Genomic DNA, 123052 nt, shown 5'->3' on the forward strand with positions numbered 1-123052 from the left:
TGCAATAGAGAATCATTAGGTGCCTTGCTATGAGTCAATGTCCCCATACCTTTAACTTTATGGACTTCTGCAGTCACCTTATTACAAGAATAAAAACAATTTCAAGAAAAAGTCTACATAAAATGTTGTTTCAATGCTGGCTGTGTTGTGCTTTGTGGAAAAAAAATGTATGACTATACAGCAAATTCAAGGAAAAACATACTGTGGTGTGGGGATGGCTGGTTTAAGCAGCCACACCTGCCCTGGGTCAAGCTAATTAGACCCGGCCAATTGGATAATTGGTTAAGAATTAGATAATTGGCCAGGCTAATTGGGCCCAGGAACAGGAGTGGCTGCACCTGTGCGTAGTGAGGTAATCACTGCGCACAGGTTAAATCTGCCATCCCCACTCACACGGAGAGCTTCGGTCATGACTGGGTTACATCTGCTCACTTTGGCTGTTACCATCTTGCCAAACCCTCGTGAAATAAATCTGGACTGTTTGAACATCTTCTCCCTGTGTCTCTGTGCTGGAGGGCCCCAAGAAAAGCCACTTCGGTGGCCTGTGGCAGGCGTGTTTGTCACATACATATGCATAGAAACACAGTATTCTCTGTCTAAATGCCAACATTTTTGAAGTGATGACATTCCATATTTGACTTCATATTTGACAGGTTTAACTCTTCAATCTTAAGGTAGTCATGCATAACAGTAAATGCTTAATTCAGGACTGCATATTCATTTTGATTTAAGTGCTAAGATTAGGGCACAGCCAATTTTATGCTTGAATCACACTCATTAAACTGCTGTCTGCAAACAGTAACCAGATAGAGTGGTCAGGATTTTTATGTGTAAGGTAACACACACACACACACACTCACACACACATGCATGCACGCAAACATGCACGCACACATGCAAGCACACACACACACACGCATGCACACACATTTTACCTCACATCCCAAAAAGATACACTGATTCATACTCTTGTACATACATAGACTGTGACCTTTTACATTAAATTTGTTATCAACCAAAGAAAGTAAAAATAGAACAAAAATCAATTTGACTTTACTCGTAGCCAGCAGAACCATTTTGAACGCCCCCTCGAAATTCCGTTTGTGTGCTGTTTTAATCGATGTCCCCTGTTTATCACATAAAGCACAACATCTACGGGTAATCTATTCAGCTTTAAGAGCAATTTCTGTCTCAAATTTTCTGCAGATAAGCCAACACTCCCAATCCTACTTTATGACTATTTTAATATTGCCGTTGCCTGAGGCCTGGTACAGCATGGCAATACATATTATAACCACACAGGGGCAAGATAATATATGCATCATCTGACAGCATCAGCTGCCGGCCCAGAGAGGAAGGGTGAGGATGTGTGTGCTCTTTGCTTTTTGTGAATGACCTTTCTGGTTACAGCACAAGGAAAACAGGCTTCAGACCTTGAGCATAACAGATCAATCTGAGTATGATTAGATGCGGAATAAACAAACGAGACCGGAAAGTAATGGTAATGAATACTAACAAAGTGAAACTCACAATGAGCTAAAAATTTGCCCAGTTCGGAATGCAGCAGTTTCACTGCTGGTCCATACAGGGTCAGGAAATGAATTCCTTCTGGAAGACTGGCTGTCAGTTCCTAAGATAACTGAACCCCACATTTCAAACCCTACTATGGCAGCCTGCCAGTACACCTATCCAATATTATATTGGCCAATATACCAAGCCAAATCTACCTTTAAGGAGCCAATTACACACATTTCACTAAAACAAAACTAGCCAGAGAATGACAAAAAAACAAAAACAAAGATGAGACACAAAATGAAACATAGCATTTTTCAGGGCTGCCAGGTGGCCCCTCTCAAAATTAGTTATGGATCCTGCAATAAATCATTAAAAGTATGGAGGTAATAAAACTTGGGTGTTAATCAAGATTTCAAGGAGACAGGAGCATAAGCAGGGCATAGATAATTAACTGGCATTGAGCTTCTGGGATGTGTGATTCTTTGTTTACACTCTAGTTGGAAATGAAGGTGGGTGGAGGTATAGGGCGGGAGAAGTTTCTGCATGAGGATCTGGGGAACAGTGACCACAGTGGAGTTGAAGGGGAAGGGCATTGACTGAAGATTTACTGCACATACAGCAAAATTAAAAGTTGTTTGTATAGCTGAGAAGGACAAAGAGAAAAGGAGATAGAAAAGTCAAGAGAAGCAATGAAGAGATGGATAAAATGTGGAATTTGATTAATTCTAGTCCATAAGGGAGTAAATGTGACCCAGTTATTTATATTAATAATTAATGTATTTAGCAATGAATTTTCTACTATGATTTACGTTTCCGTCTTCTGTAATCAGCTCCATCCTTACAGATCAAGGATTGTATTTCCTTCCATATTTGATCATATACTGTCAATGGTCATCTTGTTATATTTTGAAATGCATTCAAAATCAGTGATGATGTTTTTTCTTTTATCAAACTAATCTGATGGCTGCTTATTGATGTTGTAAAGGTTTTTTTTCTCATTAACAAAAAGGTTTAACAGGAAAAAATACTGGTGCTAACATTTTGTGATGGTAGGGATCAATATGAATTAATACAATGTTATTGTTCATATGAGGCAATTTCTATGCTATAGTTCTAGCTATTTAGCTATCCTTATGACTGTGATCAATAAAATAGTGAAGAGCCACATATCCACATATCCCTGGTTGTTACAACCCCCACAAAAATGTCATAAACGTTTTCAAATTTTCAAAATTTTTTGCAGACTATAAATCTTTTCATTTCCTGATGTTTTCCATCACATTGTGAGACATTCACAACCCTTTCCACCATACAACTCAAATTGCATGTGTAATAGTGAAATGTATTCTGAACCTGTTTCTCTGTTTCTGCCGTTACGATACAGTGTTCCAAGAGGCACTTCTATCAAATGTCAATCAACCAATCAAATTTTATATGTATAGCGTATTTTACAGCAGTTGTCACAATACGCTTTACAGACAACCCTAGCCTAAACCCCCACAGGAGCAAGCCTAAGGCAACAGTGGCAGATGGGAAGAAACCTTGGAAGGAACCAGGAACCAGGCTCAAGGGGGATACCCATCCTCCTCTGGTCGGCTCAGGGTGCTGACTGGTGACCAGCATGTCAGCCAGTTTTGTAAGATATGTGATGTGGCTCAGATGATGGGTGGGGCCGGGTGGCGGTGATGGGGAACAGCAGGTGGCGGCAGATGTGGGCAGGGTGGAGGCAATGACGAAGGAGGGGCTGGACCGCAGAGAAACGTACCCTTCTATGCAGGCGCTAAAGGAAGAGCTGCATATGAACTATTTGTCATGAGCACAGATCCCCTGGTAGGACGTTGCAGGACGAAATGCCTCACCTTGACATTCCTTTGAACTCGTGGGGGCTCAGTGAACGTGATGACGCCTGACAGGATGCACACACACCTGGCGGCTCGCTGGGTCTCCCGAGATGGCTGACAACACTGCGGCAGGTCCCTCACTGGCGCTAAAAGCCACCGCTTGCTTTTCACTGGAGCCCAGGATGGAGTACAGGCTTGGATAACAGCACGAGAATAGGAGCGAAGCAGTGATGCAAGCTGGATAAGAGTGCAGAGCTACACTGACATTTGAACATGGTCCGGTTGCTACAGTATATCCTTATAAAAAGGCTTTCAAATATCTAGTCGAATGTTAATAGTTTTTATCACGATGTGTGTAAATGATGTGATTGCGAAATCTCACTCACAAGCTAATGGAACCAATATAATACTGCAACAGGGAATTGTGAACTGAATAGACAAGCTGAATTAATTTTTTTGTTATTTTTTGAATTGTGACTATGGGGCCAAAAAAAGTTGTGTCCGTGTCATTTGTGTTCCAACAGCTTCTTTGAACTCTATTTCCCTTTATTCTATGCATTGAGTGGCAAGGTATTTTTCCACATCTCTGCTGGCCTGTTCAAATGTATTTTGCATTGATTTGGGCTTGACATGGTCTGTGTCATAGCCCGAGTCAATGCAAATTTAAACAGAGTATCCATGATCTTCATTAATCTGATAGTGTTGAATCTTTAAAACATAGGTAATGTTGTTTCCTGATGTCTGTTTGGTCCTCCTACTGTGAAATGCACATTATTGGTTTGTGAGGAGAAGCCAGAAAATGATTCAGGGAACCATCCAGGCCTTCAGCCAAACCACAACCTGCCTGGAACAGCTGCCCACAAAACAGGTAGTATTTATCCTTGGTTGGCACAACCCTTCAAATATGCTTTGCATTCACTGAAACCACAACAATCTATTGTCTCCCAAGGTTCCGCACCCTAAAATGAATCAGTTGATTACCATTCCACCTCCATTATGAACTGGTCAGAGAATGCTATGGAAATCTCAGCGAGCCATGAGCCATTTTAGTTATTGACTGACAGACTGTATTATATCTTAATATACTGCAATCATATTCATCTAAAGATCTATATCGGGGACACTCAAATCTCTCGAGGCCAGTAGTCCTACTTGTTTTCTTTCCCATCTGGCAGTTAATTGATTGATTAATGTCACTGAATTGGGCAAATATTTAATTCACCTTGTGTCCCAGGTTTAAATACAATCTTATTTGAGGGGAAAAATGAAAACCAGCAGTAAACCTACTACTGGCCTTGAGGGCCCCATTTGAGTATCCCTGAACTGTGTATTTATGGCTTTATACTATGCGTACACCACACCAACATGAATGCACCATAAATCTTGGATTAGTTTTACATCACTAGCACAGCTATATTTTCACTTTTCACATTTCAGCTGCAGAATAATATGACAAGGAAATATTGTATTGTACTCAGAGAACAAATTGACCCTCCATTAGTACCCATTAAAATCTGTTTTGTGCAACTTAAAATAAACATTTGTTGTATTGGGGCTAAAGGATCAAGTATGGTTACATGTTTTTCAGATGACTAAAATTTTTTTGAAACAATGGGCCATATTTATGTGCATAAAACTCACAGTGCAAAATGCAGCCTGACAATACATACGCTTTAAGGACAGAAGCACACCCTGCGATGACACGCATACTGTGCATCCAGCCCCATGTGCCGATACATAAGACGCATGTTTCTGGGGCAAAATGCATCACAACTGTGCCTGAAACAAATCACAAAAGGCTAAGTAAATCTGGCCCAATGTTTTTTCACTGTTCTTGAGAGTCAAAGTGCCAAATTAGTCCTCTCTCAATATAATGCTTTTCGTGCATATTCACATTGTTGTTTGTGTATGTGCAACTGTGGGGGGCACTTACATGAGTGAAAATCATTAGAGAGCTTATATGCTGAAAATCAAAAGAAAAAGAAACACTGTTTTATCCACTGTACCATGTATATTTTTTCTCAAATGATTTCTTTTCACATATGCAGTATATTGTGCAGATTTGTCATTTTTGTGGAGTTTGCAACTGAAGTTGAAATAGAGAAGATGTTTGTATGAAGTCTGGGGTGACGTGTTTGGGGAAAGAGACACAGCATAAATCTTCATGTCAGTCTCACATGACGTGGTATGATTGCAAAAAATATGTGCCGAAACCAAAATAACCCATGTACCCTGCTAGCTCCTCCACCTATAGACACAACAATTATTTAAAGCTATGATCCTGTCAATTAGAACTGAGCCAGAAATTAAATATTAAAATCACAGGTTCTTTTGAAATGGATAATTACTGCACATAAACCCGACAAATTAATGCAAGTTAATGGCAACATCACAGCATACAGCAATCCGCAATTTAATTCAAGAATCAATTCAGCAGTGAACACATCAGACACATTAGGCTCCATAGGCAACTCTGTATGATTCTCACCTCGGTATCTCCAAGTGGGGTCCCACATGTGTCAATATTGGGGCTCACACTGTTCTCATGCATGTTACAGAACTTGTGGGGGCAGATAATATGTAATCATGAGATCTCTTTCCATTTCAATGTTGATGATACACAGGTGTGCTTTTCTGAATGCCTCTAATTTTTCTCTAGTTGAATATGGCCATCTCAACAGTTGCCTGTGCCTGTTCATTTTATACAGCCTTTATCAAGGATCATAATTCTGGACCTGACTATGCATGAGGTGCATTGTATTACACTACATTTTTCATTCATTGCAATTTGATTATCATTTTCTATGGACAGTAAGTAGTACACTGCAATTGCACACCGTCACCTAATCATGGTCAATCATCATAACACTAGGGGTCACAGCATTGATTTTGTCCTGATTGCCATGGAAACAAGACATTTCATTAAGTGGACAGAAAATCAGACGATGCCCTTTCCTTGATTTCAAGCCATTCTCATTTGATGAGCTGGCCTTCAAAAGGAAACAGATCCACCCAAACAGGCAAATGAGGAAATTATTTCATAACAAGGAATCGAATCTATAAACAACAATAAAACTTCGGCATACTTTTAAAGATTGCAAGTTTCATTCAATAACACTAAGCTTTTGTCCAGCAGATCTTCATCAGAGCATTTGGGTAAGACATTAGAGGCAAGGCTGTTTCAAATGAATTCAGTGAGGACTATTAAAAGGACACAGCTGAATTCAATAAAGATGTTACACATATTATTTATAGGCAATTATCTAGTACAATACAGAGATATTTTTCTGTCCGCATACAACTATGGAATGCATGCTCTTGATCCTAGTAAAAGTGAATACATTTTACACTTTGACAATGAGGGCACATCAAATGTACTCACTGTACAAAATACCAGCTAAATCATTGACTTTCAGCAAGCTTCAAATCAGTTTTGCCATACTATGTGACATAAATTAAAATGATATAGGGTAGAAGTATATATGTACTGTATACAGTATTGTACAGTATCCAATAACATATCCACCTCACCACATTGTGCAATGATTCTGCCTAAAATGAGTCTTTGGTTTGGATCTGATCTGTAATGAATGGCCATGATTTGCTATTAATAGTATCCAATGTTTCTTCATTGGCAAACAAGCAAAATGAGCAATATACAGTTATCCATCTTGTTTGTTTAAAAGGGGACCTAATTTGTAAATACCATAAAAATGTGAACACTATATGTATCATTAATTCACTCTTAAATGACAGTATGGCTGAAACTGACCAATTAATTATTGAATTATTTGAAATTCTCTAAATATATTAGATGCCCATTAAGATACATATTTACCTGTATTCTGGTTTAACAAGTGTGTGATTATTTTTCATTTAATGTGACTATTGCAGTGATCATGCCTGTCAGACGGGGTGAGGTGGAGCATTGTAGTAGGACATTCCACCTTACCAGGAGACCTGTGCCTTTGCAGATACTAGATATGGTAATTTTGCAATGTTGTGGAGTGGGAGACTATGATTTGGTTTCCATGTCTGCTCCTTGTCTACATGGGGATGCCTTCTTGTCTTAAGATAAGCATTTAGCCTTAATCAGTTGGCTCATTGATTTTAGAAAAAGTGTATGCACCATACTGTGAAGTTGTTCCACCTTCTTTTTCTACCATGCTGATGCATCATTTTAAAGGTCTTGTGCTGGCAATTCAATAAACATCTCTCCCAGAGGAATGGGCAAAATATATATTCTGGTCTGGTGTCAATTCTAAGGCTTTATAGGAGGATCATGCTGACTCTCAGTGTTTGTGTTTTCAACAGGGAGACAGGATTCAGACTTTCTCTTTACACCAGAGCACTAAAATAGCCAGAGTGAACAATTCTATAAATATAGTCTGCTGACTGCACTAATAACATTTAAATTACACTGTTCCCGCATATTCTTAAAATATTTTTTGCCTCTCCTAGTGATGAAATGTACCCTCCAATAATAATACTCCCATGATGACTTGGTTTTGATGGTTCTTATATCTTTTCATAGAATCCCCAGCTTATTAAGAATATTTTAGCATGTCAGGTTCAATAAGCTGTTTTGGAACACTTACTGAAATTGTTACATTGCACCTAAAGACTAAAGTTAAAAATAGCATCCCTAATTGCAAATAAGACACTGCAGGCTGGATGTCCACCCACCACTTAAACACAGAACACCTGCTCCTCCGGGCATAGGATTCAGAGTGGCTTGATGCTCCAGCCACTGCTGACGCTCTGCAGTGTCTCCCTCTCAGTCATGAATCTCAGTGTGGGCCTGGATGACCAGCTGAGGTTTTCAGGACACATCACAGCAACCAGTCCTGTGCTTATCCTTTCATCACATCAGGAGTATGTCTCCACTTCCTCACCAAAGAGACTGCACAGCTACAAATACAAAAACTATAGCAAAAAGTAGAAATAATATGCATTATATTTCATAGTGTGTGTGTGTGTGCATGTTTGTGTGTGTGTGTGTGTGTGGTTGTGCATGTGTGTATGTGTGTGTTTGTGTGCATCTGTTTGCATATACATGTGTCCTCATGAAAGACAGCAGAAGACGTATCTTCCTATCTGTTCGTGATCACCTGATAAACTGACACAGACGAATTGCAATGGAAGGTCATAGTCTGAATGCCACGGTCAGTAACAACACAATGAGATATTTGAGAACAATACCTTTCCTCTGTGTTTCTCACTTTCTGTCTCACACTTTTGATTGGCAGACTTTACCGCATTAGCAATGCAGCTAACAGCATGACACCATTCTGGAATAATAATATGACTCATATTAACATTTAGTCATGTGACGTGTCATGTTATTTAACCACACGAATCTTATTTGTGTCTCCTCCAAAATGTCAACATGTACTGCACCGCATAGATACAATATTTATGTGAGAGAGAGAGAGAAAAACAGAGACAGAGAGAGAGAGAGAGAGAGAGAGTATGTGAGAGAGGGAGATGCACAGATGGCAAACCGTGTATATGCCACAGAGCCGAACAGCGCAGGCAGGGCCTCTCATGCTGTTCTCAGCCGAATCCACGGGGAGATGCCCCCAGCACTCAGACACCTCTGTGTCTCTTTCATCCGTTCCTCAGCAGCCAGAAATGAGAGACGGTCCCCGTGTGATCTGCTGCACTGCAGATGCGGAGTCTGGCTCCGTGTGAGCTGCCTCTCAGCCCTTTGATTGAAGCTCAGAGCTGTGAGTGGCAGACGCGTAAATCCCCGCTGAACAAACGCCCCGACAGACGTCGCACAGCGCGAGGGCAGGGTAATTGATTTCGGCCCAGGCTCGAGATTCACTGACCAGTGCACCTGGCCAACTGGAGAACGACGGGCTCATCGCTGTTTGATTAATGCTGGCAGGTACCGCTATGGGCAGGTATGTCTGCTGTGATTAATCTGGCCAGGCTTCTGTTCATAGCTTGCAGATGTGGAGCCATATGTACCATGCAAACCTTAAGGACAATACGCAGAACACAGAGGCTGATTCACCTCAGAGAGACTTAGATTTTTTCCTGTTTAATCACTCTCACACTGGACATAAGCATCATGTAATTGATTAGGGTGCTGCCTTAGGTTTGTACAACAAAGGCACTTGAAGGCAGCAACATACTGCGGCCCATGTGGAGAAAAGAAACTTAAACCTGAAATTAACAAAATGTTCCTGGGAGCAGAACCAAGAACTTAACCAAACAGAAATACCAGTGTTACAAACCCAAAATAGGTAAATTAATACAGTTTAAGGGTACGTTTAGTTTTTTTCCCAAGGTTTTGTCACGTGTATAGGCTGAACAAATAAGCAGCCTTTGACCGGCATGTGGCCAAAATCAATGGGAAATCCGCATTGAAACAGCAAAGCAGCTTATCGGCACTAAAGTCCTTTGAGTCTCCTAGCAAGTTGCTAGTAGCAACATACCTTCCTATAACCCCTCTATCCACCTTGCTCTCACTTTTCCATGTTTCCCCATTCCACGAAAAGTTTCACTCTCCTGGACTCCTGAGTGACACAGGCCCAAGCACTGGTCTTTAATGCGATAACATAGTTTCATACAGAAGAGAGATTTAGCTAGCTAGCTAGCTATTTAGCCGTTCATAGCACACAAAAAGGTGTGCTGAAGGACCATATTAAATAATCTTAGAAGGAGTAGCTTCAACACTCTGGTCAGAGACTGTTATAAGTTGATAAAATGTGGGACCACCAAAATGTGCTTTTTATCTTATCTATATCCTGACTGCAACACAGCCTTTTAAGTATTTTTTCTCAGCAGTCTAATTTTCCAAATGGGCCACAAATGTTCAGGTCACAGAAGGGAACATCCTTCTGTGGTGTCTGACACAATGCCAGTAGCTTTTGCTTGAATGATCACAGGTGATTGGTGGTGCAGGCAAGCACTCCACCAGTGGAAATTACTGTAATGGGAAATGTTTATGATTCTTTCCTGTTCAGCACCTAGAGATGCACCACCCACCATGAGGAATTAGGTTAATTACAGTACATCATGCATTTTGCACATTAACAACAAACTATGATGTGAGTGAAGTATTCTTGTCTTCATGGATACTGTTCAACGTTTTGTAATTTGTGATATCCTTCCCGGATTTGATAAGTTTTCTGTTATTTGTATGGAAAGGTCAGTATCCCTAAATGCTTTTAGAATCATTATGCTGCATAGCAGCTCTGGCTTCTCAGATTGCTCGGGTTTCTCCGGCTGCATCAGTGGCATTAAAACACTCAGCTCAGAGATGTCGGTACGGGAATGCTCCCCAGTGAGTGCTGTCCTTTTCTGCAGTGAAAATTAAATTCAATCCATGCTGGTGCCATTTCCTCCTTTTAGATATTGGGCCACAAAGGAAAAGGGTCAAAATCAAAATATGACCTTTTTTTTTTCAAAATCCAATCTGCTTTTCATTTTTAGATTCAGCTGCCATTTTGAAATGCCCAAGCGCACTTGCAGGGTCTTGCCATCCTGTCACAGGAAGAGAGTACAGTAGCGTATCCTCTGAAGGATATGGAGTCAGTTGGCACTTCTGTTAACACTGCAGTCAAACAGCTGGGCTGTGCAGCTACTGTTCTAGAGAGCTGCAGTATTTGAATAATTGGCACAGGAAAGCCAACCAGAAGCTTTGCTATTAGACAATGTGTGATGGAAACCATCCCAAATTAGTTCCTCCTTCCCTCGGTGATGTCTCCATGGCCAATTATATGCTGATTACAGGACTTCTTGCCACATTTAGCCCCAGTATTGTCAGAATGGTCCGCAGTCTGACTGCAATGATTTCATTTTCCTTCTGGTTTAAATGTCATAAAATGTATGATGATGCTAAACTGGTAAGAGTAGGACCCCAAAGTTCCTGAAAACCAACAGATTTCACTAAACATAGATACAATGAGAATAGAACCAGTCTCTATGCATGGTTCATATACAGAGGCTAAAACTGAAACATTACTATGTTACATTTATAAATTCATTATTTAAAAGTAATTTAAGTATAAAAAGTGCGTGTTACCCTGTGAGTCCTAAAGCTGCTTCCATCTTGTGTGCATCGGAGCAGGCAAAAAGGCATGTTTTGGTGTTTCACAGGCATTTGAGAAAGAATATAACCCAAGACTTTAATTAATACTGGCTTTCATTGTGCTGGGCCCAGGTGAGGGGACTCGGAGAGAAGTGCTGACATGTCCCCTTGAACTGTGATAAGAAACCATTATGGAGAGCTTCTGGAGATAAGATACCTTTTATAGGCACTATTGTTGCCCTCAGTTGAATGATCCCTGTCACCCCAGCAAACCGGGCCAGTCTCATCAACTCTGGGAACGTATTTTACCCAGCTCTTTCTCTCTCTCCCTGTCCCTGTGCCAGATTTGCCACTATGGAATAACTCCAGTTAGGGAGAATGTAGCACAGTTTAGAAGTGATTCTAATTTGGCTGTCATTCTTGATTTGTATCTTTATTTGATTTCTTTGCAATGCAAAACAACACCAAAGGGCCTAACATTAGTATAGCATTTAGTATAGCATACTTTCCCATATACTGTAAAGCAACAATTGCCTGTTCCCTGAAACATGAGCATATCTCACAGATACCACAATTTCATCACAATGGCTTTCACAGTACCTGCAATTATCAAAAGACATTTTCTGATACCAATGAGCTCAACAGAATTTAATTCCATTCAGGAGATACAGAACTTTTTATTAAAATAGTTAAACTCAAGAACCAAACAATACCTACAGGCCATGTAAAGTGGATGCTGTTGGCAGCTGTGTATCAGCGTTCCACACACATTTCAGAAACCCAGATCAGATGAAAAGTAGCCATGTCCAAGCAACCTGCCATGCCATTTATTTTGAGAACTCTTTTCAGACGCATCCACACAAAGTTGGCTCATGCCATGGTAATGAGTCACATCATGGCTGCCACACAGAAAAACATGCAGTGTTAATTCACCTCTTACTGCTCCAGAGTGGGACAAAATGTGCTCTGTTAGAGCTGAATTAACACTGGACATTTTACTGGATACAGCTTCCCCCAAGTCATCAGCATGGAGCTCACTCTAGCCGATGATTATTCCAAAAAAGGCAAATGATAACTCACCTATCAGTCAAAACCTGAGGTCAAATCACACATCCTGTTAGCTGCTGTGGGTCCAAAAGTACACTGTGTCAGGTCCACACTGATGTGCAGGAGTTCTGCAAATGGTGTTGAAGACAACCGAGATTCAAGCCTTTAAGGTCCTCAGATCCTTGATTCTTCCTTAATAAAATTCATTTTGATACAGGTTAGCCTTTTTAGGTGTGAGAATGTCTATAAATAATTATTTCAGAAGATTCCAGTCCAGAAGACACTGAAAGCATATGACAATGTACATGAACAACAGGATCTTTGGCATACAAAATATGAACTTCAGCATACATAAGAGCTGAACTGGAACTAATATATGTACAAAATATGTAGACATTTCTCTTCAAAATGATATGCAGGAACAAAGTTCTAGTGATAAAGCCAGGGGTTGTAACAAAGACTGTATGTAATAGAACAGCTCAGACATGCTCAAGGAAAACTGTAAAAATAATAACTGAAGGTGTGCATGCTGCTGGTTTAATTCCCCAAGAGAGTTCAACTGGTTTGTCTTGATCAATGAACATAAAGAATGACATAGAGGGATGATTATAAACAAAGAAGTCTGAGACTGAAATAATGAGAGAAACAGCATTGGTGGTTTCCACTATGATGTGCTAATCAATACTCTGTGCATCACACTTCATACAACACAATACTAGTTAATAAATTGTTCAACCGAAAAGGCTGTAAATGAATGCCAAGTTCCGTGCTTGATAATCAGCACACAATCAATGTGCCTGTCTGTAGTTTACTCCCATGGCGCCTAAATGTTCTTTCATACAGGAACCAACCATTTCATGTAAACAATATAAAATGGATTGGATACATTGCAGCAGGACTCATTGGGAGCAGTTTAAAGATCGCCCCCATTAATGCAGCAAGACAGTGAAAATACTCAGCAGTAATTAATCAGGCAGTCGGTTCATTGAGGGACTTGCTACGTTCGACACTCAGTAGGTCCAGCCTGACCAATGGCTGTCGGGCCGGACTGCAGCAAGGCAGCAGTGGATCTCAGTTTTACAGGACTCTGTGAGCCTAACTGCTGTGAGGTGACAATCGGACATTCCCTGACGGTTTCTGGATCTCTACTCCTCATTGGCTCTCATCTGGTCCACACTGGGGGCGTCAGACTCTTGCTCGGCGCTGGGGTTCCCTTGCCGAGCGGAGAGGCGGTCAAGGGACTTGGGTGAGGAATCCTGGCGGCGGCAGAACCAGCAGACAGCCAGGTCGGCGCGGAACGACGGGGTGTAGAGGCCGTAGATGACGGGGTCACAGCAGGTGTTGAGGTTGCCGAACACAAAGAGGATGTGGTTGACATACTCAGGTGTCACCTGGATCATCTGTGGGTGGAACCAGTACCAGATACCCAGTAGGTAGTAAGGTGTCCAGCAGACCACAAAGGACACCACTATGATGATGGTCATCTTCAGGGTCTTCATACGCGCCTTGGGGATCATGTCTGTCCCACTGCGCCTCAGGCAGGACTCTCCACCTGGAATGAGGTGGAGGAAAATGAAGTATGAATCATGTAGAAGTGTACCAAAAGGTTTGCATTACTGAACTGCTGGGTGTCTTGTCTTGTAACATTCAATTAAGTATGCAAAAAGCCTATATGCATTTTGGAGTTTAGAACATGAGATTGGGCTTGGAATTTTATTGCACACTTTTTCCTTTGTACCAGATTGTTTTTGCACCCATGTTTTGTACAGTATGTTGAAATTAACATAGGAATCAGCTAACTTAGATAGTTGGTCCATCTCCTTTTATGAGACACAATTTAATGTTGGATGTATGGTGGGAATGAATGTAGAATACCTTTACTCTTGTGGATCTGATGGTTGATCTCAATTAGGATGCGCGTGTAACATAAGCTCATGACCAGCAGGGGGACAACGTAGAGCGTGACGAATAGGAACATGTTGTAGACTGTTTCCTGCCAGCGTTGCTGAAAGCTACCGTGGGTCACGCACTGGGTGAAGTCCACCCCGTCTGCCTTAATCACCCGGAAGATGAAGAGCTGGAGTCGTGAAAGAAGAAAAAAGGAGAAGAGGTTTTCATGAGGAAACTTATGCAGGGAATGTGACACATGGGGCCCTGCAGGTAATAAAGAGCCCAATAAAAGCTATATGGTTTTGTTAGACCAATGTAATTGTTCAGTTAATACCTTCATTACATTTGGGTCTTGTTTTATTTGGTTCTGTGTTTTTTCAGGCTTATTTGGACAAGTGATGCATGAAATGAAACTGAAATGATCCAATACTTCACAAGAGTTGCAGCAACCTTACTGCTGAGATTCTGGATTCTCAAGTTCCTCCCATCTTGAAACAACTTCATCTAAAATAAACCCCCTTAAAGCTTTCCAAGCTCTCAAATCACCAAAAAGGGATGAATCAGAGGGCAATGAAAATAGCGACAAGTAAACAGAGTCTATAGTCCTTGGGTGACATTGATTTTTAGCAATCCAAAACTGAGCAAACCTTCAGAGACAGAAACCCTTTCAGATCGGGAAACGGTATCTGACAGGCTTGGGTCACAGCTTACAGGAGGAATAATGAAAATCTTGTTTATTGCTCATCCGCTGTCCTCTGCCACAATGGCGATCTGGCGTGATCATCAGCAGGGGATCGTTCAGTGAATTGCGTTATGCTCCCAGCAGCCTTGAATATTTAATCACAGCAGAGTTGCCGGCGGCAACCCGCTCTGAAGGAGGAGCCGACCGCCCAGGTGCACACATAAGGCTTTCTCAGGCACTGGTGCCAAAATGACAGCAAATGAAATATGTTTGTCTCCTCCAAATCATAAATCCATCAATTAGTGTGTCCCAGCATATTACCTCTGCCACAAATTTCACCACCCTCCCCTCCTCCTCAATATTTTGTGTTTCTAAAATAAATTACATCGTAAAACTGCAAGGGAAGAGGTTTACTTTTGTGCAGGCTTTACATGTCTTTACAGTTCAATGTATGGAAAATACATTACACCCATGTGTATGTTTCCTCTATGGATGTGCTACGTACTATATATGGGAATTTTGCATGAAAAGGGCATAATTCCATTTTTTTGTATTTAAATGCTGCCATCATTTTTCAAACCTATTTCTAGTACTTATGTGAAGTAAATGACAGCAGGTGATTTTCAGATCAGATGAAACAGTTGAATAGTTATTCTGAATAAGAAGGCTATCATTATTGCCCCTTCTCCAGTTTCCCAACAGTCATACACAAGCCGGTTGGCTGTGCCCTGTAGCCTTCCTTTATGGTGCCACATCGTGGAGCGTAACCTTTTTAAAAATCCTTTTTTGACAATACACTGAGGAGTACAGCACCCGCTGTTGTTCTTGAGTTACACATCTCTCTAGGGTGAAGTGATCACTTCCACTAGCAGTCAAAAACAATCGACCCCCATTAGTGGCAATAGCTTTGTAGAGGACCGCCAAGCTTAGAGACATTCCGACAAGCCTGAGTTAGCCATGAACATACAGGAGATCACAGGGAATGCTTAAAGGGAGCCAAGGACAGTGGCCGGGGAATGCAAGAGGTGGCATGTATTTTCAGAATGGTAAGCAAGACGGAAGGGGCTCGACCTTCTCCAAATACTGGATACTCAGCACCTGCCAGCCACTGCGACTGCCATGTTGAGAATCGTGACTTCAGGCTCTGTCATCCTCTGTCCCCCACTGGGACAGCAGAGGGGTAAAACAATATGTCAACCGCTCCTCACTTGTCATGCGCATTGCACTCAGTGAGCTTGGTACATTAACTGGCTAACATCGCTCCACTGAAAAAAGATGTCTATGTCTATGAAAGTTACATGGTTAAATAATTAAATAATTCATTGGACTTATCAATTATTGAAATACATAAGGATGGTTTGGCAGTGGGATATATCTTTACAATGAAATGAGCCAGAATGACTTTCAGCTGATAGCCACGCATGTCTTTTGTACTTTAAATTTGAAAATATCTAGCAAGCTAAATTATGACATAAAATAGCTCCTATTGCTATAGACACCCCATGGAGCAAAAATATTTAGCGTTTTACTCTGAGTGCATTTTATCCCTTTTGTGTGATACAACTTGTGTAACAACTCCCAAGGGTACACCAAATATAACAGAGTAACATGCTCAGTGTTCAGTTAACTAACAGAGTTTATACTGCATGATTCCAATACAGGTCATATGTACTCCATGAGAGTATAATGTACTAAATCAGAGTTGAAGTAGCAGAGCACATTGTACGTGGAACCAATGATGCCCGCAATATCAATGGGCACGATAGAAAGACCGTCTGCCCCCTGTCCCCTCACACACCTGCGGGGAGGCGAGCAGCAGGCTGAGTGACCAGGCCAGGAGCAGCATCCTCTTATTCCTGCGCTTGGCATCGAACGAGTCCAACGGGCGCAGGATGGCGTGGTGGCGGTCCAGGCTGATGACCACCAGGATGAAGGCGGAGGAGTGCATGGCGAAGAGCTTGAGGAAGCAGAGCAGCTTGCACATGGCGTCGCCGGCGTACCACTGCACCGTCACGTTCCACACCATGTCCAGCGGCATCACGATGAAGGTCATCATCAGGTCGGCCACCGCCAGGCTCATGATGAGCGGCCGCAGGTGCGACGCCAGCCGCCGGCCACGCCCCCGAGCCACGCTGATCAGCACCGCCAGGTTGCTGACCGCCGCAAACAGGAAGAGCACCAAGGTGGCCACCACCCGAAACTGGGCTGCCCGGGTGAAGGTGGGGGCGACCCAGTCCGCCGATGGAGGGGAGACGGAGGAATTGGAGGAGGAGTTCATTGAAGTGCCCTGTGACCCCAGCATCAGCAGCGATGTGTTCTCGGACATCCTGTTGGTAAACAGAGATGCTTTTAACACTCTTTCTTAGCCCTCAAGGTTAATGGGACAACTGCAACCAGCAGGGAGTGGAGTATAAACCCAGGTTTAAACCCCCAGACCACAGAACAGCATTGCACGCCGCATATCATAGAGTATCTGTGACCTAGTGTTTTTAAATATGAGGTTAAAACTCTCACTAAGTTGGAAACTATTTCACCAGACACAGTTATATGGCACCAGACATGGTTATATGTTGCAGTAAACTGGCTTCCATCTGAAAATGGCTAGTTCACTTTCATGCCACCCATATGTCTCTCTGACGCGTAAATGGAGCACTGCAGCTGAGCAAATGCCCTCCTCTGATACACCTTTCTGTGAACTAGTGACCATATTTCACACAACAGGCTAATACATCTATGAGGATCTTTGGCTGTAGGCACCTGGAGATTAGCTAGGGGGTGTTTGTGTAGTAGCAGCCTGAGGCCACCTACCATGGTGGAATGAAACCAATTAGGCCTCACAGCTGCAGGCTCCTAGTCATAGTTTAATGCAGTTGTATTCCCTCCTTGGTCGGGCGGCTGGTTTTTGTTTTCACCTTAAAATCAGCAACCAATTCAGGCCACAGAAAACAGATGAGGTGAGTTTGCAGTGCAATTAAACCTACTTTGATTCATCAATTAACAAAATCTTTTAAACCCCATGACTCTCAAGGGCAAGAACACCACTTGTCTCTTCAGATAGTGCACTCTGAATTCTCAGGCCTATATTTCTTACATACTGTGTACATACATTTAACTGAGGCTAACAATAACAGGCCAACTGCACAACTCTGTCTGAAGATTCAGCTGCTGTGTAACTAGTGATATATACAGTGATATATAATATGTATGGAATTCTATAACACCACTCCATAACTACCAATGCAAAAGCTGAAACAGAACTCAACTGTTCAGTATTAAAAAATTGAAGAAGTATTGATCATAAACACACAGTACACACACAGCATCTACTTAATAGTAAAAACATACAGGATTCTACTAGAACAGAATATTCATTGTTCTACACAAAAATAAATAAATAAAAGAAATAAAAGCTTAAGGCTTCTCCAAAATAAATACTACTTTATTGTTCTTCATTCTTCTTTATAGTTTCAAAAACCTTTGGCATTGGGTCTTTTCTGCACAATCAGACCAGGGACATGAATTCTCACCAGATCTTCCTTAATAAATGTTCATCTCTAACACAAAAGTCCAAATAAACACTTCTGCACTCTTGAATATTCCCAAATTATAACTGTTAGTCTTTCTATGTTTATTACCATTGCATGTTTCAGGAACCTCTGTGAAGTAGCAGTTGGGGAGCCTATTACTCTGTTACCACAGTTATGCTTACTTTACATTTCTTCTCACGTTTTTGGAGAAAAGAGATTGAGCCTCGGAAAAGAGAAAATGCCATTTGGCTAATATCTCCTTGGCTTATGAAGCAAATGCCTTGGAGGTATCCACGTGGAAAACTGGATACAGCACTGAAATTGTAAGCCATCCTGGATAGTCTGCTGTTATAAATAAGCGGGGTAATCAGCAAGACCTGTCATTAATTTCATTGCTACGTAATTTCATATTTACTAGTCCATAAGCATGACTCAACAAACAATATTTCCTTTGAGTATTACAGCACTCTTTTTCAAAGGTCATGTTTTCAAGGAAGAGCTGATCCCCTTTTTAAAATAAAATGTGCTTGTTGGGCATATATTTTCCACTCTTTGCAAAAAAGAAAAATACCAATCTGCATATGTCTATATGCCTTCGTTGACAGTAGAAAATAATTCAGCTTCAGAGTAGGATTATTGCCAATGGATAACCTTCACACAAAGGACAGTAATCCAGCCTTTGTAGCCCTGGGGTGCTGTAATTACTAACGCAGAAGGCCACCATGTGGGTTGTTTATGTACCAAGCTTAGCATAGATGCAGTGACGTACCACACGGGCTTGGAGATGGATCTGTCTGTACGATCTACGGAGACACTACAGACAGCATCTTCACAGGAACGATTCTCAACAAAACACTGCTGTAAAAGTCTTGTGGGATTTAATCTAGATAGTGGATGGGCTTCCATGCCCATTTCTTCTGTTTCTATCTGGCTGTAGAATGGCGCCCGCACTTGGTTTAAAAGTCATGACTGAGAGGTGTATTTAAGTGAATTGCACAGGGGGATTACACAAGAAAACATAAGAGATTACCGTGCCAGTCTTTTCCGAGCTTTGATGTCAACAGCCTGTAGAGGGGCAACAGGGTATGCACTAAGACCTCAGGGGAATTAGTGAAGGCGTTAATCCAGAAACATCATGCGGTGGAGTAAGTTAATCATTTGAGATTTCATATTTAATTTACAGCCATTATTACAATATAATAATTGTAGTGGAATCAAAATTCAAGCAGGGTTGCAAGGTTTTTAAACATGAGTCAGACAAATGTTTAGACTGTTTAGCAGTTTAGAAAAGGCTTTTTCTAATCATCATGATTGCATCCCCAGCTGAACATGTAGTTCTGTATCATAACACCTCTGCTTAAAAAAAGCAGGGAAGGTGATAATAGCTTATGGTCTTACTTCTAAAGAGCACACCCCATGAGAAGTGAACAAAAGGACACAGGGAGTAGCATCCAGCCGATGCCTGATCACAATGAGCAAAGATGAAAATGCCAGATGCCTGGAGGACACACTGTGAGGCCAGGACAGGGTTAACAAGGTTTTTTTCCCCCTCCTTTTTGAAGACCCCGGGGATTAATGAGACCCTACATTTATAAATATTTCAAAAGGGCCACTGTCATGAGAAAATGACCCACAGTATTATAACTGTGCACTGTAATAGAAAGAAGACATGTAGCAGTGTCACTGAGTATTGAACACGTACAAAATGAGACATGCTACAAATACTATTACAGTAAATACCAATTGGTACTACCACTGACAGATAATTGAGTCTTACTCACTGGCTAATCGTTCTCTTGATCCTGAACTTAATCTGCAGATTTTGGAGTCTGTGCTCATCTGGAATTCATCTGGAAACCCACTGTGCGAAAGGATAGCATCATAGCAGTGTAATAACAGAGCACTAATTCATTGGGCTGTCAGTGATGCACTGGCATACTCCAGTTGACTATCTCGTATCATGCATCATATTTGCAAAGAAAGTACAGCCATTTTAGTCCTGTTATTATAAATATAGTTTATGATTTGCAATTTCATATCTTACTCATACTGTTATACAAAGACTTCCAATACAATCAAGAGCGCCCTGTATTTGGGTAAAAAGTCAGAATCAAATTCACAACAGGTCACCTAAGTATCCAAGAAGGCAGACTCATTATGCTTTACAATGGGAGTTATATCTAAACACCAGAACTCCTTTATATTCAACTGAGTGTCAAATAAGTGCATTATGATACAAAGAATACCCTGTTGACTAAAACCTGCTGTCACAGTGACCACTGGCACAGTCATAATTTAGTTTGGGGCCCATCTGGGGCCCCTTTGCGGGGGTCTGTGGGGCCCCTCACTTTTCTGAAAGGTGTTGCTTTAGCTCGATATGCTATCCCATTGGATGACCATATATGTGAGGCCCTTAAATACTCTTAATCGAAACACAGGCCACACAAACAATACAATAACTTGTCATTGTGTCTCGCAGATCTATGGAACATGAACTTTACGAAATTTAATTATTCAGTTGACATTTGTGTTTCAAAATTGGTCAACTACTTAGATAAGCAAATTCTAGAGCCCAGCATAATTGTGTTTACTACAGTTGTGTAAGGCAGTGTTTCCTTAACGTGCACAGCTGTTTGTACACACAGAAATAGAAGGCTGCTGATTACAAATCCTTATATACACTGCCTGGCCAAAAAAAAAGTTGCCGTTTGGATTTTTTTGGACAGTGCCCACCGTACAAGCCTCTGGAGTCAGTGTTATGATCTGGGGTTGCTTCAGTTGGTCAGGTCTAGGCTCAGCAATGTTATGCGGCAATAAAATGAAGTCAGCTGAATGTACTGAATGACAAGGTTATCCCATCAATTGATTTTTTCTTCCCTGACAGCACATGCATATTCCAGGACGACAATGCCAAGATTCATTCGGCTCAAACTGTGAAAGAGTGGTTCTGGGAGCATGAGGAATCATTTTCACACATGAATTGGCCACCAGAGTCCTGACCTTAACCCCATTGAAAGTCTTTGGGATGTGCTGGAGAAGACTTTACGGAGTGGTTCGACTCTCCCATCGTCAACACTTGGCCAAAAATTATTGCAGTTCTGGACAGAAATAAACGTTGTGATGTTGCATAAGATTGCCGAAACAATGCCTCGACAAATGCGTGCCGTAATCGAAGCTAAAGGCGGTCCAACAAAATATTAGGGTGTGCTACTTTTTTTTTGGCCAGGCACTGTATGTTATATATGCAGCTAACCTATTGTTATTTTACACATCATTTAGCAACAGACTATTAAATATTGTTCCTAGAGGGCTGTAATTCAGCAGGTTTTCCCCGCTGTCTTTAAACCAAAACAAACCTCAGAACTTGGGAGGACTATTACATTGATTTAAACAAGACAATGATTCATTAAATCGGGTGGTTCAATTCTTCTTTGGAATGAATGTCTGCAGACACTGCAGATCTCTAGGACCATGTTTGTGAGTTTCACCAATTTAGCAACATTATTTATGCAAATGTAACACTGCACCAGTCACACCTTACAGCTATAACCTGATAAAAGATAAATGAAAATCAATGTTGTTTCAATTTTTGGCATTAGGCATTGATTAGGCAATGGTATGAGTAGGCAATGATAATGGCTGGGTCTCTTTACATATGTATATACACATTTTATATTTATATGCATGTATAAATAATACATTATTGAATAGAACTCACTTTCACTTATAATTCACTCAAAATGAAAAGAACAATGTCCAACACTGACCATAGATACCTGGTTTAAACAGAAAATAATTTCTATTCAGTAATTCCCATTAATATCACATCAGATAATTGGTAGAAAAAACCATGTTTGGCAATTGGACTATAAATCGCACATGTTTCATCACCAGAAGTCAATCATTTCCTGAAGAAAAATAAGTTCAGTCCAACACACTCTAATGTCTGTGGTGTGTCATATCTGCAGCAGACCAATGAATGTCTTAACCTCTTTTTCCAGGCCAGTTAATCAAACAATGCTGAAAACAAAAGCATGAGAAAAGTTATTATATATAATGATATATTCCCATTAGACAGCAAGAACCAAACCATTTACTGAATGACTGCATGTATTGGATATTTTATTTTTAGAAATAGTAGCTTTCCAAATCTAAATGCCACTCTTGGCACTTAGAATTGGAACTAGTTGTTCTTTTTGATTTATCTCAATCCTCCACTTTCTCCTCAATCTTCATTCTATAATGCTGTCCTTTTCACCTTTCACAAAATTTTGATCCATTCTTCTTTCCCATTAATATTGACTTTTTATTTTGCTAATGCATTGACTCATACTCTCCAATTCTGACCTTCTTTCTGCCATTTATTTTTTATTCTTATCTCAATTATGTAAGTAATCGTCTTGATATTTTGAAGCCCTAACATTAGCATCCTATATATTTATTACCATGTCTCTCCATCTCTCAGGATTTTTAAGAACTCTAATGCTTCTGTCTCTCAGATGTAGAATTTGTTCCTCTCTCATTAAAAACATTTTTTAAGGCAGACTCTCCTCTCTGTTTACATTTTAATTGAAGTATTACACCTTCTCCTATCTGCTCTACTTCTTAGAGTACATCACTCTTGATACTCTCACTTTTCTTATGGAACATATGTCTCACAGAGACCCCATTTCTCTTTGTTGGGGTGCCCCAAGGGTCTGTTTGCATTTTTGCTCTGTATAATCCTTCTTGTTCCTCTCACTGCTTGGCTCTGGGCTCTACTCTCCTCTTCACTTCACTGTGGAAAATAGGCAAAATTTTGATCTTAAACACAGAGCCTGCAATTATTTTCACTTTTTCACTTGTGATGACTGGGTTTACTTGAAAAGTCTATTTATGATTAGATATCGCACTGTCTAAAAATATCTTCCATTGAATGCATTCACTCAGTAAACCTGTCCTTTTTTCTTCCCCTTCAGTGTGGAATTGTGATGGAATTGCAAGGCACTGGTAAAATAATCTTATGAAAAGACAGTGGCCTTTCAAATCCCTTGTGAGGCACTGCCAGTCTGCTAAACAAACTAATTATATATCGCAACTCCACTGCCTCAATTTTCTTCTCTTCCCCTTCTGCTAAAATCACGAGGTCACCCACTTATTCTCACAATCTATCTATTAACATGTCCGCTCTGAATCTTAGATAATCTGGATCTGATTCATCTCATTCTCCAAATTCATTCTTCTCTGCTGCTTCTCACTGTCACGTTCAGTTGGCTAAAATTCATTGTTTGATATCGTTTGTTCTTGTGTACCATTGTCTAAACCAGTCAGCTTTGTTTTCAAATTGTAGGCTAGTCTCCACTTGCAGAGAACAAAATCATAGACACTTCTGGTAGGTGTCTGCCATTTCTTTGTTTGCTAAATCATTATCCTTCACCTCTGCAGATCACAGAGGGATTGAACAAACTACAGGTGAATATCAGTGATTGGTTATAACACCTTGAATTTCTCAAATCAGAATGACGTTAGACTGATGATACAGTACTGTATGTAATTGACCTACACATTTAAAGCTTGACCCCACTTACCCAAGCTGTCAGGAGTTCTTTTTATCCCCAAAAAGACTGAGCTCTCTCAACCAAGAGACACCCAAGAATACGTATTAAACAGACATGAACTTGCAGACCTCACAGTTGCAGTCTTCTGAAAAGGAATTTCAACATTTGCAAAGGCACTCAACAGCAGTGCCATGAACCCCACTACCAACTAGTTAAAAATCACCTCAAGAAACTAAGTGCAATGAAATCCAGTAATATGAACACTGACGGAAAACGTATCTGGGGTCATTGTTATATTCCTTACACTTGAAATATTCAGGTGTGCATCACGGAATGTAATTCTATATAGACAGTCAACTGACATGTAATTGCATTTATTGCGTGCCACATTAGAAAACGTAACGATGGCTTAATACCCGTTGACTCAAATAGCTAAGGTGGTGTTCAGTACTTTATCGCCTTGTATAGCCTAATTGTTCTGGAGCTTAGGCGAATATTATCTGGAGACATCGAGTTTGATGCAACACTTAGTAGTACTTCATTCGAATCAGGCTGCAATTTTGCTGCTTCGTCTTATTGGCAGATTCCAAGAAACATTAGGCTATTCATTACCAGAACTGGTAGCATTCTATCTGATAGGGGTCTGATGTCTGATGAGAATAAACCAACGCACATCCCTTTATTTCAGTGAAGGCTTTCCGTTCATAGTAAACAAGAATACTGGGTGCAGTTTTACCAAGCTGCTTTGAGTTTTCCCATTTTACCTGCTGTTGTTTTCACGAAGAGCTTTAAAGTTAAGCGATTTATGAAAAATAAATCAATCAGCCAATAGACTATGTGCCGTATATTCAAAACACGTTCTTTCCGTTCAAACGATTCTTACCTCATGTATTCTTCAGTTCACTTCGGGACATAAAAGTATTCCCAAAACACAGAAAGTGTTTTTCTGTTAATTGTATTATTTCGTTAAAGTGTTATATCTACACTCGGCATTTGTCATCCATCCAGTTTGGTCCTTGGTCACAGTAGGTCCAAGAGTAGGCTATGACAAGGTTAAAGGAGTGCGTGACGAATATTCAGTAAAAGTGTTCTCACAACTCGAAACATCGCGTTTAAAAGAATATCTCCTTAAACGTGAATTTCTACATGCTTATCGTCCCAGTCGTTTGTTTCCATTAATCGCCAGACAGGTAACTCCGCTATGTTTCGACCGTCCGCTACGCTGCAGTCTGCTATAGTCAGCAGTCCGCTTGGCGGGTGGTGATATTCCCAAGAAGAGCGTGATTTTTTTAGCCGCAGCTCAGTATTTTTCCGTAGTCCCGTCCAAATGCGTGGAAAATAAAGTGCTGAGTAGAAGGGAGCTGTCCATGTACACGAGTACTGAAGTCTTGATCTCAACCGGCATCCAGGTTATGATTGAACTCCTGGCAACTGTAGAAGTTGTCCTAAACCTCACACACCATGCTATTGAGTAACGTAAATACAAAGTATCTACTTACATAAACATATTTTTCTTCCAAACAACGAACGGAACATAAATTACGGTAAATAAAAATAAATAAAAAAAATACATCAAAGTTTGAAGGGAGAAAATAATTTTCATTGAACAGACAGAAGGAATACCTAATGACCTGTAGACATGTAGAATGCGACAGTAGTATTCAGAGTAACATATCATGAATGAATCACTATCAGAACACTAACCTACCCGTTACCCGCTCTGCCCCTCCCCTTGCTGCTGGCACTGTATCGGACCAATAACATTTCCTCATTCCGCACCGCAGGGGAAAATCTAATCTCACATTTACATTTTTCACCGCATTCCTTCGCCGCAGAGTAGCTTTGAAAAGCAACCCTTCCAAGGCTAGCGCAGCGCACTCGCCTTAATCACAGTGCTATCGAGATAAGTAGTGGTAAAAGGTTTTGCACTCGGCTACGGGTACCCAACCCTGTTCCTGGAGATCAACCGTCCCGTAGACATTCTGGGCAGCATTGTGCTCCAATCGTAAGCACTAGTTAAAGATGATTTATATTCATTGACAAAGTAAAAAAGAAACAAGAGTAGCATACTACACACTGTATTTCACAGAAAACTCGAAACGTCATTGGTTCTAGTACAGACGTCTACAAAAAGCACACTTTCAGCTGTCAACCTATTTTTGACCTCTTCAAAAACATTACACATCATATATGTCTACAGAATGCAAATATAAATTATTTAAATATAATTAAATATATTGCTATACCCAACAAAAATTGCTATTAAAATATATTCTATAAACTGAAGTAATTTACTGTCCTTAAATCTATCAAAGATATCAGTGACAGTATTAATACACAACTGGGACAATGGAGTAAAAAAAGTTCTTGACAATCCAACCAGAAAATACAAGTTGTAGAGCTTTTGAATTCTGGGTCCTTCCAAATGCAATTTGCATAACAGAATAAAAATCTTAAGATTAAGCTCCTGAGTGCTCATAAGGAATAATTGGGGCCGTGTGGCATGGTTTGCCCTTTAATGACTTAATTTCACAAGAAATTGTACGCTGGCACTATGCTGTCATTCCAGCAGCCATTGGTTCTAACCATTAGCAAAAATGTTAATCACAGTGAATAACCTCAGGGAAAATACCTGAAACAATGAATTAATATTACATGGTCAAAGTTTAAGATTTTACATGTTACTTTGAGCTTAAAACACCGGCCTTTGCAAATTTAATTTAGTGAAAATCTATGGAAAGGTTAACACAAGCAAATAAGACCATTTGGAATAATGTATCCATTCATTAACTTTTAAGGGGGCTGCAAAACGGAAAAATATAACCTAACACACTGTATACATTTATATAATCAACACTGAATATAAGGACATCAAATTAGTTTTTTAACAAACATGAGGCAAATTAAGCAGTGTCCATATAGAAAAAAGAAACATATTTCATCATGACAGTATGCGCAAGGTTAGATCAATACTGTCTGCTTCTGAAATCAATTTGCTCACCAAACAGAGGCAGTGTGAGTGTGCAATATAATAAGCTGACAAACTTGAACACTTGTGAAAAAATATATATCAATTTTGGACCACATCAAATCCATTTTGTCCAGTCATCATATAAACAATGAGTGCTGAATGCTCCAACTATTTACAATGTAGCGAATAGTTCATCCGTGTGAAGGTCACATGACTGCGCACACCCGTGACCTCCACTTTCTGTACAGGGGCGTGGCCTCCTCACTGCCAGTCCTCTCAGTGAGAGACAGCTCTGAGCTCTGAGCCAATGGAGGGTCACTGAAATACACACACCACTGAATTACTTTACATATAAATGTATTTAACTTGTACATATTACCTATACAATATATAATATTTACTTTTTATTTCTGTATATCTTTACTAAATTTAATAGTTGACAAGTGGACTTACCTTATCACTGTTGTCCTCTGTTTGATGGTTTCATATAAGTGCTCAGCTGTAGAATAAAATGCCATTTCAATTCAGTATTTATAAATGTTATACATAGCTTGTTAGTGTTCATTTTGCTTCGAAAACAGTTGGGCCTATTCTTGTGTATGTGAAACGCCCAAAGCAATATTCATGCAATATTTAACAGTATGCTAAATAGGTTCCTGTTTTTGTTTTGCATCGGAATTTGAAGTGCTTGAAAACTTCAACAGTGCCTGCTGAATAAGCCAAAAAACCCTAGAATGCTCTACTAAAGACAGCTGAGGTCATCAGATATCTACATGATTGAGCTGATTGAGCTCTTGCCAAAGTCTGATATTTCATACATTTAAAAAAACAGAACAAAAACAAAACAACACAAAACAAGTGTCCTGCAGCTGCTCTGTCACTCCGACTGTGCTGAGTCTGTTGTTTTCCCCAAAAGGCAATCGCCAGAATTCAACCCGCCTGCCTCCCATCACGTGAGTCCATGCAGAATTTGGGGTGCTGATTTTTCCAAGGCCACAATTCTGCCACTGCTTTGCGTATCTTTTCCAGCTTCCTCCATGTGACTTTCTCACAAGCTAATTGGCTCTTATTCAGCCGTGAAACTCATTGTTACGAGCTCAAAGCACAAAAGCTGTGCAGGTTTGGTGCTGAGAAAAAAAAAGGAGTTAAAAAATATTGGGAGAGGACTTGTCCAAGATGGCCAGGGAGTGCCCTTCTCTGACGTGCTAACTCCGAATAATGACCAGTGGCAACCATGCGTGCTGACAAGGCTCCTATTTATAGAGTTTGTCTGCGGCCTCCAAAATTTTTCAGCTAAATCCTGGCAAAGACAGTGTAGTGTGAGCCTGGCATAATTGAACTGGTGGGCACAGAACTTTAGCTTGAGATGTATGCTGTGAGACGCACCTTCATCAAGAGTCAATAACGAAGAAGACATTATTTTTTTTACATCGAGCGTGTAATACATGCAGCCAGGTTATATTTCAGGATAAAAGCTGGATATATTCCAAAATAAATTTAAAAATGAACAAACGATAAATTCATGCACACAGAAAGTGTGATTTCTGCATTATGGGACTGAGTCACCCTAATTCCGCTCCCACCGTCTTGAAAGCTTACTGCCACACAGGAAAGGTCATAGATGAGCTTGATTCTAGGAGCTTTTATTTTTAAATAACCTTTGTGGAAATCTCCTGTCTCACAATCAATATTCTAGTCATGCCACTTCAAGCATGAAAGCATCTTCCTGGTTTTTATATGTTCCAACTCTTGAGGGCACTTCATTGGTGGAGGAGCCATCTCTGTTCACTAAATTGCCTGTGTGTATTGGGAGAGGGCTGGACTGTACTCACTGTGCGGGGAGAGTCCCAGGGTCTCTGACAGAGCCTGGTTCTGGTAATGGGGCTCTGGCTGCAGGTAGGTGTTGTTCAGATTCCTGAGAGCAGGGAAACATGATGCATGTTCAGGTTCAGAACATAATGATGACAGTATAGGAGTTTTCAGATGAGTGCTTATACAGTCAAATTTCAGGATGACTTCCGTGAAATGTCATACAATTCTAGATACGCGGCTATGGATTTAGACAGAACACCAGCTCAGGACAGGTTCAGAAGAAAGACCATATGGGTTGCCTTGTCAGCAGCACAAACCTGCAGTTATCCAATGGCAGTGTGGGCACACACACACACCATTGCTCTTAACCATCAAGGTAAGCTCACTGCATGTCTCTTTAAAGACAGAGGCTCATTTGTAATGCTGTATGACATTCTCCCTCCCATAGAAACAAGTGAAAAATCTGCTGATCGTGAGCCTTCTTTGATCGAGTCTGTATAATGCAGTTTATCAGCCTTTTGAAGCACAAGAAAGCTTTAATCACAGGCAGTGTTTCCCTTTTGTACTTGAGTAGACACAGGCACAAAGTCAAGCCGCACAAGGTTAATCGTGTCATCAGATACACCCCCTGTGGTTACTCTTCATCCTCTGAGCCCCTGGAGCACAGAATGGCCATGCACACGTTCAGATGCATAACCAGGGTGCCTCAATGTCATTCCTCTGCACATTGATTAGGCTTCCACTGCATTTATATCCTGCAATTATATCCTGATAAAATACATTTCCTGCTGTTTTTCAAGTTTTCCTTATTTGTGCAGCTGCAATGCTAAACGGCTGTACAGCTGTGCCTGAAGAATCCCTTGTTTTTTTAAGTAACGGTTTTCTCCAAAACAAACAGTTTTGCAAAGGGATAAATAAAGGGGAACATTATTTCCAGGAAGACGAGGACCTTCAGTCTCTTTACAACGATAACCCGATAAAACTTTCTCAGTCCCCATCCTTGCGGATAGAAATGACTGGCAAAAGACTGTCAAATCCAACCTCACAATATATCCATCACACATAAGTCCATATTCGCACACAGAGTGGATTTTATATTAGCCCCCCACGCGGTCTTATTACGGCGCATAAATCACACTACTCCTTCACTGACTCGCTAGTCTTGGGTAAACAGAATCCTCCTGGGAGGGAACAACTTCATACCAGGATTTCTGAAAAACACTTATTTTGCAGCTTTGCAGAGCCACCACTGATGCACCTCAGGACTGAGAAATAATGCAGAGGGAGTGGGGAGGGGGAGGGGCCTCTCTGTGTGCTTATATCGATCCAAATGTACCTGTGCTAGTGTGTGTATTACTGTCTGCACCGCTCCCATGCAGAGGGAGTGGGGAGGGGGAGGGGCCTCTCTGTGTGCTTATATCGATCCAAATGTACCTGTGCTAGTGTGTGTATTACTGTCTGCACCGCTCCCATGCAGAGGGAGTGGGGAGGGGGAGGGGCCTCTCTGTGTGCTTATATCGATCCAAATATACCTGTGCTAGTGTGTGTATTACTGTCTGCACCGCTCCCATGCAGAGGGAGTGGGGAGGGGGAGGGGCCTCTCTGTGTGCTTATATCGATCCAAATATACCTGTGCTGGTGTGTGTATTACTGTCTGGACCGCTTCTATGTGTGTGTGCCAGACAGACAGAGAGATAGAAAGAGACAGATAGACAGCGAGAGAGGGAGAGAGAGAGAGAGAGAGAGACAGACAGACAGACAGAGATAGATAGACACAGATAAACACAGAGAAAGAGATCCAGACAGAGAGAGAGAGATAGAGACAGACAGAGAGAAATAGATAGAGACAGACAGACAGACAGAGAGAGAGAAAGACAGACAGACAGAGAGAAATAGCTAGAGACAGATAGACAGACAGACAGACAGAAAGAGAGAGAGAGATAGAGAGAGAGACTCTTGCCTGTTGGCCTCTGGCAGTGCAGTCTGATAGTTGGGCTGCTCAGAGTGAGGGTCACGGAACTGTGAGTCCGACTCTGTCATCACTTCAGCTGCGTTATCACTGTCACCATCCTTTTTTTGGGACGCTGCGCTCCTCTGCTCCGCCCCCTGCTCTGGGGCGAGAGCCACTCCCCCTGGGGAACAGAAGCAGTCAGCGGGTGGCATTAAGTCATCTTCACAGCACTTCTGCACAGCAGCCACTACAACACAGGACTAACAATTACCCTGGGACCCGCCCTTCTCCTTCAGACCATTAGAGAGCTCCGCGCCGGGCTGGTGGTTGAAATCCAGCCTCTGGAGTGTGCGGGGGAGTACAGAGGGCCTGGCGCCGTTAATGCCAGCGACCCTGTGAGGACACACAGTACAGAGGATGGGGAAGGATAAATACCAAGATATATATATATATATATCTGTGTATGCTCTGCTTCCATCAACAGTGTGGAAATGTGAAGCGTGGACAGGACGGTGACAGAGGAAATACTTCTCACCCCTGTGGTGCATGCCTGTCTTGAGGGACTCGCCTGAAAAAGGGCTTGCTTTCGTAAAGACGCCTCTAAAATGGGAAGAGGGAGACAGTTTTGCAAACAGCCCAGGAAACCTCATAAAATACACAGATTTGACCAAATGGTTTGGCCCCATATAAACCTGCACTGCTTCGCATCGAGCAGGGCCAATCGCATTAACAGTAGATGCAATCTCTGGGTCAATGGCCAGGGTAAGGATGTGCCTGGATGTGGATCATTCCAGTCAGAAAGGTTCTGAAAGAGTCACAGATGGCCGCAGTGGCGTGTAGGGGAATGCGCTTACGTGCGGCAGGGCAGCGGCCGGTGCTTTTCCATGGGACAGGCGGCTCTGCAGGGACAGCTTGTACTGCAGGGCGTCGCTCAGCCTGTTCACCAGCCGCTCCTGGGCCACGCTGGGGAAGTCCTGGGGGCAGCGGGGGGCAGATATCAGCACGGGGGGGGGGGGGGGGGTAACTCTGTCAGGGGCTGAACTACAGTACGACTCTGTCTGCTTCTCAGCTGAATGCCACACGCGGCGGAGACAGCGCCAGCAGGGACTCACTTTGCACTTGCACAGCAGCCCCAGGGCCTGTTTGTAGTACACGGTGGCTTTCTCGGGGTCACCCACTCGCAGCTTAGCTGATCCGAGCCCTTCACAGGCCTGCCACTGCCCCTCGTGGTCGTCTGCGGTAATGCAGCGGTGTCAGGAGAGGGGGGGAAGAAAGGAGAAACAAGGACAAGGAGAGGACAGAGGTCGGAGAGAGGGCACTGAATGAGGGATTGTTCATTAAACACTAACAATGTATTGGCCAACGGTCAAGAGTTTTGTGGAAACTAGATTTTTAAAAGTTGCATAATCAATGAGTATTATGCTAATGCATTTTGCGGGAGATGCAGTTCCCAGCAGTTATTTAAACACCGGTAGCCAGCAGTGAACAGTGTACCAGGCTCTTCTTTCGGGGCTAGGCTAAGGGCACATACCTGTGTCTTTGAAGGCCTGCAGGGCATGAAGATAGTTCTCGCCCGCCTCCTCGTGCTCGCCAAGCTGACTGAGGGCAAACGCCAGGTTACTGAAGCACTGACCCTGAGCACCGCGACTGCCCTGGGATCCTGAGAGAGAGAGAGAGAGAGAGAGTGAGTGAGTGAGTGAGAGACAGAGAGAGAGAGAGAGAGAGAGTGAGTGAGAGAGAGAGAGAGTGAGAGTGTGAGTGAGAGAGAGTGAGTGAGTGAGTGAGAGAGAGAGAGAGAGAGAGTGAGAGTGAGTGAGTGAGAGAGAGAGAGAGAGAGAGAGTGAGAGTGTGAGTGAGAGAGAGAGAGAGTGAGAGTGTGAGTGAGAGTGAGAGAGAGAGAGAGAGAGAGAGTGCTAGAGAGAGAGACCTAGCTCAGTGTACTCAGAGCTGATGCAGATTTTACTGATGGCGCCTTGCAGCGTCAAAGACACCGTTTGTGCTCAGTACTGAAATAAACACACATAATGGTCCTGGAATGGAAAGGTGCCTCACAGTGGGTGTAGGGACATTTCCTGAATGATGGGAGCGCAGCAGGCATGAATAAACAATCCAAACTACTTTGAGAAATGACATCGCTCAGCTTTTCAGACAGTCATTCATCATTATTTTCAGATAATATAACATGTAAAAGGTGTTGGAATAATCAAGTCCCCTTTGGACTCTCAAGGAGGACAAAAATAATTTATCATAGAGACTTTTGTCAGTAATTTATCCCATTAATTCCACATAATAATATTGAAACAGATGCATTCATGCTGCAAAAAACAGTTATACCATACTACTCCAAAATACATTGTTTTAATGCCTATTATAATTTTTATTTTCCAGGGTTTAAGAACTGTTTGAATAAAGCTGGTAATGTGGTCAGGCAGCAATTATTTGCCCGATTTAAAATACAGCGTGTCCTCGGCTGTAAAGTATTATTTTTTTGCCTGCGCAACTCAGAGCCAATTATCTCTGTTTCCGTCTCAGTGAAAGTCTTTTCCCTAAAAGCAATGTATTAGCATTTTGAGACTGTTCTATATTTTAGAGACTAGGCCTTTGTTTCAATCAAATACTAATGCAGACAACAGAAGAACAATTTAAAATCTATCAAAGTTCATTGTAAAACTTTGCGCATGTGAGCCAATTAATCATACTTAAAGCAAATCAGAATAACAAAAATAATTTCACACAAGATTTAAGCTACTTTGAAATTATCATCTTAGAATGATAAAATTGAATGCATAAAACAGCAAGTAAACTGCTAATATTGGTCCTGCCTGGTCCTACAATACAATACAATCACTGAGCAAACACTCGTTTCCAGAGTGACTCCACTACAAAAGCAGAGAACATCAGAGGATACTAAATAGGATAAACAGATGATAGCTAAAGAGATCAGAGGAGCCATGGTGTAGTCTGAAGAGGTGGGTCTGCAGACAGCGCTGGAAGATGGGTAAGGGTGTCTGCTATTCTGACCGCAGTGGGAAGCTCATTCACCACAGGGAGCCAGAACATTACCAGGAAGTGCAGACATAGCAGAGAGAAGGGGCTCAGAGGGAGCAGAATGGAGCGGTCTGGCTGGTGTGTAGGAACCCATGACCTTTTATGACCATGAAGATATAATGGGGTGATCCCTCTCGCTGCCCAACATTGGGGTTGTGAGTTTGATGCAAAATCGATCACAGCAGGTAGCCAGTGGAGGAAGAAGAAAGGGAGAGCGATACAGCTTGGGGAGGTCATAGGTCAGGCAAGCAGTTGCATTCAGGATAAGTGGGGGGGGGGGGGGGGGGGGTTGGGGGGTATAAATGATTTGAGATGAGACAGGGCTCTACAGTGCTCCCATTTTAGGAGCATTTCTTGAAAATTGATGTGTGCTGACTTGAAAAATAATTTAGGAGCACATCTACTTATTGGGATGCATTATCCTACATTTTTCCACTAAGGACCGCCTTGGAAAATTTTTTAGCATAGAGCCTTGTGAGACCAGTACATCACAGATGGGGACAAAGAGTCTGATTAGTGAGACCAGCTTCTAAGTGGCACTGGAATTTAGATGCACTGCTTCAGCAGAAGGGCTCTCAGAAGTACCCAAAATAATTTCTGAAAATTGAAGTTGCATGAGTGGAAGAAAAAAAAAAAACATACTTCTCAGTGGCCACTGAAATGAATTCTACCGAACAAGGCACTTTACTCTCAAAATCCCAATCTAATAAACAGCAAGAAGACAAGGTAAATAATGAAGAGCAGAAAGAAGGCTAGGTCAATAACAGAGTAATAAAGGATGCGTGGTGTCACGAGCTGATCTGGGAATTAAAAAGTATTAAGTCACAATAAAAACTGCAATTAAGATTAAAACTTAGCCTAATGCTGGACATTTGCAGACATTTCTGTCACTCGCCTTTTTCAAATATTTTAGTTGGCATGACGACCATGCGGTTAGGATTTGTTATGTACTACAGCTGTCTACGTACATTATTCACTATAATATGAATGCCTCAGCAAAGCAAGTACGCCTGTTTATAATTTATACATTACATTATCATATACAACCCATAATAGATGCAATATATTATCCTCCAATTTGATAGTCCTGCCATGCTTGTGCAAACATAATTTTTCTTTATATGATAAGCTGTGTTAAAGGCATACTGTGCAGGATTTTTTAGCCTGTGTTCATTATCAAAGATGTCTTCTTCTCCATTTTCTACCCTGCCTACTTACCCCCCATTACCCGAACGAGTCACTGATGCACAAATTCATTAGAGACTACCGGTAAATTTCTCCCATCAAATCCGGGTGGGACCTAGGATATGTGCAAATAATTTGAAACCCGGACATTCCAGTCAAAAGAATGGATTTTGGCAACCCTAGCTGAATAGCTAGAGCTACTGTGACATACAGGTCCAACCGAAAACAAGCCAACTTCGCATCGCTTTTCAACCCCTTCAGCTGACGCCACCATGCAAAAGCGATTCCAAGGTTAGCTCTATATTGAATTTGCATGTCGGCTTGTCTCTTTGTTTCACTGTATCAGGGCCATTGCAGCAGCTAGCTAGCTAGCAACAAACTGTAAATCTGATCCAGAGCCACAGGCTAGGTAGCCACACTCACCCGTTCCCACACAGAAAAGAGCGCCACAACCAGAAACGTCCCGAACACACTTTTGAATAAAAAATACCGGTAAAGGCACTCAAATTCTACAAAAATGTGTAAAGACTGTGCCAGTGCATCACAGATATGCCTTAGCGTGGCCTTATCATGGCTATTGTATTATATTTTCGAAGTAACATTCCTGCACAGTATACCTTTAAGTCCAGGATGAAACTGAACACAGTTTGGAAACGCTGTAAAAATGCCAGGTCCTGCGGCAGTAGCAGCTCTCACCCCTCCCCACTGCCCTGACTGCTGCTGCTGCTCTGTAAGGTCATCTGAACAGCCTCACCATGCAGGGCTGCGGCCTCTCTGTGGTAACCCAGGGCCTGCTGGTACTGGGCCAGCGTGTTGTGGATCGCGCCCAGGTTCTGCAGAACCACGGCCCGCCTCTGAGGCTCGGTCCGGGCCAGCGGCAGGGCTCGCTCGAAACACTCCGCAGCCTCGGGGAACAGCTGCAGCTGGGAGAAGCTCAGGCCCAAGTCATTGTACAGCTTGCCTACAACATAAAATAAAAAGCTGTGAAGGCACAACATCACAGTCATAAACATCCTGATTCAGTTTATGTGGTATCCTTCTGCTAGCAACTCAGTACTATAACTTATGGTCTTGCACTGCTTCATGCTGTATAGCCCAATACCTCATGTCTTATAGCACAAAGCAGGGAAAGTACCATGTCCAAGAGTATCATTTTCTGAAAACTGCTTGGAGAAGATGCACCAGAGCAATTTTCTAAATGTACTGCTGACACGTATCATCCTGTGTTCAGGCTCAAGATCAATTTCTCCTCTCTGAGGATGCCTGCTTTTTATACCTTCAATAGGAAATACAATTCAGGCGAGATGACTGACACTGTTTTCTGTTGAGTAACGAACGGTGCTAAGGTGATGTGTGGATGTATCAAAGGTTAAGAACATCGTAGAGCTTTACCCGCTGTGTCTTCATCCTTGACACTAACAGTCAGCTCCAGACACTCTGTGAGCACAGCAATAACGTCGTCCTCTGTGAAATCATCGCTCTGGAGCATGTGATCTCCAGCCTCCTTCAGAGCCACAGCTGCAGACTCCAGCTTGCCTGCCACCCTGTAGCTCTCCCCAGCCCGCTGCAAACTCTGAGCTGCCTGGGTCCAGTCCTGTCATGCAATCACGGGGGATCTTAGAGGAGGATCTCACAGGGGGATCCGACAGGGGGATCTGGGGGTACTGTATGACCTCTTTTGTGCTTGTCCTTACTAGGATATTTTATTTTGCATTTTCATGAGTTGCAAATTCATGGTTACTTTTAAATTAGAATCCATTTTATGCTCAATATTAACCAAACTGGAACATTTTGTTGATAAAACTTGAGCTTTAGATACATGTTAACAGATTTTTGAGATGATTATATGATTATATAACGCACACATAAGCTATTTTAAAATGCTCTCTGAAGATATCATCAAGTGATCAAAGTGAAAATCAAAACCCAGTGGTCCCTCATTAAAACTCTTCAAGCAAGGAAAATGAAAATAACCCAGACACATTTGTATGAAAGCAAATACTTATTTTCATTTAACCCATATCAGTGACTTCATTGAAAATGTAGGCCTAACCATATACAGGGAATTTATGACAGCAAAACTGGTTATGACATAACTGGGTTCATTTGTAACAATGTCAATTCTCCATTAGAAAGTGCATTTTTAGATATTAACTGATTTTCGAATCCACCCGGTCCCTGCTTTCGTTTAATATCACATTAGCATGCAGGAATACGCCACGATGGTTATGAGACATATGCACTGTATCCATGGAGACTGACCTGGGCGAGCAGGTGGCAGCGGGCCAGCTTCATGCAGGCGTCACCTTCACTGCCCCCCTCTCCTTGGGAGCGGTACAGCTGGGCGGCCTGCAGGTAATGTGCTGCCGCGTGCGCCGGCTCTTTCAGAGCCTCGTGGGCGGCGCCCAGGTTGAACTGAAGGTCCGCCACTCGCTCGCCCCTCTCGCCAGGCTGGGCTCGCTTCAGGAAGTCCAGCCCCTTCTGAGGCTTGCCTGCCTCCACGTAGGCCGCACCCACATTAAAGGCACAGGCTCGCTGGACTCGGGTCTCCTGCAGCTGAGGACAGTGAAACCAGGTGTGGTCAGAGGGGATGCTGGAATGGACTTTAGCAAAGGGCACTTTATAAATGTTCTATCAAAGCCAGTTCTGTTGGCCAAACCTACAGAAGACAAACAGAGAATTCATAATCCCATAATGAACAACCACTCCAAGCTTCTGTGTTCAGATAAGCAGAAGATTAAACTTTGGCAGCACACAAACACAAGAAACATCCAAATGGGCAGCAGTTAATTCCTGTTTCATAGATTTTCGGTGGTTTCTGACAAAATAAACAAACAAAGCAAAAATATGGAAATAAAGTGTATTTACAATAATTACTACAAATCTCACTTGAACAAAGTTTGACTCACACCTATTTTTTGCTGATCAAAGCAAATATTATCAAACACTTTCCAAATATGCATATAAGCATGCAGCAAGAAGTATTATATATTGAGCAGATGGTGGTGGCATTTCCTCAGTTTACATATAATGTATGTAAACTGTAGACTAAAGAAAAAGTTTTTGTTTTTTAAATAATGTAGCCTATATATTATTTTAGACCAATTATGGTTTGGTGGTCTCATTATCAGCCCTGGCTAGGTTACTATCGATGGGTTGCTTACAAGACTGCTTACCTGCTTAGACTGCTTTGTTGCTTAAGCTTATGAGTTCAATACAATAAGCAAGGAGCTGGTAATTTATCAGAGAATAAGTCTTTCATTTTTCATTGCAATTACACATATCAGCAGTGCCATTACTCTACTACACTGTTTCCCAACCAGTGTGCCGCGGCAAGGAAAACGGTTGGGAAACGCTGCTCTACTATGTATAGTTGGGTTGTGCTGCAATCAAAATTTCCATAAATAGCAATTTCACTCTCATTTCCAATTAATACATTTATAATTATGTAAGTTTAAAGAACACTTATTTTCAATAAAAAAGCAACCCATTGCATGTAGTACTCAATTTGGTAATATGGCTAATTAAATCAACTTCACAGGATAGTCTTCTTCATTACATTTAGGACGAGTCAAATACACAGCATCTCAGAACAAAGTCCTATAAAAAACAAAACCTACAGTAGCCCATAAAAGTCCTAAAAACTTGCCAGCAATGTGAACTCCCAGTGACATTACCTCAAGTGAGGCTTTGAAGGCCTTCTTGAAGAAGCCAAGGGCTTCTGTGCAGTCTCCCCTGAGCAGAGCACTGTTTCCAGAGGCAGTCAAACCCTCAATATCTGCCTGAATCTCCAATACCTCTGGAGCCTCGTCCACCTTCTTTGAACTACTATTCTTCTTCTTCTTCTTCCGGCACTGCTGGGTCGAGGACCCATCAGAGGCCATGGCAATCTGGGCAAAATGCACCTACAAGAAGGGGTGGCTGGGGAGAGGACTGAAAGAGAAAGCTGCAGTTAAACTACATGAAACAGTTACAAAGAAAAAATCCATCAGTGTAAACCACACAAACGTGCAGAAAGCCAGTTTATGTGACCCACAGGTAGCTTGAACAAGTGTGCAAACGTCACGTGAACAGAGAACATTATCTGAATATTTAAATACGATGCTTGACTAGAGGGCTCCAATTATCCGTTTCTGCTAAAAATAAATAAATAAATTAATAAATAAATAAATAAATAATAAGGAATAAATAAAAAAATAAATAAATAAACTAAGTTGTAAGGCTATCATTGTGTAGAATTAAAACTATTGCGCTTATTCGCTAGAGCAGTAATCCACCTGTTATCAATGTTTAATCAACATAGCACTAAACAGCTAGTGTCCAGTGGCAGTGGCTGATTATACAACCCATGGAATCCCAACGTTAGCTAGTTGTACACAATGTGTAACATTTGAGAATAAGAAGTTAGGTATCCAGCTAATTATTCGTAGCTATAAATCAGCCTACTAAGAGCCGACGATATAGCTAGACATAAGATAAAGCATTTTATATACACTGATCTGATGCGAGGTGCAAATAGTTGTAGACTATGTTAAAAATGAATATTAAAACAAGCAGGCAACCAATTATATTATTAAATAAGGCTATAATACAATTAAATGCCTGATTAAATTAGCTGATATTACTTACAAAACGATGCGGAAATGTTATTGCCATTCGTTGTAATAGTCCAACCGAGTTAGCTAGCTAGCTATGTCTTCTAAGTAACTAAGTTAGTGACCTAACTTGCACCATCCTCAAACTTCCAAGATAACTACACTAGCAAGCTCAGACACTGTTATATCCCTTATCTTGCTAGCTAACTAGCTAAAATCCAAAAGCTAACTACATAACTCCTCTAAAACAAGGCTGTGTGCAGCTCAGTTTATATGCGTTGCTATAGCAACATCGAAAGTAGCGGTTTTATTTACAAGACAGCCACTTCAGCCAATCAAATATCAGTTAATTACATCCGACGACGCCCAGATGGTTAGTCGTTCCTACTACGTTGGGACTTGCTTCTAAAGAACGAAGATTGTGGAATGCTGTGAATGGATCCATTCTAGGAAAACAACAGCCACAGAACTGAAAGTTTCCATTTAGCTAAGTTACTTTGTCTCAAAGTTGAATTTGTTGGCTATTTAGTATATGCGTGTAGGGGAGACATTATTTTAGGGCGAATCATGACATCAATAATCTGGTCAGAAATCCTGTGAAACCTGGACCTCGTATCCTATCATTGAATTTATATCTAGGACCGACCAAATGGAAAAACCCCAGACACGACATGTAACCGTATCAAAAAAACTGGTTGAAATCAATGGTATTGCTAACCCCTAACGTTAACCCAACCGCGAATTTCTGCAAGCGAAATCCAAAATATCCAAAATAACTAAACATCAAAATTGTAATCACTTGCTTGCTTTGACTGTACCTGGACTGTACCCTGCGATAGACTAATTCATACATCAGCTGAATTTCAAATGTATGCGTTGAGCATGTGCACCATCTACTGCCGGCCGAAATTTAAATTGGACTCTGTATCCCACAATGCAAAGTAAAATATTCAGGCTATGAACCAATGGAAACGCCCGTCAGTTAACCAACTAGACGTCGGCGGGACATTCAAACCTGAGTCGCTGACGGAAAGTAAACAGGCACGGCTGTGGACGCATGAAAGAAAGGACTAGACACCACTGACTGGGTGACATCGGGTTTTTATTTCAAATAAATGTGTCTTCGTTATGGAAACGTAACCATTTAGATTACAGAATACAGTTTACAACAAACGAAACTACATTGTTGGGAACCGGAAAAAGAAAAGCCAAACGTATAGAGCTAATACCTATTTAACGTTACTTATTTAGCTAGGGAAACTCAGTACCAAGAAAATGGGAGAATTCGGAGGCCAAACGCGACCGTGCTGTAAGTGGCAAAAGCAATGTCATAGATTTATAACACTTGTGTTTTTCCACATATAAGTTACTGACAAGCAGGTTGCTTTAACTTTAGGATAATAACTAGCAGAAATGTTTAATTGACTATTTGCTACCTTTGGCTGGCTAGCCGTTACCGAATAAGTAACGTAATATGCGTATTGAAAATGACACGTTTTTGTTAGTTGCTTGCTGGATCGTTAGTGTAATTCTAAATCGTTCAAGCTAAAGCTATTGATTTTTCGCGTCAATACGCTTAATGTCTAGATAATTATATAGCTAGCATGCATATGTTAGACTACCTGAATATTCTCGAGCAGATTCGTTGGCTTGCTAGAATGTGTGGATATCGCTGCTGTTTGTGTTTGATCTAGTTAGCTACCATATTTGAGTGAGTAACAGCTAGCTCTATTCACGTGTTGCTTAAGTTGAGCTCAGAGTTGCATTTGGATACTCTGCCGAGTTGAAAACTTACAAATCACTGCCAATATCTTCATATCTGTGAAACGTCGTTGCACAGACGAGCGCCTGACTGCCGAGGAAATGGACGAACAGCGAATTCAGAATGTTGCTTACCAGTACCTTTGCCGCCTGGAGGAGGCCAAAAGGTAAGTGGGGGGAATCACGGGGAAGTGCTAACTGCAGCAATGAAAGGCCTCTTACTACTGGCTATCCTGAGGAAAAGCCCCTAGCCATCCATTCTATTGCAAAATAATTCTTTCTTTCCCATACCTACAACTCCGTGATTTAATCTGATCTCGCAACTCTTCCACTCACCTTTCAGAGATTATTATTGGTTTGACACGCCAGGTAAACCTGCTTGACCACTGGCCCTTGGATGTCAAACATTCCTTATGTCATTCCCTAAACTGCCCTGGTGGGTCTTCATTGTGAAGGTGTTTGTTTCTGCTCTGGCTGACAGATGGATGGAGGCCTGTCTCCAGGAGGACCTGCCCGCCCCCATTGAGCTTGAGGAGGGGCTAAGGAACGGGGTGCTCCTGGCCAAGCTAGGCCACTGCTTTGCACCCAAAGTTGTCCCCCTCAAGAAGATCTATGATTTGGACCAGGAGCGCTACAAGGTCAGCTCAATCCTATCTAGTCCTGCTTTATACATATGTAGTTAATTGCATGAAGCCAATCAGTCAATGCAAAGGAATTTATTGCAGTGTGTTTTCCCAAGGAAGTATAACAACCCCCAGGAAACTAGTGTCCAAAGTCACTGATTTTTGTCTGTGTAGCTTCTCTCCTATGGACTACTTCTACTTAATTAACCCTGTCTTGACATAGGAGTGTAGAAGGTTTAGGATTTAGGAGCCTATTAACTGACCTTCAAATAATCCATGGCAGCATATTTTATTGAGGAGACTTGACACGTGTTAGCACATGTTTTAGATTTTTTTGCTCATCAAAAGGAGTAATGGGATATTCAACATGGTCCTAGTGCTTAACAGTGTCCCCCTTTTCCTCAGGCAACGGGACTACACTTCCGCCACACCGATAACATAAATCACTGGAGAAATGCAATGGTGGAGGTTGGATTGCCAACGGTAACTTGATATTCAAAACAGCCAATTCAAGTAGCGCTATGTGATATCTATTTTTAACTCGCATAGCATGAACATAAAGCTAAATGTGGGCTTCCACCATTTTATTAGAATAGGGCGACATTTTTAGATTGATAGTAGCCTCCTGTTCCTATCAGATCTTCCACCCAGAGACCACCGACATCTATGACAAGAAGAACATGCCACGCACAGTGTACTGCATCCATGCCCTTAGGTAAGTAACATTCATTCTCCTGAGCAGAATTTTTTTAGTATGCTGCCGTTTGGAACCAACACTTATTTTTCTATATCCATTGCGTTTTACATTGGTATGTCTGGATATAATTGTGAGTGCTTGCAGTTGCTCATTTTGAGTTCTTTCTGGACTGGGCCATACCAAAGTTCTATTACTAATGTAATTACTCAATCTATTTGCTGCTCAATCCTTGTAAGTGAAAGCTTTTGCTAATTGTAAGTTGCTGATTAATTATATCCTATAATGTGGAACTTTGGCTAGTGAATAGGAAAACTGAGTAGTAAAATATCTTGCTCAAGTGAATTTAAACCAAAGTTATTTGGATACTCTCTCTGTTTCACAGCCTTTATCTGTTCAGACTGGGGCTGGCCCCTCAAATCCATGACCTGTGCGGCAAAGTCAAGTTCACAGGTAAAGTGGCTTTTCACACATTTGGGCCGCTTGGTGTTTTTCACCATCAGCAAAAATAAATTGCCTGCGGACTGGTGCTGCAGATTAGCTGTGTGTGGTTTGAATGAGGCTCTCTTTCTGCCCGTCTCTCAGAGGAGGAGATCAACAACATGAAGCGTGAGCTGGATAAATATGGCATTCAGATGCCAGCCTTCAGCAAGATCGGGGGCATCTTGGCAAACGAGCTGTCTGTGGATGAGGCTGCAGGTAGGCGGACTGAGGGATGCCAGTGTGCCCAGGGAGTGTTTCGAAGAAAACGCCTGGTCTAGAGGAGATAAGCTTTTATGTACTGGCTTGGAATAAAATATGACTTTGAAAGACTTGGCTAATTCAAGGAGGACAGGGCTGAATGGAACGGGAAAGGAAATGATTAAGCTGGCACCTCTATCAAATATTTCCGCTCCTTTTCTTTGCCGACATCATCGTATGCTCTGCATGGTGTTGCTTTCCATCGCATACTAATTGCTGCCGTTTCATATCAGCCAATTCAATTCCTCGGGTCACTGGTTCATCATTTTAGTACTGATACTGCCTTTCTGCTTGGCAGTGCACGCGGCAGTGATCGCCATTAACGAGGCGGTGGAGCGCGGCTGTGTAGAGGACACTGCCCAGGCGTTGAGGAACCCCAACGCCATGCTGGCTGACCTGTGGAACCACCTCATGCCCGTCTACCAGGAGATGCTGCGGCAGGCCCGGGCACAGAAGGCCGCTCGTGCCTATACCAAGGTGGGCATCACTCCGATACTCTAGAGCAGTGTGCGATTCAATTATTTTACTCCACCGATTAATTACAGTTGATAACTAACTTCTGACTTGTATACAAATGTATTTGGTAAGATCATCAGGTAGAAGGAGGATTTTGGTCCTGTTGAATACCTTCCTGTGAATACATTTTGCGTAATTTCTCTCTGCCTGTGTTATGCTATGGTATATATATTTGTTTATATTGAGCAGCCATAAAATTAAGCCAAAGAAGTCCATGCAGAGGAATTTCAGAATGCAAGAAGGGAACTTGACTGAAGTGAAATGTCTGTGCTCCAGGTGAACGGTTCCGAGGGGAAAGACATCTATGAGGAATACCTCACGCAGAGTGAGATCCAGGACAGTATCAACAAGGTGAACGGTAGGTTTGGACAGTGCTTCACTACAGTGTGAATTTTCATTTTGAGAAATAATTCGGGTATGTTACTGTGGATGGAATTTTACAAGGGTCTAAATCTCTTGCATATGCTGCGCATGGTAGATTTGCTACGCATGTTAATTCGAATGATATCTTTTATTCATCTCGTGATGGACTGAAGTACAGCAGATGTCCACTAGATGGAGTTTCAGGCTCAGTTTACTGATTACTAAGAAATATGGAAGCAAACAAGCCTGGCTGGGCCCTTCAGTTAGTTCTGGGTTTCTGTGCAGCCCTGAGTTTATTTTGCTGTTTGAGTCAGCAGCTGGGCACTGCTGTACCTGAGCACTGTGGTGTGTCTTTGTACAGTGCGCGCGGTGTTGGAGCAAGTGGACGAGGCTCTGGAGTGTGGGGACTCCCTGGCTCTCATCTCTGCCCTGCAAACGCCCTGTCTGGCGCTGCGGGGCGTGCGCAGAGACCACGCCCCCTGGTACCTGGACCAGCTAGCTGCCGACCGCGAGCAGAAGGCCCTGGTGAGAGAGACGTGCCAGGGCAAACGCATCACTGCGCAGTGCACACCTGACAACATCCACAGCGTGCACACCTGACAACATCCACAGCGTGCACACCTGACAACATCCACAGCGTGCACACCCGACAACATCCACAGCGTGCACACCTGACAACATCCGCAGCGTGCACACCTGACAACATCCACACTGTGCACACCTGACAACATCCACAGCGTGCACACCTGACAACATCCACAGCGTGCACACCTGACAACATCCACAGCGTGCACACCTGACAACATCCGCAGCGTGCACACCTGACAACATCCGCAGCGTGCACACCTGACAACATCCACAGCGTGCACATCTGACAACATCCACAGCGTGCACACCTGACAACATCCACAACGTGCACACCTGACAACATCCACAGTGTCTGCAAGCCTCAGTGTGCTGGCAGAATTTTCTCTAGAACGGCTGGAAGATTGGATTTTACCATGAGAGTGCAAAATGTAGTTGGGGCAGTTGCATTGCATGTGAAGTACTCACTTTGATAACGCGGGTGGGTAAAGAATGGTGGTGAGGTAAAATAGTTCTCCTCACTGTTGTCCTGTGTCATGTGACCACGCTCCAGGACTTGGGATGTGTGGACCCTCTGGATCACGATGAGCTGCAGGAGGGTGTCTATGTGGCAAACGAAGACGCGCAACGCTCCCAGACAAGTCAGTACACCACATCGCTAAATACCTGCAGTCTCTCACATAGAGAGAGCCTCTGATCCTGAAAATCCCCTGATTTATGCACAGTGCAATAGGCTGGGGCACAATGCTATGTTTTGGAGTTTGGTTTACCAAGTATAATTTACAGCACTAGCGATAGAAATCCTGTGACTGAACAAGTAGGATATGAATTTTCCTCTCAACCTGGCCTTGAACTTGCAAAGTACATTCACACTTGTACAAGACCCAAAATAGAAAAATGCACCCTGTGAATATATTGCTCTGTTGTGTTTTGTGGTATAATCTGTTCATCTCCATATCGAATAGAGTTGAATACTATTTGCGTAAATGAAAGTGCATTAACAGTTCTGTCTGGCCTCATGCGGTGACGCTGTGTGCGGTGCTGTGTGTGGCGTGTGCAGTGCAGCAGGCGGTGCGGGGCATTAACGAGGCCTTGCGCGGCGGCGAGCCCAGGCAGACCGCGCGCGCCCTGATGAACCCGGACGCCCAGCTCCCGGACGTCTACCCCTTCGCCTCCGAGCTGTACCAGCGGGAGCTGGGCCTCCTGCAGGGACAGAGCCCTCAGGTACACAGGCACTCCTTCACTGCAGTCAGGAGAGTGATGGAGAGGCTGCTATGTGGCTTTACTGTGGCTTATTTGCAAACTAGGAGATAATTACTTCCATTGTATCATAGTGGAAAAGCACACATTATAGGAAAGCTGGAGGTCAAACATTACATTTTCCATTTACCCTTCTGTGAGGGAAATGAACATGGTAGTGTACTGAAAAGCTATTCTATATTTACTAGTAATGCCTTAAAGGAGTACCATGGTGATTTTCACACTTTCTCGGTTTTATGTGCTATTTGCACAAGAGGCATTGAAGAAACACAATGAGCAAAGTATTAAATATGTCCGTTCTGTATTTTTGGAGAAATATGCGTTTTAAATTCATCGTCCCATTTTCAACCGGTTGAGAAAGTTGTCATTTTTCTACGTCACGAATACAGTAACCACTCCTATTTCCACGCCCCGTAAAGAAATCTGACAGGACACACCGTCCTGCTGTTCAGACAATGCAAATATTTGACTAACGTTAGGTTCACTTAAATTAGAGTTCCTTTAGATTATTTCTGGTTATATTCATTTAGCTAGCTAGCTAACGTTAGCTAGCTAGGAGGTTTGCTTTCATAAGGCAATGTTATCGATAACGTTAGCTTGCTAGTTCGCTTTTATGAGGACGTTATAGTTGTGCTTTTATCTTAACTTGGCTAGCTAGATAGCAAAAATTGTAACTGGATACAAGTCAACGTCCTTACCTTAGCTATCTATAGATACTTGATATACTACTAAGCTAGCTAGCTTGTGAAAATTCAGTCTCCCAAAGAGAGCGCGTATCATGGGGGTAGCTATGGTAACGGGGAACGGTCTGTCAATCATAGCTAACTGACAGTTCTCATTACCACGCCCAGACGGTTCGGGTGAATTTTTATAGTGGGAAATTTAGGCTTAGAAAAATACGTTTTAAAGTACATTGAAATGACTGAAGAATAAAAAAATTATGCACATTTGTTTTGTTGTTGCCTGAAGACAACTGGGAAGTGTCACGTTCAACCACCATGGTACTCCTTTAATGCACACGTTTTCAGTTTGTGGGTTCTACTGGGTTAACCATTCATCCTCCTTTCCTATAGGGCGAGCTACAACAGGAGGAGCTCTTTGTGGCAGTGGAGATGCTGTCCGCAGTGGCTCTGATCAACCAGGCCTTGGAGGCCAAGGATGGTGGCGCTTTCTGTGCGACCCTGGTCAGCCCAGCAGCGGGGCTGTCTGACATCGACGACGGTTTGGTTCAGAGGTGAGCTGGCATCAGAGCAGGACCAGTCATGGCTTCAGTGCTCATTTTGTTTTTTCCACTGTCACTAACAAATAATTACGAATTTCACTGAGATAAGCTTCTTATGTGTGGTGAGGAATGTTGCATACTGGTCTCAAATGCACTAACCTAGATTAGTCAGTCACAGCTTGACTGTTGCTGTACTTTGAACTTGCCTGCGTTCGAACCAAGCGGCCAAAACCAGACTTCGTTTTTGAAGCTCATTTCCTGGTGTTGTAGTTCCTGGTTGCTCACTAGCGCCACTACGGATGGCTCCAGTATAGGTGTTTTCATATCCGGTTTCCATGTAAGTCTACGGTACAAATGCGATCAAAATACAAAGTCAATAATTTTTTCTCAAAAGAACAAATAGTCATAATAGGTGTATTTTATTGGTCTTATGACTGTCCATGGGTCGATTTCATGATTTATTGCGTCATTTGGGCACAGTGCCAATATTTGTTCTGGACCAATGAGGTACAGCTTGCGTCACTTCCGGATTACTGCGGAGGACTCAGCTACAGTAGGGGCTACAGTCTATGGTCACTGGGGTGGGCGGTGGCGCTTCTTGGCCTTGCCATTGCGGCTCCGGCTACGGTCCGCCTGTGCTGAGTCTGAAAATGCAGGCATCCCATTTCGTGGTGATTTCATTATGGCGTGTGCTATTTACAGCTGCTCTAGACGACCATAAAATAATCCTCCTCTTAAGTTTTTCGGTATCCGAGTCATTTTTACTATTTCCTTTAGCCTACTTAACCAAATAATTACTTGGCAGAAAGCGTAATCAGCTTGCTATATTTGGTAGTCCAGTAGTAGCCTGTGCTAAAACAGTTCGCAACTTCGGCTACCAAGCCATTTGACTAGCTAGCTAACCTTAACCGGCAAACATTCAATCTGTCAAACGTGTTTGGCGGCTTGTCAGTCGTGTACATTCCGTAAATGTCTACCTGGGCCATGCTTCACGCATGTGACAAAGCTACTATAATCCCGATTTTGGGATAAACACTTTTTCAGTTTCACGAAGCGAATTAAGAGTTTCAAGGTTCATTTGCTGAATATACAACACACGATGAAATAACACACACAGAATTTAACGAAATTAACCATCTTGGCATTTAGAAAGGAACATGTTTTTAGCATTTAAGAGACCGACAAGCTAGGCATTTAAGACAGTGGTTCTCAGAATCGGTTCTGGGGGCTCCTTGCGTATATTGGCTTTTCTCCATTGGTTTTGATGATTTACAAGAAAAAAATAATAGCCTAATAATAATTAGAAATTCAACGTAGGCTACATTATTTTTCTTCATGCACCAGGTGGAAAACTTGCCGTACAAAGTGCGTTGTCATATTTACACGCCTGCAGATCAGTTATTAAAATACTTGGTAGATTTGTTAATCACCGCTGAGTGTTAATTTTTGTTCGGTAGAAAGTGATTTGCGAACGATCGGTCAGCTAGCGTCACCCAGCAAGTGAACACCACAAACGGCGATGGAGTAGCTAGTAGTAGCAGGCTCATTATCTGACTGGCGAAAACCTACGACGATAACTTGCTCGGTTAACAGATCTACCAGACAGTTATACGAAAATTTGCCTAGTCAAATCACCAGTAGCCTACACATCTCCGATTGATTGACCATCAGTGTAGTCAATGTTCTTCCCCTGTGGTTCATATTGCTAACGCGTGAGCTAACCACGGACAGCCTACCTAGCTCACTGGCAAGCTGATATGCTAGCTAAGCATATTCGTTTTGCTGAGAAACATAAATTGAAGATAACTGAACATAGCCTAATTGTATTTTTAATGTCATACATAACGTGATTACATGACACAGTACAGTCACGGATGGAAATTAAACTCCGTAAACATCTGATAATATATTTTAAAACATAACGGCAGACAGTCAGCTAGCCTCGTTCAGGTTGAGGGGCTTTTCCGCACCGGACTGTCAATCAAATTGTAAAAATCACAAGACCGCTTAACTCTATGGTTTTGGCTCCAAATCGAGAAAATGGCCGCGCCCGCCATTGAGCTTCAAAACGTGTTTTAGAGACCCACGGAGAGTCAATGGGTGACGTCACAGTAGCTGTGTCCATATTTTTTACAGTCTCTGGTTCGAACACTGAGGAGTATGCCGGTATTGACACTGCTTTATATGGGGAGGTAGACTTGATGCAGGTTTTCTTCTTGCTGCTCACTGACTGCACCTCTCCGCTCAGGTACTTTGAGGAGCTGTGTGGGCTGAAGAGACAGGCAGGGAGGGCCTTGCTGACGTGGAATGAGCTCCAGGGCGGGCTCAACACCGTCAACGCAGCGGTGCAGGAAGAGCACGACCGTGAGTGCTGCAGTGTACCGGGGCAGGACGTGCGATGAACGGGATGCCAAGATGGGTTTTCATTCTTTCCTTTTCAACTTTAGAGATCCTCAGCATTGGACTGATCAACCAGGCCCTGTGCCGCAGCGACCCTCAGAAGACCCTGGCCGCGCTGCTGCTGCCCTCCAGTGGCCTGGAGGAGGTACAGCCCGTGAATGCCAGGCGCTACCACGATGTGCTGACCCAAGCCAAAAGACGCAAAGCAGAGGTACAGCAGCGCAGTGCGTCCTGGGAAAATTGGAAAGAAGTCTCCACCCATCCTTGTTTTATAGCAGAAAAACTGAACTTGTAAAGGACACTGCCAGCTTAATATTCTGATTTGTGGTTGCAGGAGAGCCGTGATCCCTCAGCCGAGCTCTGGTTGGCTGACATCCAAGAGGGGGTGAGGAAAGCCAATCAGGACACGCAGAGAGCTCTGAAGAGTAAGTGTGTCATGCCACACCGCACACTCCCTCATACCTGCTCGCTGAACGTGCGGAAAGCTTTTAATGGTTTGGCAGTTTTGAAACTTAAACGGTGAAGTCCAATGTGTGTTTAACAAGTCCCTCCATCTCCGTAATTCCAAAGCACTCCTCTGTATTTAAGTGGTTTTATTGTATGCTGATTTATGTTCCAGCCATTATAACAAGCGCTGTAATTATTCTGAAAGCCCTCTTAAAGCCATTTATGCCAGAAATGGCTATGTATGCCCCCCTCCCCCCCCAAAAGAAAATTCCCATATTCATATCAGGAATTACAATCGGTCAGACCAATTTGCACTTTCTGCACTGTATGTACTATATGGCAAATAATTCCAACTGAGGTTCCATTTATAATTGATTAGTTACAGACTGATGAATGAAATCAGTTGGGTTCAATTTGCCGAGAGTGTGGAGACATTGCTAAAACGATCAGTGTAAAATGAATGGAGAAATGGCAACAAGCTAAACCTGTATTGTGTTAATAGAAGTCTAACCACACAATTATGGTAGAACTTAAACACATTTTCAACAACCTTAATTGATCAGTAGATTGGCTTTGACAAAAAGCCAGCATTGGCAGTGGGCCCCCAGGACCAGGGCTGAGAAACGCCGTTAGCTGCCTGTAATGGTACAGGCCCGAGAGAAGCCCTGCCTCACCGCTGCGTGCCGTGTGCTCTCTGCCAGTGTCCCTGGGGCTGGCGGCGGTGAACCAGGCGGTGAAGGAGGGCCGGGCCTCGCAGACGCTGCGGGTCCTGGGCCTGCCTGAGGTGGCCCTGAGGAGCCTGGTGGCGGACTGCGCGGCGGGGTACCAGGCCGAGCTGACCGCCCTGCACAGGGCCAAAGCCGCGGGGGGTGAGCCTTGTGCTGCGGCCTTTCATTTCTCTCCGTGAAAACGCCAGTTCGCTGCAGTCCAGTTTTGTGCATTTAAGACCACGGGCCGAATAGTCTCCATTTTGTTTGTCATCTGATGTTTACACTTTCATCGTATTCTTTCCGTGCACTGATACGCAATGGCTTTGTGTTTTAATTCTGTATTTTGTTGTGTTGGCCTTACAGATTAGAAATCTGTTTGGTTTTTTATTGCTGTTTTTCAATTATTTTTTTTGTAGGTTGCCTGGTATTATTGGTACATGATGTTAATCGCAGTAGATGTCCCCTAACGTGTAATTGCAGTGGCGAGCTGATGAGATCATGGTTGTGACATGGCCGCTTGTGTGTCCAGGTGATAACAGGAGCCCCTGGGTCCGACACAAGACTCAGGACGGGAGCTCATATTACTTCCACCTGCAGAGGCTGGAGGGCACGTGGGAGCGGCCCAAGGGCTTCGTGCAGAACAGCCTGTTCCTGGGCCATGACGAGATACAGGTGACCCACACACCACCCCAATTTTACACTGCAACGCCACTGCTTCTGTGAACCAATCAGACGGTGTATTCCTTCTGCTCTCTCGTTTCCTAACTAATGGAGATTCCGGTTCATAAGAGGAGTTCCTGGAGTTATATTACACTTTATGAATATTCATGAAAAGGCATGCTCAAAGGACAGAACAGCTAATCGGCCACACCCCGCCATGAATATTAATAAGAATTAAATTGGAAAGTTTTGGTTTTCGCTGTAGGGAGCAAGCGTTTACATTTCATTTACGTTTAAGGCACGGAAGATGCTCTTATCCAGAGCAACATCCGTCCTTAGCATTTCCTATGGAAAGCAAGGAAGCTGAGTTTGTGATGGGCCTGTAAGTGTCAAAACTGAGTTAATGTAAGCTGCTGCCCCCTGCTGGTTAAATATCTGTTTTGTGGATGTTCTGGAAATTGACAGAAGAAAGTAAGGAGCCTGTTTTGATTTTGAGTCTGTTTTGTCATTTTTAGAGGAGTGTAAATACTTTCTCACCACCAGCAGAGCGCTATGCTATTTACAGGTTATTGCTGTCTTTGCCATGTGTAAAAATAGCTCCAGCGTCTGCTGAGAGCAAGAAAATACAGCCATGAACAGCTGGTAGAATGCTTCTCTTGGTTGCAACGCTGCAGAAATTCAGATTACTTCTCTTTCTCGGAATTGAATTCTATAAATATTTGGTACTACAGGACCTGATTATAGGCTGGACAACCTTTGTGACAATACAATTAAAGTTGTTTATTTCCACAATTAAAGTTGTTTATTTCCACTAGTAATGCTACGTTGTTTGGTTTTGGGAGTTTTTTTTCATGATTTTTTTGGCCTCTGACTGGACTGTAACTGTTAGGACCTCTTTACCTGCTGTTATGATCAGATTGTCACTGGGACAGGCGTGCAGCTGCTTGAGCTCAACAGCTTTTCTTGGAATAGAGCACGCCATTTTTTCTCCCCTTCCCACAACTCTGTAGAATTTATACAGCAGAGTATTTCAGTTCACCTTTTCTCACGGAAGTCTCTTCATTTCTAAGCATTGGATCACTTTTGTCACCAGTTTTATGCCAGGGTCTCTCACTGCGCCAAGTCTTCCGTCCACTTACTCCTTGTGCCATATATCCCAGGGTCTCGAGCCTTCTTCCCCATTTGCTGTGGCGTGAGCGGCTCTCTGTCTCCCCCTGCAGGCGGTTCTGTCGAGCGTGACGGCGGCGCACAGTCGGGAGGTGCAGTGGAAGGCCAGCGAGGCGCTGGTGGTGCAGCTGCAGGCCAGGGTCAGGGGCTTCCTCGTGAGGCAGAGGCTGGGCCACCGCCTGCACTTCCTGCACACTCAGCTGCCCGCCATCGTCACCATACAGGTGAGCTCAGCGCCCTTACCTTCAGTCTGGAGCAGTCATGTAGAGGAAGGTGCTGGGTGAGGACAGTGTACTTCAAACTGCATACATGTTGCATACAATAAATATGTAAACCTACGTTTTTATATGATTTAAAAAATGCAGTGCATTTTATAATGTCTTGTGTATATAAATTCCCTTTCATCATGCATCTATATGCATTTTGCACATATTTGTGCGTGTGCGTGTGTGTGTGTTCTGTGCCTTTTTGAGTGTCCAGTACTTTTTTGCCCAATCGAAAATCCACAGAGATAATGGCAGCTTATTTGTGTAATAAACTTGCATCATTAGTGCAGGTATAGAGGTAAACCAATGAAGAGCTGTACTCACCAATGAAGAGCTGTACTCACAGCACCTCTCTTCTGTTTCAGTCCCACTGGAGGAGGTACAGACAGCAGCGGGCCTACAGACAGAGGCTGCAGTACCTCTGCTGCAACTGGAGGGCAGTAATCAAGGTACTGCCCAGCCTCTCGCACTGGAGATGCCGTCTGTACTGGCCTCTGCTCGTCCTCTACGGCTGAAATATCAGTCTTTTACGATAGCACTGCTGCAGGGCACAGCTGTATGGCTGTCTACTGAGACCCAGCCTGGTCCAGCTGAGCTCAGGGCCTCTGCAGACGGAGCGTGTGACTGTGGGTGACACGCACACGCCGGTCAGCGCGGCAGTGTTGTCTGGGTCTCAGCTGCGACCTGCTCTCTCCCCTGCAGATCCAGGCCAACGTGAGGATGTGGCTGACCAGACGGAGGTACCAGGCTCGGCTCAGACACTTCAGACGAAACGTGAGCTTGGAACTGCACTTGCTCTCCTCTGTTATGCACTCTGGTGTCCGTTTGAATTTGAAGCCACAATAAAAGAAACTACTATCTGCAGTAATTATTCATGTGTACATTCTCATTGAATAATTTAAAAAACGTCATTTAAAAGTCTTGAGTATGAATGTACAAGAAATATTAACGGATGTATTTATACTATTTTCGTCCACAGGTGGGCGCTATTGTGAAGATTCAGGCCTTTTTCAGAGCCAATAAGGCGCGTGAGGACTACAGAATGCTGGGTATGTGATTACACGCTGCATTAGCAATGCTGTTCACACACTAGTCCAGTCAGTGTGAGCTGGCCTGATGCAGATACCATGGGCAGCCACAATGACGAGCACAAACTGAGACCGCCAAACTTTCCAGTAGACTGCATCCTCAGTCACTTAGATGCAATCAATGTAAAAAGATACTCTTGTACTGAAAGGCAAACGGGATCTTGTATTGCTGTTCGTTCTCATGTTAAGTCCTGGTTGTATTTGTTTATCATGGTTTTGAAGGCGTACTTTCTCCTCCCTCCCTCACTCGCTCCCCTTTGACCTCGCAGTGCACTCCCTCGCTCCCCCGCTCTCTGTGGTGCGCAAGTTTGCTCACCTGCTGGAGCAGGGCGACTGCGACATCCGCCAGGAGGGGGAGCTGCTGCGCATGCGGGAGGAGGTGGTGCGGACCATCCGCTCCAACCGCCAGCTGGAGGCCGACCTGGACCTGATGGACCTGAAGATCGGCCTTCTGGTCCGCAACCGCGTCACGCTGCAGGTCCGAGCCCCCGGCAGGCGTATCGCAGTACGCTACATCAGTACTGTGCACGTGCATGTGTATCAGTACTGTGCACGTGCATGTGTATCAGTACTGTACACGTGTATGTGTATCAGTACTGTACACGTAGCATGTGTATCAGTACTGTACACGTGTATGTGTATCAGTACTGTACACGTGTATGTGTATCAGTACTGTACACATAGCATGTGTATCAGTACCGTACACGTGTATGTGTATCAGTACTGTACACGTGTATGTGTATCAGTACTGTACACGTAGCATGTGTATCAGTACTGTACACGTGTATGTGTATCAGTACTGTACACATGTATGTGTATCAGTACTGTACACATGTATGTGTATCAGTACTGTACACATGTATGTGTATCAGTACTGTACACGTGTATGTGTATCAGTACTGTGCATCAGCATGTGTATCAGTACTGTACAAGTGCATGTGTATCAGTACTGTACACGTGCATGTGTATCAGTACTGTACACATAGCATGTGTATCAGTACTGTGCATCAGCATGTGTATCAGTACTGTACATGTGTATCAGTACTGTACACGTGCATGTGTATCAGTACTGTACATGTGTATCAGTACTGTACACATAGCATGTGTATCAGTACTGTGCATCAGCATGTGTATAAGTACTGTACATCAGCATGTGTATCAGTACTGTACACGTGTATGTGTATCAGTACTGTACACGTGCATGTGTATCAGTACTGTACACATAACATGTGTATCAGTACTGTACACGTGCATGTGTATCAGTACTGTACACATAGCATGTGTATCAGTACTGTGCATCAGCATGTGTATCAGTACTGTACATGTGTATCAGTACTGTACACGTGCATGTGTATCAGTACTGTACATGTGTATCAGTACTGTACACATGGCATGTGTATCAGTACTGTGCATCAGCATGTGTATAAGTACTGTACACGTAGCATGCGTATGAGTACTGTACACGTGCATGTGTATCAGTACTGTACACGTAGCATGCGTATGAGTACTGTACACGTGCATGTGTATCAGTACTGTAGAAATGCAGAAAAGTGCATTGTTGTGCAGTTTGCCACTAGAACAGTTATTCTAAAAGGAAAGTATAACTATTCTAGTGGGAGAGACTGCCTTTCTAGGTGGTGGAAAGGCAGTTTCCCTACCCTTAGATGTAAGCATCTTTGAAGTATAGTATTGTATATTTTATTTATTTATTTATTATATATATATAATTTCCAGATTTCTCTTGCACAGCCTGTATACCTCTTTACTGATGAGCAGACAGGCTGATAGCTTGCTTACTCTGTCTCTCCTGGAGTGTAGGAGGTGGTGTCCCACTGCAAGAAACTGACCAAGAAGAACAAGGAGCAGCTGTCAGACATGATGGCTCTGGACAAACACAAGGGGCTCAAGTCCCTGAGCAAAGACAAGAGGGAGAAGCTGGAGGCCTATCAGCACCTCTTCTACCTGCTGCAGGTGAGCGCTGTGTATCCGCCAATCAGCTGGACTCCCAGAGGCTAAGCTGCATTGGGATTGGTCAGAATCTGTGCATTCTATCTTTTGGCTGTTGAAATTTGTACAGAAATGTGTAAGTCTGTGTTACACTGAGGAGGTCTGTATTAAAATTATATTTTTTTTACATTGCTCAGTACTGCACAGATTTGGATTTGGCTGTCTCTGGGTTGTCTGTGCCTATGATGTGTTGGTTTGGAACTGCATCGGGGCAATACCATCCTGATTGTGAACCATCCTGATACAGCGTTAGACGCTATCTAGTCTGTAGGTAATCAGAACACAATTTAATACAATTTAGTCAGGAAAATGGCGAGCATTGTTGGGCTGAATGGCCTGTTCGTGTCATTGTGTTATGTTATGATTTGTTTGGCTCCGTCAGACTGGTTTTTCACGGTCCCGGTCACTTTTTGTGCACAGCTAACGTCTGTCTCTGCCCCTCCCTGCACAGACCCAGCCCCTGTACCTGGCCCAGCTCATCTTCCTCATGCCCCAGAACAAGAGCACGCGCTTCATGGAGACGGTGATCTTCACCCTCTTCAACTACGGCTCCGACTGCAGGGAGGCCTACCTGCTGCTCCAGCTCTTCACCACAGCCTTGCGTCACGAGATCAAGTGCGTGAACCCGCCGCCTCGTACTGACAAAGGCTCATTTACGCACTGACCGTTGTGGGCTGGGACATGTACACTGTGCTCACCTTCATATCGAAAGCCCTTAATTGTTAAACGTGGGAGAATATTTTTATTTAGTTTTTACTAACAAAATGCTTCCACACGGAGTGTGGCACAGTGGGTAAGGAACTGCGCTTGTAACCGAAAGGTCGTAGGTTTGAATCCCGGGTAAGGACACTGCCGTTGTACCCTTGAGCAAGGTACTTAACCTGTGTTGCTTCAGTATATATCCAGCTGTATAAATGGATACAATGTAAAGTGCTATGTAAAAAGTTGTGTAAGTCGCTCTGGATAAGAGCGTCTGCTAAATGCCTATAATGTAATGTAATGTAAAAAATGTAGGGCTCTACTTCCTGGAGAGTCGGGGTGTATGCTGGTTTTCTGTGCTTTTCAGTGCTTAACGGGGCAGTTCACCCAAAAATGAAATGTTTCCACTGAATTTCATTTTTGGTAGTATCTGTCCATCTAGATAGTTTTGCTGAAATGTGATGAGTTCTCTAGGTATTCACTGCAGCTCAACCTGAGACCCGCAAGTTGATATATATCTTCTTGTGGCTTCAAAGTGGCAAACATTTACATTATAAAAATTCAACAGTAACATCTCTTTCCAAATATAATTCCACGGTTACACCCACAGAGCGTCATTTCTGCATGGATTTATCGAATCGCTACTTTTATCAAAGTACGGCAACGGTGTCCACTATATCTGAGCAAAGTCTCTTGCAGGTGGGCAGGTATGAAACTTGGGTGGTGGTGATGTGATGTGATTGAATGTGACCGTTGGATGTAGTTTCAATGTAGCTCCTTGTTAGTGACTTACTTTATTACAGCACATAACCACTTTGAAATTCACGTTTGAGATATTACTCGTGGCATTGTTACGACAACCTTATGCAACATCACAACATTTATTTCCGTCCAGAATTGCATTATCTTGTATTGACAGCGGGAGAGTCGAACCACTCCGTAAAGTCTTCTCCAGCACATCCCAAAGACTTTCAATAGGGTTAAGGTCAGGACTCTGTGGTGGCCAATGTGTGAAAATGATTCCTCATGCTCCCAGAATCACTCCTTCACTATTTGAGCCTGATGAATCTTGGCTTTGTCGTCCTGGAATATGCCCGTGCCGTCAGGGAAGAAAAAATCCATTGATGGGATAACCTGGTCATTCAGTACATTCAGGTACTCAGCTGACTTCATTTTATTGCCGCATAATGTTGCTGAGCCTAGCCCTGACCAATTGAAGCAACCCCAGATCATAACATTGCCTCCAGAGGCTTGTACAGTGGGCACTGTCCAAAAAAATCCAAATGGCGACTTTTTTTTGGCCAGGCAGTGTATTTGGAAAGAGACCTTGCTATTGAATTTTTTTGAACGTTAAATTTTGGTGCTTAGAGGCCACACGAAGATAGACCCATGAGTTCCATTTTATCAGGATGAGCTGCAGCAAATATCTAAAAAAGTCATCACATTTCAGCAACAATATCTGGATGGACAGATACTACTCCAGGTAAGTGGAAACACACCTTAACTCAATTTTTGGGTGAACTGCCCCTTTAAGTGCCTAATGAAGTCATTGACTGGCGAAGAGTCTGCACCCCTTGTTCTAAGGCCCACTTTTCCTGCTGACTGAAAGGAAATGGCAAAGATCTGCCGACTCTGCAACCCTCCAAACCCGGAGCTGTGCATCCCTGCAGTTCAGTTTATCACTGGAGCTGACTAAAGGACTGCAGTGTGTGCTTTAAAATTCAGGCTTTAAAACTTTAACCACTCTGCCAGCACCTCTGCCTGGTCTCACAGGACAGTCCCACTGAACTCCCCCCCTTTCCTTCCAGACTGAAGGTGGACGCGCCCCAGGAGCTGGTGAAGGGGAACCCGACCGTCATCAAGATGCTGGTGAGCTTCTACCGGCACGCCCGGGGCCAGAACGCCCTCAGGGATGTCCTGGGGCCCGCCATCCGGGAGGTGCTGCAGGAGCGGGCCCTCAGCATCCGCACGGACCCCGTGGAGATCTACAAGAGCTGGATCAACCAAGCCGAGTCCCAGACCGGCCACAAGAGGTCAGTAAAGAGCACGTGTGCAGACCAGGGCGCCAGGATTTCTCTCCTAGCGCATGTCAGCGGAAGTACCGGTTTTTGGGCTTCTCAGCACAAATAATGACGTCATAAATCTGCAACATTAAAGGACTGCACTGTATTGTTTGAAGAACCTAAAAATCCTGAAACTGCGATAGGTTTGCCGTATGGAAAGTGGGCAACTATCATTCGCAGTACATATTGCGAGTTATTTTGAGAATGAGGAATAATTTTATATCAAAATGTATAGGACGATTCGTGAATCGTGATGATTTTGTGTTCTATCCCTGATGCTGTAACCCAGCTAATTCTAGAGCGCAGCTACTACAAGGAGTACATCTTTTTTGTATTATAAATCAGAGACTTGGCGCCTGCGCAATCTTGCGTCTTCCCAATATTCACTGCATGAGAGGCCGATCAGGAAGGGATGCAATTGGCCTCGCACCTCGCCCATTGAAAACAGCGGCGTCCCGTCGTCCATTTATATATACTGTCAATGGTGCAGACGGCTGCATACAAGAAGTCATTACATTACATTCATTGAGCGGAGGCTCTTACCCAGAGCAATTCACAATCATTTTAACTAGTCATTACAGTTCAGTTAAAATGCTTCATCTTAAAACAGGGCATCGTTTTTGGTTTGTTACAATTCAGCGATAATTACGTTTGAACTCAAAGCTGAAAGAATTCCAGAAACGCCCAAGTGAACGAGGCAAGGATGGGGTAGGTACACGGATGTGTTTCCTAAGCTGACGCTAGTGAAATGCTACGGTGCTCTGTCCCAAACCGCACGTCCTGTCACTCATTCAGTCACAAATCTCCCATAGCCTGAGGTCAGTCATCAGCAAGCAAGCCTAGCCGCGTATTCTCCTGGTTTCATTCAGCCATTGCTGATCTGAGACCAGGGGGGAGAGGCTGGTAAAGCAGACACGAAGCGGACAACAGAGGTAAAAGGGACACGGTGTACTGGACCGCTGGCATGTTGTGAGGCAGATTGGCCTCAAGGAGGCGCTCAAGACGAGGGGAAAGCGTCTGGACTGACAAAAAGAGGCATTAAGCCGTAACCGCTGTTATTGATGGATAATAATTAATTAGATGGCAGGGTATCGATGTGAGTGCTTTGTGCTCACTCTCGTGCTGTGGCTTTTTCTAAAGGGCACTGTGACCGTCACTGTGCAGCCAGAGCTACCTAGGCCCATCCTCTTTAAAATATATTGTCAGAATACACATACAATTGATTAATGATGATTACGTGGTTAATATTAATCTTGGAATACTGGTTTGAGTAAAAATATTGTATAGGTATAAAATGTGATGTAAATAAACAGGCTTTCCCAGTTGGAATTTCCCAGCCTGTACCTAACGGACCACACGCAGGGATGTGTTCTGTGAATAACTGCACAAAAATGAGGGATTCTTGATTTGTTTTATTTATTATTTTTAATACCAGCGTCTATAATTTTCTTTCTGCACCATTCAAATGTTGCAATATTAAATAACAAAGATCACAATACGGATTTCTAAGTGTATCATTTTTTGCGTGTGATGCTCCATTTCTGATGAAATGATTATTTCATATGGCTCTGTGCTGTAGGCCCTGCAGGCTGTGCCTGCCTGACTCTAGCCCGTACTTTAATCAGAGCGGAGTGTGTGTGTGCGCGCTTGTTTCCTGCTGAGCTGGGCGTGCTGTCTGTGCTGTGAGTAATCGCGCGTCGTGGGTGTGTGTGTGTGTGTGGGGGGGTGTGTGTGTGTGTGTGTGGGTGTGTGTGTGTGCGTTTGGCCCTGTTCCCGTGCAGCTCTCTGCCGTACGAGGTGAGCGCCGAGCAGGCCCTGGGCCACCCCGAGGTCCAGCGCCGCCTGGGCGTGGCCATCAGCAACCTGAAGACCATGACTGACCGCGTGCTCAACGCCATCACCACCAACGTGCACAAGCTGCCGTGAGTGCCGTCTGTCTGCGCTGCTCCCAGACCCTCATTCTGTGTCCACTTTGAGTGTCCTTATCCTTAGCTTTTGTCAATATATTTTCTTGGCAGGATATGGTTTTAAATGCAATAACTGTAAAACCATTTAAAATGTCACATTGCCTGTTCGCTTGTTTAAAAAAGAGATGGGGTTCATGCTTTATAATGGGCCCTATACTCAAACCTGTGGTTCTGTCAGGCTTCTCTGTTCTCTGTGATTTCAGATTGAGATTAAATACGTTTAGTTTGATGCCGTGTAGGCGCAGCAAACCTGTCTGAACAGTGAGCTGAGGTTTCTCTGGCCTCTGTTGCGGTCAGATACGGGATGCGGTACACGGCCAAGGTCCTGAGAGAGGCACTGCAGGAGAAGTTCCCCCAGGCCAGCCAGGACGAGCTCTACAAGGTGCCAGGCCCTACTGTATTGCATACTTTAAATACACACTGGATAGCAGGCCCACTGATGGCATATTACAAGAACTGTGTAATGGGTGGAGCTACCATGTGCTGTCTGACACTATGATTGGTTGAAATCAGTGAATCGCTGACAGCCTCACTTTCCCATCGTTACCCTGGACCCTCTTGTCTCCAACTGAACGCTGCTTCACAGCTCAGCCACTCCATACTAGAGATTAATGAGCATTAGGTCATGTTCACACGCTGTTTCAGATGCTGTCCTTACTCTGCTGTTGTGCCGCAGATCGTGGGGAACCTGCTGTATTACCGCTACATGAACCCGGCGGTGGTGGCGCCGGACGGCTTCGACGTGGTGGAGTTCTCGGCGGGCTCGGCGCTGCTGCCGGACCAGCGGCGCACCCTGGGCTCCATCGCCCGCGTCCTGCAGCACGCCGCCGCCCACAAGCACTTCCAGGGCGACAGCGCGCACCTGCGCGCCCTCAACGACTACATCACGCTCACGCACGCCAAGTTCAGGTGGGCCGGACGAGCCGAGCGGCAGGCAGGCGCGCGCGAGTTTAGGGTGGCGTGACTGGGCGGGGCTTCTCCACACCTGTTTCAGAGCAGAGAAACCACAGTTTAACTGCCTTCCAGTTCAAGTGCCTCTTTTAGCTTTCATCTCATTTCCCAATGCACAGCCGCCTAAACCCCAAGCTGCTTCTGTGGTACTGAAAATCATGTGACTTACAAAACCCCCCGCTCCTCACAGCAAGTTCCTGCAGGCCGCTTGTGACGTCCCGGAGCCGGAGGAGCGCTTCAGCATCGATGAGTACTCGGAGATGGTCGTCCTAAACAAACCCGTCATCTACATCTCCATCAGCGAGCTCATCAACACCCACAAGGTCTGCGGCTCCACTGACCCCTTCATAAATCACACCCGTACATGTCAGGAGAGATCTGTGAGGATTCGTTTTTATTCTGGATTTCCAGCATTTGTCTCTTCAGCTATATGAAGAGAGGAATACAAATCCGTAGATCTGTATTAGGCAGGCTACATTTGGATAGTTTTATTATTTTAGTACCCTGTGTGTGTGTTCATGCTCATGCGTGTGCGTACGTGTGTGTTCACGTGTCTTCATGCGTGTGTCATGCGTACATATGTGTGCTCTCTTAACGTAGCTGCTGCTGGAGCATCAGGACTGCCTGAGCCCGGACCCCTCTGACCCCCTACGGGAGCTGCTGAGGGATCTTGGGAAGGTGCCGTCTATCCAGGCTCTCGTTGGTAAATCCAGCACTGTCGTGTCCTACCACAAGCCCAAAGTCTCACCAGCTTTCCACAATGAATTATTTACTCTTCAGCAAAGTGCTTTTCAATGTAGGAGTAATTCTGACAACTGAATTACAGCAGCATGGGTTTAGATCCCCAAACAGAATACCGGTGTCTTTCTGAATAGGGATTAGCCCATTTCGTTTTAGATCTCTGATTTCTACAAGCAATAAAAATGTAGATTAAAAACAAATGTAGTTATTCCACTAGGAACATTCTTAACTTTTATTAAAGAATTTAAAAAAATAATTTTTGCTTTGTGTGTGTTGGGATAGGGGAGGGAGTAGTGACCTCTGGGGACCCCAACGCAGAACAGATCCTGACACAGTACAGCAAGCTCGAGGTGTCTCTGACCCTGACCAGCAAGTTTGACATCTTCCGGAGCTCCGATGACCGGCCTGATGCCAGAGGGATCCTGCTCAGGTGAGCCCAGAGGATGCTGGTTGCTGTAGTTCTTTAGAATGAAGCTGAAAGGAATATCAGTTGGTGGATTCATGGTTATTACAGTGCTTCAGAATTGCAGGTATCAATGGGCGCAAACTGCTATGCAGCATCCTAATTTTTAATTTCTTAAGTCAATTAAAATGTCACAAATACAAGAGAATTCACGATTTCTGTTAAATTTTTTACATTTCATTACTAATTTCATCTGAATTTCTTTGGTTCAAAATACAAAGTATTATTTTTGCTTTGTTGCTGAACAGTAATGGATATCTTTAACAAGGTGCACTCTACTGTCTTATCATTTTGTGCTCTAGTGTGATCCCACTTGTTAGTCAATGTTGGTCCTTAAAATTTTACTCAATATGGCAACCTTTCCAAATGAACCAGCAAAGAGTAGATTATGAAAATTGCATCCTTGAATACTGTGCACTCTTATCTCTTCAACACTGTGTACCAGTGTCAGCGCTGTTTTTGAAGGGTAGATCACTAAATAGCTTGTTCAGATTGTTCACTTGGAAATGCTTTGGAAATGAGCAGCAGCACACACAGGAAGGCTCCAGGCCCTGCATGTACGGGTTATGGATCTGAGTGACTGCTCTGTGTTCTGATCCAGTACCAAGCAGCTGATCATCGATGTGATCCGGACACATAGCCCGGGTTAGGGTTAGGGTTATGGATCTGAGTGACTGCTCTGTGTTCTGATCCAGTACCAAGCAGCTGATCATCGATGTGATCCGGACGCAGCCCGGGGAAACGCTGGGTGAAGTTCTGAGGTCCTCCATCTCCCGTGACCAGGTGAGCGCCTCGCCGTGGCAACACTGGCTCAGTCGGCTCTTCTGCAGCGTCCCCCGCTCTCTCGCTCCGTCTTCCTGCCTCCTGCGTTTTTAGAATTCCTCCTCTTCCTCCCCGTCTCCCGCCAGGAAGCGCAGCACTGCTGGATGATGCAGCGGCGAGCTCAGCGCGACGCCCGCACCCCGGAGAAGATGAAGAGGAACCAGTCGCTCGTCGCCGACGGTAACCTGTCCCTGGAGGAGAAGAAGAGGAAGATTCAGAGGAGCCTGAGGAGGCTGGAGGCCCTGGGGGTGCTGACCCCCCCAGACACTGAGGCCCAGATCCTGCAGCTCATCGCCAAGGTAACAGGAGCAAGGACTGCTGCGGGTTTAAGCCACGCCCCCCCACCGGCCGCTCCACATGAGATATGATTATCTGGCTAAGCTAAAGACCAAGGTCCCCTGGCATGAGAACATTTCAAACTTCTAATTCTCTTATTAACGTTGAATTGTGTAGCAGGCTAACATGTTTGAACTCGATCTCTCAAACACACACTGGATCCTTTTGGGTTGTGACCCTTCCTCCCGCCCTGCCCTGCCCCCACCTGTAGGACATCCGTCACCAGCGGCTGTACCGCCAGCGGCGGCAGGCGGAGCTGGTGAAGCTGAGGCAGACAGCGCACAGCCTGCACTGCAAGAGCTCCTTCCACAGCGAGCAGGTGGACTACTACAGCCAGTACATCACCACCTGCCTGGAGAACCTGACCGCCAGCAGCAGGTACGGACGGCTGCTCGGAGACCCCTCCATTGTGCGGAGGCTGCGGGGAGCCGCAGAGTGGCTCGGATGGCTCTTTAAAAAGCACTGCTGCTCCAAAGCATTCTGAGCCTCCAGCAGTCGTGCCATATACCCTAGCACACAGCAGATGCTCTCGCTCCCATGCTCCTCTTCTCTCAGTCACACTCTCTGTGTCACCCTCCCTCGCTCACACTCTCTCCCCCTCTCTCTCAGTAAGGGGAACGGGAGGAAGGCGGCGGAAAGCAAGGGGAAGAAGTGCAAGCAGCCGGCCCTGACGTACACCGCCGCCCGGCTGCACGAGAAGGGGGTGCTGCTGGAGATCGAGGACCTGCCTGTGACCCAGTTAGTACACACACGCACACACACACACACGCGCACACACACACATACACCCGCACATCACACACGTCTCTCACACACACACATACGCTTGTGTATGCATACATATACACACACGCACACGGGTACAGATGAGCAATCTGCATAAACACAAATGGAAAAGATGAGCCTTTCTAAGAATTCAGCCTACACAGGAAGTAGGAAGTTCAAGATTGTGTACACTTAATAACAATAGTTCCGTTTACATGCACTGTTGTAGGTCATCTTGCTTGAGAACTGCCAGGACTTGGACATTGATACAGTTTTTCATCCTTGGTGATGTCCTGTACTTGCACACCAAACCACCATATCCCCCTCTGCTCAGGTTCAAGAACGTGATTTTTGACATCGTACCCAGTGAGGAGGGGGGCACGTTCCAGGTGAAGGCTCGCTTCATGGGAGTGGACATGGAGAAGTTCCCTCTCAAATACCAGGTGCGCCATGGCTGTGGAGCTAGCCAATCGAGTCAGAGAATAAAATGATACATCGCAGCTTAGATTAGCCTAAATATAAATAAATAACGAACCAGTGGGATGTATTCATCTTAATGCCATTTGAAATTACTACCTCAAGAATCCTCGTCTTGAGACTGGATGCTTGACAACAGCTCTTTGCTTTTTTTGGTGTTTGTCTTAATTTACATGGCTACTCACCTCTGGAATTCAGTATTACGCCAATCACAGAATGTAAAATATAACTTCAGTTTGGTCAGCATGTGTAATGCATGTATGTGTTTGTGTGCAGGATCTGCTGCAGCTCCAGTATGAAGGAGTTGCTGTGATGAAGATGTTTGACAAGGCCAAAGTCAACGTCAACCTGCTCATCTTCCTCCTCAACAAAAAGTTCTTCAAAAAGTGATGAGCTGAAAGAATACGTCTCCAGAACATAACCAAATTCAAACAAATGTCACTCCTGAGGCTTTATATCCTAGTTTCACTGATTGAAACCACATGCCAGCCGTTGAATATTACGTTTGGTACGTTTTTAAGAATGCAACGTGCTTTCTTAAAGACCGGGACTAAATGCAAAACCTTGATTGAATGGTGCATAAAGCGTTTGAAGATTGACACAGTAGTTGTCTTCACACCATCTTCATAGTAAGTTGATATTTAAGTATCCCGGGCCATTTATTCAGCACTGATATTGACCCCAAACATGACATGCGATTTCAACATTCTGAAGTCCTTCCTAGGATTAGACTTGCATGTTTTTACCAGTTAACTGAATACATGTGCTAGAATTATTTACAAGACAAGACTACAACACTACAACAGCCAGATTTTAGGAAATTTTCCATCATAACTTTAGAATCAACGGACACATGAAAATGCCAAAAAAGCTGAACAAGTCCAATGAGGATGAGTTTAGTGGCTCAGTCAACGTTTCTGGGAGAGGAAAACGTATTTATTTTATTGTACAGTGACAGTGCAGTGAGTTGAGAACAGGAGCAATCAGATGAGATTATGAGGTTCTGTAGTTTTTTTTTTTTTGTTTGTTTGTTTTGCATGAAATGGGCAAATGGATATGGCAGCTTTAAACATATTTGTATGTTATTTGGGTTTATATTCAGTGCCATTTAATAGGATTGCGAGCCCATACTAAGAGCTCAAGCTTATGTCCTTTTCCTCTAGAAGATAATTACGCTGTTTTTATTAACATTACTATTATTATGGAAGCAGGGATATTTTTGTTTCTTTCAAATGCTTGACTGTTCAAGGTACCCTTGACCAGCTTGAATTAGTTTTATTATGTACAAGCACCTGTTTGTTTTTATGATTTTGTATATCAAAAGGGAATATCTACATGGCTTTCATATATACATTTAGCATTATTGATTATTCGGTATCTGTGCACTCCTTTTGTTTCACTTGTATTCAGAGGCATATTTTCATGGGTTGTCATAATCATATTTTAAGGTTGGCGGCTTCGTCACCGTTCCCCTTTTAAACCCCTGACCAGCTCCACATGCATTATTTATGGGATGCACTTAAATAGAACACTCCAGCTAGCACGTATTATGCATACAATCCCAGGGTATTAGTGCGCAGCTTTTAATTGGCTAAAGCCTGCTGTTTAGCTTCTGGAGGTTACACTCCTCATGTATATCTGTGAGATTCTGAATTGTTTGATCTCTTTTCGGAGTTAACCCTTTTTTTTCTTTTTCACTGTGTGCCAGAGGAAATGGCAGTTGCGACGGGCGACTTCCTGTGATTGTTTTATTTTTTTGTCCTAGCTTCTGTGCTGTTGATCACTAAAAGGAGCAGCACAACTGAAAGGCATGTGCCATTTTTAACAGAATGCACGGACGACACTGAGGTGATGGACATGCCCCTGTCTTTGGTCTTTGGTTGTTCTGGAGGCAAATTGTCTCACTACCTAATTTAAGCTGCTGTTGGTTTGGACCCAGCCATTCTCCTGTAAATATTTTCTAATGTAATGCATTTTTCTTTAACCTGCCCCTTTTGTTACACTGTCCTGCTTTCTTCTAGTATCCAGACTCTTATTAGCTTCATCTTTTCATTTCACTTTCTTTAAATACACTAACATCCTCTTGTGATATAAATGGTTTTAAAAGCCTTGGACGAAGAGCCTCTGAATTACCTGCTCTTTTATAAATATCCTCTGACATGTGCATGGGAAACATCCCATTGTAACATTACTAGTCGATCTGGGAGGTGGATGTTTTGCATCAGTTTGGAAAATTTAAACCCTTCTGTTCTGACATTTGTGGAACCCTTCTGAGAGAAATTACAATTTATGTTCAGTGCGCTTGTTTGTCAAAATAAAATCTGATCGAGTACTCCTGCTATCTTTCCATTTCCTAATTTTCAAAAAATCTGATGTTGATCTTCAGTATATCTGATGTAGCAAATGAATCAATCTACAGCAAAACTGATAATTACATTTTAAACGTCTCTTGTGCATGGATTCAAAAGTGAAATGCAGAGCATCATATTGTATATTCCATAACTTGTTTAATGTTATCAACTCGAAAAAAATCTATTCTGAATCCAAGCACCCGGTCTAGTAGACCTTGACACGAACTATCGGACATTTTAGATACAAGTCGCCTCTTGAGTTTTAGCGCAGTCATTTTCTAGAAAAAAAAGAGGAAAAACTGGTTGGTCGGAAATCCCGCAATGGAATCCGATTCAAAGTACGGTATTCCATCAGGACTACCTCTGCGTAATTGCGTAAAGAGCACACTACTGTATCCCTAACTGGCCGCTTGCCCGGCGCTGTAGAGAACTTCACCACTAGAGGGCATGATTCACACAAATCCTTTTTAGTCATTAATAGACTGAATAATTTTACATATGTACATGGTTCTCTGCAGATATCTGCGTAAAGCATTTCAGTTACGTGTAAAAGAGCTTACGCGGTTTGATACAATTTTGAAAATGTGTATTTAATTTATAACTTTCCACGGGATACTGCATTGGAAGTAGCTTGCAGAGCAGTCAAAATGAACAACCTCGTAAACAATACGTGGAAGTTGAAATATGTGATCTGTGCCGTTTCTGTCAGTTTAAGAGCACACATTGAGCCTGGAGTCATTTGTCATCCCTTGTCGCACAATAACCAGCTGTTTTGCCGAAACGTCCTATAAATTCTGTATGCTACCCTAGACGATTATAGCAGTTATGCTAAGATATGTGAATGCCGAATGTTAATACCTCACTCTGAGAGCAACAAAGATTTGGTTATCTTGGAAAATTCTATCATCACAACGTGGCATTGAGAAATCGAGATCTCCAACATAACCGGTTAAAGCCTATCTGTCAGTTACAAAGTTTGTCCAGATATATACGATAACCCTTTAATATCCGAACTTCTATTGTGCACCGTTGCAAAATATTGAAATAGGTCAGTGAAATAGCCATGTAACATAGTAGCCTAATATAGAACGAATATAGAGGCGATATTACAGCCGTGTTGTAATTACCATAAACAGACAACAACCCATGTCACCTGGTGTCACAGTCGGAAAATTAACATTTTAGATGTTGCAGACTGTTCGTAGCCATAACAACAGATTTTTTAAAAACTACGTAGAAGTATTACATTGTTTTGTCTACATCATGCAAAATTAATGAGCGGAAAAATTACCATATTAAAAACGGCAATAAACAAAGAACGTGTCATTCTGGTTAGGTTGTCATTATGCAACATCATAAAGTAACAAAATTTAATCCCGGTGTGGTCTTAAATCGTAGTTTAAGACATGTTAATAGAATCGTATTTTGTAGCCCCTTTTGAATATTTTTTTAAGAAATGCTTTATAAAATATAGAATATTCATATAAGCTTGCTAATTTCGCTGTATCAACCACGAGTGTCCTCACCACTGTTAATAAGGGGTTTATGTAGCCTACGCATTTGGAACATTTCAACAAGTAAAACAACCATCGGGGGGTTGAAGGAGAACAATTTTAGGGAATCGGTTACAGCTACTTTTGGGATTTTAACAATGGGGGAGAGGTGAGAAAGCAGGATTAATCACAGGCATTGTTCTTATGGAGTCCAATCAATGGACCGTGCGGAAAGAGGTGGAGATGTAATATGGCTGGCCACAATTTATCTGTCATGGCAAGCTTGGGCTGCCGACACGACGGGCATAACAACCCATTTAGTTCCCATCATTTCGCTGCTTCTTGTCCCCTCCCCTCCAGACACAGACAACAACACACACCTTAATAGGGGCGCGTCTCCGACATAGCCGCCGACCAATAACCCGTCTGTCTGGGCAGAGACCAAGGGGGATGAGCACTTGTCGAGGCCCAATCAGCGTTTTGTGTTGCCTACCGGTGCCGGGGACTGGTCGCGAGGAGCTGCTGCAGCGCTTCAGGATCGGAAAGCGAACCCGGAGCCAGTGGAACCTGCAGGGTAAAGGCTAGTCAGGTGAGTCCGAGGATTTAGCTTTGGCCTAGTCGGAGAACAGGGCGATTGTCAAAATATGTGCATGTCTGTGAATTTGTTGTGAGGTGATCGCGTCTGATATTGATTTGTGGAACTGCAGAGCGATTAGATGCGGATGGAGAGGTGGTGCACATAATTGTTATCCAGTTACATAGCTAGCTACATCCTAAAGTGAACAAATTGGGAAAATAAAATCTCTGTCTGGTAAATAGGACATATTATTAGAGTGTAGGCACTTTGATGCTGCGTTCACTGCAAGGGAAATGACCACTATTTTGTAGACGTGTAAGGGTTGAAATTCGTTTCATTGTTTCATCTGGCGTCTCTAGGGGTTAACTCAGATTGGTTGAGGAAGCGCTGCGTCTTCCCGGCTGCGTGAGCACTATAACGGTGTAGTGAACACAATGCAAATCCATTCGCACGCGTGCATTTTGCCAGGCGGCACCTTTCTGTAAACATTTTATCGTTATCAAGACTGTAACGTGACAGTTTGCAGGAGTAGGCTATGTGAAACTGAGGTGCACTAAGCTTATAGGCTACAGGGCACACGAATCGCGTGGTATGGAGATGATGGTTGTACAATTATTTTTTTTAAGTGCATCAGCCATTTACGTAAGTGAAAACGTGTTCTCTCACGCTCTCAAGTTATTTCATATGCACGCAAATGGCTACCCTGTACTCGGTGTACTTAAAGACTGCAATTAAGTGGAACATGAATCCACGAACGCTTAGGAACGAACGAACGGCTGCAAATGAAGATGACTATAGAAAGGAAGCATACAGTAGATCAATAATATGCCACCCATATCTCGATGCAGCAAACAATAGATAGAAGATATTAGGACGGGGTATAGCTACCTACTGAACCTCAGCGCGAGGACTTGTATCGCAATGGTGGCATTTTGCAGCATGTGTTAGAGAGGTCAGTTATTCCAAAGTACAGATCTTAGCTCAACAATTTCACATATATGTAAGCTGCACATAACATTTTACCCAACTTTGTTGAGTTGACCTGTGGTTTAATGGAAGTTAAATGATGGCTTTGTATTTGACACTAACTGAACAGAACTATGGTGAAGGGAGACGTTTAGTTGTGACAATGTAACGCAAGTATCTTGCGGGCTATTGTTTCTAGTTGTTATTAACTATGTTTCTGTTCATTTAGACTTGAATAGACACGTTGAACTGCAGCATAACCAGATGAGTGTTTGGAAAAGTAAAAAATTGTAAACCGCTTCACATACATAGTCAAATGATTTCTGCCTCTTTCTGGAATATCGTGTTTCAGACAGGGTTACAGGGTTGCAGGTTTCTGCTGGGAACTATTCCTCACCAGGTGAATCAACTTGAAGCACTTTTACAGTCTTGTGGATACAGAAGGCTGTTCCTTTTTATCTATTTCTTCTATTCGTCCTTGTTGTGCTTAATAACTCGCAAAGTTTGGATTTTCATTTATTTAGATATTGTTAGGCTTAAATATACACGGTATAAACAATTCATATATTCCAAAATGGCCTATAAGCGATTATAGGTGCATGTGAAGATCAAGTTTAAAAAGGAAAACAATAGCACCTTACTCAAAATGCATGAAAAAATAATTGAATAGCTGCAAGATGTTGTCAAAATGCAAATCCTTTAACTAAACATATCATCTTGGATTTGTGCTTTTCACATTTATGGCTTCGAGATAGACTGGCAGTGTTCCAGCTGTCTCCCTATGGTCTTCTGTGCTCCTTCTGTATCTCGCACAGTGATGATGGTGTTGGATTTTTGGGAGATTTTGGAACTGTTAGCTCCTAATAGGAAACCACATTTGACCACCAGCTTGGATGTCAAGAAAACAAACAGCCAGTGGAATGCATGTACTAGTAAAAAAACACATTTATGTTACTCGCATGGTAACAGGTCAAACGTGACTGGAATAATAAGAACGTAATATAACAGACCCGCGAACGTTGACTCGGGGCCAAAAGCAAAAAAAGAAAATGCATGTTACACTCACTCATATTCACTCCAAAGTTTTAGAAACTCTCAAAAGTGTGCTGGAAAGGGAAATGTAGGTGAGACAAGTAGCCTATTTATTTTCCAATATTTTATATTGTCAGCTCTATGTCGGACCACTTCCACAGCAACTGGTGTGGTATTCTGTAAGTGTACTGGAAATTTTATACATGACTGCTTGCAGGGTTCACCATCCGCTGTTCTGCTATGTATGAGAATAGTCCACAGCAGTATCGAAAATCAGCTTAAAACTTAACTGTGTCTTTTTTTGATTCTCTGTTGCTGTCTTTCTGTACTCTGTAAATCTGTCATTTGTGTTATAAGCCCCTAAGGGTCCTGGGGTATGAATGAAATAAGTTTCAGTGTCCACCTTTCTGTGCAGTGACACACCTTTACATGTGGGCTCTCAAAATTTGCTTTCCTGTCTGATGAATATTAATCATTTAATCAGAATCAAAAGGGAATATTAAGTGATTTTTCATGGTTTATATTGCACAATGGCATATATCTCAAACTCAGCTCCTGGAGGGCCACTGTGTCTGTTGGATTTCAATGCTTTTACTTTAATGCTTCATTTAAGTCAGAGACTGGCAGAAAGAGTGGATACCTTGTTTCCCTGGCTTAAACTGGCAGAGACTGGTTCTCCAGGACTGGAGTTTGAGACCATGGCCCTACACAGTGTCTTTTCCCCAGTCAAATATCATGACCATTATCTGGGTAATATGGTGTATAAGGTATTTTCATATTCATTTTACGATGTTTATGCTTATAGTTATTAGAAATGCCAGAAAGTCATTTGACAAGTGCTCTGCATTTATTGATGAAGCATTTATTGCAGATATCCCGCAGGACAATTGATTTTTTTTGGCAGTATCACTCAAATAGACCTGTTTTCTGCTCACTGACTGTACAAACAGTCTGCATGGTGGCAAAGGTTGGTGCTTTGTTTCCACACGATGTCTCATTATGCTGAAACTGTCAACACACTGGTGTTATGAGTTTAAAGCAAAATGGGCATGTTTTACAAAAATATATGCTTTACAAAATAAGCATATTTTACAATAGTTGGTACAAAACCCTGTATTTAGCCTATGCCCTTTATTAGCAACCTTTACGGTATCCTTGAACTTGACATCTTGACCCTGGAAAAATAGTTGTATTTGCACATTATGAGTTGTTTTCAGATCAGTTGGCTTTGATTGTGAATCAGTTTGCTGAGTTAAATGATTCATTTGAGGTTGATTTTGCAACTTCATACACCTGGTATCAACGACGGTCATGGAACCTGTCATGACGGTCTTCTGTCCTGGTGATCTACTCTCTACTCCAGCTCTTAATGACCTCTGCAATCCACTCCAGGTATTGGAAGATAAATGCATTACCATGTATAGCAATCGGGATTCATATTGCAAGCTTAGCTTGAAATGCAAGAGATTCGTACTTTACGAGTGAACTCTTTTTGAGCTGCTTAATTTTCAGGAAATTATGCAATTAAAAGGCATTGTTAATGCTGTTAATGGAATGCATTGATGTTAAACACCTAAGCAAAAAGTAAGGGGTGAGTTATTATATAACTGATACAAATGAAATTGAAGCAATTATTACTCCTATTACTCATTCAGGTGCTCCAGAGGTAAATTATATTGTAATTTATAGCTTATTTTTACTGTTAAATCTGTCACCTTCACAGGTAAGTTTAACCGACTGTGAGGAAGGATAAAGGAAAAATCAGAAGCATTAAGAAATCATTACAATTCAGGAATGTTATATCCTCACCCTGTATTTGAAATGTATATTGAATACATTATTAGTATACAAAATAATGTCTCTCTCTCACTTACACTCACACACACATGCGCACACACACACACACACACATACACACACTGTCCGCTGGTTTATCTCAATTAGTCTACATGTTTCAGGATTGCCAAAAGATACGATGGTTTGTTTGTAACAATGTAGTTGCCTTGCTCATTACTGTCTCTTGCAGATGGAAAAAAGTCATTATCAAATTGTGCCAATGAAGTGCCTCGTGGTGCAGTTTTTATCACTTTTGGGCCGTGATGTGTAGATTCCTGAAATGGTGTTTCAATTGCAAGGTGCACCTACAGTCTATCCAAATGAACAGCCGTAATAATGTAGCCATCAAGATGTTAAAATTTAGTTAATATAGCTTGCAGTAACCAAAAAAGAAACAGTTTTAACATATTTAGATATCTGTGTTTACAGAATTCATGTTTTTAACAGTAGATTAAAAAAAGAAAAACCCTGATTACAGACTTTGATGCCTTCAGTGTGTTTAATGCATGTGTTTTAAAATTGATTGAGCGGTGCTTTGTAAAAAACTGAGCAAAGAGTGTGTAATCTAATAGAATACATACATACTCTAATAGTGTGTATTTTGGTACACTCTCCCTGTTAGCACCTGAATTTGGAGTGTGTGTTTCAAAGCATTACAAAAGACTTGTTAAAACCCCACAATAAAACAATGGACTGCAATGTTCTGTGCAGCAGTTCTGTGAAGTTTAATTATGGAAGCAACTCAGCTGTTAGCTTGAGAACAATCAGCCAGCTCAATACAGGACAACCTTGATGGTGCCTACAGAGCCTCATGCAGAGCGCAAACTCACAGGCCTCTAATTGGCTGAAAGGGACTTGAATTTACCCATAAACGCCTATCAAGGTGTCCAGTACCCCGGGTTCGCCCAGAAGCAGTGGTGTGGTCAGCAGAAAGCAAGTGAAGCAGGTGGCACATGAAGATAAATGGCCCGAATGTGTCTGATCAAAAGGGAGGCTAGCACATTGTTCCTAAAGAAAGGGAGGTGTTTAAGTGGTGCAGTGTTATAGTTTATCCATGTTCTTTGCTGCTTTTAGACCACCCTTTTGCTTTTCCCATAAGGAGTTAATCGAGTGTCCACTGTCCAGTCATTTGCATGGCTTCTGCTTTTGATGTTGCGTCCTTTATTTCGCCACTGTTCTTCCATTTTGAGGCAGGTTTACCTAAACTAACATACATTTTACATACCTTAACCCCTTTATACAGCTGGACACTCACTTCTGCAGTTTATGTCGAGTGCCTTTAAAACTGTTACCACAGCTGCATGGGATTTGAACCTAAGACCTTCTCCTCACAAGACCTAGTAAAAAACTACTTTACTTATCAGTTAATACAAGTAACACTGATTAGAGGAGGACAGTGTGTAAGTACATCCCTACAGGATTTAGGACTATGGGGAGCCTGCTTCTAAAGGTTACCAAAAGCGATGCCATTATTTCATGTTGATTTAAGTTTATTTTCACTTGAACACATTCCGTTAGAGTTGACATAGTTCACATATTTACAACATAACTAATTTATCTAACTTTTTATCCTTAATTCTGAATGCCCAACTGCATTTGGAGGCTCATCACTGCAATGTCCCCTGTTGGTTCACAATGGAATTTTGCAGGACACAGCTCATGTCCTGTAAAATGTGTGCAGCCAACCAGTACTTCTTTTCACCTCTTCTGTAGACGCCCATCTGAGTTTCGCTGCCTTTACACCAGAGAACTATGCACACTATGAACTACTTCACAGCAGTGCAGGCACACCACACTGTGATGTGGGCAATACACTGCTGCTTGAAACTCTCCTTCTCAGGGTAAAGAAGCAGTCAATTATACATTGCCAATGGGAATCCTGTCCACATTTATCAATAGTTTTCAATTCCAAACCATAAGGTGAACCACTGCACCAAGAAACTGTGCTTTAGCTGTGCTGTAAGTGGACAAAGTAGTTGCAGAATGCAGCTGCGAATTCAATTAGGCAAACATAGCCCGATCAATTTCAGTGTGGTTGCTTTTGTACCAAGAAATAGTCTGTTGCACTAGATTAACTATATTGCTGCCAGAGTGAACTTAATAATATAAGAAATCCATTGGCATATATGCAGAATGTAGACATAGCAGAGAGAACTGAAGTAATGTAAGCAGTATTTCATTATTGCACATTAATATTTATGTATTGTTACCTATTATTTAGCATGTTTTCATTATTTCAAGCCAATTGTTTTCTCTCTCATCAGAATCAACCCTAGGGGTGCTTTCCTTCAGTTTTTCCTTCAATTGCTGCCATAGCAGTCACCAATTAATCATTCAATTAATGATTAATGATCAACGAACCTGTCGATGCTTAAAAATGTGATGTGCAAAATAAAAGTCAAATGTTCTGAGAGTTTTTAATGCACAGAATAGCTTTCCAGGTCATGTAGTGGCAGAGGCAAAGACCCTTTGGATGTTCAGGATCAGGCTTGACCCTGCTTGATACATTCTAGATGGTTGGTTGAAACAACAGGCCTAGGTGGACAGAATGGGCTATTCTCATCATCAAACATTCTTTTGCTCCTGTGCTTGCTCAGTTGCATTTGTGGAAATGTAAACCATTATCTCATTACCACTGAGGTCACTGTAGAAATGAATGTTGAGGTCTCCTGGTGCCCATTTGATACTTGTTTACTTATCTGATATTTTCATATGAGTCATGTACTTTCTTGTGATGCTAAATTAATAAATTATTTTGTGGGCTCAACAGGTTCTTGACAATGCCTTTTTTAGGATACTTAAATCATGGTGTTGCTAATTGTTTTTTCTTTCTAGGACATATTTTCTTTTATTCAAAGGGCATTCAGAAGTATTAATTATAGCCCTTGAAATGTCCTTGTCTGTTTTATAAACACCGTTTCAGTTTTCTCATGCGATATAGCTAGATGTACAGTATTGAAAATGAATGCTTCGAGAACAGTATTTGAACAGTGACATGTAGTAGTGTTCATTGTATGGTGAAGTTTTTTCATTGCTTTATTTTTCTTCTTTTAAGCATAATGTATGCATATGTGCTAAAAAAAAAAAAAAAAAAACCTTTGTTGGGCTCAAAGATCAGCGCTGGTTTTTTTTTTTGTACCGATTATGTCATAATGAGCAGGCTTATAGTTGATCTGCCCAGTCTGAAAGTAGATAATTCATTTTGTAGCGTTTCAAAACAGTTTCAGGATTTCACGGGTTGGGAAAATGTGATCCAGTCAGGTGTCTATTAAGCCAGCTAAATATGCAGTGGTTGTTATAAAGGTGCTCCTGATGGTTTTTGTTTTGTTTGTTTTTGCAGTTCAGTAGGTATTGTCAGATATCACCATTGCTGATATTCTGTTATGTATTTGGCCTTGGAGAGAAGCGAGGGCAGTCGGCACGTGTGTTCTTTAGCAGATCCTGTTATTAGAATTTATTGCCATCTAGTGTTGTGACTACGGTACTTTCGTGAATTTGGGGGAGCTGCTAAACTGAGAGAGTGAGTGATTCTTCTACAGATGTTTAGTCAGAACCCAAAATCTCTTGCATATGGCAGCCTTTTGCCACCGTTTGATCTTTGTGGTCTGGAGTTTTTGCTTGAGACCTTTTCATTGGAGGTTTGGGGTTACCTGAGGAACTGGCTGTCTGATCAGTGATTCAGCCTGTCACCATTGCTTTGAATATTGCATTAGCCTCATGATCATATGTCCCACTTCAGTCATTGAAGATGCAGTTTGAGTCCCCACAGAGTGAGCAGGTATTGGCATTGAACTGCATCACATAGTGTAATTCAGGAGAAAACATGACTACAGCTGCTGTCTTTATAGCTGTTTTGTCTATTGTTAAGTATCAGAAATGAAATTGACCAGTTCAGAATTTTGAAGGAAAACCTCAAAGGAGAGAATTGTTTGTTCCTGCAGGTGATGGTAAATGATATATGGTATTCCCAATTGGCCAGAGTAACAGTGAAACACTGCATCGAGTAAAGTGTTGGGTCCTCAGTAATACCGCATCACCTCTGTTACCTGCATTTCCCGTGGTGCAAGGTGTTTGGTCACCTGACCAATTTAAGGATTTGTGTATGCACCGCATAGTCTTTGAGAGTTGCATGAGTGTGTTCTGGAACTGTATACAGTACATTGGTCTGTGATTTGGACTCTTCACCTGGAACCTCAAGGCAAAGTGGAGTCCTGCACAACTAAGCATTTTAATAACTGATACCCAGCTCGGAAGGAAATCTATGAGAATGGTCCTCTCTCTGCCCCTCTTACACTCATGGCACAAACCCTCCACCCTTTCTGTTGTAGAACCTCACTCACTCGGGTGTTCTACTGTGCTTTTGTAAGTCGCTTTTCCCACAAAGGAGGTTGTGTCTTCTTATCTGTGCTCTGTGTCACATGCCTGCATGTTAGCTGACCCTTCGTGCCTTAGAGCGCAGTACGACCAGGTTGACCCATTGATGTCCTCTATTTGCCCTGCATGCCCTATAGATTGATGAGGTTACAGGGCAAGCATGTGCTTGTGTGCGTTCACACAAATGGCATATAAAATCAGATAAGACATGTAACTGCCACAGTCCGCATCATTTTCTGCAGCGTGTCATTCTTTGCAGATTATAGTTGAGATGCTGTTTCCAACCCTACCCACCCCCTTCCAAATACAACAAAAATCTCTGCTACCTCAGCTTCACCAGATGGTTCAAGTTTCAGTTTTTTCCCCTCTCCTTCTTCTCTCTAAACAACGTATGCCCCACCCTGAGGTCTGTAGTTCCAGCGCGAGCTGTTTTGTAAAGGTGCCAGGTTCAGATTTAGCTAAATTCCTATAAGCAGATTTTTTTCTCTTTTTTCTTCCCTCGGGAGTACAGGGGGTTCCTTTTACCCCCACCCACCTCTTTATCCCCTCCTTTCCTCTTTGCCTTTCTGTCTTTTTTTTCTGTGTGACGTCCTGACCACTAACGGTTACATATTAAGAGATAATTCCATATCCTGAGGTTACAAACCGGCTCAGACTGGCTTGCTCATTTTGACTGCGCTGGGCACCCTGGGTAAGAAATAAAGAAAGAATGGTGACTCCTATACTCTTAAAGAAACAGGAACCTAATCACAGGAAGGGTGACATCAAGTCTGCCTTCCGTGACTGAACGCCTGTAACAGTGCTGTGCATGAGTAATTTTAATCTTAACGGAATCTAGCATGGGAATGCAGCACATTTGATTAACATTTTAGAATGCGGGCCTGCAGCTGCTAAACCAGGAGCATGTGTCCTAAGATGGCTTTTTATGAAATAGATTGCATTACTCCCCACTCCCCAGCCCCCAAAATTCTAATCCTACTGTACCTCCCTCCATGTGCATGTGATTGGTTCCTCGGTGTAATCGGAAGCAGATCTCGAAGAATAATGAGGCTCGAGTGGCTTTGCAGAAGCTGAGAGTTGCTGAAAGGCTACCAGCATTGTCTCTTACCTAGCTTCATGTATCTGCATATTTTTTTCTTTAAAATTGTTCCAGTGATGTTTTTTTACACCCTCTTCAAATGTGTCAGACTAGCATTAATTAACTGCTCTAATGACACTCCAACCATTTATGACAATTTCAGAGAAATAGTTCTTCGTGTGTTTTACACTGTAGTTAAGATAAATATGCTTTTTATATATATGCAGTCCAGTCCATAAGTATTTGGACAGGAGACTCTTTTTGTTGTTTTGGCTCTGTACTCCAACATGTTGGATTTGAATTGAAACAATGAATATGAGGTTAAAGTCCAGACTGCCATCTTTAACAGTGAGGGTATTTACATTCATATCAGGTGATGTGTGTAAGAATTACAGCACCTTTCATGCACATTACACCCATTTTAGGGGACCAACAGTAATTGGACAAATTAATATAATCTTAAATTGAGTCATCATATTTAGTACTTTGTTCCAAATCCTTTGCGTTGAATGAATGCTTGAAGTATGCGACCCATAGACATCACCAGACACTGGGGGCCAGATTTGCTAAGGAGACAGTCGCAGCGCAAAAAACATTCGCTGTATTGCGGTTCTTTTGTGGTCACAGATACCGACACATTAACGACTGATTTACAAAGACTGTTTCTATTCACTCAGTCAAGTGCATTAAATGCCCTCATTCGCAATTTTGCGGTAGGAGATGCCCATGAAAAGGGTCAGAAACAATATGCTATGCTCACACATCCAGATTACAAGGCGCTACGAAATGGGTACGGAGCAACCAGGCACGAGAAGCGAGGGAACCGCAAGAAAAGCAGAACTTAAATTTACAGATCTGGCAATATAGGTAATGGTCGACAAGGCAGCTACAGCTACACGCCATATTACAGCATAGGAATACAACACTGGAGAGGACAAGGAGGACAAAAATTAATCAGTTGGAGTGACATCACATGCAAAATGAATTATTTAAGAATAATAAAATGAACAGTAAAGGATGTAAAGAAAAGATGACATGATGTTAGGTGCTGTACAAAAGAAAGAAAGAATTTTGACCCATTGCGACCGTTTAGTAAATCCCACTTAGGTATTTTGGTCTTGTAGCGACTGCTTGTGCGTGGGGAAAAAGGAAGCCATTATGAGGCTGAGAAATATGAAAAAAGTTAGAGACATAGACCAAACCTTGGGCTTACTAAAATCTACTGTCTGAAACATCATTAAGAAGAAAGAGAGCACTGGAGAGCTCAGTAATTGCAAAGGGCATTGTAGTCAGTTGTTTGATTACAAATGTAAAATTAAAAAAATGTTAGAAAAAAAAAAGGACTGAGCTAAATAAAAAAAAAAGGCTTTGTCACGAACATTATGGCACTCAGTGTATGTGTGTGTATATATACTGTATATAAAAATACTGTGCTTATTGTCCCTTCATCCTGATTCACTCCCTGACTTGCTCTTCTTGCAGACATGAACAGAACTGATACAATACTGTCCTCACTGGATCTTGTGCACACATCCACTTGCCGTAATTTCGCTTGCTTTTATGTAGTTTGATATTAAAAGATTTCCAATGTCTTTTACTGAGGTCTGGCCCTAGTGTTAGTGAGTCCTGTAAACCATGGGGAATGTCCTTAAGTTTGAAAATACTCTGTGTGAGTAGAGACAGCGATGCACCTTTTTTCTTTCTGTGTCCCTGCTAAGGACGCAGATAAATTTGACCACCTCTGCTTCATCTGCAGGATTAACATAGTCCTGTTATATACACATATAAAGCTGGTCACCTGATTTCAGTGGGATGATGGGACTTTGATGCTGTTCCCTTGAATGTTTCATCTTGTTACTGGGTTGTACCTCCTGGTCTGTTGATCTAAGTTAGGAAATTACATTTTAAAGCCGCCCTTGCAAATTAGCCAATGTCTGTGGTGATTAATTCAAAAGAACAGAAAATAAAATGAAATCCTGAATAAATTGCTTTGGCCTGGAGCCTGTAGCTTCCCGTTCAGAATGATGGATCAATATAAAATGACTTTGTGCTACATTCATGTTTATGAAGTTGAAACCTTCCTCCTAATAGACTAATGCTGTAGGGCAATGTTGCAGAATGACATACACAGACCCATCCATAACTGCCTGATGTGGACCATAATGTGAGGCTGACTGTAAAATCCTGTATTGTGCTCTTTCATGTCTTGTCTACAACTTGACCCCCTGCATCTCCCATGCCCCTCCCCAGCACCACCCCATCTTCCCTTAGGCAGTGGTAGAAATGAAATTGATTAGTTGCGCCGTTTAAAAATAGAGGGACCAGTTGCCATGGCAACCCCCCACAATGAGTTGTTGCCTTGTTTAATGAAGACCTGAGCTTAAGTATTGTAGTTCAGAGCAAGCAGGAGGGACTGTTACTGGGTGCGGGATTTATATCTGTGCGTTTGTGATATATGGAGTGTTGGCTTAGAACTTTAGTCGGGGGGTGGGGGGGCGGGTCGTCACTGGTGAATGCATTCGGGCTGTTGGTGACTGGAAATGTGAGTCTGATTTTGTTTGTCAGTCACACCAGCTCACCCCTTGTCTGAAATAGCAATGAAAACCTTCTGGATTTGTACACCTACAGTGCACCTCGTTGCCCTGTGATCACATGCAGTCCAAGCTAACCAATTGCAGCTCTGTTGCTAGGGGCCCTGTCCTTTAATTAGTCTGATTTTGTATCAGGGACTAGCAGTACGCAAATCATGTTCCTATTCACCCCCTGTAATATATGGCTGGGGTGCTAGTGTGTGGGTTGATCATGATGTAACTCTACCAAATGGCAAATTATCCAGCCTCTTAGCTGTTGCCCTCGTGCCTAGACCTCCCATTTACTCTTATTGGGTTTCCATGTTCCCTGACAATATTATGATCTGCTCTAGGCAAACGCTAATGAGAAATACAGCCTTGTGTTTTGCGGTACTTTTTTTTTCAAGTTGTAATTTAGTCTTCTTGCCCCCAAGACATTGATTTGCGCTCTCTGTGAGGAGCATAATGAATGATTATTAAGCAATCATTCAATTTCTTTACTTTAACAATTTGAATGGGCTCTCTCCTTATGACACCGGCTGTAAGAGCTTGATTAATTAATAGCTTACCTCTGACAGCACCCATATGCTCAAGATTTACGTCGTCATGGTTGGCTTAATATTTAAGAGTAATAACTTCATATAATGTCGTACAATATCACCCTGGTTTTACACACACAAATATAATACATCTCATATCCTAACTTCTCTATATTTCATCAGCTGTGGATGTAGATGGCAGAATCTGGATATTTGGTTCTATAGCAGTTGCCCAAAGGTGTAGTCTAATTGCAAATTGTAACTTTCTTAAATGTTTCGGTCAAAATTCTGCAACTGATATAATTTCAGATGTAATTAGGCCCGTGATGGTGATTTAAAATCCCATTGTGGTTTGATGTTTTTTTTTTTTTTTTTTTTAAAGAATTTTTATCAGTGTAAATAATTTTTCATGCCATCCGAGGAAGTGGTTTTCAGTCCGAATGACAAACCAGCTTGCACGCATAAAACATTTGAGCTCTGTTTTATTCACTTCCTGATTTCGGATTTTCTGATTATCATATAAGATAAGACATATTTATTTATTATTTACTTTATTGAATACAATGTTGTTTTGTATATACTTTTATTTTGAAATCAACAGCCACATCCCCCCTCCCTAGAACTTTTACCTTCACATAAAAACACCAAGGCTAACTGCTGATGTCAATGAGGCGAAACTGGAAAGCTGCTAAACTGAGCTGCATCTGTGTAAATGTGCAGGAGGGAAGGGAAGGGAAGGAAAGAGGGGCCATGCATTTGTAAAGCTGTATCTTTTGAGTGCATGATCATTGTTTGCAGTTTAAAACATATTTCTTTCAAAAACAATTTGAATGACCAGGATCTGATGAATAACAGAAGTGCAGTAAAAGGGAATTTGCTTTGTGTCATCTGTGACACCGTGGTACTGATACTGTTAAGTTTGTTTGCTTGTTTTTAATGCTTTTCCCTTTTCCTCCCCACTTTTGTGTTTGTGTACATGTGCGTGTACGTGTGCTTGTACGTGTGCTTGTGCGTGTATGTGTGCGTGTGTTTGTGCGTGAGAGAGGTCCAGTTATAAAATGTGTCTATCCATGCACTACAACAGTGCTTTTAAAGGATGAGCCATCCAGCAGCAATGATAGTGTTAAGCTTTTTAGACATCTTGCTGATTTGAGGAGGCAGATGTTTGTACTTTTACCACTTGAGAGTGCTTGGTGCACATCTGTGGAATACATCTTTACATTTGTGTTTCAGGACATCATAATACACAGTTTCACACAGTGTATCTCTTATAATAAACCCAATGCAGTTTTCAAGATTAGCTGTTTTCTGTATTAATTACTGGATTCTGTGTTGGTTTATGCAGTGTAGCATAATGATTAAGAACTGGGCTTGAAACTCCATGATTGCGCTGTAGGTTTCATGTAGGTTTTATTCGCAGGTGTGGCACTGTTGCTGTACCCTTGAGCGAAGTACATTAACTTGAATAGCTTCAGCAAAATGCCCTGCTGTATAACTGCATTGTGCATACAGGAGTGTGAACTATGTGAAGTTTTGCCAAATAAGAACATCTACTAAATGCTAAAATGTAAATGTAAAATGTGTTACTTTTTTGCATTTTGAAAACCATGGAGCCCTAAATCAGAGTAACATGTAACATAAAATGTTGCTGAATGGCTCTAGATCTAACTATATCTGAATATAATGGCTTCAGATCTAACTATATCTGAATATAATGGCTTCAGATCTAACTATATCTGAATATAATGGCTTCAGATCTAACTATATCTGAATATAATGGCTTCAGATCTAACTATATCTGAATATAATGGCTCCAGATATAACTATATCTGAATATAATGGCTTCAGATCTAACTATATCTGAATATAATGGCTCCAGATATAGGCTAACTATTGCGTCGGGTATAGCCACGCAGCCCTGGTCCTGGTGGAGGTAGGGAGGGGCATGGGATTTTCTGTCTTGGGATCATTTTCCTTGAACTAATTCAGCTCCCTTTCCAGGTCTGAGGAGTGTTTGTGGTTGTAAAATGGCTGGTCAAAATGCTGGATGGCAGGCAAGGAACTGGATTTTTGCATTGACATGGACTCAGAGTGTGTCTTCATTTAGGTTTTCATTTCATCCTAATCCTCAGTTGCACAGGTGCAATGCTCATCACATTTAGTTGGCTCAGTTAATCATGACCTAAAGGTATCCAGCATTTGATGAAGGCCAAGGTAAGTTTTTGGCCAAACTCCCAAGAACAGGGTTACTGACAAATTGTGAAAATCACAGCTTTGATCCTTTGGATCCTGGTTTCATCCTGTTTTAAGGCAACCTGGTTTTGAATACTGCTCTGGTCTTGTCAGAATGTTGCTGTGATCATGTGTAAAGGTAATTCTTTTTTTAAAAATGTGTAATATTTGACCTTGTCCCTTGGAGCTGTATGTCCAGAATGCATTAGCCTGGATATGAAGCCTAATGTTTAAGCATGAATCCAATAAGTAATAATTAGTGTATTTTTTGAGCTTCTTTTCTGTAGTATGGCTTATGGCACTTACCATAGAGTTCATGACTGCGCCTAAGATTGCAGAGCATCATGGTATGCCGTAGGCCCCCCTTTGATACCCACATTGCGCTGTTGGCTGCTATATCCCCTTAGATGAACTGGCTAAAGTAGACATGGGCAGTTTGTCACGTTGTCATTCATTTCGTGACTCATCACTTTGTCATTCCTCTCTTCTCCCTCATGCTGCCTCTGTACATCTGCATCCATCTGAGTTATGGACAGTGGTCGAGTCATCTAACATGAAATACTGCCATATGCTCTCAGAATTCAGGTGTATTTTTAGAACCCGTTGTATGTTTCTTTACGATTCAAGGTAGCAATTAGGCCTAACTCCTGTTCATACCATTTTTTTATGTGGCAGCAACATGGCAACATAGCTTTGTGTTATTTATGTATTTTCTTTAATTAATTTTCTCTAAATGTACGAGCAGACCGAGATTAACACTAACAGGTTCATACAATCACCTCAACTGTTCATTGTTGGAGTAATACAACATAGAACAGTTGAGGTGATTATATGAACCTGTTAGTGTTAATCTCGGTCTGCTCCTGGCCCTCTACAGTGTCAGTGAACAGTGCCAAAAAGACTGTAAAAGCAACTGGAAAGTGGAAATCACACTATGACCTTGATTTGAATTGATGTGTCAAGCTTTGAACTGCACCCTCAGCTAGTGGGGGTCAGCTAAGTATTGTCTTTTTGTTTGGAAATTTTCCATTGTTGTCTTGCAAGTTAGGCAACGTGAGACTAGGTGGGGTATGGTGGACACTGGCTCATGTTAGAAAGCAGTAGATGCCAGAAATTTCTCCAATTACCTACAGTATGTAAACATGACAAACAAGGACAAAGCTGTTTAGCGGAAGCCTGAGCTAAAGCCCAATATTTGGTTTGAGCAGCCAATTTGGAGTCATGCTGTTTGAATATTCATGCAAAAATATTCAAAAAAAGTCTCCCAAACCAAAGTTAAAAGTAACTTTATCATAGCTGTGGTTGTATTGTCGTGTTTTTACACCAGAATTGTGCAATTCGGAGTACGTTTTGGGCTGGCTTAGTCTGTGGGTTAGCCTGCACGTTGCAGCAAGTTGGGAAATTGACAAAATGCAAAGTCATGTGGCGACAACTTTGGTGATGCAGTCGACTACACACAGTCTTGACTACAATGTAATGTAATTACTTTTAAACCCTCTGTATATTGCCCGTGTGTGTGGAAGGCACGTGAGGGCCATTTCACATTTGGTATTTAAATTCCATGCAAAACAAGTGTGAATTTGTTTTTATTTTTTTATTTCCTATCTTTTAATGCTATATTTTTGCCCTTGAGAGTCATGTGACGCATTCTGTATTGAACTGTAGTTGCATGTAAATGGAAAAAGCGTTTACATATGTCTTTTGAGGTGAAGCAGAACACATTTATTCAGTTGAGGCTGGTGCATAAAAGCGGTACCATAAAAGCTCATCTCTAATGGTGTTCTGGTCAGCAGCACTTGAGCAGAAGATGAGTGCCATTTTGACTTGCTTCAGAATGACACATCCAGCTAATGTGTGTCAATGGAAACTTGGCTATTGGTTGTGGTGATGCTGCTGGTCTCTTTTTTTTGCCCTCAACCCCCTCTTGTGTAAAAAGTTTTTGTTACCACGGTAGCCACACAGTGAGTCAGGCAGTGAGAAAGTGAGCAATATTATCATTTAACTACATGGTTTGCAGTTGGATCCAAAAAGAAAGGGTGGCAATATGAAGTCAATTTCTACATATATGAGTAATAATTCAGGATTTAGTGCCTGAGGGTTGTGACTACTGGTCGATTATCATTATTCAGTGTTTGCCTCGCTCACTAGTTAAAGAATTGTTTTTTTAATCTTGTTTGAAAAGTTGATTGTTCTCCCCTCATGAACTGTTTATTTTGCTGACCTTTGACCTGGTAGAGCAAGTTAAATTACAGTAAAATCTGTAATCTTGCAGTTACAGAATGACCAGGCAACCAACAGGGTATAAACATACAAGTACAAGTAATTACGGATTTTCGATGTCCTTATACAATACGTAGATTACCTTTGTTATAATCACTGATACAAGAAAGTGAGCATTAACAGAAACTAATCATACTTTCCCTTGATAATTGGTGTATTGGAAATATAGCCCTCCCTCTGTGTGTGGTTCATCTTAAATTGGGGAGTTGGGAACAGATTGGCATAATGACAAAAACAACAGTACCAGGTGTGAAATAATGCGTGTGTTAAATGCTCTGCTCTATATATTGAGGTATAAATGTATTAATTAACCATGCTATAAGAAGGTTAAGTTGAGCCAGGTTGTCAGAAACGACCAGCTCATCAGCAGGCCACTGTCCCAATGTTCCCTCATGTCTTTAATGACACATCTACAATCATCTGCTGTTTGCTTTGAGCACAGTGCAGTCCATTTATACTTCTCCCTAGTTTTCAGCTTGGTCACTAGTGTTCAGTTTCTCTATAATTGGCTCACGTAAATCCTTTGACATTTCATCTTACATTTAGTAAGTTTTTCAATTTTAAGAACACATAATATATTTTTTTTTCCAGTAACAGTCATCAACTACAGACAGGTTGTTTTGCTTTGTCTTTAAGAAAGATGTGCAGACAGTATGTTCAAATGTGATCGTACATAAAGCTTGTTTGATTATTGGTTATTCATTTCTAAAAATGAAAATTCAATCTTGTTTCTTTAAAAAAGATATGGTAAATATCCTTCAAATTTATTCAAATTTAAACTGGTTTATTTCTTCACTTTCACCATGGCAAGCATTTCCATGGCAAGGTCCGAATAACCACCATGTCCTAACATTTCGTGTCTCTTATCCTACTTATGTTTTTCTTAACTGTTTAAGTACCTATCTAAGAAAAATTGCATTAAAATCTTTCAAGCTGGAATCAAAAGTTTAGTACCCAAACTAAATTATGGATGTCATAACAGCTCTATGCCATGTTACACAAGGACGAAACTGGAGTAGACATTTTGTTTTATCCCTGCAGGGTGGTAATGTGAGACATGTAGTGTATCCCCTTGTAATAGTTCTAATGTGCAGCGCACATGTGTGGGGTCATATTCCATTAAAGTTGTTTTCTACAAGGTAATTCCTGTTAAAACAAGCATGCACTGGAAAGGTACTGTACTACTTACACATATGGATGTGTTTGCCTAAGTGTGTACTCTCTCTTGTGCTGACCTCTGCTGACCATTGAATATGTCTTCTCTAGCTTGTCAGGGTATCGATTATGGACAGAAAGCTCTTAATATTTTACAAATTATGATGGAGTTTTATGGGTGAATAATGTGTGTTTTACAAGAACTACTAATGTAATGTTATCCCTTTCAATTAATTTGTTTATATTGAACGTATATGTCTCACCCATTAAAAGCCATATATCTAGAACTGCATACAGCTAAATATACTGGTCAGTTGTCAAAATATTCCTGACTTACAAAAGTTTGTCCACTTGAGCCAACCTTTCTTTAAACACTTGCACACATGGTAGAAAACAGAATCTGCAAAGATGTGAATCAACTTTAGGCATTACATGCAATGATTGTTTGTTTTATATTACTGTTTTAGAAATGAAAGCTTTCAAATGTGGTTGTTGTAGTTCGCTAATTTAGAAAAATCAAATGTTCAAAATGAGTAATAAAATCATTATGTAATAATTATAGCATTGCATTATATTTATATTAAAGTTTCTACACCGATTTATTAAAATTCCCCAGGGCAGGAGTGAACCTAGTTTGGTGATTAATGAAAAGTAATCCTCAAGGTCTCATCACAGTGCCCACCTTTGCACACAGTTTATTCATACACTGGGAAGATACTACTATGATATTCAAACCATGGTTCCAAAAATATGCAGAATTTGTTTAATCCTTTTGTATATATTAGAATGTATTTTAAAACTGATGCTTTCTGCAATGAACACCAGTTATCCTTACAAAAGTCAGCTTAGCACATGTTATGGCATATTGTGCAAAGCACTATTGTGCATTCTTCCTGTTGGAAAACAATAGTTTTAAAGGGTTAGGTTCTGTAGCACATCGATAACTGCTAATTTGCTCCCTGGTATGCAATCCTACATAGATAGGAATCCATGGCCTTCCCGGGAAAAGCTTCTCATGATTCCAGTGGTGTGAGAGGGTCTTCAGGTGGAGATGCTGCTGGCCACCTTGTAACCCTTGGGTGGGGAGAAACTAGCCCCATGTGACCACTAAACAATCTCTGGATGTGTGACTAGAAACGTGGCCATAGCCTGAAACCAAAGCTTGGGTGAATGTATCTCAAACTGAAAACATCCACCAGCAGTGCTTAACAGGGTTGGTGCGCATCATGACTGGATTCTGCTAAGGAGGGCAATGTTTAAATAAATAAATCAATAAATAAAAAAAACCCACCAGAAATGCATTATGGGTCATGCAAAGGTACATGACAGACAAGCATGTGTTCTTATGGTGTAGATTGTGTGAAACGAGCAGCAAGCAGGCTTGTGGATCCATTTCTTGGTGTTGGCTTGTTTGGAAAACAGTTCCAGCTTGTTTTGGCTAGAGGACTTGTGTAAATTAAACCTACGTATGTGTGTGGGGGGGGGGGGGGGGTGTGGGGGGGGGGGTTAGGGGAACAGATGTGTGGTGGGGGGTGTACTCTTTACAATAGACTGCATCAGCTAGTTGATTGGCAGTCAGTTGTGGTGCATACATAAAGAACTGGGTGACAGTGGGGGGAGGAGTGGTGGAAATTATGAGTTGTCGGTATTCAGGAATGACATGTAAGGAAAGTACCCCATTCTCTCTCTCTGTCTCTCACTCTCGCTGTCACTCTCACCCTCATGCACGCACACACACACACACACATTCCCTCACTCTGTCTCTAACTGGCCTTTCTGACTTGCCCCTACACACTTTTCCCTTTTATCACCACCAAAAAAGGGCCTTGGGGCTTGGATATTAAAAATACATTAATGAAAAAAAAAAATCTTAGCTGTCACTACCTCGAAGGGGCCCCCTGAAAGTATGTAGTGTTTATTTTTACTACATGGAAAAAAGAGCATACTGGTACTTTTTTCAGGGCATTGCAGAGCAGGAGGGGGGTTATGTTTATATGGTGCTTTGTTGGCGTGGCACAACTGTAGTAAAATGGAGAGGGGGGGCGAGGAAGGGAACAAAGAGTGCCTTATGTTGGCACGGCCTGTGAAATCTCAGCATGTCTGCTTTTGTGTGGGGCTGCATACAGCTTGAGGCCACGGTACAAAGCGTGTTCTCTCTCTCTCTCTCTCTCTCTCTCTCTCTCTCTCTCTCGCTCTCTCTTGCTCTCTCGCTTTCTCACACTCTCTCGCACTCTCATTCTCTCGCTCTCTATTTCTCTCTCTCTGGAGCATTTCAATACTGTGTTCTACTGGTACTGGTGCATTGTGTGTGTGTGTGTGCGTGCGTGTGCGCGCGCAAGCGCGTGTGTAGTATCTCCTAATCTCTGTGATGATATCGAATTAAACCACACTTTCTCTTATTTTTACTTTGAGATTAAGGCAGTGAGATGGAAAACGTTCCCCGAGCTCACACGCTGATCTTCCCTCCACCATCTCTCCGTCTGAGCGCCTCTCTTTCCTTCCTTTCGTCCCAGAGCTATACGGAGGCGTCTGGCTGTTGTGTTGGCTGGCAAAGTGCCCAGAACTGTGTGTCTGTTGTGAAGTGCGCGTGTGCGGGTTTGGATGGGGGGTGGGGGTTGGTTGAGGAGAAAGAGTCTGGTTTGTGTAGCAGCTGAGGGAAACAGTCATTATATTATGTAAAGGGGGGGGGGGGTGAGGGGGGGGCAGCAAGGGGGGGGATGTAAAGACAGACGAGCGCACACACACACACACACACACACACACACCACAGGGCAATTCTGATTGGCTTGTTGGTGCCATGGCTGGTTTGGCTCGGGCTCGCGTGTGCTCGTTCTCCATCTTATTCGAGGTGGGTGGCTCGTCCGGGAGGTTACAGTTTGGATATGTAGGCGTCTTTCTTTTTCACTTTCTTTCTTTCGAATAAAGAAAAACGGCAACTTCTGTGATTCGCTGGTCTGTATATACTGCAAATGAGGGGATTTTAAAAAATTTTCTTTTTTTTAAACGACTGTGACTAGGGTGGAGGATGTGCGGGGTGGGGGTTGTTAATTTGGCCCGATGAGGCATTTTGCTCTAATTATAACCATCCGAGCACCCCTCCCCCGCCCTGTCATCAAATCCTAACCAGGGCTGTTTACTGAGTCACTGGATGGCAGCGAGTTAGTGAAGGCATCGGGATTCAAACCGCTGACTGCCAGCTGTTCAGCCGTTTGGGTCACTGCAGGCTCTCACTGCATCACGAGCTGTTGCTGCAGCGCAGTGCTCGCTCATTGAGAACTGAGGTAAAAACCAAAACGATAAGCGCATGAATCTCCTTGTATTTTAAAGGAATTCCATAGTCCCTCGAAAAGATTAGTTTAATCCAGCCTAAAAGGCGAGGTTAGCGATGCAGCTCTGTGGAATATATTTGTACGCGAAATACTGTGCCGGTATCTGCGAAGCTGACTTTTGATTGTTGTGTACGGCAAAACAGCCCACATAAGCATCACGCTGTTTAAAGCCTTTGGTCGTGAGAGTAATAATTACTATAGGCGTATTCATGCAGAGGCTTTCTGGAGGGATATTCAAAACCTCGACGTTATGTAGCCTAATTGATATTGGTTATTTTCTGTAGCATTGTGGATTTTATGTTGCTGTCTTTACACAAAAGCTTGAATAATCTTTTTTACAGCATGTTTTTGTTACTTTCCTTTGGCTGACAATTTCAGGGTTCGACGTGGCCCGGATTCGATCCGAGTTATGCCTGCATATGATCATTCAAAACAATGGCACATGACACATGGCCTAACCTGCCCTGAAAAAATATGCGTGCACATGATTAACTCCGAGGCGAGATGACACATTCACATGTGCGCACTCCAGTACATGGTGATCCAAACATGATCTATTGTGATACCAGCCCTGGAGCGTGTTCTCTTCCATGTGCATATCGTGTTACTGCCATTCTGCCTGGATGAGAATGGAGGTCATGCTAGGCCTGTCTGTCATTGTCCTAATTGAGCTAATGTCATCTTGTAGTCATGCTAAAACACTTTGACTGAGCATGTGCAGATGTGCTCTGCTGAACTGGGGTTCTGTTTAGCAACATATGATTGAGGATTTGATAGTTGTTTGGATAATTTTACTTGCCAATGTCTTGCGTGCGCACCATATTTCTCTGTCAAATATAACTTTAGTACTAAGGTATTGTCACAATATAAATTTATGATTAATGTATTTTCTTCTAGCCAATGGGTTTGATTTCTAAATCAAATCAATTTTATTTGTATAGCACTTTTTAAAGTAAACTGTCACAAAGATGCTTTACAGTGGCAGAAAATGAGCAAAAACCAGGCCTGAACCCTCAGATAGCAAGCACACGAGGTAAAAAAAATAACCAAATAAAAAAAACTCCCCAGCCGGAAGAAAAACCCTCAAACAGTGAGAAAACCCATACCAATTTTGGAACTGGAACTGACAGTTTGAAATGCAGACAGACTGACCGGTTGACTAAAAATTTTCATCACTTGCAGGCAGACTGATTATGGTATCAGCTGGCCAAATTATGGATGCCTTATAAGTTGGTATTTACATGGTAAATTTTACGTTTAGTTTTTCCTAATGTTTTGTCTATTGACAGGACATGAGGGAGGGAGAGTCCAAAGTGTGGCTATTAATCAGCTTTTAACATGTTTAAGGTACAAAACAACTTTGACCAAAAAATATTACCCTACAGTGTACCATGTTTGAGATTGTTTTATGCAGTTCTCAGCACAAGTGTCTAGAAAATCTCATGTGTGATAATGTATAAGAAACTCCTTGTTTAAAATGTGTTCAGATTTTCTGGGCATATTTGAAGGCTTTTCAGTATTTTTATAGCTGTAGACCAATAGATGGATAAATCAATAATATATAAATATCCCCTCAGCCTCTCTTACCCTGTATTCTGCTGCCATGGCTCATGTTGTTGGCTGAGTAGAGGTAATTTGGACTAATATTCTTCTGAATTTCCTTCTGAATTTGATGTGTAATCTACGTCAAATGAAAGCTTGCTGTCTCTGAAACGGTGGAGAGTGGACCGGTGGGGTGGAATGATGGTGTTGGGTTAAAACTGTTCTCCAGCTGCATCTGCACTTATCTGCACTGTTTAAAGTCTTCTTTGTAAGTACAGAATCCATCATTTTGTGTGCAGCAGCTGACTAAGGAATATATACATAATAATTCTTCCGATATCAGCCAAGATGTTCTCGGGGTTTAGAAAAGAATTGTTAGGTGAGGACTGGGTAGGGATTTATTTGCTGAAGATGTCGAGCTATGGTGTGTTAATTTTATACAGATGTGTACACTGTATCTATTTTTATAATATTATTAACACTGCTCTGGAACATGCAAGCATTTTTTAAATATAGTGCATGGATCAGTGGGGAGCACACTACATTTCAATTTTTCAAACCGATTTTTTGACTTGAAATGAGCCAAAATCTTGTGTGAATCTTAACTTCAAACTGCCACCTGTATCGAAAAATTCATAATTTCAGCAAAGCTCAAGGGAAATTATAGTTTATCATTGGCAATAGAGAAGCTCTGAGACAGGGAAGAAGTGTGTTTATGAAGGCATGTTCATTTGTGTGTATCTTTGGGGAGACAGTGTGTTTGAATTATTGTGCTAAGATGGTGTTTCTTCCGTGCAGTATGCCTTCAGGCATGCAGCAAAACCCTTAGGAGTGGCACCTAGCTCGGAGATAGCCAATGAAAACCGCACATTTCACTTTCTGTCAGTGGTGTGTGTCTAAGCTTGGTACGCAAGCTTTCAATATTCCCCTCCCCCGCCACCACAACCTCCTGGACATCTTAGGCATTGTGGCTTCCATTTGTTTCCCCGTGGGCCTCATGTCCCTGGATTGCAGTTGCTAACCCTTGTTTTTCTCTTTGACTTCAAGCTGTTTTATTTCCCTTCGGCGTGGTCCAGTTTCAGCCCTTGTTTAGTCCCACCAGTACTCTTGCTCCATACTTTCTCCTGGTCTCCTCTTTCTTCGCTTCCTGAATCACTTTCTTTATCCCCGTCTTACCCTCGTGTAAGTGAGAAGTCACCTGGGATGCACAGGAAGTTGGCATACAGGTGAATTCCTGATTCAGCTCCAGGATGGGCATCACTGGCTTATCGTTGCCTCTTTACATCATTACAGTGCAGACTGCTCTTCCTGTCTCTGCCTTTAAGACTGAAACTTTTTTGAGAATTAAATTTAACTCAGGAAACGGGCAGCATTTCCTGTTTATCACAGGTAGCCAGCTGGATTACGCAAAAGCCAAGTCTGTACTCGGTTCACTAAGCTAAATCTGTGAGGTTGCTTATTTGGGAGCACAGCTGGTGACTTCTGGCTACAACTGCATCGCTCAACAGGCTGGGCCCCGTGTTGCACTCTGCCTGTTAGCCGAGCGCTACCTGGGCTGCTTGGTTCATGTGCTCAGCTTCCTCTTACCGCTCTGCTTCCTCTCTTGTGGCGCAGGATGGAGCGGATGAGTGAGGAGACCCTGCGGATGAACTTGCTGAAGCGCGGCCTGGAGGCCCCGGAGGAGCGGGAGGAGGCCCTGGCCAAGCGGCTCAAGATGGAGGGCCACGAGGCCATGGAGCGTCTGAAGATGCTGGCCCTGCTGAAGCGCAAGGACCTCGCCGGATTGGAGGGGGGCGCCGCCGGGACCCAAGGGGAGGCGAAGGGCTCCCTGGGCGGCGGCCAGGGCCTGGCCGGGCCCTTGTGCTACGAGGAGAAGATGAACGGGAGCCTGCGGGGCGGGTCGGGGGGCCACGGGGCTCACGGGGCCCACGGAGGCATGGGAAAGAGTGGGAAGGAGAACATGGGGGACGAGCCAGTCGACATGAGTGCCAGACGGGGGTGAGTCAGGATGGAGAAAGGGGAGGGGGGGACAGCCCGGGCAGTGCGTGGGTATCAGGGGATGGAAATTTCCATTCCATGGGTTGGAATAGTTTTGGTTTTCACTCCACCACATGTATAATTACTTGATTGAAGTTTTTACTTGGGTTTTTTTTAGCGTCTCTAGCGTAGAGCCTGCCTAGGACTTGCCGTCTGAAGTGTGTATTTACTGGAGTCAAACTGAAGGTAAAATATTGGGTCCACTGCTAATTCAGACATGCTGCGTTTTTCAGGGATGTGGACCGAGACCGCCACACCCCCTCTCCGGACGTGATTGTCCTGTCCGACAACGAGGCCTCCAGCCCCAGGGGGTCCTCCCGTGCTGAGGACAGGCTGAGGGCTGCAAACGTGGAGATGTTCAAGGTACGAGGGGTGGCCGGAGTGGGTAAACAGGAGTGATGACCTTTAAGTGCTGCTCAGGAGGGCTCTGGTGTGTCAGTGTGGTTTCCCACTCTAAAGTGCGTGTGTGTTTGTATTTGTGTGCATGTACGTTTGTGCGCATGTCTTGGTGTCCCAGGGCAAGAGCGACGAGGAGCGGCAGCAGATGATCAAAGCCCTGAGAGAGGAGCTGCGTCTGGAGGAGGCCCGGCTGGTGCTTCTGAAGAAGCTGAGGCAGAGTCAGATGCAGAAGGAGAACCTGGTGCAGAAGGTCAGTACACACTCTGCATTCAGCAGCAGTGGGACCTACCAAACTCTTTCTACCCATAGGGGTCTTGTGTGTGCGTGTGCATGTGCGTGTGCGTACATGCGAGTGTGTGTGCATGTGTCGCGTTTGTATGTGCATGTTTGTTTGTGTGTACGCATGTCTGTGTATGAGTGTGTGAATGTCTTGTTTGTGTGTGCGTGCTTTGTATGTGTGTGTGTTCATAAGCCTGTGTGTACGTACGTATGCGTGTGCATGTGTGCGAACGCACGCATGAGTGTGTGTGTGTGTGTGTGTGTGTGTGTGCATGCATGGCTTTTTTGTGCGTGCCTGTTTTGTGTCGGTCTGTGTTCATATGCCTGTGTGTGCATGCGTGTGGTGTGACTACCCTAAGTGGAACCAAACCGTTGTTTACCATCATGGTTTCCAGTAAAGTCCAGGCCACTGATAAGCTGACGGCAACTGCGCAAGTGCAGAACACCTTGCGCGCGCAGCTCTTCAGTTTGGCCACGCCTCTCTGTTCCAGGTACCGGTGGTCCAGAACGCGGCCTCCTCTGTGCAGCCGTCCGCCATTCACAGTTCCCAGGGTCTGGCCAAACTGCCGGTGCGTCCTGGGCTCCAGAATCCAGAGCCACAGAACCTGCGCACCCTACAGGTGAACTCGCTGCTTGTCCCGGTCGTCTGCTGGATTCATTCCTCACATGGCATCCACAGCTCACTTTGTGATTCTGCATGTTTCTGCTTTGGCTCCGTTTGCGTGTTTTCAGTTGGGCTGTTTTTATTGCAGGGTTTTGTGTGGCTTCTTGATTACCCATTTGAGTGACACCATAGACGTTGGCTTGTACAAGGGAGTTCAAGTGGCTTTATTGGTTAATAAAGTTAAACCCACAGAAGCGTCCTGACATATACTGTTGAACCCCCAAGAGGACATGGTCGAAACAAATAAAACTCCGCTCTAAATCACGGCAAAAAGATGACAAATTTGATTCCTTAATTTAATAATTAGGCCCTCAATTGGCCTTAAATGTATGTCATAAATGGACTTCAAATCATTCATTTGTACCACAAATTACCTTTTTAAAATTGTACCCTTAATTCCCTTAATCTTATAATTCACACCCTCAATACTTAACTGGAAACCTGGTTAAATGAGTAGCTCATGGTTTCAATAATTGCATTGATGATCCAAAATGATAATTTGAGCATTATATAATTAGGGTTCTGAGTAAAGGGTTCAAATAAGGGAATCTATAGACGGTTTCAAGTTGGCAATATAATTGTAAAATGTAATTTCTTAACTTTTTCAGCTTTTCATGCCAAACTTAAAATTTTACTCCAAGTAATTTTCATTGTATTGACATAAAGCTTAACATTTTCAAGCTATTGGTAAAGAAAGCGTAATTTATCTCGTGTATGTGTGTATAAATGCATGTGCAGTGGGAGCACAGATACATTAAATTAGTTTTTAGGTCTCACCAAGGGACCAAGCTTAGAATCTAATTCACTGACATAGCAGAAACGTAGGTTAGCAATATGAGTTCCATATGTAACAAATTACTCACAATGGCTTGCCTGTTCTTGGCCAGTATTCTTGAGAAATAGACCTACCCCCAGTGTGTATAATCCTGTGTCGCAGTTGTGTTTCCTTTGTAAAGGCTGCCATCTACTGGCTACAGAGGGTGTAGTCTGGTGGGAGAGTGGCATCATGTGTGGCTGCAAGCGGTCATTAGGGGGCGAGCACCCTGTTGTTTTTCATTTGGCTGTCACTAATGATGAAAGCACCTGCAGTGTGTTGACGCCATTGGTTTTCTCTTCTGGCTTCTAACATTGTCTTCCATTATTATTCAATTCCATAAAATGGCCAAAAACTGAATCAAAGACCGTTTTACTTTGATATAACACACTGGCTAGTATAAGGGGCCATGGGTATGTCCTCATTTGGTACGCGACAGGGCTTCCGTGTTTGTTTTTGTTTGTTTGTTTGTTTGTTTGTTTGTTTTCAACAAGGCTGTAAATTTCTTCTTCAAACCCTGTTCACTTATATGACAGTCATAACACAGGGCGGGATCGTTTCTCCTTTAAGGAGTATTTCCTTAATTTACATGCAAGTCTGCTTATAGTCAATACATTCAATACAATCTGTTTCTAAGACAGTATTTTATGTATTCACTTGCAAATTTGTTCTGTATCAGTTATTCATTGGTAGGTTATGCATTCAGCAAAATGTGGCTATACAAGCCAATTAGTTCAATTTAACATGCAAATGAGGTAATACTTGACAATCATTGATCCTGTTATTGTGAAATTAGTGTACTTATACAACACATTAAAACGAAGACCCACATTATTTTTTACATATTTCATTCAAAACTTAAACAATATGGTGACCACAAGCCAAATTCTATCAAATTTTGTTCTTTTTACATTCTTAATCTAAATTAATGAAAAATGAAGTGTTGCTGTTCAGTTTTAGTTTTTCTTTTCCTGTCTTAAGTCGATCTTTCCCAACTTCCCCTTGTCCTGCATCACAGGGGCACACAGTGATCAGGTCAGCTGCCAATGCCTCCCTTCCACAAATGATGATGTCACAGAGGGTCATTGCCCCCAACCCAGCCCAACTGCAGGGCCAGAGGGTGCCCTCCAAGCCTGGCATGATGCGATCCGCTACAGGAAACATGAACAATGCAGTCGGATACCAGCAGGTAATGGTCCTGTTTCCTGTGGCCAGGGAAATGGAGAACTAGGCCCTGGGTTTTTGGGACCATGTTATGCCCTCAGTCTGATCAAAAGGGAAATGAAATCAAAAGCCACTACTGTAACTGGTGTTGCTTACATTGATCCTTAAAAAGCTTTACTATGGTGAGCTCTAATAGTCCATGAATGTTGTGGCAAAGGGGTTGATTTTAGCTTTTTTTAATTGGGTGTGAGTTGGCCTCTTGCTTACCACTTGGTCTGTCCCATTGCAATACAGACCTCCAGCCAGCAGGTGTCAGCCTCCCAGCGATCTGGATCCTCTGCCATCTACATGAACCTGGCTCACATGCAGGCAGCCGGGGCTGGCGGAGTCGGAGGGGTGACAGGTGTGGGCGCTGTCAGTCCCTCTCCCCTGCCCAGTCCGGGGGCGGGGTCCCTGTCAGATTCAGTCAGCAGCCAGGCGGCCGCCAAGCTGGCCCTGCGCAAACAGCTGGAGAAGACCCTGCTGGAGATCCCACCCCCCAAACCACCCGCACCCCTGCTGCACTTCCTGCCCTCAGCCGCCAACAGCGAATTCATCTACATGGTGGGCTTGGAAGAGGTGGTGCAAAGTGTCATCGACAGCCAGGGTAGGTGGGGACGCTGAGGGGGAAAATGGGTTGATGGCCAGGGCATCATGAGTTAAGGTAGTAATTTTGTTTTTGTGTGTCACTGAAAGAAGAATCTATACATTTTAAGGATGTACAAATGCTACACTGAAAAGATTGAAACCTGTCATAGAAAATGCCAGGAAAACAACTTTAGGCATGATTTGGGATTTTGCTGAGTAGAGCTGGAGTCGGTTCCATCTCAATTCAGTATATTAACTGAAATTCATTTCATTAATTTGAGGCTCTTGTAGTTGCTTATGGGCTGCTGAATTGGAATGAATTGAGATGGAAAGCGCCCCTCCAGTACTGGGACTGACTGCTCCGCCTCGCTCTCCCATCTCCACAGGTAAATTACGTGGGCCGCTGTCCCGCATGGATCCCTTCATGTGCGCCCAGTGCAGGACGGACTTCACTCCGCACTGGAAGCAGGAGAAGGGCGGGCGCATCCTCTGTGAGCAGTGCATGACATCCAATCAGAAGAAGGCCCTGAAGGCCGAGCACACCAACCGTCTGAAGAACGCCTTCGTGAAGGCCCTGCAGCAGGAGCAGGTCAGCCGTTTCCCTTTCTCTTTGTCCATGCTATCCCTTCCTGTGTCCTTTGTAGGACATAATAACCAACTGCCTTCAAATACTCCCAAAATGGCAGGGTTCCAGGTTTAGCTCTTTAACTGCATTTGAAGCCGTCTTGTGCCCACAAACGACGGCTACCTAGCCTTGCTGAAGTGTCCCACCTGCTTCTGGATTTTCCCCGCAGATTAACATTTTCAGATGTGTTTGTTAGCTCATAGAATTTTTTATTTACCAGATGAGTGACAAGCGAATGGCTTCATGGGAAGAATACTGATTTTAAACTGGGTTTGAAAGGATGGGATGCAGAAAAGCCGGTGATGCCGACCGATATTGTATGAAAGCCTCTGCCATTAAACAGCAATGTCTAAGTGTTTAATAGCCATAATTATATGGTACCAGCTATGATAGGTGGTTGCTACATTTTGATGATGTCAGTTACCTGAGATGTATAATATGTGTTGTGTGTTCATAACAATGACAAATACATTTTATTTATTTGCAGTTTATTATTACAGTTGGTAAAAACGGTATGAGTGGCAATCTCTGTTTTAGTATGATGTGTTAAACTCAGTCAACAGAGTTAGAAATAAGGTATTCCATCACATAGAGAAACAGGTCCAGGCAGTATGTGTGGCATTATTTATATCCTGTTCTATCATTTCAAAGTTGGTTTACGATAAGCGCTCTTTTCAGCTCAAAGTAAACAAGGTGATCCTCTGCAGTATCAAAAGGTAGTAAACTTTCATGTGCTAGGTCAGGTTCGGGTTAGATGTGCATGCAAGCACAATCAATAAGGGATTGAATAAAACAAGTTCATGGCTTGAGCATTGGTGTTTCATTTTAAACATTTGTCTGTCCGTTTCTGCACACTGACCTTCTTATGGTCTTGTATGTCCAATCAAATGTGTGTGTGTTTGCGTGTTTTTCTGCGTGTGTGTGTGTGTGTGCGTGCACGTACGTATGCGTGTGCGTGTGTCTGTGTGTGCGCGCGCGTGCATGTGTGTGTCACAGGAGATTGAACAGAGGCTCCAGCAGCAGGCCGCTCTGTCCCCTAGCTCTGCCCAGACTGTCCCCAGCGTCAGTAAGACTGAAACCATGATCCGACACCATGCGCTCAGACAGGTATGGCAGCCGCTCAGAGCCTTTTCCTTACCGACAGTCTCCACGCCTTCTCACAGACACACTCTTACTGTGGTACCTGGCCTTGTGTCAGTGCCTTACGTTGACCATTTCTTCTGTGCTGTCTACTTGGGCAATATTTGTATTTGTGAGTATTTATAGATTAATGAGTAATGATGTCCTGGATTACCACATAAACTAATTGATGCTGTATGTCACATAGATGCAAGGGGCATTACCTCCTTGCATGTGATAGTTGCACATTGTGTTTTGGAAGGATCTATGCTTTATGCCCATGTGCAAGGCATCCCTTAAGACCCTGATGTGGTTATACGCACTGTTGGAATGAGTGCTGTGGTGCGTTTATTAAAAATACAGAACCAGTGTTGTATTTATTTAATTGTATTTTTTGTGAGGCGGGCTCCCAAACTGTCTCTCCCCGTCTGTGCGTGCTGCAGGCGCCCCAGCCCCAGGCCACCCAATCGCAGGCCTCTCTGCAGCGCGGGCTCAGCAGCTCCGCCCGGGGAGTGCTGTCCAACTTCGCCCAGGCCTCCCAGCTGTCAGTGGCCAGCAGCCTCCTGGGCATGACGGGCAAGCAGCGGTGCGGCGGCGGCGGCGGGAGCCGGGCACAGCACGACAGCCGGCGCCAGCTCTACAACATCCCCGGTGAGAGGGCCTCCTCGCCGCGCCTCGGACGGGCCGACCGTGGGCCAGTTACAGGTCTTTTTAGGAAGAGCTTTAGACTGCGGAGAACCGTAATGGGTGGAAAGGTGCTGTATAGCAGTGGCTCACTGCATGAACTGTCACAGTCCCAGATGCAGAGAGGGGGCTGCTTTGTGCCATTGCTAATGCGGAAAAGAGTAGCAGCTTTTCAGCCAGCTCAACTAGAACACTCTGTGGGTACTGCCGGCTGTGATTAACCTCTTTCTCTCCCACCCCCCCACCCCCCTCTCCCCCTCCCCCTCCCCCTCTCTTTGTCTTCCTCTCTCTCTCTCACTATCTCTCTTCGGTTTTAGGGGTGAACATTGCTTACCTGAACCCTGGAAGTGTGGGGGGGCACAAAGCATCCAGCCTGGCTGATCGGCAGAGAGAGTACCTGCTGGACATGATTCCGCCTCGGTCCATATCGCAGTCCATTACTGGACAAAAATGAGCCTGCCCTCCCCCTCCCACCCACACTGCAACGCACCCCACCCCCATCCCGTCGCATGCAGTGCCTGTCAGTGTGCCTACCAACTAACCTGTAAAAACGACACAATCAACGAGAAAAAAAGCCACCAAACTGTCAGTGCATCTGAAGTTACTTTCTTACTACATGTATTGCAGATCTTCTTATTACTATTATGACTATATTACTGCTACGGTTGTTACCATTATTATTGTTGTTGTTGTTGTCAAGTCCTTTGGCTCTCATTTGAACCTTTCCCTTAACCCTTTGCTTTTCTGCCTTGGGGGAAGCGGCGGGAATTGAAGCAGAGTGGTCCACAATTTATTTTTCCCTTTTTATTAGTTAATACATTTATAGTTTCATTGATTTGCTACTCCCAGGATTGTAACAAGCTTTTCCTGTGTTTGGGATTGTGTAAGCTCCCATATTGCATAAGGAGGATTCCTGCTTGGCCGAATTGGCTCCTCATCCTTGCCCTGGAGCCCTGAGTTGCAGAACGGGTTCTGGAAGAGCCCTCCCAACATGGGGCAGAGGAACGCTTGATAATTCTGGATAAAAATGAACAGACCAGGAAGAAGAAGAAGGCCTTTGTTTTAAAAAGGTTTCAGTAATGGTTCATCATATTCATCTCAACTTGACCATTTAAAAGATGGAGAAGGAAGACCAGGAATGCAGTCTATGAAAATCCTGTCAGACAACCAGGGGGAGACTTACTAAACAAGGCTCGGGTTGAAGGGCTAATGTTGAGAAGAGGGGACAATGCAGTCGATAGGTCATTCTGTAGCATTTCATTGGCCAGTTAAAGCAAAGTGGACAATGTTAAAGATGCGGAAGTTGAAATGAAGGCTGTAGAAGCCCATTAGTCTGAATTCTGTGACATTGGAGCTGATTGGTGGATCTGAGCTCAGTATTCCAATCAAATCCAGTGGATAGTGGGAATACTGGATCACTAGCATGAGATGAAACAAACTGCCCTGGTAAAAGTGGAAAGATTGCACGAATCATAAATTGAAGCGCTTATATTGAAAATTGCCACAAGGTCCACTGTACACAGTGAGAGGTGGAAGGATGTGAGAGGGGAACCTCAGATCTCCACTGTCGTGTCTTTGGTCATGTTGCTAGCATGTTTGTGCACAACAGGAACAGCCCAGAAGAGTCTTTGCCTTGCCCTTTTTTGGCATCCATGTTAAGATTAGTCTTTCAGTTGGGGCGCTGTCTGCTATGATTCACCTTGCTGCGTGCTTTGCAGACTGGAGGCTCCTCAAAGGGACGAAGGGACGAAGACATTTCAGCCGCCATTCTGACTGTTCTGACGTCTCCCTTACAATCGGTTGTGTATCTGAGAGGTACTCTTCAGGGAGACGATAATAAGAATCATAATTTTTAAAAATTAATGCAACTTTAAAGTATCTATATGGGTATTTATGTAGATGGCTAGATGGGGTTATACAATGAGGTGATTATGTCTATAATAACCGGATATGGGTCAATCAGTCTGTTAACGTAATGCACAGGAGTAGCCTTTCTTCAGGAGCACTTTTTTCTGTAAAGAAAGGAAGATATAGAGAATCAATGCCACAGGAGAAGGGGTTATCTTGAGTGTCTGTGAGACTGCTGGGAGAGCCCTCACACCTGTTAAACCTGTAAAACAAAAGTTTTGAGTGGCACTGGTGTTCACATATATTAACAGTATTGTGGTTTCCAGTTTCATATTTTAGCGTGAAAATGTGCTGCCGGTTGCTTTTTTCTTTCTTTTTATTTCCATCAATTGTTGGTAGATTGGAAGACTGGAGACAAGCCAAGGCTGGTGTTGCTTGACTGCAGAAAAGCTGCGCAGAAGGACTGCGTTTGTTTCAATTCTCTGATGATGGTGACCCTCCAATATCAGGTCTGTCAGGAAAAAACACCTCCTGTTTCTGAGTATAAATTCCCCTGATGTAGCTTTCAAGGTCTACTGTCATGACACTGACAGTGTTGAATCTATGAGCAGTGTTACACTGGGGCGGGGGGGAGGCGTGGACATGGGTTTTTCTGTCAGTCAGAGTTTGGCACAGGAGAAAGGGATGCGGACGGAGGCGTCGAGACAGGAAGTGGAATTAGGAGAGGTCAAAGTACTGTAGGGGAGAGTACGGGACGCCGCAGTATCTTGTCCCTTCTCGTTTTAAACCATCTTGCGTGACTCCAGAGATGGCACGTTGTCTGGGTCCGCCGTGCGCGAACCACAACGCAAACCAAAGCATGATGGGAAGAGCTGCGGTCGCTCGGCAGTGCCTTTTCTCTCATGGTCTTCCCCTGCCACATCTGCTTCCTACAGGACTCCAGTCCTGCGTTCTGTTGCACTCAGAGGGACTATGTTGGATTCCTATCGCTGGTTTTCAAATGAACGTAGTGGGGAGTGAGAGATGTTCTGCATGTGCCAGCATATCAGCTGAGCCCCATTCTCAACCCAGGCTTTGGTGTCAAAACAGTCCAGTGTCCCAATATGATGACATGAAGCGCCCCATGAAAATATCCTGGTGGGCAAGCTTGAACCACAGGTGCAATATTTGGAGACGCAGGGAAGATTACACTCAGAAGAGATTAATTTTGTTTGTATTTATTTGAGAATAAATTAGCGCATCCCTAAGCTGGTTAGTACAGGACACAGTGGCTTTTTTTTCTTTGTATCTTATGACTTTTTGTTACGAGGATGATTTGTTTTCTTTGTCTCTCTTTGGTTGCTCAAATAGTATTGGATTATCTTGTTTCTGTTCTATGTGTGTCACTGCGAAGACTGACCTTGTATATTGAAATAAATCTCTTGCTATGCTATATGCATCCTTGTACTTATGTTTTAATATCGATCAGGAAAAAAAAAATGAGCTGAAAAAGTAATTTTTAAATGTCAGTTCTTTTTTGGATTTTTTTGTTTTAATCTCGTTTGCTGGCTTATTAATTTAGATTTGTTTGGTTGTTTTGTAATACAGAAAAGCAAAATGTAAACAAAATTTGTTTGAACTATGAAATAAAATGACAATATTTGCTAGGCCAGAATGAATAATAATGACTTATTGTATATATGCTTTTTTCTCCTTGGATGAAAAGAGAAAATAAATTCAAATGGTTGTATATTGTGTAGAAAAGCAAACAAAAGCCATGAATATTGTGAAGCTTGTCATTTCGTTTTGTGATCACTGTGTATTATTGTGCAACAAATGTGCAAAATGTATGGGGTTATAATTCTCCTGTTTTCAATTAGCTCTAAAAAATTCGTTTTCACCTTACTGTATTTTTTTCCCTAGTATTTAGTGGCAGTCCGATCAATATCCCGATGAGGAGTTCTTTGATCCGTTTTCAGCTTAAACATACAAGTTATTGGGTGTTCCCTTGTTTTCATGTGTCAATAACATTTGACAATGCACACAGTTTTTCATTTTGGATTGTTTTCTGATTAATCCATGCAAACTGCTCAGTTTAGGACTTGGAGTGGAGCAAATGACTGGATGGGGAAATACTCTCAATAAAAAGAATAGCATTTATACTTTTTAGGTCATGCATAGTTCCCAAATGCTTATGTAAGCTGACTGAACTTCTCACATGTTTTTAATTATCTGGGGGCGTAAATGAGGTCTCTCAGTTATTGAAATTGTCAATAGACTGGTTTATGTGTCACAAGCAAATCTAGCCTATCAAATGAAAATTAAAAGACGTGAATTGAATTCATTTATACGTATGTTTGCAATCAGCATTGAAATCAATTCAATGGAAACTCTTTAAAAGTTATATGTACAAATCAGGCTTTTATTAGCTAATGTGTGCACCTATAAAAGAAAGTTACTTACCTTTAAAAAGAATGGCCATGGCAAATGTGATATGTTGTCACTGCCTGACATATATACTCGATGTCAAATGTAGCCACTATTGGCTAGAACTTTTCCAGTATCATTTCTCAGTTAGGAGTGTTCCGTTATTAGATTTTTTTTTTTTTTTTTTTTTTTTTGTTTGGTGGGGGGGGGGGGGGGGGTGGACTCTTGACCCAGTTCTTGGCTGGAACGTATTCTACTGTTTTTTTTTTTTTTTCGTTTTGTTTTTTCTTTCCCTCTGCCTTGTATTAAAGCCCAGTGAATTGGGAGTTTTCTTTTTGAATTTATTTCTGGATGTTATGGCTAGATTTGTTCGTCTTGCTGATGATATTTTTCTTAGCATTATTAGTTGAAGTTATGCGGAGCTGAGTGGAATATGGTCCTATCATTTCAGTGAATTTACAAAGTTAAGTTACCAATGAAAGATACTGAAATGTGACCATTATTTTACATACTTATCATTTTTCATACTTTTATTTTCATCATTGAACTTCAAAATGAATTGTTTCTCCTAAACAAGCCACTCCACAAAACAGTTGGACATTAATGTAAAATACTGTAATTAATATCCATGTGTGTGGGGGGGGACCCAACCAGTCACTATTGATCTGTATTTACTGAATGGGAACAATGAAAATCAGTCAAATATTGAAGTGAATTGAATTTTTAAGCAAAATAAATAAAGCAATTTTGATTTGATTTAATTTCAACTTTAATCCAGACTTTTTGCACATCCTTGGTATTTAATTGTCTTAATAAAAGAAAACCATATAAATGCTGTTTGAATACTGCCAGTTGATTAATAATAATTATGCATTGACTGAAAAAATAAGCTAATTTTGGAGGAAATAACTTTGTGATATTTATCTCTTGCAAGCTATGTTTAATAAAGGATGGAACAGTTTACATCTTGAATGTGTGAGTATGTGCGCAACGTCATTGAATGCTCACTGGCTTGTAGCGTTCGTTAACCTATTCATAATATTTTATATGAGTGTATATCTTCGCTCATAGCACCTACCTACAAAAAGAAATATTAGTTAGGTTTAGCTATAACTTGAAAAATTTCATAATTTTATTAAAAATTGATACAATTTACATTTCCTTTGCTGTGGCTTTGAGTATTTGTCTGTAATCTGTTCTTGCTGCTATGTTTATTGCTTGTAATGTTGGTGGAAAAACTTCAATGTCACACCCAAACACTCATAAGTATTGTCGTATCAGGCATCTAATCACAATACAAGATATACATGAGAGTAAGAATTTCAATTATTTTCTAGTAACAACTGATAATGGTTCAGCCATTTATTTATTTATTTATGTATTTTTTTGGTTGTGTGAATTTTCTCAGTTTTGTCTGAACTTTGTACTCTTCCTTTGGTTGTTATTCATGAGCTGTAGTCTCTAAGTGTGCTAGCGTACATATATGCAGTGGCTGCTTTATTACGTACACCTATCTGGCACCAGGTAGGACCCCCTTCTCCCTCCAGAACAGCTTGACTTCTTTATGGCATATATTCAACAGGAAATATTCCTTAGAGATTTCGGTACATGCTGACTCGATAGCATCATATAGTGATTGCAAAGCGAAGTTGTCTAGAGCATTGAACCGTTCCTCTGAACTGTATGGAAAAAGGATTCATTACTCAAAGCTTTTATACACAGTGCTGGATAGTGGCATCTGGTAGTCAAAAGGACAAAGAGCAACTATTTAACAACTTTTTTTAACTATGGTTTTCAGTAATGAGCGTAACTAGTAGTGCCAATAATGTTGTTTGGGCGTATTTCTACAAATAAAGAATATCAACGTCTTATGTGGCTACATCTCATATTTGATAGTTAACCTGCTGACTGAAACTCACATGGGGTTGTTCATATTTTGCCTTGCCATTTGCCTATTATTTAACAGGCAAGGATTATGTAGGCTTTGTATTTGAATTCGGAATCAAGATACTATTGCTTAGTGGTGGTTGTGGGGTTGACAGTGCTTCATGAATTGGGCATTGAGTGTGTGTGTTGTGTGTGTTGTGTGTGTGTGTGTGTGTGTGAGAGAGTGAAATTACTCTTTAGTTAGTTTATTTATTCGCATTGTTTTCTGGACAGAGCGACCTGATTTGTCTAAGAGGGGCACAGTCTTGAACAGCACGTACACTTTGCGTTCTCCCACAAGATACCATGTGACTGACAATAGACAGGAAATCATGGTGGTCTGAAACTAAGTTTTGCTAGAAGAGGAGGGCCTATGGCTGCGTCCATAATGTTTACTGTGTGGTTTCTGTGCTCATTTTAGCAGTGAGGAGCTTACACCTTAAACATTTCTAGGTTTGTTTGTGAAAGGTAAGAAGCTTACTCTTCAGACATTGTTTTCAGTTTGACATTTGGTGTGTGGACACTGTTGTGTGTATTATTTTGAGAAGTTGATTTTGTATTATAATGACGAAGAAGACTCAACTGAGCGTAATTAAAAGGTTTGATTTTATTGATGAGGGCGAAAGGTATGACTGCAGCTTTCATGGTGCGCATATTATCTCCGACAGTATCTACTTTAGAAAACATTTTCCTGCCAACAGCAGTCTGAATTCAAAATTTTTCGCCTTTTTTGTACACCTAAATGTTATTTTTACATTCTATGGTATTCGTTTATTTGGACTACACAATGCCTCCAGGCAAATGGTAGCTTTTATAATATTAGTTGCAACGTGTCAAAAAACTGTTTCTGTTTTTTGTCTTGTAAAAAAAGAATTCTAGTGTAGCCAGCATTAGCTGTGTAAAAGTGACGTAACCAGTGCATAATATATATTTATAATTACTATTTAATTAATAAATGGGGGGGGGGGGGGTTACTGTATTTCTTTTCTAGTATTTAGTGGCGGTCCTATCAACATCCCGATGAGGAGTTGTTTGAGCCGTTTCCAGCTCAAATGTGCAAGTTATTATGTGTTCCCTCCATTTGATGTATCAGTAAGTGTCAATGCACACAGTTTCATTTTGGATTGTTTTCTGATTAATCCATGCAAACTGCTCAGTTTAGGACGTGGAGTGGAGCAAATGACTGGAGTGGGGAAATACTCTCAATAAAAAAAAGTAAAAGCATTTATACTTTTTAGGTAATACATAGTTCCCAAAATGCTTATGTAAGCTGACTGAACTTTTCATATGTTTTGTAATGATCTGGGGGAGTCAATGAGGTCTCTCTGTCATTGAAATTGTCAATGAATAGATTGGTTTATGTGCCACAAGCAAATCTGGCCCATCAAACGAAAGTTAAAATGGAACTAGCAATCAAAGTGAGGTAGAAAGCACTCCTACCCTGAAAAAGCTGTGTGAATTGACTTCATTCATACGTATGTTTGCAATCAGCATTGGCATCAATTCAATGGAAACTCTTTAAAAGTTATATGTACAAATCAGGCTTTTATTTGGTTATGTGTCCACCCATAAAAATGAAAGTTACTTATGCTTAAAACGAATGCTCGTGACAAATGCAATATGTTGTCACTGCTCACTCAAGGTCAAATGTTGCCAGTATTGGCTAGAACTTTTCTATTATCATTTCTCAGTTAGGAGTCTTCCGGTACTTCCAGGGGGCAAGTAATCTTCTGACCCAGTTCTAAGCTGGAAAGTATTCTGCTGTTTTTTTTTTTTTTGTTTTTTGTTTCTTTTCCTCTGCCTTTTACTAAATCCCTGTGAATTGGGAGTTGTCATTTTATTTTTGTCATTTGTTTCTAGATTTTATGGGTATATTTTTCATCTTGCTGGTGATATTTGTCTTAGCATTATTAGCTGGAGTTATGTACAGTTAAGTGGAATAAGGTCCTATCATTTCAGTGGATATACAAAGTTATCAATGAAAGATACTGAAATATGAGTAGTATATTACATACTTTTTATTTTCATCAATGAACTTCAAAATGAATTGTTTCTCCTAAGCAAGCCACTCCACAAAACAGTTAGACATTATTGTAAAATACTGTATTAAATATCAATGTGTGCAGGGGGGAGCCAACCAGTCACTATTGATCTGTATTCACTGAATGGGAACAATGGAAATCAGTCAAATATTGAAGTTAATTAATTTTTTAAGCAAAATATATAAAGCAGTTTTGATTTGATTTAATTTCATCTTTAATCCAGACTATTTGCACATCCCAAAGTTTCCGCTGGTAAGGTTTTGCTGTGGCGTGGCGCCATGGCAAAATCCTTGCCGCCACACCATAACAAAAAAAATTATAATTAAAATAAAATAAAAACTATAAAATAATTATTATATATATGTACTGTATATGGCCTATATATTAAATTCATAAATTAAAAATGTTAAACTTTCTAAATATTTCTGCCTAAATGGGCTTTCAAAACCATACTGTCGCGTCTACATATTTATTTTCAAAAAGAGCCTAGGCCGCGCGCTCCGTGCTTGCTCCTTTCTGAGGTGGTCGGATGACTTGCAGCGCGCGAAGGTCACACTGTCAAAAGTGTCACTTTTTTTTCTTCAGCGATCGAAAGACTACGAAAAGGCAGGTAGTGACGCTTCAAACATTACAAAAATACCATAGTGTTAACCACTGTTTGAACTGGACCAAAATACGTGCCGGTACCTACTCCTCAAAATACATACCAGTGTTTCCTGTGGATTTGATCTCTTGGTGTTCTGGTGGGTGTCTGAAGGGGAGGGGGGGGGGGGGGGGAGGGTGTAGCAAAGGCGAAAAAGTTTAAGACTATGAAAACATAACCTCTTGAGACTTCTTAAAGGGTTTTTTTTTTTTTTTATATCTAAATCTATCTTTTAGCTCTGACAAGCTCTTAATACAAGGAATGGTTCAGCCATTTATTTATGTATGTATTTTTTTTGGTTGTGTGAATTTTCTCAGTTTTGTCTGAACTATGTACTCTTCCTTTGGTTGTTATTTGTGAGCTGTAGTGTCTAAGTGTGCTAGCGTACATATATGCAGTGGCTGCTTTATTACGTACACCTATCTGGCACCAGGTAGGACCCCCTTCTCCCTCCAGAACAGCTTGACTTCTTTATGGCATATATTCAACAGGAAATATTCCTTAGAGATTTCGGTACATGCTGACTCGATAGCATCATATAGTGATGGTAAAGCGAAGCTGTCTAGAGCATTGAACCGTTCCTCTGAACTGTATGGAAAAAGGATTCATTACTCAAAGCTTTTATACACAGTGCCGGATAGTGGCATCTGGTAGTCAAAAGGACAAAGAGCAACTATTTAACAACTTTTTTTAACTATGGTTTTCAATAATGAGCGTAACTAGTAGTGCCAATAATGTTGTTTGGGCGTATTTCTACAAATAAAGAATATCAACATCTTATGTGGCTACATCTCATATTTGATAGTTCACTTGCTGACTGAAACTCACATAGGGTTGTTCATATTTTGCCTTGCCATTTGCCTATTATTTAATAGGCAAGGATTATGTAGGCTTTGTATTTGAATTTGGAATCAAGATACTATTGCTTAGTGGTGGTTGTGGGGTTGACAGTGCTTCATGAATTGGGCAGTGAGTGTGTGTGGTGTGTGTGTGTGTGCGGTGTGTGGTGTGTGGTGTGTGTGTGTGTGTGTGTGTGTGTGTGAGAGTGAAATTACTCTTTAATTAGTTTATTTATTCGCATTGTTTTCTGGACAGAGCGACCTGATGTGTCTAAGAGGGGCACAGTCTTGAACAACACGTACACTTTGCGTTCTCCCACAAGATACCATGTGACTGACAATAGACAGGAAATCATGGTTGTCTGAAACTAAGTTTTGCTAGAAGAGGAGGGCCTATGGCTGCGTCCATAACGTTTACTGTGTGGTTTCTGTGCTCATTTTAGCAGTAAGAGAGTTACACCTTAAACATTTCTAGGTTTGTTTGTGAAAGGTAAGAAGCTTACTCTTCAGACATTGTTTTCAGTTTGACATTTGGTGTGTGGACACTATTGTGTGTATTATTTTGAGAAGTTGATTTTGTATTATAATGATGAAGAAGACTCAACTGAGCATAATTAAAAGGTTTGATTTTATTGATGAGGGCGAAAGGTATGACTGCAACTTTCATGGTGCGCATATTATCTCCGACAGTATCTACTTTAGAAAACATTTTCTTCCTAGCGTAGCCGACATTAGCTATGTAAAAGTGGCATAACCAGAGCATAATATACATTTATAATTACTATTTAATTAACAAATGGGGTGCAGGGGAGGCACCTGCCCCTTTTGGTCTGAATGGTCCATTTTATGTCTTGCTTTCAATATCCGATAGACAATGGGGTTTTAAATGTAAACTGGGATTTTCTGAGTCAATAAATGATGCTGGTGTAACAAACGTACTTTTATGCAATACAGCTAGCCAACAATTATAGCTGCTTGATTTTAGTAATAGAAAGTACACATGGTAATAGAAAACATAGACTAGTTAAGCTAGTAGCTCTGCCCAACACTAGCCAACATATAGAACTGTAGTACACACGCACGCACGCGCACACACACAAAATGTTGGCAAGAGGTTGTACACAGTATTATGAAGTAGGCTGTAGAAATAAATAGTTGGATTTGCTTAATAAGATTGTTGACATGTTGCATGTGATGAAGTAGCCTATATGTGATGTGTGTGCAAGTTAATTAGTTAGTCCTACCGTTCTTAATAACATTGCGTGCAGCCACTGTCCAACGTTTTTGTCTTATTTTTGTGGTTACACTACTATGGGGCTATTATTGTAGCAGAATTATTTGCAAATGTGTACATAAATCTGTAAATTCGTACACAGATCTGTAAATAAATCTGTAAATGCGTATACAGATCTGTAAATGCGTGCACAGATCTGTAAATGCATACATAAATCTGTAAATGCGTATACAGATCTGTAAATGCGTGCACAGATCTGTAAATGCATACATAAATCTGTAAATGCGTACACAGATGTGTAAATGCGTACACATTCTGTAAATGCGTACATAAATCTGTTAATGCGTGTACAGATCTGTAAATGTGTACGCAGATCCGTAAATGTGTACACACTCTGTAAATGCATACATAAATCTGTAAATGCATACACAGCTCTGTAAATGCGTACATAGATCTGTTAATGTCTATATCATCAGTTACAACTCAAGCGGGCCTCTCAATTGGCTGTCTTTTTACACACGAGTTTTGCTACATTTCTGCCGTGGCAGAGATCTGCAAATGCGTCTGGCGATTTGCAAATGTGTGTGGAGATTTATAGGTTAACTACGACTCCCATGGTGCACTTCGACATGAAACATCCAATCGCCGAGTTTAAAATTCTGTAACATGAGCCGGTAAGTGCGGGCAAGAGAGTTTACGGTGTTGCGAAAACTGAAAACAGAGTGGTCAACTGAACGCGAGGTTGAACCTAGTCTGTCAGTCATACAAAAGTATCACAGGCAGACACACTACTCGGTGAGATGACATCAAAGGGCACTTCTATATGTCATTTTGCATGTGCATCCAATGTTTTTATTGGCTGATGTACCTTAAATGTCCAATGCGGAGACATATTATTTGTGGTCTAGTGGCATTGATGATGTAATCAGGCAGAAAATAGAAGAAGAAAAGAAGAGTATAATCATGGGTATAATCATGTAATGTAAAACTGTACCTCCACTTCCTTTATCCACCTCTTCCCACAGAGGGCACTACTTGTAAAATGGCCAGCTCAACACAGAGTGGATCTGTGGTCGTCACCCCGATGTACCCTCAGCAAAGTGGTCCTACTGCACCAGCTTTCGGCACTACCCCACATGTTTCCTCTGCGTTGGGAAAGTTTCTGAAAGGAGACCCAAAGGCACGGGGGGTAAGATAATTGCACAACTCTTGCATTTTACCATTCTCTCCCTCTGGAGAGGGACCTGCAAGCAAAGTCATTACTGCAGCAATCCCAGACTGTCAGTGGAAAGGCTCTGTAAGAAAGACACTGACATTAGGATACACTGCTGTAAAATTCAGTGCCTTGCAATTATCCAAACATAGACACAAACTGGTAACATTTTTGTTGTTTTTTTGTTTTTACAGATAGTGCAAATAATGATTGGAGTGATGCACGTGTTATTTGGCATCGCAATAGCCAGGTATGCTGAAAGCATTGCTGTTTTCACTGGGATTGTTTTCTGGGGAGGAGTTATCGTAAGTTCATTCATTTATTCAATCCTGCTGCTTAAAAAATCTTTGCTGAACTGAACTGGGTTATTAGGTATAAATGATGTGGACAAAACACAGATCCTCTAGTAGATGATTGTGCTTCAGTCCCAGGTGTGTCATTGATCAGGTGAAAATTCGATTTCGGCATGATTTAGGTGCAATTTTTCACCTTATGTCTGGATCGAACGCCAATTTAATCCAGGGTTAAGAAACTGTGACTGGATTAAAATGCATACTAAAACATTGGGTGAATTTGAGGACTGAAAATACAAAACTCAAATGAGTTAATTTACCTTTTTTTATCCCCCCTCAGTACATTTCCTCAGGAGCTTTGTGTGTTGCTGCTAACAACAAACTCAACAAATCCCTGGTGAGTTCTGATCACTGACTGGATGTGACCATTCAGATATTTACTGACAGATCTCAGTAGCCCTGATTTATCATTTCCAGAGCAGCTGCCTGTAAATACACTGCCAGGCCAAAAAACAATCGTACGCTCTAATATTTCGTTGGACCGCCTTTAGCTTTGATTACGGTGCACACTCATCATGGCATTGTTTCGACAACCTTATGCAACATCACAACACTTATTTCCATCCAGAATTGCATTATCTTGTATAGACGATGGGAGAGTCGAACCAATCCTTAAAGTCTTCTCCAGCACATCCCAAAGACTTTCAATGGGGTTAAGGTCAGGACTCTGTGGTGGCCAATTCATTTGTGAAAATGATTCCTCATGCTCCCAGAATCACTCTTTCACAATTTGAGCCTGATGAATCTTGGCATTGTCGTCCTGGAATGTGCCTGTGCCGTCAGGGAAGAAAAAATTCATTGATGGGATAACCTGGTCATTCAGTACATTCAGGTACTCAGCTGACTTCATTTTATTGCCGCATAACGTTGCTGAGCCTAGACCTGTCCAATTGAAGCAAACCCAGATCATAACACTGCCTCCAGAGGCTTGTACAGTGGGCACTGTCCAAAAAAAAAACGGTGACTTTTTTTTTGGCCAGACTGTATTTATTTTGGGAAGTGGTCATGGAACATATTATGTTATCAACACAAGTTGTCCTCAAACACATCAATCCTAAGAGCACAATCACACCAACCTCACTGACAGACAATTCTAAACTTCCAGTTGTGACATCTTATGGGTGTGTGTGTGTGTTGTTTCAGACCAGAAACATGCACATTTAATGTTACATTTCATGTGTATTTATATGAATAGGAATTTGAGCCCTGTTTGTTTAGTCCTCTTGCTGTGCAAGGTGAACCAGAATCTCAACAAAAATGTTTTCAACATACAAAAATACCAAGTTACTCAGGCATACAAAGCACTGTCTATAAGTCATTAATTAAAACATGCAAAATCTAGGCCTGCCATTAAACGTACTGATATCAAAATGAGGCCAAGTTACAACAAACAATACTGCCTATTTTATCTTGCACAAATTAAACAAGTTCTAATCCAAGGCAGTGCTACCCGATGTTTCCTAATTATGTAATGTAACTTGGCCCTGTGTTTTCATCTTACCATCTGAAGGGAATGTGGTCATTCAGATTTGGCCAATTACATCAGTTTCTTATGACAGCTTTTCAACTGTAGTCAGTTTCCCTACTGTTTTCCAGCACAAGTTCTCTGAAGCACACATTCTGTATTTATACAAATGGTATACAAATCTGCTGTGCCTGACGTGATTGTGATGCAAGGCCTCGCAATAGATATTGGTCTTTATGCTTACTGTTTGAACGAGCTATGTTCATGGCTTTATGAGAATTGGACCTTGTCGGACCTATGTGCTGTAGTTTTTCCAACGACCTTCGGTATACACTTATTGCATGTTGCTTTGGTTAAAAGCATCTGCCATATATAAATATTTTGTAAATGTAATGTTTAGCAAACCTGGTGTGATCAATTATGGTTTAAGAAATGGCAGTTGCTGTTCTCTAAAAAAGTAAGAAAATGCCACAAAGTAGAAAGAGACGGGGCAAAACAGTTCGTCTTGTTTTAAAAAAGTAAAGTTAACATTTCATTTCTCGCACGGGCCGCAGCGTTGAAAACCCTGACAAAGATGCTTGACTCTGGTTCAAGTTGGTCTGACATGGTGGTCGCTGCATTTGTAGCATGTGGAATGCATACAGGGAGCCAGTTTTTGATATCTACAACAGCATTTTGACTAGTCAAAATGATAATAGAAGATATCTATAAATGTATTCTGACTAGACAGAATGATAATTGAAGATATCTCCAAAATAATATCGTTTCAAGATATCCATAACTTCTTTGTAGATATCTTAAAAGGACTTTTGACTAATAATTGACTAGTAGTTAGTCCTACCGTTCTTCATAACATTGGCTGCAGCAACTGTCCCCTGTGACATACCTGCTGTGAAGAAGTAATTATCTTGCGCCAGTTTCTGTACGACCAGTAACGTTACCTGATTTTAGTGCTCATGAATTTCACAGCCATCTGCACTACTAATACAGTCGGTCTGTCATGTTGTTAGCAAGGTAGCTAACGTTAAACTCAGTTAAAATGCCGAAAGCAGACCTGTCTAAAGTGTGGATTTATTTTATGTGTATTTCAGAAATATAAATGTGTTTCCCGCAGAGATGATAAAGATGCAAAAGCAAAAATTTTAATGTGTTATTTTGAGTGACCTAGCAAGGCAGTGTAATGAGTGAAAGGTTTTCATGAGTTCGTGGGGAGATGCGAACCTGTCCTTTCACACATGCAAAAGTGCCACTCAGTGTGCCACCACTGATAGAGATGTAGGAATGGCAATATTTAGCAGTTTTAAATGAGTGCACTTCTATATATGTCATTTTGTGTGTGCATCCGGTGTTTTAAATGTACCTTAAATGTCCAATGGGGAGACATATTATTTGTGGTCTTGGACATTGATGATGTAATCAGGCAGGAAGAAGAAAAAGAAGAAGGAAAAAACACTAAATCCCCTAAATTTGGAGAGTTATTGTGTGGATGTGTGAATTTTTTTGTGAGTTCTGTCTGTTGAGATGGGGTCAGAAGGTAGAAATGAATGTTTTTAAGGGCTGAGAGTCTGTGGTCATTGCGGTTATTTCTGCAGGAAACCCTGAAAAGTGCCAAACTCTTGGTGCTGTATAGGTATGGGGCATGCCACCCCACCAAGACGTAAGTTCGTGGGATGGCATATCTGCCATACCAAGCATGCTGCCTCGCCAAGGCATAACTTGGCAGAATGGCATACCTGCCATCCCAATATAGAGCTCCATCTGTTGGAATATGTAAATCATTATATTGTAATAAACCCTACTAGAAGGGACCAGAAATAATTTGTAAGCTGCCACCACCTTTTTACCAGTAAGGTCCAGATATATAGGAAGTTGAGAACACACCCCACGGAATATGGAAAAATATAATAGGCTTTATTTATTGATGGTCAAGGGCAAATCGGGGGGAAAACCCCACCGGGCGGCCCGGATAGGCTATGGTATGGAGCAATTTACAGTCAGTACGCACAGCCAAGTGCACTGTTAAACTTGTAAGAATGATAATCATAGTCACACGTAGCAAAGTGAGAATATTACGTGAGAATGCACACTACAATCTTGTTATAGTAGGCTACCACCCCGCTGTCGGAAATAATCGGTAGGCTAGCCTAGTACTCTCTTCCCAACCACCGACCGCCCCATGCAGTTTCCCTCCTGCACTGCCATTTATTAAAGGCACAAACACAAGTAAAAACCCGGGACAAAAAGACACAATTAAACAGATTAAAACTTCCCTGCCACTGTTGACAAGAACCCTCCTCGGGGTCTGAGCTTGAGTGCCGGCCAACACTGGAAGAGGCGACACCAGTTTGGTCCACGGCACTCCAGATTTGTCACACCATGCAGGCAGTGTGGCCAGAACAATTGGCGAGGGCTGTATGTCGAAAGTCTGCTGCACACAGGTCGCAAACACAAGAATATGACCCCCACAACCCCAAGCGCCTGGCTCTGCCTTCTATTTAAAGACTTGCCAGAGTCCACAACAGCACACGCAGGTGAGAGTCATTAGCTCCTGATTGAGTGAAGCCGCCCGCTTGGCAGCACAGCCGCAGTCCAGGCGTTACTTCACTACAATATTTTCTTTGAAAGATAACTTTAGGCGACCAAATATACAATTATTCTTTTTAGCGCTAAACTGTTGGGGAAGCACAGAATCATCTAGAATGTGATTGTATGCTGTAGCATTAATATTTGCCTTCACTGGAACTAAGGGGCCTAGCCCAAACCATGAAAAAGAGCACCAGACCAAGGGGTGTCCGGATATTTCGGTTATATTGTGTGTATATCAATCATTATATATACTATACATAAGCATTATATTAAATCCCGGCCTTTTCTGCAGGTGAGAGGAGCGCTTGTGATGAATATCATCAGCACCATCACTGCTGGCATTTCAATAATCTGTTTCTCTCTGGACATTGGTCACAATTACTGCCCATATTCCGACTACGATGGCAGATGTGCGCTTCAGGTAATACAGTCACATTTTTTTATTTTTAACATGATCTAAGCATGATCTGGATGGTCTGGACACCCATCATGCTAATGTATAATATGACTATGACTCAGCTGATGCCATTAGGAGGGAATCTTTCTGACATGTAACTAAACTCACTAGTGACCACACGGGCGCTGTAAGTGAAACAAATAAAGATGTAGGTCCTGATAATCTTACTGAAAATATATTAACAAGTCTAAAGTGTTTATTATGCAAAAGTCCAAGTCTGCAGAATGTAAATGTAGGAATGAATGATTGTCTGACACTGATCTGTTCTCCATTTCTCTTTTCGCAGGCCAGGTCGCAGGGGATGATAGTACTGTTGCTGGTTTTCTCCATCCCAGAGTTCATCATCTCCATCTGTGTGTCAGCATTCGCCTGCAGAGCAGTGTGTGACTACTCCACAGAGGTGAGAACTACATTACAATCTGGGCTGCCTTGTTCAGCAGAGTGCTGCATCGGTCTGTTGAATGATGGGTCCAGATAACCATTACAACTGCAATAATGAAAATACAGTTAGTGGCTAAAAACATGGATAAATGGGAATCACAACATATATTGAAAGCAGGTGTTTCCTTGTTGTTTCCACATGTGTGCCTTGAGTTAATAAAACGGTTAACCTCCCAGCAGTTTCAGGATCATGTACAAAAATGCTGGGCAGGCCAGTAGACAGGACCTCAGTGATTATGAAAGAGAGGTGTTTGTTGCGGTATGTTTGGCAGGAGCTACAGTGATGATGACAGCTCTACTTGCAGGTGTTTCATGAGTAAGCGTGTCTAAATTGATGTCACATCAAACTCTGAGCAAGATATTATCAATAAAGAGCAACAGTGGTTGGAAGCACATGATGCATGGACATCACAATCCAGGATTAACTACCTTCACTTAATTCTGAAGTGTATGACATTGCTATTGTGAGCTTCATCTAAGTAGAGAGCATCCCATTTCTTTTGCAGCTGCTAAGTACTCTATTAATGATGAAAATTTATTGATGAAAATGTCACGATTCAGGGGGGTTAGGACCCAGGTGCAGTGTGAAAAAATAACGAAACTCAAAAGGATAGATACAAACAAGGACTTTACTCCAACAAAATAAGGCAAACAAACAGGGAACAGATAAGGCTACGAAGGGCAAAACAAACTCAAAAAATTCTTAAGATCAAAAAAACACAGGCAGGCAGGGTACAGGCATGCGGAACACACAGGCAAACACATAAAAGAAACGCAAGAAGATACATACAGGTCAGGAACAAGCACAAATTGGAAACAAACACAAGGAACCAGCACCCGAATCAAGGGGACAAAGAACTTAAATAGACAGGGGTAACAAGACACAGGTGAACTCAAAGAACAATCAAACCAGAGGGAAGGGAAAACGAGAGGCAGGTGGGGACGATGATTGAATAACGAGACAATAATAAAATAATTGAAAACAATAAAACAATTAACCAACAGGGGAACGAGCAGCACACAAAACAGAAGTGTCGCCATCTGGCGGCCCAACAGGGAAAAACAGAGACAGAAACACAGAACCATGACAGAAAATCAATGTTTTTTAATTTTTTTTATAGCAAGTGGTATATATACCAGCCACAAACAGTCAAGTCACATCAGAAAATCTCATCTCAACACCAAAAACTTATCAGGTAATAACTCTGTTAACACTGTTATCTCACTACCTGTATACTACAGATAATGGATCTCACAACTCATGTTTGGGTGATTGGCCTTTTCAGTTTTTATCTTGTTTTATCCTCGGTTTAAGACTATTCTACTGCTCTTCCTCTGGGTGTTTTCCCCAAGCATTTCACATAATATCTAGATGTGCTGATGTGCATATAATGGTGATGCTTGAAAAATACAGAGATAGTGTTACAGTATAAAATTATGCTGAAGTTACAGCAAAGTTAAAGGTTGGCAGCAAGATGGTTGATTTCATTTTCTGGTCCCTTGTTGGATGGAAACCTATGTAAACAGTCATGCTACATAAAAAAAAATATACAGACTCAAGACTAAATACAAAATACAGACTGAATGTACAATGTACTGTATCAGTCAGGTATGTCCTCTCCACTGCTGAACTCAAACTGCTGTCGTGCAGAAACACTTCCTGCTGGCATTAGTGTAAAGTGACATTTCTTTATTAACCTTTTTCTTTCCTTCTCTTTTTCCTTTCTAAAGACGACAATTTCACCCATTTTGGACCAAACTGCGATGGGCAGCATGCAAACAGAGAAGCCTCATATATATGATGAACTCCTTCCTGGAAAGAGATCAGTTTATCTCTCTTTCAATCCTACAAGACCTTAAATAATATTCGGATTTTACATATAAATAACAGACATAGATTAGCTACTTTGTCTTTATCACCTTTCATAACTTTCCATTATACATTTTTTTTTACAAAATATCTTGTTATGTATATTACCAATTATATAAAGCAGGGCCTCCTTACAGTTAGGATGGCTAATGTGTATTTTCGTTGCATTTGTTCTGTAGCCATGGAATAAAAATCAATTTGTATTGAAGTATAAAGGACACACTGTACCTATAAAAAAAATGTAAAAATTTTAAAATGTGCTTTTTGTTATTCAAGTCTTTCTCAGAAACAGCGGACCAGTGGTCTGTTTGACAACCGATCCAAATGATCTCTCCAGTTTTTTTTACCCACGGGCTGCAATTTAAAAGGAATTTATTGCGACTAATGGGATGTCGTTTCCATTTGTCGTTTCAAAAGTGAAAAAAAAAACGCACACCTTGATTTAGTGAGGTGCAGACCAGAAGGACATGCAAGTGAAACTTAAAAAGAAAGAAGAGTCGCACACTCTGTTTACTCCAATGCAGATTTTTTATCTCCAACGTTTCGGCAGCAAGCTGCCTTTGTCAGCCCTGACCCAGCTTGCTGCCGAAATGTTGGAGATAAAAATCTGCATTGGAGTAAACAGAGTGTGCGACCCTTCTTTCTTTTTAAGTTCCATTTGTCCTTTCACGTTATTTGCGCTGGTGATAAGTACTGCCAAACGTGTGGTCTCCCTCTCTCTCCCCCTCCTTCTGCTAACTCCTTAATTAATGATCCACACTCTTAGTATAGTCGGTAGTGGGAAGTGGATGAATAACTTGCTTGGTTGCATGTACTGTATCGCTAAAGAGCTGAAGCCACGCTTCCCTCTTCAGCGCTACCGGGAGCGATGCAATACTTTCATGTAGGTAAGGTTATCAGACACGCTGATCCCACTACTTTACACAAACACAGCTAACACGGTTTGCCCTTCATCTTTTGTCCAGAGACAAAAGAAACACATGCGCACATGCACACGTACGCGCACATATACACACACACACACACACACCAACCCTCCAACCTTCCCATATTTAGCATAGTTCTCCCTGGTTCGATTAGTCTATGTATGCTCTGTGTTTGTACTTTTGTTTAATAAATAATTTTTATTAAACCTGTGTCTGTTTTGATGTTGTCAGAACATGAGAATCTGACTCAAAATAGTTTATCCAAGAATGGTTGGTGCCCCATGTATGAATACAATATAATTTCCCCTACGTATATCATAACGTTCTTTCCTTTTTTTACTGGGGTCTTAGGTTGCATGTGTCATAGAAAATAATTCCAACATATGTATATATTGTATACAGATAGGTGACAAAGGAAAAAACAACATAAAGTATCTCAGTAAATTTAGTGTTGGGCCTCCAGAGCCACCAGGACAGCTTTAATGTGCATTGGATTCTACTCGTCTCTGGAACTGTAATGGAGGGATGGAACACCATTCTTCAAAAACATAAATCCTCATTTGGTGTTTAGATGATGGTGTTGAAGAGCGCTGTCTAACACGTCAGTCCAAAACCTCCCATAGGCGTTCAACTGGGTTGAAATCTGGTGATTGCGAAGGCCATAGCATATTATTCACATCATTTACACACTCATCAAACCATGTAGTGACCCCTCGTGCCCTGTTGATGGGGGCATTGTCATTTTGGAAGAGACCATTCCCATCAGAATAGAAATATTTTATCATAGGATAAAGGCGATTAATCAGAATGGCAGGCATGGCAGGATAATGCCCCCCACAGCATAACCGAGCCAATGGACCCCCTCACTGTCGGGGTCAAGCATTCAGGCCTGTGCCGTTCTTTTGGTGTACACCACACATTTTTATGATTTTATGAACAGTTTGACCATAATGATCAGCGATATGTATGGAGGAAAAAGGGTGAGGCTTGTGAGAATCTTGTGGAAGGCTACCCCAAGCATTTGATTCAAGTTAAGTAATTAAAAGGGAGTGTTACCAAATAGTAACAAAGTGTATGCCAACTTTTGACCCACTGGAATTCTGATATAGTGAATTAAAGCTGAAATAAATCTGTCTCTAATCGATTGTTTTAAAATTACTTCCGATGTGAACAAAGTAGATGCCCTGACTTGCCAAAAGAAAAGTATGGTAACATGAAATGTGCAAAGTTGTGAAAATTGATTTTGAATATTTTTAGCCTGGGTGTATGTAGACCTTTGGCCTCAACTTTATTATAATAATGGATGAGTTGTTTTTGTATTATAATGATGAAGAACACTCAAAGTAATGGAGCGTAATTTACACATTTGATTTTGTTGATGAAGAAGAAAGCTATGACTGCAGCTTTCATGGCGTGAGTATTATCCCCGACAGTATCTATTTTAGAAAACATTTCCTTCCAGGCGGTCTGAATTCAAATTTTTTCTCCTTTTTGTACGCCTTGTATGTTATGATTTTAACAGTCTGTGGTATTTGTTTATGTTGACAACAGAACGCCTCGAGGCAAATGGTAGCTTTTATAATATGAGGTGCAACGTG

At 42.2% G+C, this 123052-nt stretch overlaps 5 protein-coding genes across 9 annotated transcripts; 3 read left to right on the forward strand and 2 right to left on the reverse strand.

Moving 5' to 3' along the window:
• Positions 1-12089: 12089 nt before the first annotated feature.
• Positions 12090-26046, reverse strand: LOC118206530 (gonadotropin-releasing hormone II receptor-like). Its single transcript, XM_035379332.1, has 4 exons — positions 24967-26046; positions 16818-17346; positions 14323-14524; positions 12090-13999 (listed from the first exon to the last, which is right to left on the reverse strand). Exons 1-4 carry the CDS (start codon positions 24969-24971, stop codon positions 13593-13595), a joined length of 1143 nt encoding a protein of 380 aa, XP_035235223.1. The 5' UTR covers positions 24972-26046; the 3' UTR covers positions 12090-13592.
• A 99-nt stretch (positions 26047-26145) lies between these two features.
• On the reverse strand, positions 26146-39937 carry LOC118206522 (tetratricopeptide repeat protein 24). 2 transcript variants are annotated; one of them, XM_035379316.1, is made up of 14 exons: positions 39680-39937; positions 38728-38983; positions 37313-37606; positions 36443-36644; positions 35805-36011; positions 32349-32477; positions 31930-32051; positions 31672-31791; positions 31353-31417; positions 31089-31210; positions 30827-30998; positions 28887-28969; positions 27508-27553; positions 26146-27372 (listed from the first exon to the last, which is right to left on the reverse strand). In XM_035379316.1, exons 2-14 carry the CDS (start codon positions 38932-38934, stop codon positions 27261-27263), a joined length of 1881 nt encoding a protein of 626 aa, XP_035235207.1. In that variant the 5' UTR covers positions 38935-38983; positions 39680-39937; the 3' UTR covers positions 26146-27260. The 2 variants fall into 2 exon arrangements, with proteins under 2 accessions (XP_035235207.1, XP_035235211.1); XM_035379320.1 differs by lacking the exon at positions 39680-39937 and adding an exon at positions 39087-39112.
• A 665-nt stretch (positions 39938-40602) lies between these two features.
• On the forward strand, positions 40603-67773 carry iqgap3 (IQ motif containing GTPase activating protein 3). The gene is made up of 38 exons (XM_035379306.1): positions 40603-40954; positions 41486-41573; positions 41888-42044; positions 42435-42512; positions 42668-42744; positions 43109-43176; positions 43309-43422; positions 43763-43941; positions 44257-44338; positions 44705-44868; positions 45482-45569; positions 45989-46152; positions 47262-47422; positions 49659-49774; positions 49858-50021; positions 50145-50235; positions 50959-51126; positions 51497-51639; positions 52848-53018; positions 53426-53509; positions 53763-53834; positions 54040-54109; positions 54418-54626; positions 55967-56119; positions 56607-56770; positions 58663-58887; positions 60699-60839; positions 61182-61266; positions 61561-61793; positions 62026-62158; positions 62436-62538; positions 62859-63006; positions 63735-63822; positions 63948-64160; positions 64409-64575; positions 64807-64935; positions 65297-65405; positions 65716-67773. Exons 1-38 carry the CDS (start codon positions 40921-40923, stop codon positions 65827-65829), a joined length of 4947 nt encoding a protein of 1648 aa, XP_035235197.1. The 5' UTR covers positions 40603-40920; the 3' UTR covers positions 65830-67773.
• A 1748-nt stretch (positions 67774-69521) lies between these two features.
• LOC118206695 (transcriptional repressor p66-beta-like) lies at positions 69522-105575 on the forward strand. 3 transcript variants are annotated; one of them, XM_035379680.1, is made up of 11 exons: positions 69522-69872; positions 94408-94791; positions 95064-95193; positions 95348-95479; positions 96000-96128; positions 98005-98175; positions 98445-98796; positions 99164-99366; positions 100399-100509; positions 100965-101172; positions 101523-105575. In XM_035379680.1, exons 2-11 carry the CDS (start codon positions 94409-94411, stop codon positions 101657-101659), a joined length of 1956 nt encoding a protein of 651 aa, XP_035235571.1. In that variant the 5' UTR covers positions 69522-69872; position 94408; the 3' UTR covers positions 101660-105575. The 3 variants fall into 3 exon arrangements, with proteins under 3 accessions (XP_035235571.1, XP_035235591.1, XP_035235580.1); XM_035379700.1 differs by lacking the exon at positions 69522-69872 and adding an exon at positions 90651-90770 and having other exon boundaries at positions 101523-101659; XM_035379689.1 differs by lacking the exon at positions 69522-69872 and adding an exon at positions 90778-91203 and having other exon boundaries at positions 101523-101659.
• A 5835-nt stretch (positions 105576-111410) lies between these two features.
• LOC118215449 (membrane-spanning 4-domains subfamily A member 4A-like) lies at positions 111411-121660 on the forward strand. 2 transcript variants are annotated; one of them, XM_035396273.1, is made up of 8 exons: positions 111411-111557; positions 113169-113332; positions 113551-113661; positions 113990-114046; positions 118053-118181; positions 118504-118617; positions 119780-119854; positions 120390-121660. In XM_035396273.1, exons 1-8 carry the CDS (start codon positions 111545-111547, stop codon positions 120516-120518), a joined length of 792 nt encoding a protein of 263 aa, XP_035252164.1. In that variant the 5' UTR covers positions 111411-111544; the 3' UTR covers positions 120519-121660. The 2 variants fall into 2 exon arrangements, with proteins under 2 accessions (XP_035252164.1, XP_035252174.1); XM_035396283.1 differs by lacking the exon at positions 119780-119854 and having other exon boundaries at positions 111418-111557.
• The last annotated feature ends 1392 nt before the right edge of the window (positions 121661-123052 follow it).

The sequence above is a fragment of the Anguilla anguilla genome, chromosome 1, assembly GCF_013347855.1.
Source record: "Anguilla anguilla isolate fAngAng1 chromosome 1, fAngAng1.pri, whole genome shotgun sequence".
NCBI classification, from domain to species: Eukaryota; Metazoa; Chordata; class Actinopteri; order Anguilliformes; family Anguillidae; genus Anguilla; species Anguilla anguilla.

Coding starts and splice junctions, on each gene's coding strand:
- LOC118206530 (XM_035379332.1), bottom strand. Junction 14,525..16,817: donor TGCTGCTCGCCTCCCCGCAG/GTGTGTGAGGGG, acceptor TCACGACTCCAG/CTCTTCATCTTCCGGGTGAT. Junction 14,000..14,322: donor TCAGATCCACAAGAGTAAAG/GTATTCTACATT, acceptor ACCTCATTCCAG/GTGGAGAGTCCTGCCTGAGG.
- LOC118206695 (XM_035379680.1), top strand. CDS start 94,409: ATGGAGCGGATGAGTGAGGAGACCCTGCGGATGAACTTGCTGAAGCGC. Junction 96,129..98,004: donor AGAACCTGCGCACCCTACAG/GTGAACTCGCTG, acceptor CCTGCATCACAG/GGGCACACAGTGATCAGGTC. Junction 99,367..100,398: donor AGGCCCTGCAGCAGGAGCAG/GTCAGCCGTTTC, acceptor TGTGTGTCACAG/GAGATTGAACAGAGGCTCCA.
- LOC118215449 (XM_035396273.1), top strand. Junction 113,662..113,989: donor TTTTCTGGGGAGGAGTTATC/GTAAGTTCATTC, acceptor ATCCCCCCTCAG/TACATTTCCTCAGGAGCTTT. Junction 118,182..118,503: donor ATGGCAGATGTGCGCTTCAG/GTAATACAGTCA, acceptor CTCTTTTCGCAG/GCCAGGTCGCAGGGGATGAT.
- LOC118206522 (XM_035379316.1), bottom strand. CDS start 38,934: ATGGCCTCTGATGGGTCCTCGACCCAGCAGTGCCGGAAGAAGAAGAAG. Junction 31,418..31,671: donor CGGCCGCTGCCCTGCCGCAC/GTAAGCGCATTC, acceptor TTCCCATTTTAG/AGGCGTCTTTACGAAAGCAA. Junction 28,970..30,826: donor GCACTGCCAGAGGCCAACAG/GCAAGAGTCTCT, acceptor CCCTGCTCTCAG/GAATCTGAACAACACCTACC.
- iqgap3 (XM_035379306.1), top strand. CDS start 40,921: ATGGGAGAATTCGGAGGCCAAACGCGACCGTGCT. Junction 42,745..43,108: donor TACTGCATCCATGCCCTTAG/GTAAGTAACATT, acceptor TCTGTTTCACAG/CCTTTATCTGTTCAGACTGG. Junction 45,570..45,988: donor CGCGCAACGCTCCCAGACAA/GTCAGTACACCA, acceptor TGGCGTGTGCAG/TGCAGCAGGCGGTGCGGGGC.